The 144179-nt window shown below is 38.8% G+C and overlaps 5 protein-coding genes and 1 long non-coding RNA gene across 6 annotated transcripts; 2 read left to right on the plus strand and 4 right to left on the minus strand.

Annotated features, from left to right (window-relative positions):
- Window positions 1–2213: 2213 nt before the first annotated feature.
- LOC122661629 lies at window positions 2214–31189 on the minus strand. The gene is made up of 7 exons (XM_043857087.1): window positions 31031–31189; window positions 30762–30894; window positions 4279–4382; window positions 4018–4189; window positions 3253–3393; window positions 3016–3104; window positions 2214–2929 (listed from the first exon to the last, which is right to left on the minus strand). Exons 1-7 carry the CDS (start codon window positions 31123–31125, stop codon window positions 2257–2259), a joined length of 1407 nt encoding a protein of 468 aa, XP_043713022.1. The 5' UTR covers window positions 31126–31189; the 3' UTR covers window positions 2214–2256.
- A 25815-nt stretch (window positions 31190–57004) lies between these two features.
- Window positions 57005–57493, plus strand: LOC122662148 (auxin-responsive protein SAUR68-like). Its single transcript, XM_043857714.1, has one exon. It carries the CDS (start codon window positions 57009–57011, stop codon window positions 57426–57428), a length of 420 nt encoding a protein of 139 aa, XP_043713649.1. The 5' UTR covers window positions 57005–57008; the 3' UTR covers window positions 57429–57493.
- Window positions 57494–64160: 6667 nt separating this feature from the next.
- Window positions 64161–64511, minus strand: LOC122662876 (auxin-responsive protein SAUR36-like). The gene has a single exon (XM_043858582.1). The coding sequence runs from the start codon at window positions 64509–64511 to the stop codon at window positions 64161–64163; it is 351 nt and encodes a 116-aa protein (XP_043714517.1).
- Window positions 64512–76412: 11901 nt separating this feature from the next.
- LOC122662425 lies at window positions 76413–89420 on the minus strand. Its single transcript, XR_006333020.1, has 3 exons — window positions 89408–89420; window positions 82622–82629; window positions 76413–76577 (listed from the first exon to the last, which is right to left on the minus strand). It is a non-coding gene; the product is annotated as an uncharacterized LOC122662425 (long non-coding RNA).
- Window positions 89421–96518: 7098 nt separating this feature from the next.
- LOC122661238 (lysine histidine transporter-like 8) lies at window positions 96519–100451 on the plus strand. Its single transcript, XM_043856581.1, has 5 exons — window positions 96519–96895; window positions 97368–97501; window positions 97943–98370; window positions 99667–99798; window positions 99897–100451. Exons 1-5 carry the CDS (start codon window positions 96519–96521, stop codon window positions 100383–100385), a joined length of 1560 nt encoding a protein of 519 aa, XP_043712516.1. The 3' UTR covers window positions 100386–100451.
- A 5928-nt stretch (window positions 100452–106379) lies between these two features.
- LOC122662877 (lysine histidine transporter-like 8) lies at window positions 106380–111024 on the minus strand. The gene is made up of 5 exons (XM_043858583.1): window positions 110753–111024; window positions 109884–110026; window positions 107509–107939; window positions 106986–107117; window positions 106380–106886 (listed from the first exon to the last, which is right to left on the minus strand). Exons 1-5 carry the CDS (start codon window positions 111022–111024, stop codon window positions 106398–106400), a joined length of 1467 nt encoding a protein of 488 aa, XP_043714518.1. The 3' UTR covers window positions 106380–106397.
- Between the last annotated feature and the right edge of the window lie 33155 nt (window positions 111025–144179).

Raw genomic sequence — 144179 nt, forward strand, 5'->3', positions numbered from 1 at the left:
CTAAGAGTTTAGATATGACCAGCTTATAAGCAACCATATATAGGCTAATAGGTCTAAAATCTTAAAGTTCAAGAGCCTTGTCTTTTTTAGGTATGAGAGTTATAAGGGTGTGTGATTAATCCCATAAAGAAGGCTTAAAGTGGTAAAAAATGAACTTGAACAAAATCCCAACATTTTGAAAAAAATAAAGCTGGTATCCCGTTATGACTAGGTGGTTTAAAAGCTCTGATGCAAACACAGAGTCCCTAATCTCATCCAAAGAAGGAAGAGAAGTTAGCATATGATTCACTGATGAAGAAATGAAGTTTTTTTTTTGTTTTTTTGGTAGATGATGAAGAAATGAAGTTGAAAAAGCGTAAATGATGATCCTAGGGATTAGATGTGGAAGAAATATTATTAAAATGCTGCACAAAAATATTAGCAATCCTAGGGATATCAAAAACTAAAATGCCCAAAGGCTCCTTATAATACAATCAATAGACCTAATACGTTAATTGATCTTTGTGACATAATGATAAAATTTAGTGTTCTGATCACCTTTAGAGACATACAAATGACGAGGCTTTTGGAACCAGAACATCTCTTCAGCTTTAAGAACCCAATTAAGGGAAGAAGAAAGCTCCAATTTTTTTGGCAAAACCTCCGGAATGACATCGATATTTTCTAATAAATGAAGTTGATTAAAAATAACATCTTTGAAGGATAATACTCATAATAGGTTCACAAAAGTCTCCTTATCCACTTTCTAACTACTCCATTAGTTTAACAAACAGGTTGACTTCTCTAGAATTTTGCCATTGGATTTACAAACAGGTCAAAACTCCGAATTGCTATACCAGGCTGCTTTGAAAGTGGAATTTGTTTTTAAAATTCCCAGAGACAAAATACAAATTTTTTAAAAAAAAGGAGGGACAAAAGAGATATATTATTCCACATAGGGTGCCATAAGGAGTGAGTGAATACTCTTATCTATTTTTTTTTTACAAAAAAGGCCGTATCTAGTGCACAGCTCCCGTGTATAGTAGGGTCTGGGGAAAGTCAAATGTAAGCGACCTTATCCCTGTTTTCAAGATTTAAATTCTTGACCGAGCGTTCAGCAAGTGAGCACTTGACCAACGCGTCAAGCACAACCTTCAATACTCTATCTAATGTTTGTTTGATTAAATTAGGAGGCTTTTGTCTATTTTCCCATGCAAAGTTAGAATTGCATAAATGAATTTCAGATAAATCAAAATATGACACTAAATTAGATAAACCCGTGGTAGCAGGATTTGAGGGGCTAAATCTTTTCCCTCAAAACTTCTCATCAGCCCCAAGGACTTGCTTAAAGTCACCAATAAGGAAAAAAGGGCATAGAGATGGGTTAAAATCCTCTGCGATCTTCATCCAACGATGTGAGTTCGATTACCCAGTTTTTTTTTCCCTCTTTCTTCTCGAGCTCGATAGTATTGGATGTCGCATCTTCCATGTGTCGAGCACTCAGGCCCGAACTACAAGGCACCACAAGATTAAGGCACTGTAGAGGGGACAAACAAGTCCTTCAGAACATAAGATATCAGCCTCAATTATAGAAAAACATAATTTCCAATCCCACATCTTCATTCTTACTTTTCTTTGAAACAATGATCAATATTTTCTTCTTGAGAGCAAACTCTATGTCCTCCAAAGTCATTACTCCCACTCTATTGGTTGTTGATTGCCTTTTCATATGAGAATGGTGTAGCTCTTTACCTTTGGATTCCATTGTAGACCTGAATTTGCAACCTTCCCTGCGAGAACTAGGATACCTCTCCCAACCCCTAGAAGAATTCTCACAATCCCTGCAACCACATTTTCCTCCTGAACTGGATCCCCTGAATCCGATAGGCTTCACCAACCATACACAAAAGAATGACGTAATCAGAGTATGAAAAGAAAACAGTCAAAAGAAAAATAAAGTCTTTTGATTAATTAGTCGTGAAACTAAGATCCTGAGTATGTCATTAAGCCCCCCCTCCCCCTAGATCTCTCTCTTTTAATATAATATAAGAATGATAATACTAATGTAATTAAGTTAATCAATATATTTCCTGAATCAATATTGTTATTTAATTTAAATAAAAATAACTGCTTCATATAATTGAAGTACATTTTGTTTAATTCTAGACAATTCCTCTTCCGCCACATAACAAATGCCTACACGGTCATTTGCACTTTGAAGTTTGCTAGTATATATATATAAACATATGACAAAAAATTAACTAAAATTTCAGTTCATCATCTGCGGAACTTAAGAGCTTCAAAGCGAGCTGCAATTGCATCGTAATCTGGCAGATTAGGATGAAGGTGTGGAGCAGGATCACTTATGCGTAAACCAGCATAATCAGTTCCCATCCCATCACCAGGTTGACAAGAGTGAGAAGGAGGTGGTGGAGCAACCCTATTGGGTGGTGGGCAACTGCCACTTGAAGGTGTTTCTACCTCAATCTCCTCATCATAGTCTGAGTCAAACCCATCTGAATCATCAAACTTTATGTCTGTATGTGCAGGAGGGACATTGTAGCTATGCCTCCTATGAACCCTTTTCTCATTCAAATCTGTGGGAAGAGTCCTCTCATCATGCAAGGAATATGGCCTGGTGAGACTCTGTGATGCATGGAATCTCCCTGGAGGCTCTGGTTGATCATCTCTGTTCCTCTCAGGTTCTACTGGTAGATCATTTGGCATGAAAAAAGCACCAGTGGATTTGCTGGATTTTGGATTGTTGAAATCATCCACAATATGATCAAAATCAACTGGCTGATGAGAGTTCTTATTGGCCAGATATGCAGCAGCTTGTGCAGCAGCTATTGCTTTCTTTGCAGACTCTGCAGCTGCTAGAGCAGCTAAAGCAGAGTTCTTGAAATGCATGGTGGATATATCTCCATCTTTTTCTTCATCATTGGTTAATCTAGGTGGAGGGTCAACATGAACATGACGTGAGTTCCTTTTTTATTCAAAAATATTCAATTGTCTAGATCCAACAGTATAGCTTACCTGTTAGTAGGCCTATTTAGCTCAACACCTCGTGATGATATAGGCTTCAGAGGCATGCTGGTTGCACTTACAAATGTACGTGGTCCCTCCTACACAAACCAAGAATTCTTCTTCAATGATAATTGAATGGAAACTGAATTTCTACTAGCAATGTAAGCATGCGTGTGCGTGTGTGTGTGTGTGTGTGTGTGAGAGAGAGAGAGAGAGAGAGAGAGAGAGAGAGAGAGAGAGAAATACTATCAGCTCCTCGGGAGGTTTCAGAAGCTCCTTCTCAGACTCTGTCGTATCCCATTCAATCTGATATTCCTTAGCTATTTCCTTCATAACCTTCAACTTTACTTCACCAGTAGTTGTTCTGACTGAAAGTTTCTCGATAAGCTTTATGAAAAAACAAAACACAAAGCAGAGATGCATAAGAGGACAAGTAGTTTGTAAGTAATTCACAAGCAAACTATTTAAAAAGGGAAATAAAATAAATTTAACCCTAGGAGCTTCTAATGAATCTGTTCCATCAGACAGCCTTATCTAGCACAATCTGATAAAGTCACCCAAGATCGATAGACATCCAAAGTGACAGGTTCTTCTATATGCAGACTCCCCTATAATTATCCGATCAGTACTACTAGATCTAAACAACCCAGTTATGAACTGATCTCGTCCATGTATTCATGGCTCGAGACATGTCAGAGGACCCATGAGATAGAGGACATTGAGATAATACTACCATCATACATGTAAGGCGTTTGTGCTTGCATATACTGTGAACGAGAGATCACAACAGGTTATGATCTATTTAGACATGGCCTAACACGCTCTATTTGAAAAATTTTAATGCAATCTGAAACCATCAGCTCTCTGTTTTTTAATTCAGGCAACCCCAACCTGTTAATAGAACCTTTTAGTACCACCTTAAGACTTGAACAGAACCGAGATGCCTTGGGCTTTTTATTAACAAGTGGATAATTCTGCAACACAACTGCCAGACTAGGACAGAGAACTTACCATGCGATTCACACCACAATTGGGCCGTAAATCTGTTGCTGCACATACAAACTCTTTTCCATATTTCTTTTCAAAAATATTTCGAATTTGCAGTAGTTCTGGGATATCTGAGCACCTCGGAGCGGCAAATATCAAGCTGGTGATTCCTTCTTTCAGATCGGCTGGGCATTCCCTGCAATGATATGGATCCTAATTAGGAAAACACTTTTAAAAAAGTAAATGATGAATTGGAGCTTGAAGGTTTATAAAGCACATAGTAACCTTTGCTTTGCAATGACTGAAAGTCGCACCACAACTAGTTCACAGAATAGTTCAATGATCTCGTTTGCTTCCATAACATTCTGCTCTCTTATCACATGTTCAACCTATAAACCATCGCAGTGGAAGGAAAAACACTAAAATTCATTAAAAAGTCTGACAAATTCAAGGGGGAAAAAAAAAGGGTTGAGCACCCAACAACATTAAGAATACATAATCGTATAGTTTTTTCAGCTTGCATGTAAATAGTAAACCAAATGTATGACAATTTAGTGGTCTCACAAACTGATCGAAAGAAAAGCCATTAACCAAATTTAGGATTTTCATCCAATTCATAGAAATGAATGTGAACCAAGAGACACCAGAACCAACTTGTGTCCCCTGGTATATGGATACAACTTAAGAATGACATTTTGCACTTGAAAGCAAATTGTAGGAGTGACTTGAGGTCCTCAAGAGTGCATATCATATCGGCACCAAACAGCAGCAGCACCTATGGGGCTAAAACTGAAAAAGTCAAATTTAAGTACAATCATTCCCATTTGATTCCAACTCCTATAACCTGGTAAAGTATTCTCGACACAATGTACATATATGCCATCATAGTGTTTAAAACCGAATCGAACTAGCAGTTGAACCTGAAAAGGAACTGCTTTATCTTTTGGTTCAGCTTGCCTGTTTTGATTATTTTCTCCCCAAAACCTGTAAAAAAATCGTGAAAAAAGGTACCGGATTTTCTCTGGTTCAACCTCTAGTCTGGTTTACATTATAAAGAAATTACATTATCATCTCAAAAAACTGACCAAGGAAATGTGAGAACAAATTGACTTAAGCAACAATTGCTGTTTAAGTTGCACATGCAACAGCCTGAATAATTTTTTTTTCATTCAAAGATTGAAGAAGATAATGGATTGAGATTTATTGCATCCCCTTATTAGCTTGACTCCAAGCTATGTTACCTACATAAACTTTCGAAAAAGGAGACAGAACAAATCTGTTACTCCAGTTTCATCTCCTTGTCTTACCTGGGTAACATATGTTTGTAGAATTGTTAAGAGTAAGGTAAACAGGGATAAACTGCAGTTCCTTGCAGTTCGGGTCTGAGAGACCAACACGTGGAAGGTGCTTCATCCAACGGTACGAGTTCGATTGACCCAGTTTTTTTTTTTCTCAAGCTCGCACCGTTGGATGAAGCATCTTTCCACATGTCGAGCTCTCAGGCCCGAACTGCAAGGCACTGCAGTTTATAATGATGCAAGAAAAAGAGCAGAAATCGCCTACTAAGTGAGGGTGGGTCTTAATGGCACGAAAAAATGATGCAAAAAAAAAAAACTCACACAAGAGACGAGGATTTGTGTGGTTCGGCTTTTAGCCTACGTCCACGGGAGAAGACAGCAAGATGATTTCACCATCAAGGAATTGGAGAATACAAGAACACTCTCTCACACTATCCCAAAGTCCCAAATACACCTACTGAACTCTTCCTACCTCTCAAACAGAAATAATACAAGAACATTCTATATTCTATGCTTGGGTTGTTTTGTACCTGCTGTTTTGCTTTGGATCAATCCCCTCCCCCTAATTATAGGTGAGGAAATGGAAATGTACAACATGTATCATCTCCTTAAGTTCTCCATCCGTCTGTGTATACTAAATGCCCACATATCATGGACTCTCCTTTTTCTCCTTTGGGATGCACCGTCCAAGACCTTTGAAATTCTTTGTCTCCTATGCAATTAAGGAAGTTTTACATTTGTCTTCATCTTATTAAAGAATGAAGACTTTATTTTATCTCCATAGCCTTTGAAAAGACAAAACTGGCAACACCACCTTTTTTACTTTATTCAAGTCACAACATGACAATTCTCCACCTTGACTTGAATTCTCACATGCTCAAAATCAATCTTCTCTAGCTATTTCCACCTCAGCCCCCAATTAGGCTCTCATGTGCTACTAACACTGGTTAAGTCCAAGTAGTACTTGAACTTGGCTACTGGAATGGGCTTGGTGTATGACAGGAACAGTGATTCCAATGGACATGTCGTTAGTTTTGTTAATTCTGATTTTGTTGGAGACCTAGATAAAAGAATATCTCTAACAGGTTATGTTTTCACTCTCTCTGGTTGTTCCATTAGTTGGAAGACAACATTACAATCTGTAGTTGCCTTGTCTACAACATAAGCTGAGTATATAGCGGCAACAGAGGCAGTAAGGGACGTTTTGTGACTGAGAGGTTTGGTTGGTGATTTGGGTTTACAACAAGACCAGACTAGTATGTATTGCGATAGCCAAAGAGTGCCATGCATCTGTCCACGAACTAGATGTATCATGAAAGAACCAAGCACATTGATGTTAGAGTTTAATTCATTCGAGATAAAATCTCTTTAGGAGGAATTGCAGTGAAAAAGATCCCAACAACAGAAAATCCGAAAGATATGATGACCAAGCCCATTCAGATAGCCAAGTTCAAGCACTTGTTGGACTTCATCAGTGTTAGTAGCACGAGAGAGCCCCATTGGAGGCTGATGTGGAGACACTTAGAGAAGATTGATTGAGCATTTGAGAATTCAAGTCAAGGTGAAGAATTGCCATGTTGTAACTTGAATAAAGTCAAGAAGGTGGTGTTGCCGGTTTTGTCTTTTCAAAGGCTATTGAGATAATAAAGTTTTTGTTCTTTAGTAAGATGATGACAAAATGTCAAGCTTCCTTAATTGCATAGGCAACAAAGAATTTCAAAGGTCTGAATGAAAATATTTTTTTGGACATCAAAACAAATGAATATTTTACTGCAATTTTGGTTTTTAGCAATGCTTTACCATATCAAGATTTATGAAATTTTTAGATTTTAGAAAAACCCCAACATTAGAAAGTTGAAAATTGCACCTACCGCCAAAAATCCAGTTTTTGTTCTTGAATTGGGGGGTTGATTTTTCTTCCTTTTGGAATTTGATTTTTTAACTATTTTTATTGGATTCAAATAGAGGGTATTTGCTTATTTATGAATAATATCTTAAGTAAATGAAATACAAACATTTACTTAAATGATATTAGGCATAAATAAGTGTCTGTCCTGTGTCTGTATACTAAGCTTTGCATAGATAGGTTTGTATACCAAAATGGTAGTCTCAGTAGAACTCGACAGAGAACTCACGAGTTCTGGAACTTTTAAAAGGCAAAAATGGTCGAAATCTGGGTTGGGCCGAGATCCCGAGATCTCGACTCGATCGAGATATTGTAATTTTTTAACTCGGCATACATCTCGTCTCGACCATGGAAAAAACCAAGATTTTGATCTCGCGAGTTTTAGTTCCATGACTCCACATTTTTAAAGCTTTCTTCAAAAATTATTTTCCTCAGAGTGTGTGGGACAGTAAGGAGAACGAATTTATGAATCTGTTTCAAGGGGTTCGATCTGTTCTGGAGTATCAACAACAGTTCGAGGGGCTATTATACTTTGCTCAGTTACATTTACAAATAGATAGAGAGAAGGCAAAGAGGTTTGAGAAAGGTTTGAGGCTCACTATTGGTATTGTTACTTGTGGGTCATCAGACTCAAAGCTATGCACAGGTGGTTCAGCTTGCTAAGCTGATTGAAGATAAGCAGAGAGAGACGTTTACTTCACAGTATGGCACGGGCAAAAGGCCGATGCAGTATGGAGGTTATAAGTTTCGTTCAGCTTGCTAAGCTGATTAAAGATAAGCAGAGAGAGACGTTTACTCGACAGTATGGCACGGGCAAAAGGCCGATATAGTATGGAGGTTATAGGGGACCAAGCAAGTTTCCCAGGGTACCCTATTATAACCCGGCATCACTCCAGTCTCGCAAACCTGATGCGACAACTTCTTCTTCTATTGCTTCTACTACTACTTCAGCGATGCTATAATTGTAATCAGTTGGGGCATATGGCTAGAGTTTGCCTACATCCTCCGAGAATACAGGGTGGCCAGAACCCCAGATAACCATAAGCTTGGCGATTGGTACAACGCCAGCAAAGGAGCAGGCCTCAAGGGCAAGTCCATGCGGTGATAGTTGATGAAGCAGAGGCAACTCCCGGCGTTGTTACAGGTGTTGTTTCTATTTCCCTAACACTTGCACATGTCTTGATTGATTCTGGAGCCACTCATTCATTTGTTTCACCTGCATTTGCACTTAAATTCCAACAGAAGAAGCTATTACTGGGATTATCGGTCAGTACTCCTACAGGGATAGTTGTGGAGTTAGATACTGTATATGAACCATGTCCAGTGCAGATCTGTGGTCGAGACATGATAGCCCACTTGATCCAACTTGACATCATAGATTTTGATGTATTACTTGGCATGGATTGGTTGTCAGCAATCAGAGCAAGCATGCTGTGCGCTGAAAAGAAAATTTTGCTCAGACCGCAAGGTAGTGAAGAATTTGATTTTTAAGGAATTAAGTTGAAGAAGGTTAAGAAACTGATTATCTCTGCACTTCGAAGAAACTACTAAATAAAGGATGTCAGGCATATCTAGTCTCAGTCTTAGATACAAAGGCTAAGATTAGGCCAATGTCAGAAGTCGATGTGGTGCGAGAGTACCCAGATGTGTTTCCCGATGACCTAACTGGATTACCCCCAGATCGGGAGACAGAATTTGTTATTGATTTGTTACCTGGGTCGGCACCTGTATCGAAGGCACCATATATAATGGCGCCCAGCAAACTGAAGGAGTTGCAAACTCAGTTGGAGGATCTGTTGAAGAAGGGTTTCATCAGACCCAGTGTCTCACCTTGAGGTGCACCGGTACTGTTTGCCAAGAAGAAAGACGACAGTATGGGCATGTGCCTAGACTACCGTGAGTTGAACAAATTAACAATCAAGAACCGGTATCCTCTCCTTAAGATTCACAACTTGTTCGACCAATTACAAGGTGCACGAGTGTTTTCAAAAATAGATCTCCAATCCGGCTACCACCAGTTGAAGATTAGAGACAGTGATGCAAGTAAAACCACATTTCAGACTCGCTATGGCCATTATAAGTTCCTGGTGATGTCCTTTGGGCTAACAAATGCACCTACAACTTTCATGGATTTGATGAACCGAGTATTTCAGGACGTGCTTGATAAGTTCGTTATAGTGTTCATATATATATAGATTGTAACGACCCCGATCTAAGGACCAGGTGGGGCCCATGACACTAGAGTCCAGTCGGGACCGCACAGGAAAACATTCGATCAAGCATTCAATATAATCAAAATGTATAAAATTAAAACAACAATAAGCAGAAGAAAACAATTTAAAAACTAAAAAAATGGTACTGATCGAATTAACAATCAAGAACCGGTATCCTCTCCTTAAGATTCACAACTTGTTCGACCAATTACAAGGTGCACAAGTGTTTTCAAAAATAGATCTCCAATCCGGCTACCACCAATTGAAGATTAGAGACAGTAATGCAAGTAAAACTACATTTCAGACTCGCTATGGCCATTATGAGTTCCTGGTGATGTCCTTTGGGCTAACAAATGCACCTACAGCTTTCATGGATTTGATGAACCGAGTATTTCAGGACGTGCTTGATAAGTTCGTTATAGTGTTCATATATATATAGATTGTAACGACCCCGATCTAAGGACCAGGTGGGGCCCATGACACTAGAGTCCAGTCGGGACCGCACAGGAAAACATTCGATCAAGCATTCAATATAATCAAAGTGTATAAAATTAAAACAACAATAAGCAAAAGAAAACAATTTAAAAACTAAAAAAATGGTACTGATGGCTCTATCGTCTACAATCCATACTCTCCAAAGAGAGGCACAAAACTTTAAAATATTTACAGTCATCTGGGTTCGAGACCCTCCTTTAAAATAAATATCCTTTGTCTCATTTGTAAGAAGATAATCATTCGAGGAATGAGCTGACGCCCAGTAAGGAAAACATTCGATCAAGCATTCAATATAATCAAAGTGTATAAAACTAAAACAACAATAAGCAGAAGACAACAATCTAAAAACTTAAAAAATGGTACTGATGGCTCTATCGTCTACAATCCATACTCTCCAAAGAGAGGCACAAAACTTTAAAATATTTACAGTCATCCGGGTTCGAGACCCTCCTTCAAAATAAATATCCTTTACGTCAAAAGAGTTCATCTATTTCAAGTAATAGACTCCAAAAATGATCCTCAGATCATCAATCTTCTTGTTTATCTCATCAGTAAGGAATAACTTTATAGATCATGCTCACAATATAAAAATCAATAAAACTTCATTTTTAAATGGTAAGGATGGCATCATTTCATATCATTTGAAACATACTCAGTCAATCATTTTGTCACTCGGTAGTGTTTCATTTAACTTTATCATTCCTCCTTTCATTCATTTCATTTCAGTCTTTCGTTTATGTCTTCCGTAAGTCTGTAAGCTTTCAATCATACCACATAGGGTGGCTCCAGTCAAACCACTGGAGTGGTTTCAATCATACAACCGAAGTGGCTCCAGTTAAACTACTGAAGTAGTATCAGTCATACCACCAAAGTGGCTCCATTCAAACCACTGGAGTGTTTTATTTGTTTTTCATTCATTTCCCATCCTTCCTTATTCATTCACAGTCATCATTCATAGGGTCATGTATAACGTTCCTATTCATAATTACTAAAACATCCATCCATCAAGTGTATAGAAACACAATATGGCAAGATCATGAATTCTATACTATAATTATCAACATTGCATATACATTTATACAATCATCTACAGTACAGTGATAACCATCGATTAATAATGCTTCCTTATCAATACTTTCGCGTTCTGATCGTCCAATTAAAGTCGACCTTCCGAGGGTCCTTGTTCTTCAAAGAAAACCCCAAAAACTTAGGGTTCTTAACTTGGATCCTCAAACAAACTCGAAATCTCTTCAATCCAAGATAGGTTCTAGTGGAGAACTTCACTTGTAAAATTCTGTTATGTCACTGTTTTACCTACAGTGATATAAAAATACAAAACAAATACTTACTGTGCTTAATATTGAACAAAGTTAGTGGCTACTAAAAGCACATCCATGTATTTATTTCATAATCAGACCATACATCTTGAAACCTCTCCTAACAGTTTCAAACATTTCAAAAACACAATTCTGACTAAGACAGAATTGGAGTCATCGACTTGTAGAAATCATAAATCCATTCTCCCGAATTCAAATGACTTCAATCTTTTTCAAGAATTTATAAGACTTAATAAAGTTCATTCAGTCCAAAAATCAGATCAAACTTCAAAGTATAAGTCCCATCGACACATCTCTCAATCTCGGGTACGAAAACTACCCTACTACGTGACTGTCTATGTGCACGAATTTATAAACATATCAAATGAACTTATTTCTTAATGAAGCTTAGGAGATCATATAAGCACATAAATATACTCATAATTTTCCAAACATTTCAAAAACACAATTCTGACTAAGACAGAATTGGAGTCATCGACTTATAGAAATCATAAATCCATTCTCCCGAATTCAAATGACTTCAATCTTTTTCAAGAATTTATAAGACTTAATAAAGTTCATTCAGTCCAAAAATCAGATCAAACTTCAAAGTATAAGTCCCACTGACACATCTCTCAATCTCGGGTACAGAAAACTACCCTACAGTGACCTGTCTATGTGCACGAATTTATAAACATATCAAATGAACTTATTTCTTAATGAAGCTCAGGAGATCATATAAGTACATAAATATACTCCTCATAATTTTTAAGACCATGAATCAATCCCTAACTATGGTAAACAACATGAACAATCTTGGACTATTGTTTTGTCCAACCCAGAAATTTCAGAAACAAGAAAATCAATTACTTGCTCTCTCATCACCTCTTGTATCCGAATTTTCATGTTTCTCTACCATGATTTAAATTTAGAAAAACATCAATATAACATGAACAATGTATGCCTTAACCCATATAAAATTCATATTGTATCCTCAAGCATCAAACCCCTATTCTTCCATCCTCATTTATGAAATTTTCTCTCAAGAATGAGAAACCCACCTTTTTGAAGAATACCAAGTCTTGATCCAAGCTTTGGCCTTTTACTCCATTATACCCCCAAACTCCACTCCTCCAAGTAGAACTTGAATCCCTTTCAAATCATTGACTTGCACTTTCTTCCCTCTCTTTTCTCTCTTCTCTCCTTCCCCTTTTCTTTCTTGCTCTCAAATGAAACTAAGCAAATATGGGAGAAGCATCCTACGTATGGGAATAAAAGCACTTTGCATCTTACTTTCTTTGACTTTATCTCCCTTAAAATCTCCTTTATGCCCCTCCATTAACTCTTTCTTTCCGTATTTTATTTATCTCCCCATTATCTTATCTCCCCATTATCTTATTTCCCCATTATCTTATCTCCATCAAATACTACCTATTACGTTGCTCCTCTTCACTCTTTTTCTTTAACTTAATGGCCTTAGCCCCTCTTTTCCACAAACCTACGCGCACACTTCTCTTCCTTCTCTATCTCTCTCTTATCTTTTCTTATCTTTCTCCAACCACTTGCATAACAACTCATTTATCCGTGCACATGGGAGTGTTCCACTGTTCCCCCCTCTATCTTATTCTTTCCCTTTGTAACTTTCATATTATACCCTCAATGGACCAGCCTTGCAACAAAACGAAAAGCAAAAAGCTCCTTATTGCTTTTAATAAGATTTGAATCTTGGACCTATGACCTGTAGAAATAAACTAATGAACCTTGAACCTTGTGCTATTAAATGAATTTACATTGGGGAAATAAGATAATGGGGAAATAATAAAATATGGAAAGGAGTTAATGGAGGGGCATAAAAGAGATTTCAAGGGAGATAAAGTCAAACAAAGTAAGATGCAAAGTGTTTTTATTCCCATATGTAGGATGCTTCTCCCATATTTGCTTGGTTTCATTTGAGAGTAAGGAAGAAAAGGGGGAGGAGAGAAGAAAAAAGAGAGGGAAGAAAGTGCAAATCATTGAGCAATTTGGAAGGGATTCAAGTTCTATTTGGAGGAGTGGAGCTTGGGGTATGAATGGAGTGAAGGGCCAAAGCTAGGATCAAGACTTGGTATTCTTCAACAAGGTGGGTTTCTCATTCTTGCATTCTGATTTTTAGTCTCTTGAGAGAAAATTCCATAAATGAGGATGGAAGAATAGGGTTTTGATGCTTGAGGATACAATATGAATTTTTTATGGGTTAAGGCATACATTGTTCATGTTATATTGATGTTTTTCTAAATTTAAGAATGGAAAATTTGGATACAAGAGGTGATGAGAGAGCAAGTAATTGATTATCTTGTATCTGAAATTTCTAGGTTGGACAGAACAATAGTCCGAGATTATTCATGTTGTTTACCATAGTTAGGGATTGATTCATGGTCTTAAAAAATAAAAAAATTATGAGGAATATATTTATGTGCTTATATGATATCCTGAGAATTTCAATAAGAAATACGTTCATTTGATATGTTTATAAATCCGTGCACACAAACAGCTCACTGTTAGGGTAGTTTTTTGTACCCATGTTTGAGAGATGTGTCAGTGGGACTTATACTTTGAATTTTGATCTGATTTTTGTACTGAATGAACTTTAATGAGTCTTATAAATTCTTGAAAAAGATTGAAGTCATTTGAATTCGGGAGAATGGATTTATGATTGATTTTTACAAGTCGATGACTCCGATTCTGTCTTAGTCAGAATGGTGTTTTTGAAATGTTTGGAACTCTATGCTAGGAGAGGTTTCAAGATGTATGGTCTGATTATGAAATAAATACATGGATGTTAGCTTTTAGTAGCCACTAACTTTGTTCAATATTAAGCACAGTAAGTATATTTATTTTGTATTTTTATATCACTGTAGGTAAAAATAGTGACATAACAGAATTTTACAAGTGAAGTTTTCGACTAGAAAGTTTGGGGCATTAGGCCTTACAAGAAGAAATAACACTGCCTCTACGCGACGGGCATATCACATCACTTGGCCGGGGGTAGGAGGGAGCTCGCGATTCTCAGGGTTGTCGGCTGCGGGCAGACCATCGGCTAGCTGGTCTTTCCCCCTCGGCGTCATCCTGATCATGGTCCGCCACACGGAACATTGGGCACTCGCCATAGTTAACATCTGGGTAGGATCGGAGAGTCCAGTCCCACACCAGTGTACCTCCCTACAGGAAGGCATCTGCCCCTTCCTTAGCGACCATTCGAGCAAATTCCTCAGACCCCTTGAATTCCTCAACTGCCTCTCGCACTGTAGCCTCCTTGTCTTTCACCGCCTTCGCGGAAAGCTTTCTGAGCTGCCTCTCGAAGTCCTTGCGCCACTTCCTCATCTCCTTCTCCAGGGACCCGATCTGCTTCCCCTGATTATCCCGCTCCTTAGCAAGAGCAAGCTTTTCCTCGGCCGCGCGATCATATAGGATAGTCATCTCCTCAAGCCGAGTGGTCACATCTGCAGTGTATAGTAGGGCCTGGGGCAAAACGGTAACGATAACGAAGTCAGGAAAGGTGAGGAAAAAGTACGAACGGAACCAAAGAAGAGAGATAACTCACTCCAGCCATCGCGGAGTATGCCCTAGCGGCGGCCATTCCATTTGTATTGCTCTTCAAGCCTTAATATCCTTGGGAAGACGACTCCTTAAAACGATCTCCCTGGCGACCCTAGGATCCCCCAGAGTGGTGTTGTCATCCTTCACAACCTAACCGGGATTGAAGAGCACCTCATTACGAATGAACTGAGATGCCTCGTCCCACGGCAGCTGTGACGGACCACCACTCGAAGTCGAACCAGGGATAGAAAGGCAGAGCACAGCTGTACAAGGTGTGGAGCGAGCAGGTGAGAGAGAGCTCTCCTCGACGGCTGGCTCATCGATACGAGCCCGTTTCCCGCCTTTCTTAGCTTAGCGAGCAGCCAGCGCGGCCAGGTACTTCTCTGAATCAATCACCACTGCGAAAATTCGAAGGAGAAAAGGTTAGGACAATATCGTTACTAATAAAGCATGCAAAGGAAGATAACCTAAAAGCTCACCAGCGCTCAACCCAAATCGGACCAACAAAGACTCATCCTCAATCTCGTACGAGTAAAGGCACTATCCACTACCAGTCCTAGCCAAGGCGAGTGAAGCTTCATCCTCGGCATCAAGTTACCTCCTCTCGTTCACCTCGGCGCCCCACAAGGTACTAAAGGGAAACCCGTTCTCAGATCTCACATAGAAGAACCGTCTCTTCCACCCATGGATAGATGATTTAAGCTTATTAAGGATTTTTATCCCATCCTGTTGACAGAAATAATACCAACCATCACCCTCGGGAAGGCTATACAGGGTGAAAGAGTGGGCGAACAGACTCAAGTTCACCCTCCTCTTATGTCGGGAGAAGAATAAGAGAAAGGCAATCACCAAGCGCCACACATTGGGAGCGAATTGGGCGGGAGCTAACTTATAGAAACGAAAAAATAAAGTATAGAAGCCATGAAAAGGCAAACAAAGGCCAGCTTCCAAGTGGTCCTTGTAGAGGAACATCTCATGTGGATTCCTAAAGCTGGCCCTCTCCCCTTCCCTTGCCGCCCTAATGGTGAAAGAGTCCGGGATGCCATACGTTCAGACTGCAAGGTAGTGAAGAATTTGTTTTTGAAGGAATTAAGTTGAAGAAGGTTAAGAAACCGATTATCTTTGCACTTCGAAGAAACTACTAAACAAAGGATGCCAGGCATATCTAGTCTCAGTCTTAGATACAGAGGCTAAGATTAGGCCAATGTCAGAAGTCGATGTGGTGCGAGAGTACCCAGATGTGTTTCCCGATGACCTAACTAGATTACCCCCAGATCGGGAAACAGAATTTGTTATTGATTTGTTACCTGGGTCGGCACCTGTATCGAAGGCACCATATAGAATGGCGCCCAACGCACTGAAGGAGTTGCAAACTTAGTTGCAGGATTTGTTGAAGAAGGGTTTCATCAGACCCAGTGTCTCACCTTGGGGCGCACTGGTACTGCTTGTTAAGAAGAAAGACGACAGTATGACCATGTGCATAGACTACCGTGAGTGGAACAAATTAGCAATCAAGAACCGGTATCCTCTCCCTAAGATTGACAACTTGTTCGACCAATTACAAGGTGCATGAGTGTTTTCAAATATAGATCTCCGATCCGGCTACCACTAGTTGAAGATCAAAGACAGTGATGTAAGTAAAACTGCATTTCAGACTCACTATGGCCATTATGAGTTTCTAGTGATGTCCTTTGGGCTAACAAATGCACCTACAACTTTCATGGATTTGATGAACCGAGTATTTCAGGACTTGCTTGATAAGTTCGTTATAGTGTTCATATATATATATATAGACTGTAACGACCCCGATCTAAGGACCAGGTGGGGCCCATGACACCAGAGTCTAGTCGGGACCGCACAGGAAAACATTCGATTAAGCATTAAATATAATCAAAGTGTATAAAATTAAAACAACAATAAGCAAAAAAAAAAACAATCTAAAAACACAAAAAATGGTACTGATGGCTCTATCGTCTACAATCCATACTCTCCAAAGAGAGGCACAAAACTTTAAAATATTTATAGTCATCCGGGTTCGAGATCCTCCTTTAAAATAAATATCCTTTACGTCAAAAGAGTTCTATCTATTTCAAGTAATAGACTCTAAAATGATGCTCAGATCATCAATCTTCATGCTTGTCTTATCTATAAGAAGATAATCATTCGAGGAATGAGCTAACGGCCAGTAAGGAATAACTTTATAGATCATGCTCACAGTATAACAATCAATAAAACTTCATTTTTAAATGGTAAGCATGACATCATTTCATATCATATGAAACATAATCAGTCAATTAGTTAATTACTATAACTCAGTCAATCATTTTGTCACTCGGTAGTGTTTCATTTAACTTTATCATTCCTCCTTTCATTCATTTCATTTCAATCTTTCGTTTATGTCTTCCATAAGTCTGTAGGCTTTCAATCATACCACACAGGGTGGTTCCAGTCAAACCACTAGAGTGGTTTCAATCATACAACCGAAGTGGCTCCAGTCAAACTACTAAAGTAGTATCAGTCATACCACCAAAGTGGCTCCATTCAAACCGCTGGAGTGGTTTATTTGTTTTTCATTCATTTCCCATCCTTCCTTATTCATTCACAGTCATCATTCATAGGGTCATGTATCATTTACATTCCTATTCATAATTACTAAAACATCCATCCATCAAGTGTATAGAAACACAATATGGCAAAATCATGAATTCTATACTATAATTATCAACATTGCATATACATTTATACAATCATCTACAGTGATAACCATCGATTAATAATAGTTCCTTACCAATACTTTCGCATTCTGGTCGTCCAATTAAAGTCGACCTTCCGAGGGTCTTTGTTTTTCAAAGAAAACTCCAAAAACTTAGGGTTCTTAACTTGGATCCTCAAACAAACTCGAAATTTCTTCAATCCAAGATAGGTTCTAGTGGAAAACTTCACTCATAAAATTCTGTTATGTCACTGTTTTACCTACAGTGATATAAAAGTACAAAACAAATACTTACTGTGCTTAATATTGAACAAAGTTAGTGGCTACTAAAAGCTAACATCCATGTATTTATTTCATAATCAGACCATCAACTTCTTGAAACCTCTCCTAACATAGAGTTCCAAACATTTCAAAAACACCATTCTGACTAAGACAGAATTGGAGTCATCGATTTGTATAAATCATAAATCCATTCTCCCGAATTCAAGTGCCTTCAATCTTTTTCAAGAATTTATAAGACTCAATAAAGTTCATTCGGTCAAAAAATCAGATCAGAATTCAAAGTATAAGCTCCACTGACACATCTCTCAATCTCGGGTACAAAAAACTACCCTAACAGTGACTTGTCTGTGTGCACAAATTTATAAACACATCAAATGAACTTATTTCTTAATGAATCTCAGGAGATCATATAAACACATAAATATACTCATAATTTTTAAGACCATAAATCAATCCCTAACTATGGTAAATAATATGAACAATCTCCGGACTATTGTTTTGTCCAACCCAGAAATTTCAGAAACAAGAAAATCAATTACTTGCTCTCTCATCACCTCTTGTATCCGAATTTTCCATGCTTCTCTACCATGATTTAAATTTAGAAAAACATCAATATAACATGAACAATGTATGCCTTAACCCATATAAAATTCATATTGTATCCTCAAGCACCCAATTCTTCCATCCTCATTTATGGAATTTTCTCTCAAGAGACTAAAAATCAGAATTCAAGAATGAGAAACCCACCTTTTTGAAGAATACCAAGTCTTGATCCTAGCTTTGGCCCTTCACTCCATTATACCCCCAAGCTCCACTCCTCCAAGTAGAACTTGAATCCCTTCCAAATTACTCATTGATTTGCACTTTCTTCCCTCTCTTTTCTTTCTTCTCTCCTCCCCCTTTTCTTCCTTGTTCTCAAATGAAACCAAGCAAATATGGGATAAGCATTCTACGTATGGGAATAGAAGCACTTTGCATCTTACTTTGTTTGACTTTATCTCCCTGAAATCTCCTTTATGCCCCTCCATTAACTCTTTCTTTCCGTATTTTATTTTATCTCCCCATTATCTTATCTCCCCATTATCTTATTTGCCCATTATGTTATCTCCATCAAATACTCCCTATTACATTGCCCCTCTTTTCCACAAACCTACACACACTTCTCTTCCTTCTCTATCTCTCTCTTATCTTTTCTTATCTTTCTCCAACCACTTGCATAACAACTCATTTATCCGTACACATGGGAGTGTTCCACTGTTCCCCCCTCTCTATCTTATTCTTTCCCTTTGTAACTTTCATATTATACCCTCAATGGATCAGCCTTGCAACAAAACGAAAAGCAAAAATCTCCTTATTGCATTTGATAAGATTTGAACCTTGGACCTATGACGTGTAGAAATAAACTAATGACCAGCTATAAACTAAATGAACCTTGAACCTTGTGCTATTAAATGAATTTACATTGGGGAAATAAGATAATGGGGAGATAATAAAATACGGAAAGAAGGAGTTAATGGAGGGGCATAAAAGAGATTTCAAGGGAGATAAAGTCAAAGAAAGTAAGATGCAAAGTGCTTTTATTCCCATATGTAGAATGCTTCTCCCATATTTGCTTGGTTTCATTTGAGAGTAAGGATGAAAAGGGGGAGGAGAGAAGAGAGAAAAGAGAGGGACGAAAGTGCAAATCAATGAGCAATTTGGAAGGGATCCAAGTTCTATTTAGAGGAGTGGAGCTTGGGGTATGATGGAGTGAAGGGCCAAAGCTAGGAGCAAGACTTGGTATTCTTCAACAAGGTGGGTTTCTCATTCTTGCATTCTGATTTTTAGTCTCTTGAGAGAAAATTCCATAAATGAGGATGGAAGAATAGGGTTTTGATGCTTGAGGATACAATATGAATTTTATATGAGTTAAGGCATACATTGTTCATGTTATATTGATGTTTTTCTAAATTTAAGCATGGAAAATTCGGATACAACTTTAAACGTAAGGCATACATTGTTCTTGTTTCTGAAATATCTAGGTTGGACAGAACAATAGTCCGAGATTGTTCATGTTGTTTACCATAGTTAGGGATTGATTCAAGGTCTTAAAAAATAAAAAAAGTTATAAGGAGTATATTTATGTGCTTATATGATCTCTCCTAAGAATTTCATTAAGAAATAAGTTCATTTGATATGTTTATAAATTCGTGCACACAAATAGCTCACTGTTAGGGTAGTTTTCTGTACCCATGTTTGAGAGATGTGTCAGTGGGACTTACACTTTGAATTTTGATCTGATTTTTGGACTGAATGAACTTTAATGAGTCTTATAAATTCTTGAAAAAGATTGAAGTCATTTGAATTCGGGAGAATGGATTTATGATTTTTACCATTGTTCAAAATCTCGCAAAATCTCGATCGAGATTTTGGAAATTTCGGGTATTTCGAGCTTCTAGAAACTAAATGCCACTTCGAATCGAAAAAGTACAAAAACTCGAGCGAAATTCTCGAAATTTTGAGATATCTCGAGATGTTTCCAAAATATCGCGAGATTTCGAATTTCTCGACAAACTGCTTTATATAAAAGAGCATATTTCGTCAGTCTCGGTCGAAATTCGAAATTGAGAAACAGCTCTGGTTTTACTTGGTTTTTTATATTTGGTTGATTTTTGCTCATTTCTTCTCCATTCTTCCACTTCCCATTTGAATCCTTGCCGCATCTACGCCGGAACCACTTGGAGAACACAAGATTCAAACTTCTCAGCGCATCTGTGAAGCCTTTCCACTATTCCAGGTAAAACCATATTCTCAAAATTGATTTTTTTTAGGGAAATGCATGATCAATATGTTTGTTTGTGATGAAATAAATATATGTTAGACACCGGAAGCCGATCTACGACTTCACGGTGTCGAAATTTTTTATTGGTATATATATTATTTTTTTATTTTTCTGCTTAAAAAATTGGATTTATTTACAACAAAAATAAAAAATTAATAGGGGTTATGTATATTGTATGGTGATGAATTAAATATATGTTAGACACCATTGGCTGATCTACGGCCTCACGGTGTCAAAAATATTTTTCTGCCAATAATTAATTATTTTAATTTTTGGAAATTATAAAAAATATTTAAAAAATTCAAAAAAATAGCAAAAAAAAAGAAAAAATATGAGGTTTTTGTTTTAAAATTACTGAAAAATATAAAAGTAAATTGTACATACTTCTTAATTGCTGCCCATTTACATATCTTTTCGATTTTGTTGTGCTAGGCCAATAATTATTTGAAAAATATTTACAAAAATTATTTTTAAATATGAGAAAAATATGAGGGTTAGGGGAAAAATACTAAATAGTTATATACTTATATACTAGTGTTAGTGCGCTTAAATCTTAATTCTTAAACATTTAAACTAAAAGAATTGATGTGCTTCAGTGATTAATGAATTGTCTTTTATTCATGCAACAGTAAACGAGTCCGATTATGGCAGACCGTGGTAAATGACAGAGCCAGAGGCAAGAGGGGCAAAGGTAGCCGGCCCGGACCCAGGGGGAGGAGCACACCCAGGCGCACTAGGGGTGACATTGCATGGTTGCATGGCACTCCAATTGATGGGGATAAAAGAAAATCCCAATGCAACTATTGTCGCATGCAGTTTTTGGGAGGTGGTGCTACTAGACTCAAACATCTAGCTGGGAATTCTCCTAAAGTGGTCGCATGCCATATGGTCCCTGTGGAGGTATCTAGGGCTGTCATTGATTACATGAAGGGAGGGAGTAAGAGGAAGGCTCAGAGGGAGAAGGCAAGAGTAGAACTTGAGGAAGCAGTGAGGTGTTCAGCGGGAGGCCAATCAGGCCATCGTGATGATGATGATGACAGCAGTGATGATGTCTATGTTCCTGATGATATAGAGACTAAGCGAGAGGCTAGGGATTGGAGACGAGCACAGATGATGAGCAGAACCAGTTATCATAAGGATCAGGAGAGACAGAGAGTTGGTGGTAGTGGAGGAGCTGGTACCTCTAGAGCTGGTGCTAGTGGTAGTGGAGGAGGTGGGGTTACCTAATCCCTTTAGGAGATCACAGAGTATGAGGGAAGCTCCGCCTCCGCCTCCACCACCACGAGATGACCCAGCACTTCACCAAGCACCTAGTGTTTATAGAAAGAAAGGCAACAAACAACCAAAAATCAAGGGAGCATAGAAAAATTTGAAGGGGATGGTGAAGGAATCTATAGCTAAGTGGATGTTATACCATACCATCCCAGCAAATACAGCACAAGGCCCCTTTTATCAGACTATGATAGATTCCATTGCTGAGGCTGGCCCAGGGTATAAGGGGCCCACCCCATATGAGATTATGAATGTGTATTTGCCTCAGCAGAAGAGAGAGCTTGAAGACTACATCAATGAAATGAAGGGACTGTGGGAGAACTATGGGGTGAGCATAATGTGTGATGGTTAGTCCATCATCAACTTTATGGCGTATTGTGATGGGAGAATAGTCTTTCTGAAGTCTGTTGATGCATCCAAGGAGAAAAAGGATGCAAAGTATATCTACAAATTGCTGAAGGAAGTGGTAGAAGATGTAGGAGTGGGGAACATTGTCCAAATTGTAACGGACAACGGAAGCAACTACAAGAGTGCCGTTGAGAGGTTGATGCAAAACAGTAAGTACCGGTTGTTTTGGACTCCATGTGCTGCCCATTGTATATACCTCATGTTAAAGGACATGGGAAAGATCAAATTGGTACAACATTTTGTGGAAAAGGCAAGGCAAATGACCAACTTTGTCTACAACCATGGGTTTGCATAAACCTCTTGAGGGAGAAGTGTAGGGGTGACTTAGTGAGGCCAGGCATAACTAGATTCGCCATCAACTACATTGCACTCAAGAGTATAGAGACCAAGAAGTCTGGATTGAGATCAATGTTTGCTTCTGAAGACTGGTTCAACTGGAATGGGTCCAATACCCATGGTGGTAGGGAAGCACAAGCTACCATTTCATCAGATGACTTTTGGTCAAAGTTGCATAAAGTGGTACAACTTCTGGACCCAGTGGTCAAGGTTTTGCATATAGTTGATTCTGCTCTCAAGGGACCAACCATGCCACATCTATATGCTGCCATAGACTTGATGAATGAAGGTGTTTACAATGCAAATCCACGAGGTAGCAAACACTTTTTCAAAATTATCAAGGAGCACATGGAAAATCAACTTATGCATCCACTGCATAAGGCTGGTGAGTGTACACTCTTTGTTTTTTAAGGAATTACATCTTTTAAAGTTAATTTGAAGGATATATTACTAACTAGTCAATATGTAATGTCAATTTCAGTATATTATTTGAACCCCAAGTACCAATACAGTCATAGGCTTGGGTTGAATAGTAGTCTTATTGACGCAGTCAAAGAAGTAGTTGCCAAGTTAGAACCGAATAGTAAATTACAGGCGATATGCAATAATGAGGTGAGTCTTATAAGTTATAATTCATTTGGAATTACTCAATTCAATACTAAATAGTAATGAGTCATTACTAATTTTAAATATTTTCCAAATGATTATAGTTGAAGACTTTTAGGGATGCATTGGGAAGTTTTGAAACCGATGCTGTAGAGCAAGGCCGGACACGCGGTGATGCCGGTACTCATTACTTCATTAGTCATTACTCAATTCAATATCTTATTCTTTTGAAATGAAGGTGACATGTGTCTTTTGTTGTAATGTAGCTGAATGGTGGGCGTTGTATGGGGGTTCGGCAGACAATTTAAGAAAAATAGCAATCAAGGTTCTCTCCCAGAGACATGTTCAGCATCTGGCTGTGAACGGAATTGGAGTGCATTTTCTCTCATCCACTCCAAGAGGAGAAATAGATTGGGTTCTGAGCGTCTCTCTGACTTAGTGTATGTGCATTATAATTTGAGGTTGAAGATGCAACACATACGCATGGGACAAGAGGGTATCAGGAAAAATATCGATCTCGTCGACATTTTCCAGGTGGAGTCAGATGATGATCCTATTGTTGATTGGGTGAGGGATAGAGGTGGGCCAATGTTAGATCAGCCTAGAGGTAGGCCTGACCCCATGATAGCTGAACAGATAGAAGCTGATGTGGATGACTTCATGGCTGCAGAGGGTGAGGTACACGCACGGGACGCGTCACCTATACCGTTCCAGCCTACTAGTGGTGTTGATGAGGAGGATGAAGATTGGTCTATGTCCTCTGGTGGCGGTGGTGGTGGAGATAGTGGTGGTGGAGATGGTGGTGATGATGGAGGTGATGATGAAGGTAATGATGGACGTGATGATGATGGTGATGGTGGTCAAGCATATGAGGGAACTCGAGTCCCGTTTGTGGTACAAGAGCAGCAAGAGGCAATCCGTGCCCCCACACCGGCCACACGGCCCACATCGTCCACCTCGACCTACTAGAGAAAGCATCGTGGCCAGTCCCGTCCTGGTGGTCGTGGTAGTGGTACTAGTAGGCAGGCTGAACTTATGGACATTGATGCCCTATCTGGCTCTGTTGGTGGACTGAGTATTGGCGACAGAGACAGTAGATCGAGTGGGCATTTTCGTGCCCCATCTTTTCATGTAGACAGCAGTCCATCTCCAGCACAATCAGAGCATAGTTCATCTCATTCACATCCATATGGCAAAGGGCAGTCTGGGCAGTACCCTTGGGGGCAGCAGCCTATATCTTCTCCACCCATTCCCAGTTTTGAGTATGACTCCCACTCACAGGGATATAGTGGATCGTCTTTTGTGGATGACTTCTTTTCCTACCCAACCCACCAGCCGCAGCCGTACAACCCGTACCCGTACATGCTCCCAGAGCCGTCATATGACTCATATCATAGTGGATCAGTGGGTAGTACTTCTTCACAGTTTGGTGACCTATATCATAGGATAGGTTACCTTCAGCATGTTGATGATGCAGTTTACATGGTCACTGTGGATGACTACACTCGCTTCTTCTCCCAGACTATGACGTGGCATGCATTTGTCCTACAGTCGGAGAGCAATACACGTCGGCTCCAGCGGACCATGAGTGGGGTTGATCCTGGACGGCGGAGTAGTTATTATTAGCAAATTTGTAAACATTTGAGATGAATGATGACTACTTGACTTGTAGGGGACAATTGGGGATATTGTGATTTGGAATGTTTGATATCATCTTCTTAAATCTTAACTCTTAAGTTGTTATTTGTTAACTTGTTATTGACTTGATGTCTTATGTTATATGTACTTAATATTATGATTTATGAGTTATGACTTAACTTATGAGTCATTATGTTTCCAACTTAGTTCCAAGTCAATTTACTTGTTTAATGTACAATGTGTATATGTAAATGTGTGATTAACTAAGTATAAGCAGTCTAAGACTCTAAGTTATACTTATACAGTTATACATTAGGGTTCGACCGTACGTTGCCAATCAATGGTGCACATCCAAAACACCATTTTGGGTGACTATTTTTGTAATTTGAACATTTAAATGTGTTTATATAGCCTAAAATAGGGTTTCCATGAAGTTTCAGGCCTTAACTTGGCCTAAAACCCACCGAAATGACCTACCGAAATATACCAGAAAAAATACAATATTTTGACCGAAATATCCGAAATTTCGAATATTTCAGTCAGCCCGAAATACCAAAACGAAATGAGTTCTCGAACCATGATTTTTACAAGTCGATGACTCCAATTCTGTCCATAGTTGTTAAAGCGCTTAGGCGAGAATCAAGGCGGTTGAAGGGGTTGGAAAACAAGGAGACGCCTAGGCAACCAAGGCGACACCAGAATTTAAGGCCCTCGCAAGGTGTTACCTAGGTAACACCTTGACAACTATGATTCTATCTTAGTCAGAATAGTGTTTTTGAAATGTTTGGAGCTCTATGTTAGGAGAGGTTTCAAGATGTATGATCTTATTATGAAATAAATACATGGTTGTTAGCTTTCAGTAGCCATTGACTTTGTTCAATATTAAGCACAGCAAGTATTATCACTGTAGGTAAAACAGTGACAACAGAATTTTACAAGTGAAGTTTTCCATTAGAACCTATCTTGGATTGAAGAGATTTCGAGTTTGTTTGAGGATCCAAGTTAAGAACCCTAAATTTTTGGGGTTTTCTTTGAAGAACAAGGACCCTCGGAAGGTCGACTTTAATTGGACGATCGGAACGCAAAAGTTGTCAAGGAAGCATTATTAATCGATGGTTATCATAGTTGTCAAGGCAGCGCCAATTGGGCATTATTACCCTCCTTGGCCGACTTGGGCACCTTGGTCGCCTAGGCAAGCGCCTTAGACGCCTTGGTCGCCTAATTAGTGTCGCCTTGATTTTTTCCCCTCTCCACCGCCTTGGGTCGCCTAACCGCCGTGGCAACTATCACTGTAGATGATTTTATAATTGTATATGCAATGTTGATAATGATATCTAGTATAGAATTCATGATTTTGGCATATTGTGTTTCTAAACACTTGATGGATGGATGTTTTAGTAGTTATGAATAGGAACCTAAATGATACATGACCCTATAAATGATGAGTGTGAATGAATAAGGAAGGATGGGAAATGAATGAAAAGCGAATAAAACCACTCCAATGGTTTGACTAGAGCCACTTTGGTGGTATACTTGACACTACTTCAGCAGTTTGACTAGAGCCACTGGTGTGGGACTGGACTCTCCGATCCTACCCAGATGTTAACTATGGTGAGTACCCGATGTTCCGTGTGGCAGACTATGATCAGGATGACACCGAGGGGGAAGACGATGGTCTGCCCGCAGCCGACAACCCTAAGGATCGCGAGCTCCCTCCTACCCCCGGCAGAGTGATGTGATATACCCGTCGCGTAGAGGCAGATTTGTTCTTCTTGTAGGGCCTGATGCCCCGAACATTCTAAGGATATGATTGGACTTTTTGTAGGGCCCAGTGCATAAACAACAAACCCGAATCATCAGACAAATCCGATTGTGGGTCCTCAGAAACGAAACTGGTGGTCGAATCCTCTAAGGGATCCTGAGCAACGGGGAGAAAGGAGCTACTAGAAGCCACAAAATGAATAACAGAAGACGACTTAATTGTCACTTAGCCGAGCGGAGTAGAGCAGAAACAAATCGGACAAGGCTTTGCCGAATAGAGCTCAGTTGAACAGAGCTTGGCTAACCAGAGCAGGAATGAGCAGAGCACTAAAGATTTCTTCCAAGTGAAGAATGAAAGAAAGCCCCCCACCTCTACATATAAGGAGTGGGGGTGCGAAACTTGAAGGAGAAGACAATGAGAAGCTTGCAAGAGAAGCTAGAGGTCACCTCGGATGCGCTTCCCGAGAAAGAATGATGTGACAACCCACCATTAATGCTCATGATGGGTTAAACTTAATCCCCCCCACCATTAATGCTAATGAAGGGTCAAGCTTAATGACAAGGTGAGGTTCCTGAAGACTCCACAGCCTCAACCAGCCGGCCAGGCACTCAACTGACTAGGCATGGCCAACCAGGCCTGCCCATCCAAAGTAACCGGCTGGCCAGACACCCAGCCTCGCGCACGAGGCCAGCCACGCGCACGCACAAGGCCAGCCCCGTGCGCACGCACAAAGGCTAGCCCCACGCTCACGCACAAAGGCCAGTCCTGGGCGCACGCACAAGACCAGTCCTGCGCGCACCTACAAGCCCAGCCTTGTGCACAAAGGCCAGCCCTGCGCACGCACGAAGCCAGCCTCGGCCAGCCACACACCCCACGCCTCGGCCGACCAGGACTGGACGAGCAGACCTGCTTGGCCAGCACCCAGCCGAGCAGGGTTGACCGAGCAGGTTTGCCCGGCCAGGTCCTAAAAATAAAAACAAAACAAAAAAAGAGAAGAGGAAGGTGAAGTGTCACTCCCCAGGGCCCCTTGCAACGCCTCGGGGAGGGGGGGGCATCTGTTATACCAAATAACAGCCCGCTAATAGGAAACGGACACGTGGAAGGCAAGTTGGACTCCCAACGTATCGTACCACACTCCTAGTGGGACTCTGATCACTGACGCGATTGCATCGGGAATAATCCCTAGACTTGGGGAACACGAAACCCAACCAAAGGGCCAGGTGAGAGGCGTACGAAAATAAACGTCTGCACCGCCTCAGTAACTGTGAGCCCTATATATAGAGGAAAGGGGACCACCGAGAGATACGATCACTTTTCTGACTCTGACTCTTTCAGTACCCTTCTCTTACTGTTCTGCCAGACTGACTTTGGCATCAAAGAGTCCCCCATCGGAGTCCGCTCCGGGCCTCTTCAATATCCTCTTCCTTTTACAGGTCACCACGTCATCCAGCGACATTCCGGCGATAACAGATTGGCGCCGTCTGTGGGAACAGGAAGAGCAGAGTCCATTATGGCGAATGCCAGAAACACTCATCGATCGACATCAAACCATGAAGCCAGGAACAAGAGTAATCCTAGTCGTGCCAACACACCCCCCCCTGAAGATCAACACCCGAAGTAGCCGAACGCAAATCGCGGCGGGAGGGCCCCCTTAGGGACCGAATCCGAAGGATGCAGCAACAACAGGGTCAAACGAGCCGGGATCTACCCCCGCCGGATCCTCAGGCACCGGTAACCCAGGGCCAGTTCATGACTCTGCAGCAAGAGTTCGAGAGGCTGACTCAAGCTCTTGAACACAACTCAAGGGCCCTTATTCATGCTGTCTCTTATGGGATAACTCCTCCTCCCCCTCCTCCACAGACTCGCAATTAAGAGAACCAGAAGAGCAGTTCTGGCTCCACTCACGCAAGTAAGAATAGCCACGATTGTGAAGCCGAGAAACAAAAGAAGAAAGCTGCTGATCAGAATGAGGCACATTCAAAGCATCAGCCCAAGGATGCCCTCGGAAAAGCTCCCGCAAAGGACAATCTGAACAGACAATTGAAGGACCTCCAGGAGCAAACTCCAAGGGGAGACTCTCCGATGCCAAAGTCAGTCCGGCAGAACAGTAAGAGAAGGGTACTAAAAGAGTCAGAGTCAGAGTTAGAGTCAGAGTCAGAGTCAGAAAAATGATTGTACCTCTCAGTGACCCCCCTTCCTCTATATATAGGGCTCGCAGTTACCGAGGCAGTGCAGACTTCTATTTTCGTATGCCTCTCACTTAGCCCTTTGGTTGGGTTTCATGTTCCCCAAGTCTAGGGATCGTTCCCGATGCGATCACGTTAGTGATCAGAGAGTCCCACTAGGAGTGTGGTACGACACATTGGGAGTCGTGCGGCTCAAGTTGCCTTCCATGTGTCCGCTTCCTATTAGCAGGCTGTTATTTGGTATAACACCTCCAAACATAAATTGGACTTTTGGGAGAGCTACATTGCATGTAACCTTTGGTTCACCTTTGTCATCTCCAATAATAAAGCCTCCTCCACCACAACCTTTTGTAGGGTTATCTTGTGTAGTAGGATCAGCATTGAATTTAACAAGGGCTTGAGGAGGAGCGCTCTAGCGCAGGACAACTGATTTCAATTTTGTAGCGAGGCATGGTACATCAACAGTTTTTTAGATGACCACAATCACGAGATGCTCAACAATGAAGAGGTTCAGCAACTACTTGCCTACCGATACATTCCTGAGTACTACAAGCCTCGACTGGTGCAAATGAACAAATCAGGGATGACAGTGAAGCAAATGAAAAAAGCAGTTTTTTATGGGTGGAAGAAAACATGTCTATTGGTGGGTTGCCTTTTAATGTAACTGATATTAGTAGTTGCAGCAGCAGAAGAAGAAGAAGTCAAGTCTGTTATTTTAACCTTTCTTTTCACCAGCAGTGAAGAAGAAGAAAGAAGAAAGAGAGTAAACTTTATTGGAAAACAAAAAAAGGGTGCAGTACTAGAATATTGGGATTTGGGAAAAAGGGCTGTAATGTATTCAGTCTACACTTTGCACAATATTTCATTTCCTATTTTTCTTCCTATTTTATCCTTGTTTGCATGGTGCTTCCGTCAGATTCCTCTCAAATCAAATTCCTAAAATTACCCCTACACTCACATTACTTTACCCACTTTTGAGGGCAACAAAAGTAATAGTGAATGAAACTCATTCACTCTCTCTCTCTCTCTCTCTCTCTCTCTCTCTCTCTATCTATATATATATATATATATATATATTATCATTTTCTTATTTAGTAAGTTTCCTGCCTCACAGCCACCATAACCTAGTTAATATAGTTGCTAACTCATCCACTTCCCTAGCTAGGTTGCTGGAGTATCTCAGCTGGTTAACCACAAGTTCAAAGTTTCAAGCCCCTTCCTTTAGAGATATGTTAATCGAAAATTGACCTGCTAGTCCAATGAACTGCCAAAAAATTACTTCATTTGGTCTTTCCCACTCCCCAATTTATTGGTTTCCCATGTGGGACATCCCGTGTAGGATTTTATGATGAACACCAGGCTAGCATGCCCTTAGTTAATGTATTTTGTATGCCTCATTTTAGTTAGTATAGAATTCTCTGTACATCTAGATGCTAACTAGGTAATTGGAACAATAGGAAGGTCTTAGAAGATTCATTTTTTAGAACCGGAGGTTTTCCAATTGCTGTTATATCCGAAATCCTAAAGATAGATTATGTATCTCCATAAGTGTTTTTATCAACCATTAAGTAAGAAAATATGCTTAAATCAGTCAATGTACAACTCAAAGCAAATTTCAGTTGGTGTAACTTTGCAACTTTCGGTGAATGGTCCAAATGTATGAAAAGGGAAAAGCCCAAAATGCGTTCTCCTGGAACTTCAATTGGGTAATTTGCAACATTCCTCTATTCTAAAACTTCAAATAGAAAAAGAAATGCAAATCATAAGGGGAATTTTAAGGTATCATCAGAAAACCCAAACCCTAAAAACTATAAGAATTTACAGAGAAAATCTAAAATAATGAGAACTAGATAAAAGAAGTAACTAGATTGTTTACTCATTTTATTAATAAGATAACACAATCTGGATGAAAGAAGGGATTGACAATGGGAGAGTGGTACCCTGATCCTTGCGGTGGCATCCTGGCCAGACTGGAGAAGCAAAGCGACGTCTCGCCTCATCTGTTTCACCACTACCTCTCTTTTGTTCCTCAGAAGCTTTATTCTTGCCGTCGCCAGTTTCGCCATAGTTTTACTGGAAATTTTAGAAAGATCTAACAAATCAGAACAGGGTATCTGAACAAGGAGAAAGGAAACAAGGGCTCTCTCTGTCTCTCTCAGAAATGGATGGAAAGAGTAGGAATAGATAGAAAAATGAGGAGAAGACATACCATTTGGAGGAGTTGAAGCCCCTGCGGAAAAGGGAGACTCCGAACTTCATCACTGTCTTGCAAGGGCCAACTACAGCTCTGTTCACCACAGTCATTGGAGAGCTCAGTGGAGTAAGCCGATAATAAGACTATAGAGATCCCAATGTAAGGGATCCAAAGACAAAAATCGTAACGGTAACTTGATGTGGAAATGTGGGGCATTCACCGACCTTTGCTTTTATGTGTTTTGAATTCTTTATTTCTTTTGGTCTTCGGGAAAAAAAGAGCCGTTACATAACACAGCACATAAAAGGGAGATACAAAAGCGGAGATGGCGCCGGTGAAGTGCCCATGCAGTCTGCGACGCGCATCATGTAAAGATTAAATCGAAACCTACTTAATAATCGGTTTTAATTGTTGAAAGTTGAAACTGGAACCGATTATCATGGCTGCTTCAGCCAACAATATCAGCATCAAGCCTCTACAGCCGCACCTCCTCGAAGCTTGCAGCTCTTTTGGGGTTGCCGCCCACTCGAGCAAGGCGCTTGGACAGGGGTAAGGCGGTCATTGTGCGCAATCCTGTGTCTATGCAGCACAAGCAGGACAAGACAGCGCGTCGTAGAAGATCTATTTCAATAAGGATTGTGTGTGGACTTTAATGACTTGAAAAAAACAAGTCCAAAGGATGATTTCCCTTTACCCTATGCCTTGCCGTTGGCTCTCAAATCGGCAACAAAAACTTCTATCCTTCTTTCTTTGAGTGTAATTGTTCTCGATAATGGACGATACACACACTCTCTTTCTCTTTTTCATCACATGTGATTTGGATTCTTGTCCAAGATTGCTAGAGATTTCTGGAATCCTTCCTACATGGAAACTTTGTATTACAATCTTTCTTTCTCTTTATATTCTGGTGAGCTGTCTCATCTATTGTAATTGTTATATATACTCTCATTGGAGAATCAATGAATTGAGGAAACAAATTATACTCTAATACTCGATATCAAGCATTATTGAATTAAGATTTGGTCTTGCACAAGTCTACATGAAATGTAGCTCACATGACCACGGTTAAAAACATTTAAATGTGGTAATTCCACACCACAAAACCACTTCTATAGGCACCATCATAAATGATTATAGATAGTTTTCTCACTTGTTGGTGTTTTCGTCTAGTAACTTCATTTGTTCTAGTACTACATGTGAAAATTTTACATGGAAAAAATTTAGATGTAAAATTGTGTTGAATTTAAGACGTAAAATATAGAGTAAAACATCAAATTGAAAAACCTCATCTTTGTTCTTTTGTTTCATTCTGGCAAAATTTTTCACTCCCTTGCACTTACCCACTATTTACTCAAACTCCCCTAATCGAACTCTCTTTTCTGAACCCCTTCCCCCCTCTCCTTAGAATCACTGTCCCTCTCTCTCCATAGTTGCTTTCTTCCCTCTCCCTCTTCTTAGTTGCTTTCTTCTTCCCTTGGCCAAAAAATCTCCCCAAATCCCCTCTCTAGCTCTCTCTCACTTCCCCCTATAACCAAGCACCCTTCCTCAACCTCTTGGCTCTCATAACCGAGACCCCCCTCTTTTCTTCTCCCTTTGTTGGAATTTGTGTTTTCAAAGATTCTTTTTGAAAAGTCTTTTTGATATGTTAAAGTTTTAAATATGAAAAAACCCATTCCCTCCACTTTTGGTTTATTTGGAACACTTGTGTGTTTGTGTATGGTGACTTGAACCATGGACCTCTTGTATAAACTTGTAAGGAAACTTGAAAAGGCTTGAGTATCTCTTCAAGTAAAGTCCCACATTGTTTATGGACAAGTGAAATGGTGACCTAATAAGAGTTCATGTAGCTTACAAGGGACATAGGGTTCTAATGGAAGTCTCCCTTGTCCCATGTGTGAGGTTAGGGTCCGGAGTGCTTTTCACACATGCGCGCGCCGTACCACACTCCTAGTGGGCTCTGTATATGGGGGTGTACTTGTCTGTACATGTATAGGTGTGTAAAGACACAACCCATACGTACAAGTACCAGTGGGCCAATACATAGAGATGGGCTTTGGGCTTCAAATGTACAATTCGTTCAAGTGTTTCCTCTGTTCTCTCTCTTCAAATAGTGTGCTCTTTGCATTCTGTTTGTTTCATTTTCTTCTTCTATTCTCTGTTTGATTACTAAGTAAATACCTTTAGATACTCCGTATTGTAATCACTTTTGGATGCTGCCAATAGTGATTGAAGTGGTTTTATCTTAGAGGTAGAACATCAAGGTCAACCCGGATCTACACATATAGGGGGCGTTCAACACCTTAAGGAAAGTACTCTTTGTACGACTCCACTTGTGCTGCTGTTTGCTACTTTGAAAGAAACAAGAAGACAATCATCGTGGTACTGTAAGTTATTTTATTTTTATATTTATTTCATATTTCATTCGGGTATATATATATATATATTTACATACAAGCAGATTCTGTCAAGTCTTTTACCGATTGCCTAGAATCCTATTTCTAACTCCCTTTCTCTTTTCCCTTCCTTCTCCCCTTCTCCACCACCTCTCTCTCAATTTCCCCCTCATCACATGAAGATCCCCCTTCCTCTCTTTTTTTCCACCACCTTCTCCCTCCCCATTAGGTCCCTCCTGCTCCCTTCCACTAACTGAGAGCACCCACCTCTCTCCCTTTACTCTCTCTTCCCTTCCCACCCCATACCTGAAACCACCACCCCCGTCCCTTGTGTGTACAACCAAACACACCCCACCATCCTCCTTTTCCCCCCCTTTTTACTTTATTACCCCCACCCATTACACTCCCTTAAAAAAAACCCATCCCACATCCCCACTGAATCCCTCTCTCTTTCTTCCTCCTTAGAAAAGTGAGGAAAGGAAGAAAGGAGGAGAAAAGAGAGGTATTTTACTTCATCCCCTCCTTCCCATTTTCATTATTGCCTCATTGTAACACATAAACCCACACACCCCCACTACCCAACCGAATCCTTACCCTCCCCTTTCTAATTTTCTATTTTAGCATCACATAGGTACCCAAGCACACACCGATCACACCCCCCATTATACCTAAGAGCTCCCCACCCCTTCTTTGTATCCACCCGAGGGTACTTACACTACACTCTCTTTCATTCCTTAGACTAGTGAGGAAAGGGGAGAGAGCAAGAAAAACAAAAAGAAGGAAAGAGAGAAAAGAAAGTAGGAGCACCCTCCCCCACATCCGAATACCCTCAATCCCATCTCTCCCTCTCCCCTTCTTCTTCCACACTTTTTAACCCACACACACACACACACACACATACAATCCTTTACCTGAATTCTCATTTACACAATCCTTTTCTTCCTCTTGCTACTTTTTTTTTTTTTGCTAAAGGTCAGCAAAGTATGTATTAATATAAGAAAATGTGGTGATACAAACAAGACTGGAAAGCTACCAAATAACCTTCTCTGAATTTCGGCCTTTCACCATCGGCAATGCCATCAGCAAAAGGCCTAACCTAGAAAAACTTAATACATCAATGGAATGGAGAAAAAATCCCAAAGCTCCAAAAGAGAGAATTATGTAAATCTGTAATAGGGGCGGTCAAGCGCATCCCACGAGATTACTTGAGAAATGAAGGTAGGAGTAGGTTGCCAAACGTTTGAAGATTTTCCTTTGACTGCATGATTTGCTAAAGCATCTTCAACCACGTTAGCTTCCCTGTAGCAATGGGTGATTCTCCACTGAATAGAATCAAGGTAAGGGAAAATTGACCACCAAATCTACATTAAACACCAAGGGATCTTGCAGGAGAGGATAGCAGTAACTGTAACAGCAGAGCCACTTTCTATCCAGAGCTTGGAAATGCATAAATGCCGAGCTTCCTTTATGCCCACCAAGAAAGCCGCCATCTCAGCCATGAAGTCTATTCCTACACCTTGAAAGGGAGCAAAACATCTAATAGGAGTGCCCAATTAGTTTCGAAAAAGCGCACCAGCTCCTGCAGACCCTGGATTTCCCAACGAGGAACCATTAATGTTTAATTTCCACCACCCTGGAGGTGGCTTTTTCCACTTCACCTCAATTATATTTTTTGCTGGAGATTTGGTGATACCAACTTGCAACTTCCTAGCAAGGATCAGATCTTGGACTGATTTAACCTTCACCCCTTCAGTACTAGCACAACCCGAGACCTCTCTGAAGCACAAATTTACCACTTGGGAATGAGATCTTCTCAAATTTTCATATCTCTGCCTGTTACGCTCCAACCACATCTAGTGATAAATAATTATAAGAAGAGACCCCCAGATATTGGACAGGGGAACGACCTTTGATTTTCTTCGCCACCAAGAAAAGAGAAGCTCAATAGATGGAAAACCGCACCAGATCTCATTGAAGTAATAAAGGACTTTCCTCCAAATATTACTCGAGAAAGCACAGTCCATAAAAATGTGATTTCCAGATTCACAATCATCACCACAAAGTTCACACCTGGACACCAGTGCAACTGCCCTGCAACGAACTTTGTCATCAGTTGGAAGAGCTCCATGCATCAGACGCCACCCAAATACAGATGTACAGGGTTGCAAACTTCTTTGCCAAACCACCCAACCCCACTCAGTGGGAGCAGCCTTGATCCTCAAAGCCTCCCAGGCCGATGCCACCGAAAAAATTCCAGATTTTGTGAGCCCAGACTCGACAATCTCTCCTGCTAGTAACCAAGATATCCATTCCTTGGATGATAGAAAAAATATTTTGAATAGCAGGGACCGTTGTCTAAGGAAAAACCCAAGCTCCTCTTGCTACCCATGTACACGTATAAGAACGACTCACAACCCATCTCTCCATACATCCGAATCTACATCCTCACTTTTCCCTCACTTCCTAAATATCACACACACATCACTCTTACACCCCACCCGAATTGCTTCCTCTTTGCCCTCTCTTTTACACTGATCCCCTCATCTCACACATAACACATAGTCCACCACCCATGTAAATACATACTATAAAACCCCTTTGCACATAGTATACTCATGCGTCCCTACCCACCACCTACGTGAAGCCCTCATTAAAGAAGGAAAGAAAGAAGAAGAGAGAGAAGGAGGTGATTTCTTTCAATTAATGGAAGCCAAAGCTCCCTCCCACCATTCCTAGTGGAAATCTTGCAGAAATTCCCCTAAGAGACTGAGTATCTGAGATTCATTTTAGGCTCCAGAATTGTGTTGGGAATTGTCTTAGTAGTCGAAATACTGTCGATTGGGCCCTGCACCTCTGAGTTAACACATTTTTCTGGTAAATTGGAGGTTAGAGGGTAGGCACTCCTTGCTTCCGTTTTCATTTCATTCCATTTTTAGTATATGTAGGTATTTATTTAATATTTTCTACTTATTTCTAATGTTGTAAATGCATTCTTTCATCATATATTTTGTTAATTTAGTTGTGGATAATTAGTTTTATTTCCGACACTTTAGCATGTCTATATTAATTGCTCTAGATAGTTTAACAATAATTGGATTTCCTTTCCATGTTCAAGCATGTTAATTAACCTAGGTTAGTAACTAGGATTGAAATATTCATTTCAATTAAATTAATTAGGTGCATAATAAGTATAAACAACAATATACAACAAGAGTTTGGTCTAGGAAAACTGATTTCGGCTGAGCATTTCTGGGGTGCCTAACACCTTCCCCAAGAGTAAATTTACACTTAATTACCTAGCGATCTAGTGCCTCCTACAAAGGAAGGACATCATTTGTGGGTCCTGGACCCTGATCTAGGTGGTGAACCCCCATCACATTACAACATCCTCACACCCTCGGGTGTATTGGATTCCCATCTTTTATACATACATGTCTGCTTACATATAATTTGGCCGAAAACCATCCAAACTGAGTCTAGATCAAATCGTTTAGCACATTCCACAATTTGAAGCTCAAAATATAAGTGAATGACCGACCAACTAGGCTCAAACCTGATGAAATGAAATGAGAAGCATCAAAAAACTCAAAACTACTCTAGAAAGCACACATTCATGAGGAGTCGTTCGTTGCCATGCATGCTTTCCACAGATTGACAAAATGAGGTGTCTACAAAATGCCTCTATATTCACATCTTTGATGGTAAGCTCTGTCATCACATATGCGAGTTTCCATAAGGTGAGGCTAATATAACCATATCAAATACAAGAGTGATATATGATAAAAGGGCAAAGCTGTTATTACCAGACTATGGGCAGAACAATATAAGAATACAAACAGTAATAAAAGCATAAACTGTAGTACAAAACAAGAGTATAAATAATCAAATAAATATACGTACTTGGTAGTTGCAGGATATCGCCAAAGGAGACAGTAGGTTGGATCGAGTCGTATCTAGAAGACACTCTCCTTAAGGTCTTTAGTCGCCCTTATTAGTGCGGATCGGGAACAATGCGATTATACCTCCAAGATGAAACGATCCACTAATCACTAAAGCGGCACTCCCAAAGTGATTACGAAGGGGTCCGAAAGCTATACTCAACACATCGAGACAAGAAGGACGGACGAAACACTCTCGATGAAAACAGAGAAGAACCACGCCTTGAGAAGCAACAAAATAGGAAGAAAACGAAGTGAAGTTACCCCTGCCAATACCCTCGTATATATAGAATATGTAGAGGCAAAGTTGTAAAATCTTGTATGTATACAGCATCCCCGTATACCGTGCATGTACTTTAAGTGTCTCCTTATGTGTGTACAGTACCACTACACACTCGTATAGGTACTTGTGGGTGCATGTATAAACAACAAAATTAAGATATTTATATACACCCACACCCACACCCGAACCGTACTGGCTCGGCTCGGCTCGGTTCGGTTCGGTTGTTGGCGCGCGTGATGTAAAAGCACCCGGATCAACCCCCACACAAGTGAGAGGACACACTTCTCTCTAAGGAACCCATGTCCCTTAAGGACCCATGAATACTTATAAGCAAGCTCACATCCTTGAAGCTAACCAATGTGGGACTAAACAACATTGGTTCTTTTACAAATGCAACTCAAAACTGGAGGGAAATGAAAACTCAAATTTGAATAAGATTGGTGAAAATACCTTTTAGACAAAAGACAAAAGACAAAGACCACATGTGACAAAGACCTTTTGAATCTTTAGTATGATGAGATGGAATGAAATTGAATATAATTTCATTACATATAATATTTTTTACAACAATCCCCACAAGATTCAAAATGTCGATAGAGTGACAAAAGTGTTGAGTATATTAGACATAATAGGACACATCGTTGCAGGGTGTCTTTCGGACTTGAACCTACACTAGGTCCGATGAACTTCGCTCACAGTAGGGTGAAGTCGACTTCTTGAACCTTTCCTCATTGGTGTAGCCGGCAAGCTCACCACCCATATCCTATTAGTCGACTTTACGTGACGTACCCTTATAAATTAAACGGACATTTTACTCTGTCTTTCAAAGAATCCGACCTTGTCCATATCTTGGTATTATGGACGTTTAGAGAGTTCGCCTTTAAAACTCTCATTGGTGGCGGCCTCACCTCCTACATCCATTTAGGTCAACCCACGGTGTGCACCACAGATAACACACCCCACATTTCGTGAGATTTGGTTTGATTAAGAGTTAGTAACTCAACCTCTTCCATTGTGGTGGTACTACCTTTCCATCTAACAGAATGAGCAACTATTGGTAGTACTCATCGGATCATCCCGGTGATTTCGTTTGTACCCTTTGAACCTAATCTAGGAGTTAAACCTCTTCATAGGTTGGGTTTCCATCACATGACCTATGTCACACAGGCTTTAAGCCCATTCCCTTAGATGATTCTATATAAATCTTTGTAGGCATTGGTTTTGTGAACATGTCTGCAAATTACAGTCGATTTTATAAAATCGATAGCTATTGTTCCTCATTTATATACGCCTCACAAGATTATGTCTTAGGCGAATATGCCTCCTTTTTCCATTATAGACTCGCTTTTAGCTTTAGCTATAGCCGCCATGCTATCACAATGAAGTGATATCGAAGGAACAGGTTTTGGCCATAGTGGAATATCTCGCCACTAAATTTCTAAGCCATTCGGCTCGGCTTCGCCTTTTCCATGGCAATAAATTCGCTTCCCATCGTGGATCCTGCCCCACAGACTGTTTAACCGATTTCCCGAAATCGCTCCACCTCCTAGTGTAAAGATATATCCACTAGTTGCTAACGATTCATTTGTATCTCGATATCCGGTTAGCATCACGTAAAACCTTCTAGTACAGCTTGGGTTTCCGCTATAATGAAGACCATAATCAACGGTACCTTTTAAATACCTCAATAGTCTTTCAATAGCATCCCAATGTTCGTTGCTCGGGTTATGAGTATATTGACTCAGTTTTCCCAGTACCAAAGCTATATCAGGTCTAGTGCAATTCATTAGATAAGAAACAGAACCAATTATCTCGTGGAATATCTTTTCCGATTCACAGTGGTCACCTTGATGTCGTTGTAAATGACATCCCATCTCAAAAGGTGTTTTAACTGACGATAAATCAAAATATCCATACCTTTTAAGCATGTTTTCTATATAGTGAGCTTGTGATAAGATAATCTCTTTCTCCTTCCCGATGATTTTGATTCCTAGAATCACATCGCCTCTCCCATGTCCTTGGTTTCAAAATTGGACATTAAGAGATTTTTAGTATGTCTCACTATATCTAGGTTGGTGCCCATAATCAGCATATCATCTACATAAAGTAAGATGAACACACCTTTTTCGTGATGAAACTTACTATATAGACACCTCTCGGCATCATTTACAAGAAATCCATTTGATATGAGTACCATATCAAGTTTTTCATGCCATGCTTTGGCGCTTGTTTTAGTCCATACAAGGACTTAACAAGTTTGCATACCTTATGTAATTGTCCGGCACCGTATAACCTTCCTCAGTTGCCTCGATGTATATCTCTTCCTCTAAATCGCCATTGAGAAATGCTGTTTTTACATCCATTTGGTGTATCACCAAATTGTAAATTGATGCAACAGCCACCATTACTCTTATAGTGGTGATTCTTGCCACTGGAGCAAAAGTATCAAAATAATCATAGTTCTTCTTTTGCCTAAAGCCTTTGACGACTAGTCCGGCTTTAAATTTATCAAGTGATCCATCTGGTTTCAATTTCTTTCAAATATCCACTTGGTGTCTAATACTTTGGAACCTTGTGGCAAATTTACCAATTCCCAAGTATGATTGAATAATAATGAATCAATTTCACTTTTTATTGCCTCTTTCCGTAAGACGGCATCTCGACGAATCGCCTTCATTATACGAAGAGGATCCTTATCCACAATATGGGCAACCCAATTATATAATTTGGGATCCTCGTTTATAGAATAAACAACCCAATCATTACCAAAGTGCTTAGCTTTCCTTTGCCTTTTACTTTTCCTCAAATGACTTTCGTCATTATCATTAGATATAGGATCATCTTGATAAACAAATATCATTTCTTCGTACTTTGATACAACATCTTTGAAATCACTACTAGCATTAGGAACACCCACTTCATTGGATTGATAAGGAAATACATCTTCAAAGAATTCTGCATCCCTTGATTCTATTATGTTGTTTTCTTCACAAACACCATCTATGGTTTTGAGAATCATAAAACGATAAGCATTACTATGCGAAGCATATCCTATAAAAATGCAATAAAGGTTTTAGGACCAATTTTTCTTTTCTTTGACTCAGGTATTAATACTTTTGCCAAATGCTTTAAGTTAGGTTTTCTATCAAACCATAACTCAAAAGGTACTAAACCAGTTTTCTTGTGAGGAATTCTATTTAAAATATAGTAAGCCGTTAGAATAGCTTCCCCACATATCAAAGGTTAACCTGTAAGTATAAGGAATGAATTCATCATTTCTTTCAATGTACGATTCTTCCTTTTCGGCTATTCCATTGGATTGTGGTTGGTATGGAGCTGTAGTTTCATGTATAATACCATTCTCGTCACAAAATTTGTAAAGATTAAAATACTCAACCTCTATCGGTTCAAGTCTTTAACTTTACCCCTAGTTGATTTTCAACTTCTTTTATAGGATATAAAGGCATCACTTGCTTCATCTTTTGATTTCAAGTAAATACAACATAGTAAATCTTGAGTAATCATCAATAAAGGTAACAACATAATTTTTTCCACCTCTTGATGCATATGATTTAAAATCGCACAAATCACTATGAATCAAGTCAAGGCGACCACTTTGCCTCAGCATCGACTTATGTGGCCTCTTTGTCAGTTTGGCCTCTACACAAGTAGTACATTTAGACATCGGTTGCTTTCCAAGGCTATCAATAAGACCTAAATTGCATAATCTAGATACATAGGAGCACTAATATGTCCTAATCTATTATGCCACAAATTAAAAGAGTCAACAATATAAACGGAAGAAGCACTCGGCTTATCTTTTATTACATTCGTAACACTCGATTACAAAAAGACCATCACTTACATAACCCTTTCCAACAAAAATATCATTCTTCAACAAGTACAAGTTTGTCGATTCAAAGGTGAGTTTAAACCCACCTTATTCAGTGGACCGAAACCAAATTTCGCCCGATGCGGAACATGAAGCACTTCCCTTAAGACAAGTGTCTTACCCAAGTGAGCTTCAATGTGACGGTTCCTTTACCGATAACATTAGAAGATTGAGAATTTCCCATAAAACTTGATCACCCGAATTAACAATGAGTAAGTACCAACGCATTGCGATCTCCACAAATATGTCGAGTTGCACCCGTATCAAGTATCCAATCTTTTGATTTTTCAACCAAACTTACTCTCGTAATCATGGCGGTGAAAATGTCCTCCTCCAGTAAATTAGCCTTCGCTTTCGCATTTCGAGACTTCTTGTTCACAGCCTCTCTTGAGATGACCATGCTTACCACATGTGAAGCACTTCACTTTTGACCTCTTGAAACTCTTTGCCTTTCTTGACTTGAAGACCTTTTTTGAAATGACCTTGTTTGTTTGATTCGACAAGGTTGGCTTTGAGTCTTGTGTACCCAAGAGGCTTTCCACCATTGTCCTTGTTCCCTGCTCCTCTCCTCGATCTTGATTCGGATCACAACCTGCTCAAAGGACCATTCCTTTCTCTTGTGTTTCATATTATTCTTGAAATCACCCAAGAGGGAGGGAGTTTTTCAAGGAGGAACTTGTGACGAAAACATCGGGAAGAATAACATTTTCCTTAGATAACCTTCCCACCAAGATTTGAAACTTATCAATTTGGGAAGAGACGCTTTCGTCGTCGGTCATTTCAAAATTCAAGAAATTTGCTACCACATATTTCTTGCTGCCCGCATCATCAAGAGTATACTTGTTGCATAAAGCGTTCCTGCATCATATATGCATACTGTATGAGTTATACACATTGTATAGATCAATGGAAAGCGCATTCAATATCCGATTTTTACACCGAAAATCGGCTTGAATCCATGCAATCCGTTTTACATCTTCTTCCAAGATCTCACTTTGTGGTGGTTTGGGATCCACAATGCAAAAGCAACCCCTATTTGGGTTAAAGCAAAAAGAAGCATTTGCCTCCATTCTCTTAAAATTCTGCCCATCAAATTGTTCGATCTTATCGAACTCTCCAACAATACTCATCTTCTCCAATGCGGGTTGAAGAGTGGTAAAAGCAGGGACCACATTAGTTGGAATAGAATCAACACTAGATGTGTCCTTTTGACCAAGTGTATCTTGTCCAGCCATAGTCTTAACTGCGTTTATAACAAGATAAGATCCACCGTTAGAAACTTGATCACGAGATTAAAGACCTTAAGATTGTTATTACCGTATCATGGGCGAACAATATAAGAATACAAACAAGAATAAAAGCATAAACTGTAGTACGAAACAAGAGTATAAATAATCAAATAAATATACGTACTTGGTAGTTGCAGGATATCGCCAAAGGAGACAGAGGTTGGATCGAGTCGTATCTAGAAGACACTCTCCTTAAGGTCTTTAATCGCGCCTTATTAGTGTGCAGACCGGGAACAATGCGATTATACCTCCAAGATGAAACGATCCACTAATCACTAAAGACGGCACTCCCAAAGTGATTACGTGAAGGGGTCCGAAAGCTATACTCAACACACCGAGACAAGAAGGACGGACGTAAACACTCTCCGATGAAAACAGAGAAGAACCACGCCTTGAGAAGCAACAAAATAGGAAGAAAACGAAGTGAAGTTACCCCCGCCAATACCCTCGTATATATAGAATATGTAGAGGCAGGTTGTAAGGTACATCGTACGTATACAGCATCCTCGTATACCGCAGTGTACTTTAAGTGTCTCCTTATGTGTGTACAGTACCACTACACACTCGTATAGGTACTTGTGGGTGCATGTATAAACAACAAAATTAAGATATTTATATACACCCACACCCACACCCGGACCCGGACTCGGCCCGGCTTGGCTCGGTTCGGTTCGCGCGCGCAATGTAAAAGCACCCCGGATCAACCCCCACACAAGTAAGAGGACACACTTCTCTCTAAGGAACCCATGTCCCTTAAGGACCCATGAATACTATAAGCAAGCTCACATCCTGAAGCTAACCAATGTGGGACTAAACAACATTGGTTCTTTTACAAATGCAACTCAAAATCTGGAGGAAAATGAAAACTCAAATTTGAATAAGATTGGTGAAAATACCTTTTAGACAAAAGACAAAAAACAAAGACCACATGTGACAAAGACCTTTTGAAACTTTAGTATGATGAGATGGAATGAAATTGAATATAATTTCATTACATATAATATTTTTTACAACAAAAGCATCCAACACCTTTGCTATTCTGCATTATGACTCTCATACGAAAGAGAACATACTGTAGAGGTGACAATGGGCTTGTCACTAGAAGAGGGATAAAAATACAGATCTCCATATCATGCCACATCGTACATAATTTGGAATGCATGAGATGGGTGATGATGAAGGAAAACCAAGTTGGATTTAATTGGTAAAATTAACGAAGTGTCCTTGCAGAAATCCTATGTTTGAAGGAACGGGTGGATTCAATTGGTAGAACTCACTTGTTCTAGTGAGTTTCTTAAAGTTGTGTTTGGTTGAAGGATTTTGAGGAGTCAGATTCTAATTTTGGATCAGCTTCTTAAGAATTTGGTTCATGTGGATTTGTATTCGAAAAAAAAAAACTATTTGGTTACCTAAGTCTGTCAGATGGAATCCTTCTGTAAAACTATTTGGTTACCCTAGGTCTGTCAGAGGGAATCCTTCTGAATCCATCTGTAAAACTGTTTAGTTACCTTGAGTCTGTCATTTGGATTCTACTTGAATTTTGTCTGAAAAAATATTGTAACCTTGTTTTGTTATATAACATATGCATAAATTTAATTTTTTTTTGGTAATTCATATGCATACATTTAATATGACTTTATAAAAAATAAGATAATCAAAATATTGGATAAAATTTTTTAAAAGAAAATCTTTCCAATTTTTCATGTATCCATACTAATTTCAAAATTAGTACTAAATGGTGTTATGTTACTTCAACCAAGCAAAACTCATAGTATCCATTTAATTTAAGTACATACATATGGTAAAAAAATCCATATCCATTTAAATTTTTTTTTTTTTGGGATAAAGATATCCATTTAATTTAAGTACATACATATAATAACACTACCCCACTACTTATGTGAGAGAAAAAGATAATGGAAAACACCATTTGAAATTGTGTAGATTGTTGCCATAACTAACTATATGAACAGTTGAATAAAAAGGGCCATGCTCATGTTCCAAGTGCTCTACCAATTTGAGCTAAAGACCCATCAAGTGGAACTTGGAATTTACAAATAACCAAAATAAAAGAAAAGACTACAGAAAACAAAACCACCATACTCATTCAAAGCCTTTCCAAGTTAATTCTCCAATTCTGAATTGAAGCCCCCAGATCACAAGCACCATTGGTCCAGTAAGTCCAGAAATGAAGAGAGAGCAGCCACTTGCATTGCACTTGTTTATTGCTTTTATCAAATTTTGGGTTCTTAGTTAAGCAGCTACCAGGTGAATAAGATTAAATGTTCATAGCTACTAGTGAAATGCCATATTACACACTAAAAAGAATATCACCCCTTCAGAATTACATTAAAAGAGAAAAAAGAAAAGGGGGAAAACCGCTATTATTAGGTACCTAGAATAAACCATGGATCTATTTGAGTATTGAAAAGGAAATGTAAACATAGAGAGTAAAATCAGCATTCCACCATTGGCCTCAAATCAACCAGAACAAGATGGTTATCACTCCCACTAGAAACCAGTTTGTACCCATGTTCAAATCAATCGACCAGCCAAAGCTTTAAAATTAGATATCACCTGGAATAAGAAGATGCAGATAGATTGAGTTGGATACAGAGGGAAGGAAAATGGATCATTCTTTATTGGGAAAATTACGTACCCCACCCCTGTACTTTGCCCTAATTACACGTTCCCCCCTTGGTTTTCCCACCTTACATTTTGACCCCTTATGACTGACGGTGTTAGGGTGCTGTTAGTTAATGGTTTGAAAAGACAATATTACCCTTGTTCTCAAACACCACAAGTAGAATTATAATGATACCCTTTTCATCATCTTCAACCTTAAAACACCCATTTCTTTCCTCCTCCTCCACCACCGCCATCACTACAACTGCTGCCTCCTTCTCCACTGCCACCATTGCCGCCGCCTCCTCCTCGTCCTCGGACTCTTATACCGTAACACTAGAGGTCTCCTGCAAAAAATTGTTGATCTCACACATGCTGGAGAGAGGGTTCTCAGGAACAATCACCAAACAGATAATCAAATATAAATGATGAAACGAGCCCTGCAATTGTTGAAGTTGCTCACAAGAACTTCTGGTACTGTGAGGAATTTTCTCAGGAAAGAGATTTCAGAGATTGTTTTCATGGTAAGCAACATCAGAGAAATTCTCAAGTATGGTGAGAAATACCCAATGCTTCATATGCTGGGAATTAGGATTTTAACCAGTTTGGCCTTCGAAGATGAAGCAACAGAGTGGATTTGAAGTACAGGTGGAATCATTAAAGAACTGTTCAGGATTTTTTTCGAAGAGGGATTATCTGAAGACCAAAATCAAGGGAGGATTGCAGCAGGGGAAGCAATTGCAATGTTGGCACTGGAGAGCAATAAAAACTGCTCTCGGATATTGAATCTGTAAGTAGTACCGAAGCTTGTTGGGGAACTTGAAGATCTAGTTCTTAGTATCCATTCCGCGAGAATTCTATGAAATTTATGCTCCTACACTGGCCATGATTGCTTCCAACAATTAAAGGGAGTCTCAGCTGCAGCACCTTTTGCAAGTTCCTCATCTGCAAACCCATTTCATCTTGCTTTCTAGGGTTTGGTAAGAATCGTTCTGTGGGACTAGGAGTGTAGAAAGAATGAAGAATTTTATCTCTAAATCTTTCCAAGGAAAACCAATAACTATACACAATGTACATTTAGCCAAATAATATTCGATTTGCAGAAACCCAAGTGCATTATCAACAAGTGAGTGGATTGTTTCAGTGTGCATGTTTAGTCCAACTGTTCCTGAGAAAATGTTATAGCTTTTTTCCATCTCTGATATTGTCTCTCTCACAATCTTAAGCTCCCCCTCCATCCCAAGAACCCTAAAAGTACGAATCGTTGTTTTGTTGTTTTTCATCATCCAAATTGCTAGCTCGACTGCAAACCTTCTTATTGTAGGAACTTTAACTGATGGGTATTGATAGAATTTTGCAGGAATTTTGTTGCTAATTTGATCTCATTGATTCCAGTTCGATTGAACGTGATACTTGCTTCTCAAAGAGTTATGAACTTGAAAACCTGTGTTGCAAGCCCTAGCATTACTTCTTGTAGTTTGTTCTCTTCAAACATTATCGTCTTCAACACTTGTTAATTGGGTTCACAGGAATCCAGGGACCAGTTAGAACGATTCTTACCAAACCCTAGAAAGCAAGATGAAATGGAAGAAGGGTAATAAAAATGTGAATTTATCCATGATGAGGTGGGTGGGGGCGGGTGGGATTGCAGCATGAAAAAGAAGAAGGGTATTGTTGGGTTCAAAAAAGTTTGATTCAATGTCAAAATCAGAGGTTGCTGGAGCATGGTTGGGACGAAGTTGCAAGAGGAGGAGGAAGAAGAAGAAGAAGAAGGGTAAAAGGGTCATCTCACAATGACCAAGGGTTAATTTGGGCATTATAAAAAATCTAATTACTATGCCACATCAGCACTTAACAGACAGATACTAACGACAGGGGAGGAATTAGTAATTTTTTGAAAACTACAGGGGAATCGTATGTAAGGTGGGAAAACCAAGGGGAGGAATGTGTAATTAGGACAAAGTACTGGGGAAGTTTACATAATTTTTCCTTCTTTATTTCTTTTGAACATTGACAGAAAAGTGATGTACCTGAGCCTGATCAGCTTTGAACTCTAGGGATTGAGCATGCTTCAAACACACAGTCAAACTCCCAATTGTGTGGTACGTTTATGAGGATCTCCCTACAAAGGCACAATATTTCGCAATTAAAGAAGCTGAACACAGAAATGCATAGGATGGAACATGGGTCTAGATCAAATGTGAGATTAAAGAGCAAAAGTTACTTCCACAACTAACCTGCAAGCCTGGGAAAACAACCTGTAAGTAATAAATATACTACAAGGGTCGACGACTAATAATGTTTCAAGTTGTAAATTTCTAGTCTACGACCGCTTGTCACTCCCTCAATTAACTGAATCCATCTCCAAGGCAGACTTGGAATTTCAAGATAATTTTAACAGGCCATTCAAGTTGAATCATTTAAGATCAGATTCAGGAAGTGATATCAATTTCCTAAATCTAGGCAAGGCAACCATGCAAATTACTACTTGCTGTCCTATGATCATTTGATCCATTTTCTACCGAGAGACACAAACTAGCACATCAACTTCAGCAATAGAAAATTCTCATTCTCATTATTCACCAAAAAAAAAAAATTCTCATTTGAACTTGTTTCAGAGGTGATAAAAGTTTGACTTGTCACACAATATTTCAAAGCTGCTTTGATTTTAACGTTTCAGGCTTCAAATACAACACATGGCTCACTGGCATTGAAATATGTAAAATCATTTTGCATCACAAACTGCTCTGGAATCTTAATATATTAAAGGGTTCATAGTAGATCTTAGTATCTCACAAAAAATAAAACTTAATCAGCTGCTTGAAAACAATTCTTGCAAAAGACAGCTCATCATGCATATTATTGTGGTAAATTCAGTTGTGTTATTTCATTCATCAATAGGTGTTTATATAGTACAAGAGAGAGGGTTCAAAACCCTAGTGATAAGAGAGGAAACGGATCCTATACAAGAGAACTAGATGAGATGGGAAACTGTTAATGATAACAGCCACATGTGATAATGTGATAAGGGATAAGATCTATCCCATATGAGGATTGAGTTTCAATGGGTTTGAAACACCTCATACAGTGATAGAGTCCTACATATGATAATACACCCCCTCAAGATGGAGAGGTTTGACAGCGAATCTTCAGCTTGTCCCGTAAAAATTGAAACCGAGCCGTTGGAAGCGCCTTAGTGAGAGCATCAGCAAGTTGATTGGTGGTGGAGATGAACCGGACAGAGAGCCGATGCTGAGCAACACGATCCCGAACAAAGTGGAAGTCGATCTCCACATGCTTAGTGCATGCATGGAAGACCGGATAGGCGGATAAATAGGTGGCACCAATGTTGTCACACCACAAAATAGGCGGGCCAGGAAGAGAGAGACCCAATTCAGTGAACAAGGATTCAAGCCAGATTAGTTCGGCAGCAGCATCAGCAAGGGCCTTGTACTCAGATTCGGTGGAGGAGCGGGCAATGGTGCATTGCTTGAGGGAATTCTGGGAGATGAGGTTAGGGCCGAGAAAGACGGCATAGGCACCCGTAGATTTGCGATCCTCACCACTGCCAGCCCAATCCGCATCAAAGTAAGCCTATAAAGTACAGTCAGGTGATCGACTGATCAGAAGACCATGAGTGCGAGTAGCTTTGAGGTAGCACAAGATATGTTTAACAAGAGACCAGTGATCCTCAGCAGGGGCATGCATAAATTGATAGACACGGTTAACAACAAAGGCAACATCAGGCCTAGTGAGAGTGACATATTGGAGGGCACCTACAATGGAACGATACTTAGTGACATCAGAGAAAGGGACACCCCCTTGATCAGAGAGTTTAATGGAGGTAGCCATTGGAGTAGAGCTAGGCTTGCAGTCCATCATACCCATACGTTGGAGAAGATCAGTGATATACTGAGCCTGTGAAAGTAACAAACCATCAGAGTGGGAAACAGCTTCAATCCCAAGAAAGAAGGAAAGAGGACCAAGATCTTTGATGGCAAATTCCGAAGACAGCTGCTGGAGAAGAGAGGTAATGCGTGCAGCAGAGTTACTAGTGACCAGGATGTCATCAACATAAATAAGAACATAAACTGTGTGAGAAGCATCCTTGAAGATAAAAAGAGACGGGTTTGTCTGTGAAGCCCGAAAACCCAACTGAAGAAAATACTGAGAGAGGCGATGAAACCAGGCCCGCGGTACCTGTTTCAACCCATAGAGCGAGCGGTGAAGCTTGCATACATGATCTGGCCGAGTGCTACCAATGAAGCCAGGAGGCTGCACCATAAATACATCTTCAGAAAGAATGCCGTGAAGGAAGGTATTGTGAACATCAAGCTGGTGTACCGGCCAGCCTTGAGAAATTGCAATAGTCAAAATAGCACGAATAGTGGTAGGCTTGACAACCGGACTGAACGTTTCAAGGTAATTAATGCCAGGCTATTGATGAAAACCCTTGGCCACAAGACGGGCTTTGTAATGTTCAAGAGAACCATCAGCTTTGCGCTTGATACGGTAGACCCATTTGCAGCCCACTAAATTCATAGCAGAGGACCTGGGAACAAGAGACCATGTGCCATTCTTAATAAGTGCATTGGACTCATCAGCCATGGCAGAATGCCACTCAGGAAGCTTGGAGGCCTGCAAGAAATAAGTAGATTCAGGGGGGAAATGTCAGTATGGAAGGCATGAGGCTGGGAATGGCCACTGGATGGAGGGAGGGGAACCGTGGAGGTGTAGAGCTCCTGAATGGAGCGGGTTCTTGGAGGCCGGGGGAGGGGTAAGGGTGAGGGGCTGAGAGGAGGGAAAAGGGGTTGGGGAGGTGCAACCGGGGAGGGGGAATCGGTCATGGTAAGGGGGGGGGGGTAGGGGGAGATGGCACCACACAAGGGAAAGAGACCCAAGGAGATGAGAAGGATGGTGAAGGGGAGAGGGGGGGGGGGAGAAGAAAAGGGAAAAACAGGCTCGTCAAATCGGACATGACGGGCAATCCATAACTTGTTGGAATGAAGATCAAGACAACGATAACCAGTGTGGGAGGGACTGTAACCAAGAAAAACACAGGGAGAGGAACGGAAATCCATCTTATGAGAGTTGTAAGGGAGAAGAAAGGGTTAGCACAAACAACCAAAAACCCGTAAAAAAGAGTAGTCCGGGGACTTATGGTAGACTAGTTGAAAGGGAGAAACTTTGTCAGAAATGCGAGAAGGCTTACGATTAATAAGAAAAACAGCGGTGTCAAACGCGAAATGCCAATATTGTTTAGGAACATGACCATGAGCTAAGAGGGATAAACCAGTCTCAACAATGTGACGATGGCGGCGCTCAACAACACCTTGTTGCTCATGAGTGTGAGGGCAAGAGAGACGATGGGAAATACCCAGGGTGGAGAAAAAATTGGGGAGAGTACGATACTCACCCCCCCAATCGGTTTGAACACTGCGGATCTTGCGATCAAAAAGGCGTTCAACAAGCAATTGAAAAGTGTGAAAGGTAGAAAAGACATCAGACTTGCGCATAATAGGATAAAACCAAATAAATTTAGTGCAATCATCCACAAAAATAACAAAGAACCTGTGACCATCAACTGAGGGAGAGTGAGATGGTCCCCAAACATCACTAAAAATTAAATCAAGAGGAAATAAACTGCGGGAAGGGGAAAGCTTTATTGGCTGTTGCTCATGGGGATGACCAAGGCGGTGATGCCAACCATCGATGGAAGTTCTTTCAGTAATATTGGCAGTCGATGATGACACTGGAGAACAGGAAAGAGTGTAGAGACCATTGCTACTCAGTCCGAAAAGCAGGATATTCTTGGTGCCCTGATCCTTAACAAAAAAGTGAGAGGAGTGAAATTCAAGATAAACATCATTATCCTGACAAAATTTTTGAACAGAAAGAAGATTCTTAGAAATAGAAAGAACATGTAAGACATTCGATAAACGAAAAGAAAGAGAAGTTGAGTTAGAAGGGACAGAACCAGTACCAGTGTTAAAGATAGGGATACCCTTACCATTACCAACATGGAGTTTATCAAAACCAGTGTAGCTATCTTAGGAAGAAAGGGAATGGAGGTCTGGGGTAACATGGTGGGAGGCACCAGTATCTGGATACCAGGCTAAGGCAGTGGAGGGTGGAGGGGTAGGGAGTAGTGGTGGATTGGCGTAGTAAGCTTCCGTGGAGGGAGGGGAAGGGGGAGGGCGGTAAGTAGGGGAAGGTGGTGGGATAGGGTGTGAAGGGGTTGAAGGGTGATGGAAAAGGTGAGGCTGATCCTTATAGTGGCATTGCGCTGCAATGTGATATAAGCGATGACAAACGGTGCACCAAGTTGTAGATCCTTGAGGGTGACCACCAAAATTATGACCACGGCCACGACCACGACCGCCCCTCCCACGAGATGAACCCTGAGGAGAGCTGGATTAGGTAAGAGAGGAGCCCTTGTGAACATTGTGAGCAGTAGGGGCGCTGGCAGTGGAGGGCGAGTCAGTGATAGAGAGCTTTTGTAGAGCAGTCCCATGAAGGAATTCATGGCTTTGAAGCATGGCGTACAAATCATCAGAAGAGATAACATCAGTGCGAGTCAATAGAGAAGAGACCATAGGGCAAAAATCAGCACGCAAGCCCTTGTATATGTGCATGTTGAAGTTGTTAGGCCGTAACGGCTGACCGGCGGCAGAAAGTTCAGCCGATATAGCCTTAGCCCAGGTGAGAAACTTGGAAACAGATTCCTCCGATTGTTGGGTGAGATCGTGAAGGGCCATGGTGAGGGGCATGAGCCTGCTTTCAGAGGGGGAGGAAAGAGACGTGGAGAGAGCATCTCATATAGCCTTGCTAGTAGTCTTGCCGAGAATAAGAGGGAAGACATCTTCGGTAAGAGAAGCAATAAACAAACTGCGGAGCATAGCGTCTTGGCAGTGCCAAGTAGTAGCAGCTGCAGCATCTATAGGGCATGGCGTGGAGCCATCGAGATAACCGAAAAGGTTTTGTGCCTGTAGAAATGGCTCAACCTGTGTCCTCCAGTAGAGATAGTTAGCGGAGGATAATTTAATGGAGATATAATGATTGGCGTGGGGGAAGGGACTGCCAGGAGTCGCTGCATTAGGAAGAGGATTAATGACCTCATTGCCGTCACCCATTGAAGAAGAGAGAGAAGAGACAGCAAGAAAAAAAATAAAAAACCAGGAAAGATTAGCTCGTTGGAGAGCTGGTGGATGATACCATATTATTGTGGTAAATTCAGTTGTGTTATTTTATTCATCAATAGGTGTTTATATAGTACAAGAGAGAGGGTTCAAAACCCTAGTGATAAGAGAGGAAACGGATCCTATACAAGAGAACTAGATGAGATGGGAAACTATTAATGATAACAGCCACATGTGATAATGTGATAAGGGATAAGATCTATCCCATATGAGGATTGAGTTTTAAAGGGTTTGAAACACCTCATACGGTGATAGAGTCCTACATATGATAATAATGCACAACTAAGGAGTACCAGTAGAGTTCTATGGACCTACCAAAATAGAAAGAACAAGATTCTAAAGAAAATTGAACTGGGAAAAGTACAAACACATGGGGAATTGAAAAAAATGTCTCTCATTTTGTTAATGTAGCTCTCAGGTTGTGCTCTAGTTTGTTGCTTTTTGCTGTTTGGTTTTTCCTCATTTTTTCCAATTCTACGAAGGTCCTGAGGTAAAGTCCCTAGATCTAGTCTTTAATGGTTAAAATTGTGATCAGAAGACCATGAAGCAAGTCAAACATGGTTATAATCACTGTCAATCCTACACATGCTTAGAACCTTGGATGGTAAGAAATGGTTTAATCAAAAGAAGCAAGTAAAACGTGGCTAAAATAACTCTCAATATTTCTCATGCCTTGCAACAACTTTGATTGTGAGAAATGGTTTAACCAAGAAAAGCAAATAAAAAATAAAGCAATTATTCTCAATCCTTCACATTCTTTGCCTTGGATTGTTAAAAATTGGTTTAATCAAGAGAAGAGAATCATCTGGTGCACATTGACTTAATACCAGAATTTTGAAACAAAGTTAAGAATTTTCTTTCATTTGTGGGGCTTGTGGGATTTCTATTCACACAGAACTTTTCCCTTTCCATTATAGGAAACACTTCAATGGCTTTGCAACTAACCCTATAAACATGGCCCAGATTATTCCATTTGACACATTTTTAGTCTAATCCTTGATAAATAGAAGGAAGATTAGATGTTTAGTTTGTTCTTGTAGGCCAAGGAAAAATCAGAAACCAATCCCGGGTCTTATAAATCTTTGTTCTAAAATCCTAATTTACCAATCTGAGAGCAACAATTTGTTAAATGCTGAATAAATCTACCAGAATCAATGATTCAAATATTTCCAAACGAACGGAACTAGAACCAGTACCAAGTTCAAAACGAATCAAGGCAAATCAGAATACAAAGACAGAAATTCCAAAATTTAAGAGAATCAATTAGGAAGGTATATATAACAATTTAGGGTTTGGGGTTGAAAACAATGGGGAAATGAGAAATCTTTGGTTTGTGGAACAGGGATAGGGAGAAGCAACCGTTTGAATGGAAACCTAGGCTACAACGAGAAAGCGAGAAAGAGAAAGATAGAGAGGGAGAGCCAGGGTGACAGAGTGAAAAGAGGGGTGAATAGAGAGTGACAAGCAACGCTTTCGAAGCTATACCTGGACAATCGGACGCCTAGTTCAGCAAGTCGATTGAGTTGTAGAGAGAGAGAGAGAGACATAGAGACGAGCTTCAGCTTTGCATGCGTACGTTCAATCGAGTAGTAGAGAGTTGCAGAAGGTCGATTTGCCTTGCAATGGAGTCGATTTGCCTTGTTGAAGATGAACGCGAAGAGCTTAGAGAAAGGTTTGCGTGTGAGAGTTGAGAGAGATTACGGTTGAGTCTCGATTTTTAGAATCCACAAGAATACAACTCTTAAATACCTAGGTCATGAAACCTAGACTCATTTTAGAATTCGCCCCTAGGGGTGAATTCTTGTGGATTCTAAACTTACACATAAAATTAGATTCTAGTGTATTCTTGGATTCCAACATGGAACCGTGTTCCGAGAAACCAAATACGCTTTAAAATATAGAATCCGGATTCCGTCGAATCCGACTCCTTAGAATCCTTCAACCAAACACAACCTAATAGATCTAGTGTGTGGAACAAGAAGTCAGTAGCCAGCTCTAAGGATTGAGGGGGATTGGTTGGGGGGGGGCATACTGGTGGAATGATGAGGTGGACCATCCCTCCATTGTCAACACGAGAGTCAGAAAGTGAGAGTGATGAAGCGATTGGAGATTCAGTCGAAGTTAGTATAGCTGATGCAGTAGGAGAAGAAAGATAAGGTGGCAACGAGTTTAAAGTAGAGACTACAAGTGCAGTGGATGTAATACATTTAGACAAGGAAGAGGTTTGGTTTATAGATGAAGAAGAGAGACCTGAAGGTTCTCGATTGTGTGGGAGAGGGGAGAGTGAAGAGAAAAGAGCTAATGGATCCTAAGTGGGTGACACCTGCAAGTCCTAATCATAGTTGAAAAACCAGGTTTTGACTTGGCCGAGTCACCCGAGTCGAGTCAAAATTTTGCAAAAACATGATCAAGAGTCATGTAGACTCGGCTAGGGTGAAAAATAACACGATTTGGTATGGACTCGCCCAAGTCAAGCAAGACTCGATTTTTTAACCCAAGTCACTGTTAACTAAGCGAGTATTGTCAATTTTTTAAATACATAAATGCTGCTTGAATTTTTTTTGGGTAATATAAATGCTACTTGACTAGATGACATGTTGAGTGAATATATCAATAAAAATAATAAGTAACAACTAACAAATATAAAACTAAATGTGTAACAACTAATAAAATGTAAAACAACAAGGACCAAAAAAATCACTCCACAACCCTTCAACTGTCCTTTCAAAACTTTACCGTTTCATGTGGTTATGAAAACTAAAAGTTTGGATCTCTCTCTCTCTCTCTCATTGCATCTTCACCACGCAATTCATAACAATGATTGATCCATTTGGCTAAAAGATCTTCTACCTTCCTCTAGTCATAGTTTTATATAAATTTTTTGTATTTTAATAATAATAAAAAAAATGACTCGGCTTGAGCAGGTTTAACCATGCCGAGTCACCGTGTTTTCTAAAAGGGCGAGTCGAGTTAGAAAACCTGATTTTCCAACTATGGTCAGTATAGCTAATGTGGATTTTGATCCTTTAATCCCCTCCTTATATCTCCACACAAATGAAGACAAAAAAAAAAAAGGAAAAGGTTCTCTGAACCTAAGGTGTACAATGCATCTCCTCATATCCTGATTTTTATTGTATTTTCTCGGCAATGTTTATGTGAGAGGATGAAGAGTATCATGAGGAAAAAGTTCCATTTTCGAAAGCTAGGGACCCTCAAATGTGGCCCATAGATTAATGATAAACTTGGTAGAAAACAAGCAAGGTTCATCCAACGGTGCGAGTTCGATTAACCCAGGTTTTTTTTTTCTTTCTTCCCGAACTCGGTATTGTTGGATGTCGCATCTTCCACATATCTAGCTCTCAGGTCCCAACTGCAAGACACCACAAAATTAATACACTGCAAAGGATTTTTTTCCTCCCAAGCTCTAGTGTGAACCTATGACTCTGAGTGCTTAGTGGTGGTTTCCCTTTCCATACGAAAAGCTCTCTCCCTAAAACAAAATTAGAAAAAGGAAAAGAAAAATGTGAACTACAGAGCAAGGTACGTTACACCTTTGTGTTTATCTCTTTTCCTCTCCATATAAAATGACTTCGCTATCTTTCAATTATTGTTCTGTCCCACCTCGTTGGTGCGTTCCTCTTTCCTACTTGATTAGAAAACCCTCATCCATACGGAAACCTTACACCGCATATGTTAACCTCAAAGAGAAAAGTTTCCCACTTTCAAAAGCTATTGACCGCATGGTTCTAAGTATCGGTATTGTATTGTCCATATCGGGTGATACGTCTCGGTTTTGCTAGTCATCGATATTGATACTGTATCGATACCGTATCGATATCACAGTACGAACATGAGGTAAAATGGTCAGAAAACTCGTTTTTTAAGGAAATTCAGGGGTATTTTTGTCCGATACAATTAATCTAGGCCGATATCATATCGATTTTACAGGTCGGCGATATCCATTCCAATACCGTGCACTAAAACCATTATTGACCCTCAATTGTGGCACACGGAGATGGACAGACTTGTGACTCTTGAGTCGAGCTAGTGGTTTTCTTTTTCCCGATAGTAAAGACTACTCTTTTCTGCTCTGCTTTTCTCCGTTAAACAATGGAACCTGCATGTTGGTGGTAGTTAGTTGGCTTCAATAAAGATCTAAAAGCCAGCCACTTGTATTTAAAACAATACTTATCTTTACCAATTCCCCTGATTTATAACAAAAAGACAATAATCTCTCACCTCCAATCACCAAAGTGGATTTCTTCTTCACGTAACTCTTAAGATAAAAACCCACCCACGACTTCTAACTTTGGAACTAAAAATCCAATTCCTACTCAAAAGTGAGACCTCCGCAGAACACTTCTAGGGGAAGGTATGATCAACCCAATGAATCTCATCGCTCTTGCGAAGAAATGGCGAACTGTGGCTTCGATCGGCAGGAGAAGGATCTTAGCTCCAACGGGACAAGAAACCAATAAAGGTCATTTCGTCGTCTACACCACCGATAAGAAAAGGTTTGTGGTTCCATTAACGTATCTCAACAGTAATATCTTCAGAGAATTATTTAGGGTTTCTGAGGAAGAGTTTGGGTTACCTACAGACGGACCTATCACCTTACCATGCGACGCCAGCTTCTTGGATAAAGTTGTTTCACTAGTTGCAGCACAAGCTCCTCAAAGAGATTTGGAGAATACTTTGCTGAGTTCCATGGCTGTTGGTGGGCATCTGTGTTCGGGTTCTTCTTCTTCTGGTATTACTCAAGGGCCAACGCAGATCCTCCTCCGTGGCTTCTGAACAATCGACATGACCACTGATGTCCAATTTTGTAGATAGGCTTCTAAATATGTTCAAGTGTACATGCTATATTTGGCCCGCTGTGCATACATGGCCAGTTGCTGCTGTATCGCACGATAGCACAGCAACGGATAAAAATTCGCTATATTTGGCTTTTTCATTCTCCCTTTTTTTTTTAATTGGAGTAGTACTTCTAACATAATATATGTGTTCTCTCCCAAAATTTTTCCCAATTTCCAAATACATACAATCATATTAACTTAAGGCTTTTGCTAGAGCTCGACATCAAATTGGAGGTCTTTGTATTTTTGGTAAATGGGAATCTATTGAGAACCAGGTGTGTGGCACTTGGCTTAGAAATTACAAAGTTCCTTCAACCAAGGATTGGAATTCAGCTTATTAACGTAGTACATCTCATAGACAGTGTCTTCCGGATTAACTAGTCTGTAACAATTGTTACTCTTTTGGAATAAAAGAATTTAAAAAAAATTGGAGGTCGTCTTTGTAACATAATTGGAAAACTAGGTTCTGATTTGGGTGAGGTACTTGAGGCGAGTCAAGAAATAATAAAACCTGATCAAGAGTCATGTAGTAGAAAATAATCTTCTCCAATTCCCTAAATTTGTGAAGTGCGGCAGTTTGGGATGGAGATTCCGACATATCAGCTCGGACATCCAATGGTGCTGAGCTCAAGAAAAAAAGAAAAAAATCCTCAGCCAATGAACTTGGACCGTTGGATGTTCAAACTGCCACGTGTCAAAATCTCCACCCCAAACTACAGCACTGCATAGTTTAGAGAATTGGAGAGGATTAAAATCCATAGACTCACCACGTATAAAAAATTGATCACACAGCTCAAAATCAAATTGGCTTTTGAAAAGTCCATATGACACTTCATCTAATCAATATAAGTCTGATTTTTTAAATAAGGATCGAGTTTTCCTTCATCAACGATGAATGGAAATTTATTTATTGAGACAGCTTCAGATGTTCACCGGGTGATGGAGGAAAACTTAGCCTTTTTTTTAAATAATCTCTAAATATGTATCAAACATTGGATTGTCCTCTGTTGATTTCATTAGAATTGGAAACATGGGAATCGGATCGAACTCTAGTAATTGAAATCAGGAGCCTCGTGTATTGGGGACGCAATCTCTATAAGAGATAAGTTCATCGATTTTTTTTTTTTTTAAATATTATTGACAAAAAAAATAAGAAAACACTGACAAGAAAAATAAGATCAAACATAAATTATGGACAACACAATACATGATTGCAGGAATCGACTGAAATCGACTCAACCCAATTGAATCAACTAATTCAACCGATTCGATCCGATCTGATCCCGATTCTTGTTCTTCAAGCCATCACTTTCATCACCATGATCCAATACAAAAGTCTTGCTGTCTTAGTACCTTGTCGATCACGAATATTAGTTGGAAGATAGATGTGTTAAGGACTTTTTCAGCACTGTAAAGGATGTAAATGACCTAAAACCCTAAATATAGACTCAGGCGTTGCCAATATCCATTATAGGGCAGAAACAATTTGGGGTCCCAGCTGGTCATTTTTGAATGTTGACAACTTATTGTTTTATTTTGAAATCAACTTTATTTGTTTCATGTGGACAACCTTACTTCACTTTTCTACGTCTTCCTTTTTATTTTTTTTTATTCACGGTAATCCTCCACACATATCGAGAACACTTTTTAGAAAAATGGTATTATATCATGGGAGAGGGTTTTCTACCAGGATAGTTTTAGAAGGAATCCATACACTACAACCAATGAGGGGCTAAAAAATGGTACAATCTGTGTGGTTCTGCATAGGCCCAAATAGTTTGAATAAGAAAGAGAAATGTCATTATGGATCTTATTATATAAGAGCAAATTACATGCACCTCTGGTGTTTAAAATAATAACAAAACACCTCCTTTGTTTCACTTTTTACATATAATCCCTTGATGGCTCGTGGTGTTAGTGAGCTATTAGTTTTTAAAAGTAAAAAAATCGTTTTACCTTTTTAGTTTAGTGACTTATTTTAACTACTATGTTACTGTTATTCCCAATCTTCTCCTCCAAACGTGAGAACCCTAAATTGAGTTAGGGTTTTGTTACACATCAATTTCGGTGAAGTTATAGAAGCTGCTGCCCTTCTCTGACGGAGTATTTTCCTTAAGCATGCAATGAAGCGTTTGATGCAAAAAACGAAAAATAGAGCAACTAACCCATGATATTCAAAACTCATAAACGGAACAATAGTTGCAGAATCTTAATAAAATAAACAAAGAAAGACTTATAGGCTAAGACGATTGATTGCCTCTTGATTCACCACAAAAAAAATTGTATCACCGATGAAATAGAAGATCAAATTCGTCAGGAAAACTTCATCACAATAACACCAAAGGCACCGACGAGAGAGAGAGAGAAAAAAAATGGGGAAAAAAAAAAAAAACATTAATGGCTTAGAATTTTTCTTAAGAGACAGGCAAAGAAAAACTAGGAATCATTTCATAACAGCTTCTTCTGCTAGAAGGTAAGAAGGAGAGAAAGAACCGAAAAACTTTAGGATCAAGACCCATTTTGCCCAAAAATTCCTTTCCTTTCTATTTAGTTCTTCAAAAATTAGGGAGATAGTAGTTTCCTAGTTGATTTCAGTTTCCGATTTGAAGAAGGCCACCGGCCTCGCACCACTCATAACCCATGAGAATACTCAAACTCAATTTTATTCCATTATCAAATGAGAAAATTCTTCTTCTTATGCATTCCTCTTCTCTCTCATATTCTGCTTTCTCCCCTTTTCTCTTACTTTCTGTTATTCCTATCCTTTCTATTTAGTTCTTCAGAAATTACTTACCGTGTTTTCTTTCTGGTGGTATCAACAGTTCAAATAGGTTTGTTCGATCCTACCAAATCCCTTTCTTTCATTCTTAAATTTTGTGTATACATTCCTTACCTAAGGGCGATCCAACCTGGGCGATGATTTATAGCAGCTGTAGCAGCAGCACTTACGATGATAAAGATACTTTGCAGTTCACCGGAGAAGAAAGGGATAGGGTTTGGGCTATTGTTATGTTCTATAAAGGTAAAATTATCCATGGCAAATATTGAATGGAAATATAGCCATTTTCAAATGTTTAACTACCCCTAATGGTAAGGGTTTATTTGTAAGCTTTCCAATCATTAAGGGGTACATGTAAAAGGTGAAACTAAAGGGTGTTTAATTTGTTATTATTTCAAACACCAGGGGGTGCATGTAATTTGCTCTATATTTATTATGTGAAAAGGTATAAAAAAATATGTACAAGGGCAGCCTAACAATTTTTTTCTCTTATATTATATCAGGGAAAGTGTTCTCTGTGTTGCAATGCAAGCTGCATCCAGGCACATGGGCAGCTTGCGCTGCGGCACAGAGAACAACATGTCTGTATGAAATATGTAGGTATATAGAATAATAATAATAATAATCTCTCAAAAAAGACACCTAAAAAATACATATTTATAACCCATCAAAAAGTAAATGTTAATTACAAAATGATTTTTTGAGTAGGCAAAAGTTTTGTTTTCCTTTTTAGGTGATTTGGTATTTCTGCTGATGGCATTACCAAAGGTGAGATTTTCGTTTTCGCTCTTTGCTTTTTGTATTCGTCTGAGTATACCTAAATGTTAATTTGTATAATCTCATTTTTTTATTAATATAATTCTTGAATCTCTTTGGAAGAAAAAAAACGGTTGTTATAGCCGTTAATGCATATTCTTGTGTTGTGGCAGTCAACCACCTCTATATGACCATCACTTAAACGGTAACGGTGTTATAACCGTTATAAACTTTTTGAGTGGTGTCAGACAACCTCCATATGGGCCAATGGCCATTACTAAAACAGCTCTGGTGTTAAAAGTTTCAACAGGGTCGGCCCAATAAAGGAATGCTTATAGGTGTTGATGGAATTTTTATCCGCTTGTCGGCCATGTGTGCACAGTAGACCCCACTATGCACACATGGCCGCTGCTGTGCCGCACGATGGCACAGCAGAAGATAAAAGTCCATGTTGATGTGGACCCTAATGAATTATGTAGTTATGCATACGTGATAAGTCCATGTAAGGGTGGAAATCGGGGGGTTCTGGTTATTAGGTTTGGTATCCGTGGGATTTACTTTTTGATAAGGTGAAATTAAAATCGAATCGGACAGGAATCAGTTAACATTAGAATCGTTTTGCATAATGTCCGATTTTATCGGTTTCTATTCGATTTTCGTTATCTGATCCACATCCAGTTTATATGCTGCTTGTGTATGTCGTTTTTGGGAAAATAACGAAGATAAACTCGGTTTTCAAAGGCCTTTATATTCTTGTGTTTCCCTATTCTCTCCAAGTCTCCCTCACTCACCATATTTCCCATGCCTATGTGATAAAAAAAAAAAAAATAAAATAAAAAAATAAAAAAAAAAAAACCTTCCCCATCTTTGCCCATCCATCTTTTCCTTTCTTATTCTTTGTTTCTCCATTTTTTTTCTTCTCCACTCTCACATGATAAACAAACTATTTCTTCTATTAGAAAGTAGGGTTTTGTTAATCCATTTTAACATCATTTTCAATTCATACTTGAACAAGTATAATATATAGGGGCTGATGTTCTATGTGCCGCAGCGCAGCCTGCGTCCAGACACATGGGCCTACCATTCAGGTGGCAGGGTGGTCATTTCGCCCACCCCCATGTGTCTGGGCATGGCTTGTGCCCTCTGGCACAGAAAATATTTGTCCAATATATAGTTAACCCAAGACATTTTACTTATTTTTTGTTTCAAGTATGATGCAATAATTGTTGTTTATTAAATTAATGATTATGTTATTAATTAATCCAATTGATGCATGCGCTTGTATTTGGTAAGAGGTACCAGTTTCTATTCCATTTTTTATTAGGTTTAGAACCGTGGTTCTGCAGTGCAAATTGAAAGCGAATCGAAAAAAACCTACAAAATAAAAATCGGATCATTTTTCTACGGTGCGATTTAGTTCAATCTCAAACGGTCGGTTCCGGTTCCATTTTGAAACCCTTACGTCCATGTCACATGGGCCTTTTGGTTCCTATAGTACAGTGAGGTGTTCAATATATAAAGTTTTCCATCTATGCTGCTTTAGTAGCACAAAAGAACAAAGAACATTTCTACCCACAATAAAAAAAAAATAAAAAAAACAAAAAAAACAGAGCAAAGAACATTATAAATGGCCCTTATTATAAATAAAAACCACATCTTGAATTAGAGGACATATTCACATAATGATAGGTTGGGCAGTATAGGTTGTGCAGGTAATCGATCGGGCCAACTCGAACTTGATATAGTGGGCAGCGTTTGGTATTCATTCTTGGATGGAACACATTCTTTGACTTCCATGTATGATCTTAAACATTTGAATCCATTATTTATTTAACGTATACTTATCATCTCATCTTCTCAATCTAGGAAGCGCCTCTTGGCGTGGTGATGACTGGCAATGCAATAGAGTTCTTACTTAAGTCCATGGGAGAGATCATTGGTTTGACTCATTTCCCCCCCCCCCCCTAAAAAAAAAAAAAACCGAATGTTAGATATCAATATTCCCCCTCGTCCTGGCTGCCTGCCACCTAGGATCTGATCAAAAGAAAATGATAATAAAAAAATTTCTCAACCACAAAATTTTGTGGGTCCCATGTTTCTCATTCCTTGAGGCTTGAAGATCTCAACTCTTACGAAAAACAAAAAAACGATCTCAACTCTAAACCGTGGTTAAAGAAAACGAACTATACAAATATACTTTGAAAGTGTTTGGAAGCATATAATAGACATGTTGAAATTGGGTGCATTTGCTATGATTTCTTAGAATGCATACCAAACACAGCATACACCCCACCCCCCCCCCCCCCCAAAAAAAAAAAAAAAAAAAAAAAAAAAAAAAAAAAAAAAAAAAAAAAAAACTCCTCTCCCCCCCCCCACCCCCACCACCAACCCCCCCCCCCCTTCTGATAAGTATTATCTGAATGATGGTTTCCATCCTGTTCTCTCGACTGCTTATGTATATATGAACTGGGCCTGTGTGCCGGCATCTTACTCTTACAATTATACCATGGGTTTTTTTGGCAAAATTAATTGCAGAGGATGCTTAGTGTGTGTTTTACACGTACAGTCTTAAAAATTTCCTGTTAATCACTTAATCCATAAAACGATTCTAGACCCTCTTCACCAATATAACCTATAATTAATTCTTCTCTCTCTCTCTCTCTCTCTCGTTTTGGGGTAATTGACTCACCTTAGTTTATGAAGTTCCTTGAGTGGACTTAGGGACTCGGGTCCGAGTCCAACTGAGTCAATTGTCTAGTATTGAAAACTCGGCCAAGTTCAGAGTTGACTCATCCATGTTTAAACCTTAAAACTAGATCTAAAACATCCAGATTCAAACAGAAGTAGGAAAAGATTAACCTTCTAAAAAATTGAAAATCTAGTAATCTGGATAAGAGGAAGAGGGATTCTCAACAAGCAAAAGATTATTAATGTTGGGTTTAAAACCATAAATACCACTTGAAGTTTTGAACTAACAAGTTTTGTTTGTAAACTTCCATTATACATATATATAAAACATCTACAAAGGTTACCTGCACTTGGCAGATAAAAAAAAAAATAAATAAATAAATGCAAGAGAAGGCTTTTGGACCACAAAAATTAAGGGATTCATTTCTCCCCTCTTTGGAGGACTTCCTAAAGTAAGGTGATTTCTCCAAATGTTTCACTAGTGGGGTTTCTCTTGTGACCATACCTCAGCTGGGAAAGAACAAACTCCATGAAATCTCCATTGCATGGAAGCATGATAGGCCTATTACATGAGAACCCAAACTTTGTTTCCGCCATTTTAAGAAGCTCTGTGAAGATGGGTTCCTCCAGGTAGTGCAGTGGAACTATAAAACGCTTGCCATCTTCAGCATAGACAGCAAAATGACCCTTATCTGCAAGCAACCTACCCACTGATCTTGAGATGAAGATCCTCTTTGTCCCCAAAACAACTAACCTAAGCCACCGTTTCATCCTCTCCATCAGCCCTACAGGTTTCATCTTAGCTGAATTGGACTATTGATGAGTGCAATGATTTGTTAAGGTTTCCATGATACATAACACATATATAAGAAAGGGGAGACAGGAAAGATGTTGGGTTTTATCTAAGTGGGAGGAAACCATATCAAATTATCAACAACTTCTGAAAGTCTTTGGGTACATGGGAAAAGAGATGGGAACCCTTTTCTGCGGCGATCGTGCTGCGCTCAACTCACAAACCGTCACGGGGATTTCATGTCGATCCAATGGTTGATAGACGAATTCATCAGCTTCTGAATTTTAAGAGATAAGTTTTGAATTTTGAATTAAGCACGTCTACCAACCATTGGATCGACATAAAACCCCGTACCGATGACCTGTGAGTTGAGCGCAACACGATGGCCACTCAACCCTATACCGACGATCCAAATCTGAAATATGTCCCATCACCCCCACAATGTATCAATTGACTACTATAGATAAGTGTCAACGTTTCCTAACCATGTATTGCTGCCTAAAAGAATACTTAGTTAATTACCCGGTCAGTGATCCAACCAAAAGGTAGGTTTACGTGCAAATCCAGAAAATATTGACAAAACTATTGGTTGAGTCAGCATAATGAGATTGTCTACTCAACAAACTTTATGTGTAAGGATACGAAGCAGATACAACTCATCGCTTAGAGCAACACATGCAGCAATAGTAGTATTGCCGCAAAAATGGACGAGGTACTGATTCAGCTAATCTCGTATATATATGGTTTCTAAAGCGATTGAGTGTTGATGTGAAACAAAGAAACAACTCTAAAATGTCAGCCGACCAACTTGACTTCTCCTAACTCTAAACCCCATCTTCTGAACATGTCTGGTAGTGGACATGCAATGCTTAAATATAATTGGGACTTATCTCCTAGGGAAAATTATCTCCTTCAGTTTCCTGGCCGGCCCAGTTCCCCAGTTCCTCTAATAGAGGATGGTGGACCCCATTCAGGTAGAGTGTTTGGGCAGGGATAAGGTGGTCATTTCAGTCCCCCCTTGTTAGAGGAACTGGGGAACTGAGCCGGGCAGGGAACTGGAGGTGATAAAGATCTTGTCTCCTGGTCTATAAACCTCAACAGCTTTCATTGTTTTATTAGAACAAATACCAAACAAAACACGGATAAAAAATGAAAAACAAAGAAAGATGACACAGAGATTTAACGTAGTTCACACGCCAATATGTTGTGCTACGTTCACTGGCGAAGACGAATATGTTTCACTATGTAAATCGGAGAAAGTTATAATGGAGATCTCTCAAGAACATCCAAAATGGTGTTACTGCTCTCTCCCAGAAATCCTAAATTAATTACCCCAAATCTCACTTTCTTTACAACAAAGCGGGTAAAGAATATAAAAACTCCACCATCGGATCGGGTCGATCCATCCAAGTCGCCACCAAAATGTCAGAGCCGATCATTCTTCGAAACAGGTACAAAAATTCGAGACACACATAACAGTCGTATGTTTCACTCAATCTTACCTTAAAGACACCTAAAGCACCAAATTATTCAAACTTCATAGGCATTGGGACATCAAGTGAAGCTTTTCCTTATAGGTGACAACACTCAAGTCTATAAGAGAAAACATGGCAATCACAAACTAACTAGGGGAAATGGGGCACGTAATATGCCTACACTTCGAGTAATCTATCTGTAGGAGATGAAAGAACCCATTCTTATTGACCTACCTAAAGTCTCAAAACACGCACCCATATATCTTCCTATCTTAATTTGAGGCATCAAAACAGGTGGAGACTATGGAAAATTATCACCTCCAGTTTGCTGACCGGCCCAGTTCCCCAGTTCCTCTAATAGGGGGATGGTGGACCCCACCCGGGCAGGGTGTTTGGGCATGGGTAGAGAGGTCATTTCAGCCCCCCTTTGTTAGAGGAACTGGGGAACTGGGTCGGTCAGCAAACTGGAGGTGATAAAGATCCAGAGACTATGGAGGAAGGGAACATGGACCGTAGGTCACGACACTCATACTGCAATCTTACATCCTCTCCAGCCCCTGTATTTAATTGTCTTGAAGGTGCATTGCATTGCACCGCCGAAAACCAGCCCAAACTGACCTACTGCTTGAGTTTCTTGTTATTGACCAATATGGAGTCTCCTCTCACATGGAAACTTTATAGTTGGTTTTTTATTCCTATATCTAATTAATTTATGCTAGGAAAAATTACACTGCCACCCCTTGAGATTTGTAATAAATACACAGTGCTACCCCCTGTGTTTTCAAAATATACACCCCGACCCCCAGAGTTTAATGTACTTGTTACACTTAGCCCCACTCCATTAGAGCATTCCTGTTAGTTGCTGACGTGTTGGCCATTGATGCCTAAAAATGACAAATATACCCTTAATATGATGTGAGTTTACCATTTTGCCCATTGGGCAACCAAACTTCACACCCCCTTCCCCTGCTACTCGAATCCGACGCCAGTGTTCCACATGTCCGTGTGGAGGAGCCCGTCATTCCGGCAAGACTCGCAGAATGCGCTTAGGCCAAAATCGGAGATCTTGAGGTTGCCATTCTCATCGAGGAAATCTTATCTCTTACCTTTGACTCTCTCTCTTGTAAGGGTATTTATGTAATATCCCTTCATATGTTCTAATATAATCCTACTTGTATTAATGCCCAGGCTATGAGGGGCAATCTAGTACTTAGCCCAACTGACTTAAACCCTAGTTTTCCTATATATACTAGCTGGAGGCAGTAGTCTGGGTATTCCAAATTAGATACTCAGGGTGTAATGCTTTAAGCAACCTTGTGCTTAAACCCTAAACCCTAACAATCTTAAAGCATTAGATTTTCGTTTTCCTGCAATCAAGGTCGGTTTTGGTTTTATAGATTCTCATTCAGCTTTGGTTTTCTCTCTGATCGATTCTAGTTAGTTGATCGATTTTTGCGATCAATCTTTTGCAATCGGTTTTGAGAGATCAACGTGCTTCGGTGATTTTTCTCCAATTGATCTTCGGTGGTTGTACTCCAATCGTCTTCGTGGTGGTATTGATCAATCTTAGAAGACAATCGGAAAAAAATAAAATAAAATCTGCAGAATTCATTAAAAGGGTTTGCAGGTTGTCAGGGAGTTTTTACCTGAGGTGTTGTTTTCTTTGATTAAAGAATTCAATAAATGCTTACATCATCACCTTTTGGCTGATTCAAAAAGGCAAAAGGAAAATTTGCACAACGTGGTTTTCAAAGCCGTTTTCTATTCCTTTGATTTGATTCTTAAAAATAAAAAAAGAAAAAAAAAGAAAAGAGGAAGGTCAAATCACGTTGACAGAGAGGCAGTGAGCCATCTCTTCAACGAATAGTGTTGGTTTGTTGAAAAACAAAAAAAAAAGAAATCAGAATTCGTTGAAGAGAGAAAGGTCTAAGCTTTTCTTTGAAAAGTCAAATTTTTATTTTTTGATTTTGCAAAAAAAGAAAAAAGAAAAGTAGAAGAAGACAAAACGGAAGAGACAAAAGCTTTAGCTTTTGATTTGTTTTTGAGATCGGTCACAACCTATGGGCTGCGACCAGTGCCAACCATTATCGAACAGCAGTCAATGATCTATCAACGCCGCTGCGCCGCTGCACCGCCGCCATCTTTTGCTCCGTCGTCTAAATCCAGGGTTCTCCATCTCAGGTGTGACTGTTCCTTGAGCATTTATTTTTTATTTGAATTTTTTGCTTGGGCATATAAACAAATCATTTAACAATAGAAAAACACGTTGTTCCAATTGAGATGATCAAATTGGAAAGTTTTAGTGGCTCTGAGTTCAGTTATTGAAAAAGGAGGACTCAGTTTGGATTGAAGTACCTCAATATTTTCTACACTGTAGTAAATAAATTTTCTGATTGTACGGACTTAACTGAAGCCCAATAGATAAGTGATGAGGACTTTTATAAAGACTACCTATTGAACTGCCTGTCAGATAGGCTGGCAGAGACTTATAGTAAATATGAGATTGCAAAAGAGATTTGGAAAAACCTAGAAGCCCAATTCAAAAAGGAGGAGGACCTATCAAAAACTCACTTGGTTGATAAGTTTATGGACTTTAAGTTTCAACAAGATAAGGAGATACTTTCACAAGTAACAAACTTTGAGAACTTGAGAACAAAATTGAACCAAGAAAACATCCCTGTTGTTGATGCATTCTTAGTGGGTGCAATTATCTTTAAGTTACCCTCTACCTGGCATTCCTTTAAAACTGAGATGCATAGAAAGAAAACACAAGTGGGGCTAGATGATCTCAAACTGTTCATTAGAATCAAAGATGAGAACAGAGCCAGAAATAACTTGGAGATGGTGAAATAACAACAGGTATCTGCCAATTTGGTTTCACAACCCAAGAAATATCCTAGGCCGTCCAAGCCACCTAAGAAAGAACCCCAACATTTGGAGGCCAAAAATACTAACTTTAAAAAGAAGGGCAAGTGCCGCAACTATGGAAAGTGGGATCACTATGCATCTGAGTGTAGGGGTCCTAAGAAAGGGAACACTGACACACCACAGAAGGAAGTTCACATGTTGGTGGACAAGACTGAGCCTACTAACTTTGTTGCCAAGGTTGGCAAGGGTAAGGGGTTGGCCAGTACATCTTCAGATTGGTGGTTAGACTCTGGAGCGACTTGTCATGTTTGCAATAGCAAGAACCTGCTCACTGATGTTGTTCAAGTAACAGAGACTGTCACTGTTGCAAATGGAGACGTAGTAGAAGTGCTTCAAAAAGGGACATCAAACCTGGTTCTTTCATCAGGTAAAATATTAATTTTGAAAAATGTTAAAATCTTTCTTGATTTTGAAAAGAATTTAATTTTCATTGGAATTTTGTTTGATGCTGGCATGTCTATTACTTTTAGTAGTAGTAGAGTAACATTGTCTGTTAGCTCTTTTTATTTTGGATGTGCTTATAATTTGAATGGTATGTTTAGGTTGAGTTTAGCTAATGAGACAATAAACCAGGTTAACCATAATTCACTTGATCCCAAAATACTACATTGTAGGTTAGGACATGTGAACTATAAAAAAATGCTCAAACTAGCTAGAACTCATAATTTATCATTAGACACTTCAATTAGATTTAACAGATGTGAAGTGTGTGCTCAAACCAAAATAACTAGAAAACCTTTCAGACCGGTTTCTATGAGCACTCAACTTCTTGAACTTGTACATTCTGACATTTGTGACTTTAAAAGCTACACAACTAGAGGAGGACGGAAGTATTTGATAACATTTATAGACGATTTTTCTAAATATTATCATTTATACCTGTTAAAATCTAAAGATGAAGCATTTGAAAATTTGAAAATTTTCAAGAATAGGATAGAAAATCAGTTGAACTTGAAAATTAAAAGTTTTAGAAGTGATAGGGGAGGAGAATACAAATTGACAGAGTTCAAGGAATTCTGTCTCTGCAGGCATAATCCTTGAAACTACTGCTCCTTACTCATCTCAATCAAATGGCATAGCTGAAAAAAAGAATAGGACGATAACAGAAATGTTAAACTCCATATTATTGACAGCTGGTAAGCCCTCTTGCTATTGAGGAGAAGCAGTGTTGATTGCAAATCACATTCTAAATAGACTATCACATTCAAAACTGACTTCTACATCTTATGAACTATGGCATAATCATCCCTATAGGTATGACACTCTTAAGGTTTGGGGCTGTATAGCTTATGTTAGGATACAAGACCCTAGGAGACCTAAGGTGGGAACTAGAATAAACAATTGTGTATATCTAGGTTGTGTAGAAGGCAGTGCTGCAGACTAGTTTTTGGATCTATCAACCAATGTGGTGATAGAATCTAGGGATGCTATATTCTTTGAGGATAAATTCCTTAGAGATAAAGGCCTAACCTTGCCAGGTTTGACTGAAGTGGTTACAGAATTACCTTTGGAATCTGAACCAATTGTTTCTGACACTACTCCCACAATGCTCCTTGAATCAAAATCTAGAAGAGTATCTACTAGAGATCGAGTACCCAAGAATTTTGGTGAGGATTTTGTGACCTACCATTTAGAGGTTGATCCATCCACCTATAAGGAAGCGATGAGATCTAGGAACTCACTGGTATGGAAAGAAGTCATTGATGAGGAAATGAGCTCTTTAATGCAGAATGAGACCTGGCAGCTTGTTGATCTGCCTAGAGGGGCCAAGACAATAGGGTATAAGTGGGTACTGAAGAAGAAACTTAATCCGGATGGGTCTATAGCCAGGTATAAAGCACGATTAGTAGCTAAGGGCTATAAACAGGTGAGAGGGATAGATTATTTTGATATCTACTCCCCGGTCTGTCATTTGGCAATGATAAGGATTCTTCTTGCCATAGCATCTATTGAGCACTATGTTGTGCATCAAATGGATGTAAAAACAATTTTCCATAATGGAGACCTAACAGAAGAAATCTACATGAACCAACCTGAAGGGTTTGTCATGGAAGGTTCTGAAAAAAGAGTTTATAAATTAAACAAATCTCTCTATGGTCTTAAACAAGCACCTAAATTATGGCATGAGAAGTTTGACAAGACAGTAAAGAGCCTTGATTTTCAAACCAGCAATTCGGATAAGTGTCTTTATTTTTTGTCTGAGTCAAACAAGGTCACGATTATTTGCTTGTATATAAACGACATATTGATTCTAGGTTCTGATCTCTCTGTAGTGAGTGACATTAAAGAAACCTTGTCCAGAGAATTCGACATGAAAGATCTTGGTGTGGTAGACACCATTCTTGGGATGAGAGTAAGCTTCAGTGAGCAAGGGATCACCCTTAGTCAGACTCATTACATTGAGAAGCTACTTTTTAGTTGGGGATACAGTGATTGTAAATCGATTGAGACACCCTATGACTATAACAAATGGTTGAAACCTAACACAGGTGACACCGTGAATCAGTTAGATTATTCTAAATTGATTGGTAGTCTCATGTATGCAATGAGTTGCACTAGGCCAGACATAGCCTTTACGGTAGGCATGTTGAGTCGTTTTACTAGTAATCCTAGAAAAGAGCATTGGGATGTCCTATCAAGGTTGATGAGATACTTTAAGGGTACTTAAGGTTATACTCTATGTTATACTGGACATCCTCCAACTTTGAAAGGATATTCTGATGCATCTTGGTACTCAGATTTGGGAGACAGCAGATCTACCAGTGATTATGTATTTACACTAGGAGGAGTAGCTGTAGCATGGAAATCCAAGAGACAGACTAGTATTGCTCTGTCATCTATGGAATTGGAACTTTATGCTCTAGTTTCTGTGGGAGATGAAGCAGAGTGAATAAAAGATCTGATCATGGATATTCCATTGAGGAGTTTTAAGTTAAACTCTATATCTATATTCTGTGATAATCAAACAACAAAGACGATTGTGAATAACTCACTCTTTAATGGTAAGAGGAGACACATCAACCTGAAACAGGCCATGCTGAATTATAGAACAGAACAAGGGATTATCACTTTGATTGGTGTGAGATCAAAGGATAATACGGTAGATTCCCTTACAAAGGGATTGAACAAAGATCGAACATTCAAAACTACGAGGGAGATGGGGTTAAAGACCATTTAGTCAAGTCTTAATCTAACCCAGTATTATTTTGAATTATTCGAATCTCATCTAGCCTTGGTAAGTATTCGGGATAGTTTACATGTTTCAGATAACTTAGTTAGGTTACTAAGTATGGGGGTTTGTGAAACCATTCCAAACTTGATGGTGTAGCAAACTTTCATGTGAAGTCTCCTTACTTTGTTATTCCACAAAGGAATATGAAAAATGTCTGATATGTTTCAATGATATTATGCTAGTCTTTATGTCAATCCAAATTTGATGACACATCTTTCATAGTATGGTGTACCATTCCAAATTTGATGATACAATATAAATTTATGACTAATATGACGAATACAGTATTCCAAATGGAAACATGGTATGGTCCTTATGATAGAAACTATATAGGATTGAGTTCTTGTAAAGAAACTTGATGATGATGCTTATTGTTTTTTGATTTACCTTCAGCCATATATGAAATGTACTAAGTTCTTATTGTTGAACTAGATACTATTGTGCAAATGATTGAATTCATATTATTTTATGAAATTCATATTTAACAAATTACAGAGAATGGTGAAGTTGGAAGAGAACGGTTGAATCTGGATCTCGATGAGGATGACTTACTTGATGAGTAAAGTCACATGGATTGCAAGGACTTTTCTTTTGATTATTTCTTTTGGTTTAGCCACTTGCATGTGAAACTTCGGATTTATTGTTAGGTTTAGTTTTTTATCTAAAACCCTAATTTTATTTCTTGAAGTTTACTTGTTGCTTATTTGATTTATTGGATTATTGATATTCAATTTATATTGATTCAATTACTGATTGAACAATGGTTTCTATACATGTGTGGTGGATATATGTAGAACATAGGAGGAGATTGTAAGGATATTTATGTAATATCCCTTCATATGTTCTAATATAATCCTACTTGTATTAATGCCCAGGCTATGAGGGGCAATCTAGTAATTAGTCTAACAGACCTAAACCCTAGTTTCCCTATATATACTAGCTGGGGGTAGCAGTCTGGGTATTTCAAACTAGATACTCAGGGTGTAATGCTTTAAGCAACCTTGTGCTTAAACCCTAAACCCTAACATCTCTCTCATTTCTCTCACCCTCAGGTTCTCTTTCATTATCTCTCAGTTTCGATTCTCACCTCTCTAGTCCTATTCTTAATCCTTCTGATTAAGGAAAGAAGAGGGTCAGTTACTTATCTGCTGGTCTAGAACTCAATATCAAGTTCTCTTCCATCAGATTGATGGCTGATCAGAAGTGGGCATACACAGTGAAGATCCAGAGAAAAAATTGGACAATATTTAGATAAAGGAACCAACACACTGTTTAAGGTCAATAATGTCCCAAAGAAGATCAATTGGATAGAAAGAACTAATCTGGACTTTCAACACTGAGACAGAACGGGAATCGGCTTCTAACGTGTATGATTGAAGAATTAACATTGCTTTTTTAACCATATGTTCCCAAAGATCAGAATTTGCAGAATAACAGAGTAGAAACTGAATTTAGTGAAAGAGGAGAAGAAAAGTAGAAGATTAACCTTGACACAGTGTATTGACCAAAATGGAGTCTCCTCTCACAAGGAAACTCTATATTTGGTTCCTACATCTAATTTATGTTATTATCACATTTATTATTCTATTACTATTCAATCTTCCATTGGGATCGTTTCCTACTACAATTGTATGGCCGACTAGGGCAAGCTATCTTGATGTATTTTTAATCTCCACCATTGTAGAGAATGTTTAAGGCAATAGAAATATTTCTTGAAACTCTACACTTCTCAATTAACCCTAACTTGTGAGGCTAGTAGTGATACACTTCACTTACTAGGCCAAATAAGGGCACCAAGAGTTGTGCTCAACAATCACAAGTAGAGAAGGAGAAAGAGTACTAAAATGTTTTTGAATGAATGAGTGAAATGTCAGGAAGCCAACCCTCTATTTGTAGAGGCAAAGAGCCCTTCCAAGGTCTCTTCAAAAGGGGTGTATCCATTAAATAAGTGGACAAGATTCAATCTCCTATGGAGATTCCAAACCTATGCCTCTAATCCTTTCCCATGCAACCCATATGTAAAGTTATATCCAAAGAAAGGACATATGTGTGCGTGTGTGTCAATTCGTATTGATTCTTGGGCCTTAAACCAGGCCTAAAAACAAAGATCTACGACTTAAAATTAAGTCACAACCAAGCACAATAGAACTTGAAATCAATTGTCTAAAATATATAACTTGTTGGACCCAAGACTAAGCCCACATATATGCACACCACACCATACCGGCCTGGGCCGGCCCAACTAAGGGCACCAAGAACTGTGCTCAACACTCACAAAACAAAGAAGAAGAGAAAGAGAGAATACTCAAAAACTTATAATAGAGGAGAAAATGTTGTTGAATGAATGAATGAAAAGGCAAAAAGCCTCTCCAAGGAGTTTCTTCAAAAGGGTTGTATCCATTAAATGAGTGGACAAGATTTAATCTCCTATGGAGATTCTGAAGCTATGCCTCTAATCTTTTCCCACGCAACTTATATTATGTAAAGGTATGTCTATAAACAAAAAACACAAATACAATGTATATATATGTCAATTCCTTATAGGGCCTTGGGCCTTACATTAGGCCCAAAAACAGAAATCTATCACTTAAAATTAAGTCACAACCAAGCCCAAAAGAACTTGAAGTCTATCGTTTAAAAAATATAATTTATTGAATCCAAGACCTAGCCCACGTATATAAACACCAACTTAATCCAGCCCATTGGGGTTGACTGGCAACATAATTTTGTGGACAAGTTTCAATACATGCATACCACCACACCCGAAACAAAGCTTTTGAGAAACTTTGAAGAAGCAATATTTTTGAAAACATTTGAACCAATACGAAATTGGAGTTCAATGCATTGTACAAGGAAGGTATGGTTGAGATAAATTACGAAAATTGTTACATGACCCATCTAAACAGTAACTTTTTTAGTTAATGATAAAAATGGCTTTTAACCAGAAAAGAAAATTGATAATAACAGCCAATTTAGCCATCCACAAGGCAGAAAATCATGGCCTGAAACAACATGGATAATTTAGCTTCAAATCCTAAGCCCAATTGGCCCCAATACCGTGTTGGCTTTTATCATTTCTAACCATCCAGGAAATTCTGGTTTGAGCCCAATCTGGACCATGGTTCCAAGGATTAGGATTTAGATTGGCCTGAGAATCAGTCAGGGATCGTGTTGCATTGACCGATCCAGATTGTGATCGACGGCTGCCAATCCAGTCTCCAATCCTAGCTGGTCTTTAAATCCTTGATCTGGTATCTATTACGTAAAATTTGTTTCATCCTTTGATCTGTGGGGACACCGGTTCAAACCTTCTCTGGTTGTACATCAAATTGTGGTAAGAGTGTCAATTTCAAACAATACCAGGAACCGACCCACACTAAAACACACAATTAATTAACTCATCCCGTTATTAAATGAGGTGGCCACAGTTTTGGGACAGGTTTCCTAACGGGCCAGAACTAAAAGACTTATATAATAACGGGAAAGATATCGCTGACTAGGCCTCTAGAGTGTGTATGTTCATGCTGGCCAATGGGAGTGCATGCACAAGCATCATCCTGGGTAGGAATTTTGCCTTTCCATGAGGGTAGTGTAGGACTTTCGTGCGCTTCTAAGTCTAGGCGCAGGAGCCACGTGACCAGTTAGCATTCTTTTCCCCTGTACTAAGAAACCAGCTAGAATTAGAAGCACTAGGAACATGTTTAAGATGCATATTTATTTATATAGAGCTGGTTATAACTTATATAAGAGTCAAGTCATAATTATAAATAAAAACTAAGGGTTATCAAATAAACACAGATTTTGTTTTTTTCAAGTCCAAGCCCCCCACACTTTCCTACACTCAGTACTTTGCAGGTAAAGGAAGCAAAGGTAGATAACAGGATTGTGGCTGTTCATTCTGCTATGGGTGGTGGAACTGGCCTTAATTTCTTCCAAAAGAGATTCCTAGATCGATGTTTCGATGTTGGGATCGTAGAGCAATATGCTGTAACATTTGCAACAGGTCTAGCAACAGAACGTGTCAAGCCGTTTTGTGCCATCTATTCATCATTTTTTGCAACGAGGATATGATCAGACAAGCCATTAAGATTCTATTGGAGGATTTGGATCCCGTGTGTCTCACTTTTTAAGCTTGAATGGACTTCTAGATGGGCATCTCGAGTTAATCAATATCCGTTCACAGAACTTTCAAATTCCTTGAGAAATGCTCTTCTTTTTTTCCAAAATTTCCCCCCCTGGACCTTGATTCTATGGAGCTTCTTTGCAGTTATGATCAATGGTGCTACCTGACAGATACATTAACCATGGATTCCCACAAGATCAGATTCAAGAAGCAGGGCTTACTTCAAGGCACATATCTGCAATCGTGTTGTCTATCTTGGGAAGGGCCAAAGAAGGACTTCAGCTCCATGACTACAAATATAAATTATTAAAAGCTCTCTCCCATGTTGTCTCTCTTTAGGAGATGAAGAAGACGGTGGGAGGAAGAAGACGACTGTCTTAGGTTTTGTTTCATCGCACCTCTCAAAACAAAACCTAAGTTATGTTTTGTTTTGAAACCCAAGCCGACCGGTCGATTTTGTGTTAGAATTTTAATTCTATTTGGACTCTTTATTAAATCTCCTACACCACCAGGCTAAAATACTTTGGTCTAATAAAGAAGATCATTGAGTTGTTTTAGAAGTCTGATGTGGGCCGACTTAGTGTGGGTAAGCTGGTTTCTATTGGGACTATGATAAGTGAGACCCATATGGAAACCCTATTTAAAGACAACTAGGTCCTCCTCTAGCCTAGCAAGATCATTATTTTAAAGAGTGCATTCTGGAAAGAAAGGGCAGGAATACAAAGATCTCCAACCCTGTGCAAAAAGCTTTCTCATTAAGCCAGTTCATTGGGAATAGAGGGGAAACACCTTGGTCTTATATTTTCCGCTGCGATTATCATCACTATGGATTCGAAACAAGGTTAGTATTTTTACTTTGATCTCCTACTATTTTTTTACTTGTGTTCTTGAATGGTCTATGGTAAGGGTGTCAATTGGGACGGTTCCCGATACTTGGGACGGGACGGTACCGGTACCGGTATCAAAAGTGCCAATCCCAGTACCGTCCCATTTAGTTAACGGGACCAAACCTAGATCCCAGTCCCAATTACTAGCGGGATGGGACGGTACTGGTTCCTAAACGGTTCTAGGCACTGTAGAAAAAGGAAGAAGAAGAAGTTTAATTGTTCCTAACGAGACGGGTTTATTAGTGTTGTGCTGTCTACTATTTTTTATAAAGCAACTTAAATTATGAAATCATAGTTTTACTTCTTCAAACTCCCTAAGATCACATGTAATAAGCTTCTCAAGGTTATAATTAAGAGTTAATGATAATCAAATAAACAAACTCAAATATAGTTTTAATGTCATCACCAAACAAGTTTATAAAAACAGAACTAAAGATCAATCACTTGAAACCTCCACAAGAGAAAAGACTCCTAAATAAATCAAATTACAATTATAAAACTCAAACATAAGAACATAAAAAATGATATCTTCCTGAAACTACTATCAAAGGTCAGCCAACACTTTTTCTCCTTAGGCAGGATGGCCATGTAGGCTGCAACCACAACATAAATAATAATAAAGCAAGCACTATCAATGCAGCCTGCAAAAAAAAAAAAAAAAAACCAATTAGGAACTTTAATTTGTTGCTACTGTAAATAAATGCAAATATGCTAACTCATTTAATGAGAGACAAATGTATCATACGTGACTCTAAATCCAATTGAACTAGAAGTTGAATAAATAGTAACCCTCAAGTTGAATATCATACCTAAATATTATCCATCACACATTCACACATCCACCTGGGAGGTAGTACATTGCTCAGTTGGAGTAGCAATTGTAAGTACATTACTCAATGCATCAACCAAATCATCAACATCAGTATAGGGATCAACTATATACAAACAAATGAATACCGTATTAGTACAAAACAAATTATTGTAAGTTAAAAGAAAAAAAAAATAAAGATTACCTCCAAAATCCACATTAAACAACCAATCCCGCACGCAAATCAAGGCTTCAACATTTTTGGGTAGTAGTTTACTTCGGTATTTATCAATCACCCTACCCCCTGTGCTAAAAGCCGACTCAGATGCAATAGTGGAAATAGGAATTGCGAGAATATCACGTGCCATTCGAGCAAGATTAGAAAATTGCTGCTCACATCCCTTCCAATATGTTAAAACATCAAATTCCTTGGAATTAGCCTTTGGTGGCTCCTCTAAATACAGATCCAGGTCAGACTTGTCTGAACTTGTAATTACCTTCATTTTTTTAAATTTAGAGAAGTCCTACAAAATGGTAAAATCCAATCAAGAAATGAATATGCAACATAAAACCTACAAAGATTGATAGAACATAATTACAAGAGTGATTTAATAAAAAATAGAATTTATATGTACCTCCATATAGTCATCTTCCTCCTCAGCAACATTACTTATAGAATCTTCAACATTTGGCATGCTCTTGTATGCTTCAAAAATTCGGTACAATGCTGTCTTGAGACGTGAAACAACCTCTTCAGCTACCTCTTTACTCCCATAAATCCTAGAATATGCCCATTCCACTATAGTCAACTTGTATCTGGGATCAAGAACCACTGCAGTTGATAAAATCAGAGCATATTCACTCTAATATTTGTTAAATTTCTTCTTCATTGCATCCTCCATCTCTCTCATAAAGTTTCCATCATTTAGAATCTCTTCTTGCAAGGTAATATGAATTTTCACCACACTAGGAAAATACAAGTTGGAAGTGGGGTATTTTGTACCAGAGGGTAAATTTGTGATTTCATCGAATGGCTTCAAAAACTTGGTGATCTTTAGAATTTTCATCCATTCATCAACATCAGGACAACTCATGTAATTGTCCAACTCACCTAAATTTTCAAAGGCTGCACGATAAAAGATTGCACCCTCAAGCATATGGTAGGTGGAATTCCATCGGGTAGTCACATCTGCATTCAAGGCCTTGTTACATGCGATTCCCAATTGCTTGCAACTGTCCATAAACCTTATCTTTCTTGATTGAGAACTTTTCACAAATTTTACACTATCTCAAATTTTTTGTACAGAACTATCTATTAACTTGATTCCATCTTGTACAATTAGATTCAAGACATGTGCACAACATCTAACATGGAAAAAGTCGCCTTTGCACAAAAGAGCATTTTTTGCATTTAATTTACTCTTCAAAAAATTCACAAACACATCATTAGAACTAGCATTATCTACTGTAAAAGAAAATAGTTTCATTTCAATCCCCCATTCCATCAACATCTTCCCAATTGCTTCACTAATATGAGCACCAGTATGCGGAGGTGGCAAGATAGTAAATCTGAGCATCTTCTTTTGTAGAATTCATAATCTATCAATATAATGAGCTATGAGGACAATGTAACCATCATTAGTGATGGAAGTCCATAGATCAGTAGTCAAAGAAACCCTTCCTGGAGAACTTAGGATTAACTCCTTAGTCTTTTCCTTCTCTCTTTTCCATAATTTATGAATATCTGACATTTGAGTGTTCCTAGATATGGGTTTGTACTCTGGCCAAATATACAACATCAATTTTCTAAAATCCTCATACTCTATAAATTTTAGAGGTAATTCATTCTTCACTATCAATGTCATCACCATCTCCCGTACAACTGTTGGATCAATATGCCTATCCCTCATGGTCACCTTCCCTCCCGATGTTGTCATAAGCATTTGGGCTACATCTTTATTGTCACGCTTAGGGCAACATTTCATATGCTTATTAAGACCAGAGGTTCCATTTTTTATAGTATCAGCAAGTAAAATAGTTCCACACTGTTAGAAGTCTGAACAAAAAGGAGAGGACAGTAAGAAGGCCTGAGTCGAACGAAATCGTTCTGTCCTTAAGACAGTATTTGCACCCTCCTAATCCTGCAAAGGGTTGCAGCAAACCTGCCTCCCAAGATAAATCAGGCGGACTGTTACTGGTTGCAGGGACAGTAACACTGTGAAGCTATCAGAGATTTTTTGATCATATGGACTGAGAGAATTCGTGGCCCATTTATAAGCCCACAAGGCCTGTTCGGATGGGTCACACCCATTGGCTCATATGGCTTGACCTGACAGGTCATGACTATTGGGCTGGGCTCCCTTGGCTGTTCGTGTGGGCTGCAACTGTTGGGGTCAATGTTAAACCAAGGGTTGCACTCCCTCTTTGATCAGCCATCGATCCAACGGTCGGATCGATCCTAAGCACCCTTTGATCAGACACCGTCGATCCCGAAAAATTAAGGCGACATACTGCGACGATGCGCACGTGCGAAGTGCAAAGTGCACCATCAAAGCGCCACATTGCGCCTCACGCACGCGCACGCGCACGCATACGCGCTCGGACGGGTACCGTCCTCGCTCGTAAGTGCACCGTACAATCTCTTCTAGTATTACATGTGATAATAATAACTACTTACTACTAACACATATAAACCCAATGAGCTTTCCTTTCATAGCCGATGTGGGACTAAAAGTCCACATCAATATTTTGAAAAATTCTAACAATTTCCCCTAATTTTTTAAAATAATTGAGCCTCAGTCAATAAACTCTCTGTACTTCTAAATCATACTTACATAAAGGTGTCTTTTGACTTGAACCTTTATGTTGTCAAAATACATTAGTACTTGTCAAAAACGAAGTAGCCGTAGCCTTGAACTTAGAATTTTATAGCGACAAATCTAATATACTAGACGTATGACTTACTTGAACATAGTTTCAATAACACCCGCACATTTATGGCCTTGTGCTTTCATCTTAGGTTTTCATAAGTGCCTTAGAGACAAGCTTTGAATCTCGCAGAAGCGGCCCCACTTCCTGCACTTATATAGGTGAATCTAATAAAATACAATTGTATGATTTGCATTTCCTATAAGGCATAGACTCATTGAAGGACTGATCATACCCTCTGTCGATTTCTCCATACAAACATGCACTACCTTGAGATGTCAAGAGATCTTATCTCTACTAGTTAAGTGCATAATCGGTTATTACTACAAGTGTTTTCCATTGAACTAGTTGACTAGATGTTGGTCTAGTATCTAGTTGGTTTTCACTTGCAGGTTACCTCTCATTTAAAAGCTTTAAACCCATCTCCCTGGAAGTCTTCCATACCACATCCCTACCCAGGCCTTTTGTAAAGGGATCAGCCAAATTTTCCTTTGACTTTACATAACTAATAGTCACAACTCCTTTGATGAGTTGTTCTCTTACATAGCTATGTCTTAAACTGATATGCCTTGACTTTCCATTGTAGACTTTATTATAAGCCCTTGATAATGTTGCTTCATTATCACAAGATATTGATATAGCAGGTATTGGCTTAGGCCACAGAGGAATCTCTGTTAAGAGGTCCCTAAGCCATTCTGCTTCCTTTACTGCCATTGCTAAAGCGATAAATTCAGACTCCATAGTGGAGTGTGAAACTACAGTCTGTTTCTTGGATCCCCAAGAAATTGATCCTCCAGCCAAGGTAAATATCCAACCACTTGTGGACTTTGATTCATCGGATCCTGTGATCCAATTAGCATCTGTGTATCCTTCTAGTACTGCGGGAAAATCTTTATAACTTAATGCATAATTCATTGTGCCCTTTAAGTACTTAAGTACTCTAGAAACTGCATTCCAATGAATTTGTCTAGGGTTATGAGTAAACCTACTCAAAACACCAACTGTAAAAGCTATATCAGGACGAGTGCACTGCATGGCATACATTAAGCTGCCAATGATACTAGCGTATTCCAATTGAGATATACAATTTCCTTCATTAGAAATTAATCTAATAGAATGATCATATGGGGTAGCAACTGGTTTACAGTCCTCATGATTGAATTTCTTTAATATTTTCTTTATGTAATGAGACTGTGTTAAAGAAATACAATTAGAGGATCTAACAATTTTGATTCCCAAAATTATATTTGCTTCACCCATATCTTTCATATCAAAACACGAAGATAGGAAAGCCTTTGTCTCCAAAACAGTGCTTGTATTAGTACCAAAGATTAACATATCATCAACATATAAACATATTATAACACCATGTCCATTCTTGAATTTAGAATAAACACATTTATCAGATTCATTTATTCTAAATCCATTTGCTACAACCTTTTGGTCAAATTTATCATGCCATTGCTTAGGAGCTTGTTTTAGACCATATAAAGATTTGACTAGTTTACAAACCTTACTTTCCTGACCTTTCAAAACAAACCCTTCAGGTTGTTCCATGTAAACTTCTTCTTCTAAATCTCCATTTAGAAAAGCAGTTTTAACATCCATTTGGTGTATAACAAGTTTATTAATCGATGATAAAGCAATTAACAATCTAACTGTACTAATTCTAGCAACAGGAGCATATGTATCAAAATAATCAATGCCTTCTTTTTGCTTAAAGCCCTTTGCTACAAGCCTAGCTTTAAACTTATCAATGGTTCCATCAGCGTTAAGCTTTCGCTTAAAAATCCACTTACAACCAATAGATTTAAATCCAGGAGGTAAATCTGTTAAAACCCATGTTTTATTACCCATGAGAGAATCCATTTCATCATTTATAGCTTCTTGTCAAAAAGCAGAATCTTGAGAATTCATGGCTTCTCGAAAAGTCAATGGATCATGTTCAACATTATACCAGAAGAATATGTAACTTCATTTCTGTTTCCTTCTACCAAGAATTGATAGAAATCTGGACCAAAGGATTTTTCCACTCTAACTCTTTTACTTCTTTTAAGTTCAACACTCTCATTATTCTCCGAATTTGATTGAACAATATCTTGATCCTCCTTGTTTGTATTTTCATTCTTCCGTTTCCTAGAGAATGAATCCTCAAAGAACTCAGCATCTCTAGATTCCAAAATTATAATTTGGCTAACGGTCTCTGTAGATTCCATCGTTAGAAATCTATAGGCTTTGCTATGTTGGGCATAACCAATGAAAATATATTCAATTGCCTTTTCACCTAATTTAGGTCTTTTAGGATCAGTTAATCTTACCAATGCTCTACATCCCTATACTTTGAAATATCCAAGAGAAGGTTTTCTCTTCATCCAATATTCATAGGGAGTGATATTAGTCTTTTTATGGGGTATACGGTTAACTATATGACAAGCAGTCATTAATGCTTTCCCTCATAAATTCTTTGGTAAGTCAGAAGTAAGTAAAAGTGTATTCACCATTTCTGTTAGAGTCCTATTTTTCCTTTCTGCTACTCCATTCTGTTGAGGACTATAGGGTGCCGTTGTTTGATGGATAATTCCATAAACTTCACAAAAATCATCAGTGGAGAAGTATTCCCTTCCCCTATCAGTTCGTAAGATTTTAATCTTACGATCCAATTGATTTTCCACTTCGGCTTTGTAGATTTTGAATTTCTCCAAAGCCTCATCTTTAGTCCTTAACAGATATACATATGTGTATTTTGAATAGTCATCTATAAATGTGATGAAATATCTTTTACCACCTCTAGTTAGAATACCTTCTAACTCACACAAATCAGAATGTACTAATTCTAAGAGTTGTGTATTCCTTTCTACTTTCTTAAAAGATTTCCTAGCAATTTTAGACTTGATGCATACAGAACATTTGTCATGACTAGAAGATGTGCATTCTGGTAATAAACCTAATTTAACCATATTTCTCATGCACTTATAATTAACATGCCCAAGTCTAGAATGCCATGTATCAAAAGTAGAAACAATGTAAGCAAAAGATGAGTTTTCATTAATCATATTAAATTTATACATCCCATTCGATGCATATCCTTTCCCAACATAAACTCCCCCTTTGGACACTATGATGTTCCCTGACTCAAACAGGATTTTAAATCCATGTTTGTCAAGCAAGCTTACAGATATTAAGTTCTTCCTAATATCAGGAACATGAAGTACATCATTCAAAGTAAGCTTTTTCTCGGATGTGAGATTCATAACCACTGTGCCTTTACCTATGACCTTAGCAGTTGAAGAATTTCCCATAAAGAGATCTTGTCCATCTGCTATAGGTTCATAAACTTTGAACAAATTTTTGTTCTTGGCAACATGTTTGGTTGCACCGGAATCGATCCACCATTCCTCATCATCACCCACTGCATATACCTCAGACATTATAGCAGCCCAGTCATCATTGTCAACCATGTTGGCTTGGTCCTTTTGTTGCTTCTCCTTAATATAAACTCTGCACTGTTTCTTGAAATGACCGACTTTTCCGCATTTCCAGCAAGCCGCTTTGGGGTTAATAAATGTACCCTTTTTCTTCTCAGAAACAGTGCCTTTCCCATCATACTTTCTCTTCTTGCCCTTAGAAGATGCATTTTCTATGACATGAGCCTTTGGAGATTTTTCCTCCAATTCAAGTTTATCCAGTTTGCGAGAATTCTCTTCAACTTGGATATACTTAATCAACTCTTGCATAGTCATTGCATCCTTCTTCTGTTTCAACTCTTTCCGACAATCTTTCCAAGCAAAAGGTAACTTTGAAATAATAGATGACACTTGGAAAGATTCGTCAAGAGAATGGCCCTCAGAGATGATTTGATTCATGAGACCTTGCAATTCATAGGTTTGTGAAATAATAGACTTATCTCCTACCATCCTGTAATCAAACAACTTACTTATAAGAAACTTCTTGTTGCCAGCATCCTCAATTTTGTACTTTTTATCGAGATCCTCCCATAGTTCTCTCGACGTGCTGTCTGCAAATTTGGGCTCATACACATCATAAAGTGTGTTTGATAACCCATTGAGGATGTAGCCCTTGCACATGAAGTCGTCTTGGTCCCACTTCTGGCGTTGCTGTATCTGCACCGGTGTCTCTCCACTTGAAGCTTCTGCAGTGGTGTCTATCGGTGTCGGTGCTGCTGGCTTCTCTTCGTTCAGGACATGAGCAAGTTTCAAAGCAGTGAGGAAGAAATACATCTTCCCTTTCCAACGTTTGAAAAATGACCCATCAAACTTCTCAAGTTTGCTTATCTCATTCCCAGGTATCTTCATGATTGCAGTCTCCTCCATTGAGCAAATGCTGTCTTAAGATTGTTAGAAGTCTGAACAAAAAGGAGAGGACAGTAAGAAGGCCTGAGTCGAACGAAATCGTTCTGTCCTTAAGACGATTTGCACCCTCCTAATCCCGCAAAGGGTTGCGGCAAACCTGCCTCCCAAGATAAATCAGGGCGGTATCTTGGTTGGGGACAGTAACTCGTGAAGCTATCGAGAGATTTTTTGATCATATGGGTGAGAGAATTCGTGGCCCATTTATAGGCCCACAAGGCCTGTTCGGATGGGTCACACCCATTGGCTCATATGGCTTGACCTGACAGGTCATGACTATTGGGCTGGGCTCCCTTGGCTGTTCGTGTGGGCTGCAACTCTTGGGGTCAATGTTAAACCAAGGATTGCACTCCCTCTTTGATCAGCCACCGATCCAACGGTCGGATCGATCCTAAGCACCCTTTGATCAGACACCGTCGATCCCGAAAAATTAAGGCGACATACTGCGACGATGAGCACGTGCGAAGTGCAAAGTGCGCCATCAAAGCTCCACATTGTGCCACACGCACGCGCACGCGCACGCACACGCATACGCGCTCGGACGGGTACCGTCCTCGCTCGCAAGTGCACCGTACAATCTCTTCTAGCATTACATGTGATAATAATAACTACTTACTACTAACACATATAAACCCAATGAGCTTTCCTTTCATAGCCGATGTGGGACTAAAAGTCCACATCAATATTTTGAAAAATTCCAACACACACTTCAGGCATTCTACCCTCGGCCTATTATCATTAAATTTTTTTTTGTCCAATTCCTTAAACCAATTAGGATTCCAACAGGCCGAAGTTCTCTTCCTAGTCTTCTTAGCTTTAGGGGAAGAAGACTTGACAGTGTCACCATCTTTGTTAGATGGTTTGGGTGCCGAAGTAATTTGAACATCCACCATTTTGCACAATGAAAATAATAATCACCCTAAATAGGCACCTAAAAGAAAATTAATATTAAATTAAAATTAAGCACAATATAAAAATCTATTTTAAACTCAAACTTTAATAGATAAATATTAACATTACTTAAAGATACACAGAAACCATGTGTATGACTTCTCCAAAAAAAATTACAATTCACTACTTCACTGTAATATAACGTATGAAAAGAAAGAGAGAAACTTTTTAGAATACAACTTTCCTCTTCACTTTTTTTTATTCTAATCAAATAATAGAGGATAGAGAGGATAAAGTAAAAACATTAAGAATAGGAATGGGGTGTCATTGTGTCTTTGTGTCATTGTGTCACTGTGTACTTGTTGTCATTCTTCTTTGATTTTCCCAAAACAAGACCGGAAGCAAGTTCATGGTGGCTTCTCCCTTCCCATCTCTTTATTCTAATCAAATAATGGAATTCTTTATTATAATAATCTAATCAAACAATGGAAGATAGAAATGACAAATTTATATATAAAAAAAGATAGATAGGACAAAACTCACAAAAGTAACATGATAGCAATGGAAAAATCCGATTGTCCTCTTTGATTTCCCAAACAAAAGCTTATTATCACACATGCCACTATCACATGGTACTACTAAATGGAAAAACGAAAAACTGGTACATGAAGTTGCTTACAGGAAGAGAGAGTAGCACTGAACCAGGATTTTGAGAGGCGAGATTTCACGGCTTCAAGGCTTCAAGCTACGGCTGTTCATTGTTCCTCTTCATATTCACAACGTAATTAATGAAACCCTAATACATCATAATTCTTATATCCTATTTTTTCCTTAAAAAAAAAAGATCTTATATATTTTTTCTTTTTAAACGGTACTAGTATGTCCGGTACCATCCCGGTACCTTATTGGTATTTCGGTACTGGTACCGTTGGGAATCCCGTCCCAGAACCATCCCGTTCCATTTATCATTCAGTACCAAAATCAGATACCAGTACCATCCCATTTACTGATGGGACGGTACGGTACCGGGTTTTAGCGGGACTGTATTGGGACGGTTCCCGGTTCCGGTCCCAAATTGACACCCTTAGTCTATGGAGATCCTATTTTTTATGGGTTTTTCTCCCTTTGGGATAAATAATCTAACATATGGTATCAAAGCCGACATAGATCCGCTCTTGAATCTATTGGATCCACAAATAATATATCATGGTTGTAGAATCGAATTTTTTTTTTGTTTCGAATCAAGGTTTTTAGGGTTTTTTCCAATTTTGGAAAAACCCGTACGAACTTTAAGGTCTCTACTGGAATTTTTGTTCGGCAAAAGTTGACACTGAATATATAGGATTGTAGAGCTCGGAAAAATAAGTAGAAAGGTGGGTGGATCGCCACTAGCCGCCGTCGGAAGCGACGGGTGATCTCACTCGTCGATCTGGTTTAATTAAATAATAATTAATTATTAGGGTTTGCTATTGTGTGCCGTTAACCATCATAAGATGCTAACGTGCATTGTCGGGTCAGGTCAACCCTTTTCATTGACTTGAAAATGCGACCTATTTTTTGGTTGACCGATTGGACCGGACAGAGTCGGACCGGTTGAGCCAAAACTAGTCTAAGCTAGAACCGAGCTAGCCAGACCTGACCTAGCCCATCCAGACTTGGCCCAGACCCAGCGTGTGGGCTAGTGTGGCCTGGCCAGGGCGTGTGACGCTCATGCGCCACCTTGCCAGCAAACTTCTCCTGACGCGTGGCAGCACGTGGAAGGTCTGTTTGGGCCCTGGTTTTTTTTGCATTGTGTCTGTTTTTCTGAGATCTACAGTAAAGTATGTTCTGCTATTACTTTTGGTGCATATTTTCAACGTTTTTGGCATTCAAATATTGCACACCCTTTTTGCAATATGTCGGTTCGATCCAGTGGGAACTGTACTGATTTATCGACTCACTGGAGTACCTACCTTAATAAATATAATTATTGGCATGTTTTGTGTTAATTTAAACATTTTTCATAAATTGTAAAATTACATAAATTGAATATGGATGTGAGTATTTTTTGGTAAATCTCAAAGAGGGTTTCATGGGTTAAACAGGATGTAGCCGCCAAAGTGACCTCTTTGTTGGATCTATAAAGTCTCATCAAGTTATGAGATATCCTTCAACTCTAATGTGTGATCATACACCCAAAGATGGTGATCATGTGTTGGTACTTGAAAGGGAACATACACATCATTCAATGAGAATTGACTGACCCTAGAAAGTTTACACACCCAAGGTGGTGGATTTTTGAAGGTTGAAATATATTCCTATGGCCGTTGGTATGTTGAGATTTTTGCAATTGCATGTTGTGAATTCAGTCCAATGGTGTTTTCACAATGATGTGCGTAAAATTCTCTTTTGATAAGCTTATATGGTTTTAAAGCTATATCATTCTTACATCATGCTAATTATTTATATTGTTCATTGTTTATTTTTCAGTTACCTTTTCTATCAACAATAACTTAGTCACTATTGAGATTTTTATTGGGTTAAATTTTAAGAAGTGGAAAGAGGACATTATGTTTGTCATGGAAATAGTAGATGTGCATACGTCCCTTGTTATGGATAGACCAATGGACCTTACTGCTGCTAGTACTGAGGATGAAAAATCTGTACATGCTGCATGGGAGAAGAGTAATTGTATCTATATATTGTCCATAAAGAGGTCAATCCAGGATCACTTGAAGAGTGGATTGCCTGACCAGTATACTGTCAGGGAATTGCTAGATGCAATTTTCAAAAGATATAAAGTTTCATTGAATGCCGAGATTGGGAAACTTTTGCAAGGGTTATGTAATATGCAATATGATGGTTCTGGAGATGTTGTAGGGATTATATTATTAGGATGGTTGATTACCAAATCATACTCAAAGCCTTGAACATTTCTCTCCTTGATGCCTTGATTGTCCATTAAGTCCTTAATACCTTGCCTTCTGATTTTGGTATCATTAAAACCAATTATATTTCCCAAAATGAAGTCTGGAGCATCAATGACTTTATTTCTAGGGTTGTATATGAGGAAAAGAAACTAAAGAAAGATAAAACCCACACTTCTCTTTTTACTTCCAAATCCCGTAAGAATAATAAATCTAAAAACCATACTCATAAAGATGCTAGTGGAACCAATAAAGAGTCTGATCATACTAACAATTTGGGACCTAGGAAAGACTCTTTCAAGAAAAAGAGTGATAACTACTTCTTTTGCAAGAAGAAGGATCACATAAAGAATGACTGCTACAAATACAAGAATTGGTTATCCAAACCCAAGCCATCAGGTAATGATTCTTTGACTTTTGTTTGTGAGTCCAATCTATCAGAAGCCTCATCTAGTTCATGGTGGCTAGATAGCGGTGCAACTAACCATGTTGCAAAAGAAGTAGTGCTCACTCTTTCAAGAAAAAGAGTGATCACTATTTCTTTTACAAGAAGAAAGATCACATAAAGAAGGACTGCAACAAATACAAGAATTGGTTATCCAAGCCCAAGCCATCAGGTAATGATTCTTTGACTTTTGTTTGTGAGTCCAATCTATCAGAGGTCTCATCCAGTTCGTGGCAACTAACCATGTTGCTTTTACCATACAGGGGTTTATAAATCGGAGGAGGCCAAACAAGAATGAATCAAGGCTTGTTGTGGAAAACAATTGATATGCTGACATAGAGTTCGTAAGAGATATCATTTTATTACTAGATTTTGGTTTTAAATTGACAATAAAGAACACTTTTTATATATCGTCTTTTAGGAAGAATTTAATTTCTATTTCAGTTTTGGACATGAGTGGCTACCATTTTTAAATAAAGAACAGTATGACTAATTTATTTTTTAATTCAAGTAGGTTGGTTCCTGCATTATGTCCATTGGATTATATAGATTGTGTTTAGCTCCCAATAATATCTATGTTTCTTATAATGTTGAAAATGTTGTTTCCAAAAGGCCTTTACCTAAGGAACGGTCCTTCACCTTATGGCATAAGAGGCTAGGTCACATTTATAAGGCAAGAGTAGAAAGGTTGATAAAGTCTGACATCCTACCTACTATTGAAAGTGACCTAGAAACTTGTGTGGATTGTTGTAAGGGAAAGATGACTAAGATAAAGAACAAAACTGCAGTCCGTAGTTCTGACCTAATTGAGGTATTCATACTAATATTAGTGGACTGTGTAGAAATTTTTATTTCATCACTTTTATAGATGACTATTCCCGATATGGCTATCTGTTCTTAATTAAGGAAAAATCTGAATCTCTTGACAAATTCAAGATTTTTAGGACTAAATTTGAGAAACAGTTGGAAAAAGTTATTAAATTGTTAGATCTGATTGTGGGGGTAAGTATTATGGCAGACATGACGATGCTGGACAGCTTAAGGGCCCGTTTGCCAAATATTTAGAAGACTCTAGGATAGTTGGTCAGTTTACTATGCCAGGAAGTCCTAAGCAAAATGGGATGGCTGAAAGGAGTAAGCGTACCCTTATGGATAAGGGTGTCAAAACCTAGCCTGTACCCTTAAAACTGACAAAAAAAACTCGGACCAAACCAAATTGGTCCTTATTGGATTGGTTTTTGGACTGGGGTATGACGAGATCGACTGAAAACCAGACCGCACCGGACCGATCGATAACAAACCAAAAACCGTACCAAATGAAACCGATAAAAAATTAATGAGTATAAGGTTATGAATAATTGAATTGATATCAATATTAGTGAGTAAATTTATGGTTGTAAGGAGAATTGTTACAAATCAATGAGTATGAGGTTATGAAAATAAGGAAATTGATTTGTAACAATGCTTCTTCCATTGATATCCTTTTTAAGTGTGGGGCTAATGAAATATTTTATGTAGTTGAAAATAGGCACAAACCAAATCCAACCCGTTTTAAAAAACCCACTACAGAACCAAATCCAAACCGCTATCAACCCGTTATCATAAACCAAAACCGACACGAAACCAAACCGCACCGAAATCGAAACCGAGCCGAAACTGAAAAATTTCTTATTGGTTCGGTTTTGATTTCCCTAAAAGCCACACCAAAACCAAAAAATCTGGCCCAAACCGATCCATTGAAATCCCAACTTATGGATATAATGAGGAATATGGTTAGTAGGACAAATTTACCTGAGTTCTTATGGGGAGAGGATTTGAAAATTGCTATTTATATCCTTAACTGTGTTCCTTCTAAAGTCGTTCCTCTGACCCCCTTTGAGTTGTTGACCGGCCGTAAACCCAGTTTAAACCATCTTACAGTTTGGGGATGCCCTGTAAAAGTGAAGTTATATAATTTGACTTTGAACAAGTTGGATCCCAGGACTACTTGTTGCTATTTTGTTAGCTACCCAGATCATTTGAAGGGATATCGATTTTATAATCTCTGCGGAGGTACTAGGATTGTGGAATCACAGATAACGAAGTTTCTGAAATTTGATGTGACCAAAAAGAATAATTGTTCTTAGACTATTCAAGATAGTGGTATGGTTGGTGCATTTATATCTTTTTCTCTACCTAGACATATGGATGTGGTGCACACTACGCCATTGGTTACAACTATTGGGGTTCAGGAGCCTGATATTGATGTAGTTCCGAACATTGATGTAGCATCTGATGAGATTCCTCTTAATCAGGATATAGTTCATGATCGTATCATTGATGTAGTTTCAGATGATATTCCCCAGATTCAGGGTGAGACAGTGGTGGCACCATTACGAAAATCCACAAGGGTAAGGAGGTCAGCCATATCATCAATTTATGAGGTCTATTTGGGAAAAAATGACTACGACATTGGTTGTGTGATTGATCAAGTTATTTATTCGGGTGTTGTTTTTAGTTCTCAGACAGATTTATGGTTAGATGCAATCGATGAAACATAATGATGTTTGAGAGCTTGTTGAATTACCTAAGGGTTGTAAGTCCATTGGTTGCAAATGGGTGTATAAGACTAAAAGGAATTCCAAAGGAAAAGTTGAGAGGTTTAAAGCTAGACTGATAGCCAAGATATTCACTCAAAGAGAGGGAGTAGACTACAATGAGATTTTTTCTCCAGTCTCTTTGAAGAATTCTTTCAGGGTGATCATGACATTGGTAGTTCATTCTGATATGTAGTTGCATTAGATGGATGTAAAAACAGTCTTTCTGAATGGAAACTTTGATGAGGTCTATATGGTTCAACCTGAGGGTTTTTCTGTAGATGGTTCAGATCATCTTGTGTGTACACTCAAGAAATCTATTTACGATCTCAAGCAAGCTTCTAGGCAGTGGTATTTGAAGTTTAACAGTGTTGTGAATTCATTCGATTTTGTGAAAAACAAAGTGGACCAGTGTATATATCACAAGGTTAGTGGGAGCAAATTCTGTTTCCTCATACTTTATGTGGATGATATTCTGCTTGCTAGTAGTGACCTAGAATGTTGCATAAGACAAAACACCTATTATCTAGGGAATTTGACATGAAGGACCTTGGTGAAGCTTCTTTTGTCCTTGGCATTCAGATCTATAGGGATCGTTTTCGTCGTATATTAAATCTTTCTCAGAGGGAATATGTTGATCGCATTTTGGAGAGGTTCAGTATGTTGGATTGCAAACCTGGAAATGTTCCTATTCTCAAGGTTGACAAGCTGAGCTCATCACAATGCCCCAAAAATGAAGCTGAGAGGGATGAAATGAAGAAGGTACCCTATGCTAGTGCACTTGGTAGTATCATGTATGCTCAGGTCTGTACTAGACCAGCTATTGCCTTTGTGACGACACTTCTTGGCAGATCCTGATCATAGCCACTAGGTTGCTACTAAAAAAGTATTGAGGCACTTAAAGAGGACAAAAGATTATATGTTGACATACAGACACGTTCTTGACCCGAAGCTAGTGGTTATGCAGATTTCGACTTTGCTAACTATCAAGATGATAGGAGATTCACATCAGGTTATGTTTTCTTGATGGCAAGAGGGGCAGTATCATGGAAGAGTACAAAGTAGACATTAGTGACCACTTCGACCATGCAAGCATGGTTTGTAGCATGCTATGGGGTAACTACTCAGGCTATTTGGCTCAGGAATCTCATAAAGGAATATATTGACCATTGTACATTTCAAATATATTGTGATACCAACTTTGTTGTGTTGTTTATAAACAACAATAAAGGACTTCGAGGGTCTAGACATATGGAGGTCAAGTATTTGAATATAAAGGAGACAGTCAAGAAAGGTGACATTGCAGTAGAACACATTGGTACAAATGATATGGTTGCAGATCCCCTAACCAAAGAACTTCGTCCTTGCCTTTTGCGAAAGACATGTCATAAGCATGGACTTAGGAGCATCATGGGATGGAGTTGTTTAGTGGGAATTGTTTTATTTTTGCTTCATTGTAAAATAAAGTTTTTTTTTCATTTGTAATTTTTACCTTATTGTAAACTTTGGTTTATATATACTAATGTATGAGACCAATGAGAGTGTACACAAAGAAATTAGTTTGGATGAGATTTTCAATTTCACTCGAGATTAAATGGTCTTTTTATCCACTCCTGTGTCTGGGCATAAGAACCACGCCACTGATTAATATTCTTTCTCACTTAAAGTTATAATGTCATTATTTTGTATCATATTCAAAATTGGGTAAAACGATCTATTTAATTTTGGATCAAATTTCTCTTCACCCATATGGCAAATAGATTGTGGAATGGGACTAGAAGAGGGTGACCTTCGAGCAAAATGGGGAGAAAGGACTATTAGAAGATAAATTTTCTCCATTCATATTTTCTTCCTATTTGGGTTGAAGTCATTCTTTAATATAATACTAATATCTCAACACGACCCAAATGAGTTGAATGGGTTGAAGTCATTCTTTAATATAATACTAATATCTCAACACGACCCAAATGAGTTGAAGTCATTCTCCTTTAAAAAAAATATTTCATAGTATTGAGATGAGAATGTCCAAGTAGAATAGTAAAGGTTTACGGCTGCATTTATTTGAGTCTGAGGCGGCCTTCAACTGCGGAGTTTGATTGAGAGAGTGAAAGGAATAGAGAGATAGAGAGAGAAGAATGTCATAGAAGCGTAGAATTGTCCAAGGCCAAAGCAACGACAGCGTATAATTAAGGACATGGGAACGTTGGTTGCATGGGACTTTAACTTTTTTTTTTCTTTTTCTTATGGGTTTACTTTTTATTATTATTTTGTACTTCTTTGACTCCACTCAAAAAGCAAAATTTTAGGGTTTTATGGTTCACATTTGATTCAACCTTAAGCTCCTGCAATCCTACACAATACTACTCTGTCCCTGATTCACTTACCAGAAGCCCAGAACTCATGAATCTTATAGTTGTGGAATTTTTCTATTATGAATCTTAGTTTTTGTCGGTTGGTTTGAATGGTGTTGACCTACATGGAAAATGGCCGAAATCTTATCCTTTTATTTTCTCTGTATTTTTTTTGGGTAAATCTTCATCTATTTTAATCGATGCTTTTACAGGAGTGGTTCAAGTTCAATTAAGGGTGTAAATTGGTCGAGAACCAGATATTTGGTTTGGTTTTGGTTCTGGTTCAGTTTCAGAGAGTATTAGTATAATCCAGATTCAGACCAAGTCCCTCTTGATTCTGAAATTCGGTACTCATACCGAACGTGTACTATTGGTACCTAAATTCTGTTCTGACTGCTGGTTCCTACGTTGGATCCGAGAAGTAACCAAATCCTCTCTCAGTTCTGTTCCTCAGTTCCGAATTGTAGTCAAATTTTATTCGATTCGGATCCGATTTTAATTTTCGATTTCGATTCCAATTTAACACCCTTAAATTCAATGGACTAGCCTGTGTAAGTGTCGTGTTATTTGAACTAAAGCTGAGATGGGGTTGATTGATTTAGTCCAAATCTATCAACAGTGAACGAATGGAAGTAAAGTGATCATACTACGCATCTTATCCATTCTACTCTTTGAAAGTGGACCAGACTCTTTCCGTTTGCTTGAATTCTGGTTTGCATGCGCTGGAACAACATATTTTGACAGTAGCGGTTAGCTCCCTATTGACTTCTCTCCTATGCACCCAAACCACAACAGGAGTTAACTGTTTTTTTTTTGGTTTTTTTTTTTTTTTGGTTTTTTAGTAGAGACAGGAGTTAACCGAACCCAAAGTGATGGACGAATCCAATGGGTGCGGGTTCATACCTTTATGGAAGTATGGGATGAAGGCATCTATAAGTTATTTTCACATGAGGTTTGTTCAAGCCAAGGTGAAGATTGTTGGGGGTATGATGTCTTGTATTTCTTTGCTTAGGTTTGTGATTTGATTTTGACATGTCGTTAAGTGATCGTAGGGCTCGAGTCCTCAAGGTCTAGAGGAATCGGCCCATCTTGTATGATATCTGTGTTACTAGGGTCTCGACAAACTGGTGAGTCTATGGCGGGTGGGTTGGGGGCGGAACTCCCCAGGTTAATTCTTCTAGGTTTATAAGGGTATTTTGATAAACTGTACCTATATAATATTGCTATGATTTTGTAGTGAGATCATTCTTTATAATTTGAGAAAGGCGTAACGACGAGTAGCTATAATCTATTCACCATTGATAGTGAAACATATCTCACCTCCCCATAAACATAAACAATCATATCTAAACCATGCAAATAGTTATTGCTTTATGTGATTATTTATTTGTGATTTCCATTCGTTACTACATCTTTAGAGATGTTCTTTTCTTTCCCATGCCCATATCGGACCACATTGGTTATAACCAAGTTGCACAATATGAATCAACATGTGAATTTTTTTTTTTATTTTTTATGTTTGTGTAACGATTAGAACACCAACCAATCAACAAATCCCAAGTGTTGCATACTAGAAAATTCAGATTTAATACGATCACGTACAATTGTCAAATAAAATGGTAGTTTTAAACGGAATTAAAAGCATCTCAACTTGACAACCAAGAAGCAATAAAGCATTAACTATTATAGCTGCAATCTTCTTTCACTTTAAAAGGGTTTGGTTTTACACTTAGTAGGGCTCACACGATCGGACGATAAAAACAAAGTAAGACTCCCTTTTAAAAAGAGGAATAGCTCTTCAATATCAGACGGCGGTCAATAATGTTTTCCTAAAAAATACTCCTTCTCCCCCCTATTTCTTTTTATGGGAATTAAAGCATGGCATGGCGGCCTGCATACTCTAATAGTAACTGAGACCTGGTCTTCCTCTTGGGCTTTGCCATTTATAGCCAAAGGGTGGCACAACAGATGAAACCGTGCCAAGCTAGAGACTTGTAGTGCTCTACCTCTCCATCGCTGCAATAGATCAGTAGAGAGAGAAAGAGAGGGAGTTTAGCTTCAAGTTTAACTTCATAAGCAATAAGCGCAGCAAGCTATGGAAGAAGATCTAGATGTGGTACGTTCAGCTCCAATAACACCAAGAACAACTCCACCCATCTCAGCCCCTCCTTCTCAGTTCCACTCTCCATCCTTAACTCGCTCTCCTCTCTTGTATGGCGATGGTGATGAACAACATACACCCAGGGAGATCAAAGCCAAAACCCCAACATCTAGAACTCCACGTTTCATTTCCCCCCTTGCCACCCCTTTAAGGAAAGCCCTCCATCTCACCAAGCTCGACCATGAAGATGCTTGGCTTCCCATCACTGAATCCAGAAACGGCAACGCCTTCTATGCAGCTTTTCACACTCTCTCCTCCGGCATCGGTATTCAAGCTCTTGTGCTCCCCGTCGCCTTCACCTTCCTAGGATGGTAAGTAACAGAAAAAAATTTCCTGCTATAAGGCTGACAGCCAAGGAAATGAGATCTTAAAGGGTATTTTTTAAAATATTAAAACTTAGGAGGGTATTTATGAACCCAAAGGGGAAGTGAATTATTCTATTTCCTTGGCTGCCAGCGTTGTAGCAGGAACATTCCTGCTACAAGTGTAGCAGCAAAATTTCGTTTGTAAGTAACCATATCATATACATACTATAATCTCCTATGAGTTCTACCCAAATACCTATAAGTCTCTACATAACTTGGGAGCATTAGAGATCTTTTGGGTTCTAACGCCCTAGCTCTAGTATGATATATATTACCCCTGCTATTGCTTGACCTTGTCACAACCTTAGCTCTGATATCACTTGTTAGGAACTTGTATAAAACTCCATCCTTAAAATATATAGGGCTTTCGCCTTTGCATGGAATAGTATATGTAACACATCTCTTTCTCTGGTTGCAGGAGCTGGGGAGTCACAACTTTGACATTAGCTTTCATTTGGCAACTTTACACCCTATGGGTACTAGTTCAACTCCATGAATCAGCTTCAGGGACGCGTTACAACCGATATCTCACACTCCTCTACGCAACTTTCGGTAAGGCTTGATACTCCAGAACTTTATCCCCTCTAGTTCTCTGTCCGTCCAGTTCCCAAGTCCCCCTAAGAAGGGGGCCGGGCACAATGACCACCCTATCTTTTCCCGAACACTCTGCCCGAGTGGGGTCCACCCCCCCCCCCCCCCCTTATTAGAAGCACTAGGGAATGAGTCCGGTGAATCTTCACATACGTGAACGACTCACAGCTGTTCAGATGGAATATTCTCACAGATTGGATTCCATTTGAACGACTGTGAGTCATTAGCATAGTATGCTCACGTACGTGAAGGTTTCTTGCTCACCTAGGGAATTGGGCCGGGCAGGGAACTGGAGGCGATAATTTTCCCAATACTCCTAAGTCCATTAATTTTGAGTTATGTTAATCAATTCATCTTACATATCGATTAATGAAATTTTATGTTATAACATTGTTGTTTCAGGGGAAAGGTTGGGGAAGATTCTTGGTGTGATACCAATAATGTATCTATCAGGGGCCACATGTGTTTTACTGGTAATCGTCGGAGGTTCCACCTTGAAGATGTTCTTCCAGACGGTGTGTGGTGTCCCTTGTACTGCGAAGCCATTAACGACGGTGGAGTGGTACTTGGTGTTCACTTGCACGGCTGTTCTACTATCGCAGCTGCCCAACTTGAACTCCATCGCTGGAGTATCGTTGGTCGGAGCTGTCACGGCGATCGGATATTGTACGTTGATATGGGTGGTGTCTGTTAAGGAAGGAAAGCTACTTGGAGTTTCATACGAACCGATAAAGTCAAAGTCCGATGTTACTAGAGTTTTTAGTGTCCTTAATGCTCTTGGTATCATCGCTTTTGCTTTCAGAGGTCACAATCTTACCCTTGAGATTCAGGTAATTAAGCTCTTAAGTAGAATTTAAGATATCTTCAAAACTTCAACATTCTTGATTATCACAAAATTAATATAAATTTTCACCCAAAACTTGTTTCTGTGAGATATGTTGACCGGTCAAATCTGATTGCCCAATGTTTACTGGTACCTTATATGACTATTGAAACTTCAAAACTCATTGTTTATGGTTGCAGTCATTATTTTGTCAAACTCTTTGACAAGATCCTCGCATTATTATTCTCTCCAATTCTTAAAGCTCCGCAGTGCGGCAATGCTAGGTGGAGAATCAACACATGGCAACTTGGACATCCAAGCACTACCATGTGTCAGCATCTCCACCTAGTACTGTCGCATTGCAGAGCTTAAAGGAATTGGAGAGGTTAATCTTCCCAAATCCTCTCCCCTAATTTTAAATGAATCATCTGGACACTTGCGGTGCTCCCAGAGCCCCAAAAACAGGGTATGTGAAATGACTGTCATGCCTCCATGGAAAGGCAGAAATTTTCGAGGGTGCAACGGTCATTTTCCACACCCGTCTGAGCACAAGGGAAGCGCACCGCACGTGCCCAGGTAAATTTCATATTTTCAATTAGTTTTTATGATAATCTCTTCAAATAAAGATTAGGGATTGAATTCCTTGTCCAGCTTCATAGCATATGGTAGCGCCTCCCTGTGTATCTCTCTCCTTAATATAGTTAAATTACAAATTATGCATCACTGTGACAACCATCAAGCCACCTAACTGCCATGAGAGTAGAGGACCCCAAGCCTATCTGATCAATTACTCACTGACCCACCTAATGATCTTCATGACTAAGCTGTGCACCTAATTAGTTTGATCATTATGTAGTGTTAAATCTAAGGTTGTAAGTTTGGCCATGATGGCCCGAGCCCACCCAGAGCCCGAATAGGGATAGGGTTGAGATACCTTAGCGCTGAGGGTAGGTCAGGGTTGGGAATTTCCAGCCTTGAGTTAGGACCAAGCCAAGTCAAGATTGTGGCCTTGGGCTAAGCCCAGCCCGGTCTGGCCCGGTTTGGCCCAACCTGACCCTATCTTCTTCTTCTTGGATTGTTCTGGTTCTGAATCAGGACTGGATCGGGTCTGGGCCCGGTTAAGGGGACTCAGGGTTGGGCTGGGGTTTTAAAAGGCCTGGCCCAATCCAACCCTGTTACAGCCCTAATTAAATCCCTAAATATTTAAACCTAATAGGAGTTATTAATCATGTTTGACACATTCTAAAAGAAATTCTTTCCCTAAACTTTTTAATAAATATGTATCTCTCTTTCATATTTGCAGGCCACAATGCCTTCAAGTGAAAAACATCCATCTCACGTACCAATGTGGAAAGGTGTAAAAGCTGCATATATACTCATAGCAATGTGCCTATTTCCCATTGCCATTGGTGGATATTGGGCTTATGGTCAATTGGTAAGAAATTTAATTAATTTTTGCTATTTTTCTTATTGGATTCAGCTTAATTAATCCTAATAATTTGAAATTGTTGTTTAATCTTATGTTAATGGCAGATACCAGCAAATGGTGGGATGCTAACTGCATTATTTGCTTACCATGGACGTGATACCTCAAGGGCTTTACTTGGACTGATAAGTCTATTTGTGATAGTTAATGCTGTGAGTTCATTCCAAATCTATGGAATGCCAATGTTTGATCTCATTGAGTCTCACTACACAAGTAGAAAGAAGAAGGCATTGCCATGGTGGTTAAGATCAATTTTTCGAACAGTGTTTGGATTTGTAGTCTTCTTTTTCGCGGTAGCAATACCATTTTTGGGAAGTTTGGCTGGTTTGATCGGTGGATTTGCATTACCAGTGACATTGGCTTATCCATGTTTTATGTGGATTGTGATTAAGAAACCCAAAAGGTTTAGTGTGATGTGGTGGCTTAATTGGGTACTTGGAATCATGGGCATGGTTTTAAGTGGTTTGTTGGTTGCAGCAGGATTGTGGACTGTTATTGATACTGGAATTAAAGCCAACTTCTTCAAACCTAACTGACAAGAGATAGAGTAAGCAGGAGGAGAGGACTTGGTGGTGTTAATTAATAATTAAAGTTATATTGATAGCAAGTTTTTTTTTTTTTTTTTTTTTTTTTGGTTTATTATAAGTTTCTAAAAATACACTAAATGACAGAGTAATCACAATGTCTTCCTGTGTATGTACTCAATAACAATGTTTGTTTCAGTTCATGAGAAAAAGAAATTTATGTAGTTCTCGGTCTGAGTTGTTCTTGTATCCGTCTAGAGTTTTTCAGTCTAAATTGTTTCTTGTATTCGTCTGAGTATGTCTGGACGTAAACTCTGTAACTTTCTTTTATTTTAATTAAATACTTGTGACCTTTAACAGGAAAAGAATCAAATTACAAAGCCATGAGTAGCTGCGATCCACTGACACTACTTGAATGATTACATAATCAACAATTGATTGCAAAAGATATATATTTTTTTCCCTAAGGATTAATTACACAAAGAAACCAATAAGCCGGCAAGATTGTTTGTTACTTTTGCTTTCTCCAAAGCAAGTGCATGTATATCATACTCTTCCATACTATAAATCTAAATAGATTATTTATTTAATAAAATTTAAATTTAAATGTAATAGAAAAAAAATTATTGGAATTATGTTACTATTAATTACTTAATAATAACTAATATACTTAAATTTAAATTAAGTATTTTTATTTTAATTAAATAGAACATACATGAGTATAGGAAGCCTTTGCTACAATACATTTTTCTCAAAGTGAGTTTGTCACCAACTAGAATGGGACCATCCACTAAAATTTGTCCATTTTTTGTGCATTTACCCCTTTGAATCTAGGGTTTTGGTGTATACAAGTATTTTTGTTGTTGGTACATAACCATGGAATGCATAGAATGTGTCCATTGTCCGATAAAATGAGATTGTCATTCTAGAAGAATAATTAAGTCCTACGCTTTCGTAAGCAAGAAAAAAGACTTACACTAGCTAATAGAAAAATTAATACATACATCATCGAATATCTCCACACCATGGATATTTAATCCTTTAATTAGCATAAAAATTTGCTATACCATACAATATAGGGTGGAAATTAAATGATGACACAAAATCTTAATTATAATGTCACATCACCTGTGGTCAAAGAATTCTTTCTTCTCCATAAGTGAATCCAAGGAAAATTAATCATTTTGGAATCCTATTTTTAATAGTCAAAATTTGTGTAACCGTCTTGATTTACTTTTAATAGCCACCTTCTTTAATGAATAGAGTTGACATTTCACAAAACTCTTAATAGCTATAATAATGTGCAATAGAAGTCTGCTTCAAATGCTAATGTGCAATATAACTCTGACCATATATTTACATTAATTCGTGTCACTGTACGGGTAACGGAGTACTTCCGCAACTGAAAAAATATATATATAAATTCAGTACGACAGATGTTTAGAGTCATGTCCACATAGTCTAATTAATGCCTGTTATGTTTTATTTTTATTTTTTTTGGGGTAACAAATATATGTTATGTGGAAGATTGTTGATAGATAAACTCATGGTCTTGAACGCACATGTCAAATTTCAGTCTTTACAGAGTTTGCCCAATTATAAGATAGAACTTTGAGAAATCCATATGACCATGGGAGAGTAGATCGTTATGATTGAAGTATTACACGCGGTGTGTAGACTTACATAGGAATACATGACACATGAGTATTTAATTAAAGGGGCGCAATTCTCTGTGCCGCAGCGCAGGCTGTGCCCAGGCACATGGGAGTGGGCACAATGACCACACTACTCCCTGTACAGGCTGTCTATGTGCTTGGGCGCAACTTATGCTACGGCACAGAGAATATTCTCCCTTAATTAAATTTAAGTCTAAAATTAGACACATGCTTGATTCATACCATATTCTCACATCCAATGATCAGAATAGCTCTACCAAAAAAAAAAAAAAATTTGGTCAGAATAGCAACATCAGTTGTCAATGTTTCACTATGAGGTTGAGGTTTTTTTTGGGTAAATATTATGGTGAACCATTTTTTTTTTTTGTTTGTTTTTTTGGGGTAAGGGGGTAAACCATTTTGGGAGAGACCTTTCAACACTTGCAAATAATATTGCCCCCTTTTTCTTTTTTGGGTAAAATATGCATAAAGATTGTCTACGGCCCAGCTGCCCGTAGCAGTCTGTGCAGTGTAGACTGGGCCCCGCGCGTAATGACCACCTTACCTCTTGCCCAACGTCTTGCCCGAAAAAAAGTAAGACGGTCATTGCACGCACGATCCTATCACATCGCCTAGGCTGCTACAGGTAGCTGGGCCGTAGGAGATCTGGATCCGTAAAATATTGCCCCTTAAAATATAGTTAAAAGATGAAAAGAATTGATCAGGGTTTTAGAGAAGCAAACAGCGTCTACAGCTTTAGAGGTCGTGGGGGTAGCGTGCAACTTGGGTGGGCTGGGCCAATGTTTTGAAAACAAGAGCTCAGGCCAAGCCAAGACTTCGGGCCAGGAAATCCCACACGTAGCCCAACTTGTCTTCGATCAACCCAATCCAACTCAACCCGAATATCCTGTCCTCAGAATGCATAAATATATTCACTAAAGTAAGTTTTTTTGTTTTTAGATAAAAAAAATCGGCTCTAAAGAAGCTCTCAGCTCTGGCCATGAGAAGGGAAATGTACAAAGAAAAGGGGTGCAAAAGCCACCAAACTTGAGCCAAAGAAAAATCTAGAGGCACCCTTTTCCAAAAGATGAGAGAAGAAAATAAAAGAAAAATTAGAATGTGAAGACCTTGTAGCCCCTAGTCAAGGGATGAATCAAGAGAAAATCTAGAGACACCCTTTGCCAAAAGATGGGCCTCCCTAATAGTCGAGAAACACATGGAGAAGCACCATAGAAAAAAAAAACAATTTGGAAAGTGAAACGATATCAGTAACAACGGATCTGGCTCTTCTCTAGGGAGTCCAGCACTCAGGGAGTGCGTAGGGGGGGGGGACATTCATGGGTTGGATTGTGCTGCACACATCTCAGCACACGTCCAATCAGCCATCGGGATGTGTGTGTCACACAACTCAATGGCTGAATGCCCCATAGGCACTCCTTGGGCGTTGGGCTCCCTGGAGAGGAGCTCACTTAATAGCTTGTAATCCCCTAGTCAAGGGATGAATCAAGCCTTTTAAGAGTCGTGATTACAGGTAGACTATCAGAGAAACTATAACCATAGAGGTGATCTGAAGGTTACGACCCAAGAGCACCGCACCCTGAATTGCTTCGGCTTCTATAGAAGAGTCAGAAAATCAAATACGGTTATTATTTTTATGGGCCCTGAAACTGCTGAGTGTCTAAGCGCAAGGGTAAAGCAACCAACATGCACCAACAAATGGATAATATATAAACCAGTGCATAAACTATTAACTATTCTTGTGCATCACAAAAAAGGCAAAAAGGATGAGAGAACAAGTTTATAGAAAAGAGGAGAAGATTAACAGCCAAAGAATTAGAGATAAACCTCCAAATGAAAATCTTAATTTTTGGGAGCAGATTCAGCTTCCAAAGACATGACAAAAAGGACTAAAAAAATACTAATGTGCCATGGTTACGGAGGCCAAAGGAAGAGTGGTAGGCTGATTTAACTGAAAAATTGGCTATATTTTACAGGAGTCCAAAGCCAACCATCAGGCACCTCCCCATTAGATATTGCAATTTTAACAATAGCTAAGGTCACAGCTTCTGAAAAGAAGCAATTAAATAGCACTCAAAACCCAGTCCTTTGTCTGCGTATGGATCATAAAACATTATGCTATCCAACCCTATATTTAGGGATGTAAATGGATAATCAAAAATCTGAATTCGATCTGCATCCGTATCCATATAGGGATATCCATATTTGTTTAGAAATATCCAAAAAAACATTCAAATACTCTAATAAAAATTCGTTCGAAAAAAAATCCGAATACTTAATAATAAAAAATTAAATAAATAATGATCTTAATGGTTTTTGAAGATTCAACAGGTTCTAGAATATGAGGAAAAGAGAATCCTGATCTAAGAGGTATTGATTGAGAGTGAATTGTATCTGCTAAGGGGAGGAAGGTCTGGGTTATACAAGGCAAAGATGTAAACTGATGGTCGAAAATCTAAATTCAATCCACATCTGAATCCATCCGAAACCATTTAGAGGTATCTGTATTCGGTTAGAAAATATTCAGATCCGATCACATTCGATCCGAATCTGTATCTGTATCCGAGCTGAATCTGATCCGTTTACATTCCTACCTATATTATATTAGTCTACATTATTCTAAACTAAAGGAAGGGAAGAAAAAATTATACTTGATTTCGATCCTTGAAAATGGTCAAAAGTGTAGGGCCCCTTTACCCCAAACACGAACCAAGTACATTTGTCTTAGCCACCAGTACTCCGTTAGGAGGTTTGTTGTTAAATAGTTTGAGTTTGAATCTTTAATTATTAATCCTAATTTTTATAGAAAGAATTTTCACTATATTATTGTCCAGGGATAATTCTCTTACTATATTGTGATTGATTTTATTAGAGAATTCTAATAATATATAACAAGTTGAATAAACTTACTTTATTAGAAAATTATGATGATTTGTAGCTGGTTAACAGGTTGCGTTGTCATATGGCCCTAGCCTCTAATGGATTTGGGGAGTGACATTCTTGCCCTTTTGCCTCTCAAACTTCGTGCACAAAGAGCCCATAAAATTCCGCAAAAGTTGGGAAAATCTAGGAAACTATGTGTAATTTTTTCATGCAAGGCAAACGACCAATTTTTTTTTTTATAAAAGACCAGTCTATTTGGAAAAACAAGTTACACTCCTACCTTCAAAGTGGCAGGGATCGGGTAAAGATCAAACTATCCTCCTCGTTACGGATAGGACCCTCCTAGCACGAGCATCAACAATAACATTATTTTCTACCAAAAAAAAAAAAAAAAAACAATAATATTACTAGCTTTTGGGATAAAGTGAAAAGTACACTATCCAAAACAATTCCAAAAATACATAATATCAATAAGATCATGAAGAGGAAGCCAAATGCAAGGTTGAGATAACTTTTTGGTTGTCACTCTCCACAATCAAATAATCAATCATTTCCGAAATTACTTCTAACATACGTTGTCTCACCATCACTGTTTCATTAAGAACCAACAGATAAAAGCACACAGAGAGAAAGACTCCTTATAGAATTTCTTGTCGTGGAGGTAGAAGGCCTTCCAATCTTGGATCCATTGATGGATAGGATATTCATCTATATTAAGAATTATGAAAGAGAGGTTAATTCCAAATCAGACAGAACGAGCAAAAGGACAATTAATGGAGGAAAATGTGATCTCTTGACTCTATTCCAACCCCACATCGTTGGCATATAGACTGTCTTGCTATTTGTCTATGATTGAGTGTCTCAGAAGTTGCTAAACCTCCTCCACAAATTCTCCATAACAAGTTCTTAACCTTTGGGGAAGTAAAACAATTTCAAATCTGTCTCCAAACTTAAGTGGGCACTGATGCCAAGAATGTTCTCTTGTTTTTAAGAATCCTTTTAAGGGTATAAAAGGATTTTCAAAGACAATTTGAATGTGAGATATCACTATGTCATTGTTATGCACATTTTCTAGTATACATGTGAAATGACAATAATTAACCTCAATGGAAAAAAACGTAAGATTAAAAATTACTCAAGGTGTCAATACAAAAATTCCTTTTGTTAAGTCCTCCCATCATATTGTACAAGAAAGTAACTTTCTTTTCGTCCAAACTCAATGGACCATATTTCTCTATATGGGATTTTTTTTTTTTTTTTTTTTTTTTTTTTTTTTTTGGGGGTGGGGTAAATAGTTATTTTCTACATGGTCGGTCTCCAACAATCGCAGTGTGGTGGCATATGTAAAGCCTCACAATAGTATATTGAGACAAGCTAGGCTCTCCTTGAAGGCTTTAAGACATCAGGTTTGGATCAAGTCCCTTCAATATTTGCAGATCATCCATATTTGAGTAACAAAAGTTTCTTCTCATGAAGGCCTGAAGAAGTTAGGTTTAAGACCTTTGTCCACAATATTCCATACTGCCCCAGCAATCACTAGAAAACTGAGAGCCATACCTAGAATCCCAAGTCCCCAATTAATGATCCACATTGCAGTATATCGTTTAGGTTTCTTAATTATAATCCACATAAAACATGGGTAAGCTAGTGTGATAGGTAATGCAATCCCACCAAGTAGACCTGCCAAGCTTGTCAAGACTGGAAGAGCAACAGCTATAAAGAGAGCCAAACATCCAAAAAATGCCCTGAATCCTCTGCGTACCCAACTTGAACATGGTTTCTTCTTCAAGCTAAAGTATGCGAATTCCAAATTGTCGAAGACCGGCATTGCATATATTTGGAAGGAGCTTAGGCAGTTAATCACAACAAGAATGCATGTCAATCCCAACACTACCTTTGAGCTTTTGTTTCCATGAAATTTGTACAAGGCATTCAACATCCCATAGTTATGAGGTATCTGGCAAAGGGGAACATTTACTTATTAATGTGAAATAAAAAAGAAAACCATAAAAGATAACAAAAATTTTGCTTATACAAGCAAGAGTAGTGAACTTACCAAGTTCCCATAAGCCCAATAGCCTACTATTGCAAGAGGATATAAGCAAAATGGAATGAGAAGATACGCAAATTTCACTCCTTTCCACATTGGCACATGAGCTTGTTGTTTTGGAGTTGAAGGCATTGTACCCTATATAGGCATTTACAAGAAAAGATAGTTTCAACATCTCTAATACCCTTATACTTTAACATAGAAGAAACAGAACAAATTGGTAAAGTTCTAAATTTTGAAAACAAGGATTATAGCAAGAGTTCAAGAAAACTAGGTTTTGAGGGTTCCTCATATATTTCTCAAATGTCATCTATTGGATATAGATAGGAGGATGGAAATTTCATGCATCCATGGGTTATTTTGGTTAAAAAAAAAAAAATAAGAAATAAGAAGTCGTCACCTAGATTAGGGCTTAGGAGCCACAATAAAAAAATCTGGCTCTATTATAGTTCTAAAAGGAATAGATCAAAACAAAAGACATCCTGATCCATCTCTTTTAAAAAAACATTTTGGGGACGGTAACACATACCTGGATTTCAAGCACGAGATTGTGACCTCTGAAAGCGAAAGCAATGATACCAATAGCATTGAGGACACTGAAAGCCTTGGCGGTCTCAGATTTATAAGGCTGTAATGGTTCATAAGAAGCACCGGTGACTCTACCGTGAGTGACGGAAATCACCCATATCATGGTACAATAGGTGATGGCTGTGATGGCACCAAGGAGAGACACACCGGCAATAGAGTTCAAGTTGGGAAGCTGAGCAAGAACAATGGCACAGAATGTAAATACCAAAAACCACTCGACTGTCGTAAGGGTCTTGGATAGGCATGTGTCCCCACAAACAATCTGGAAGAAATGCTTCATGGTTCCACCACCAAGGGTTATAAGTGCTACACATGTCCCACCCGATAGGTACATGATTGGAAATAAGGCCATCAACTTTCCCCGCTTTTCACCTGAGACAACCCAGAGGATAAGAATGACTGTTTACTGATGTGATCTATTGTTTGTTAATTAAATCAAGGGAAAGAGATCTCTATTTGGTCGCATGGTCTCCACACAAGCGTCTAGGCTAATGGGTGAGCACGCCTGAGTATCTACCCAGGGGGCAGAGGCATCATCTCACGGTGTCCTATGAGAGGGCGTAAGAAACACCACCAAGTAGAGATTTTTTAACCTTAAATCAACAGAAACAAAACCATACGACAGTATTATAAGAGTGATGATTCACCAAGCATGGACTTTGGAAAGTGGGCATATTGTGCAAATCTTTCTAAACGCGCTCGCAAAAAATGTGAGGGCATCACACTCTTTTCTCTAAAATTCCTTACTTACAATTTGTAACTTAAAGGGTTCCTATAAGTGTGAATTAGTACTCTAGCATCGTGGGAAATTAACCTTCTTCCTATATCTTACTATCTTTTGGATGTGATTTGATGGGATAAGCTAATAAACTTAGTTCCCAAGATTTTTTCTCATGAGGTTCTTGTAAAAAAAAAAAAAAAAATCTTTTTTTTATCATTTTATCTTAATAATGTTATCTTGGTATGATTATTATTAAGAGAATTGAGGGCCGTCATTGTCCCCTTTTATGTGAATCTTTATTACAGTTTCATGACATGAGAATAAAGACATAAAAATTTCTTTCGTGTAGTGGAAGAAAAGAAACTTTATTCTTAGTATCATTAAGAAAAATAAGACAAAAAATTTCTTCTTGCCCGTAGTCACAGGCGCCGAAATGAAACCCTACTTAGGTAGTATTTTGGAAAATACAAAATTTAAGGTTTATTTATAAACCCATAAGGGAAGGGAATTATTCTATTTCAACGTCTACAATTACGAACAGCAGGAGCATGCAGGAAAGAAATTTCCTGAAAATATGAGATGCAAAACTCAGTGGTGCACTATGGCTGGATATCCATTTACCTGTCTTACTCTACCCTGATTTGTAAGATAAAGGTAGGGGCCTCGTCTCGAGTCTGGGCTAGCTCTCCACGTGGGGGCCTGGATAGATCTTCACCCTCCATGGTGTTGTGCGACCCAACCCCTTAAGGTTGGATCATGTCCTTGGACAAGTACCGTCCAAGGCCCTCCAGAGCTACTTAGATGGGATCCACTCCTCCTATGGGTCCCACAGTGTGGATTCCATGTGAGTGGCTTGGAGGGCCTTAGACGATACTTGTACAAGGGCATGATCTGTGCTCCCATCCCCGAGGAGAGGGTGGAGATCTGTGCCTTATGGCACAAATTTGAAGAAGAAAAAATTGGATTGTTGAAATTCTTTTTGATCAAGCAAGCAGATCGTCTACGGCGCAGCTGTCCGTCATGATTGTGCTATGCAGATATAGGGCCTCGTGCAAAGACCGTCTTACCCCCACTTGGATAAGACGCTCAGACAGAGATAAGGAGGTCTTTATGCACGACCCTGTGTTTGCACAACACAGACAGGACAGACAGCTACGCCGGAGACGATCCAAATTCTCATTTAACTCATGTATCACAAGCAACTCTCTAAAATCCCAACTCCTAACCAAGGTCAACATTGAGCGCGTTGAACCCAAAAAAAAGATTCAACATCCAGTGGCTTTGCACTTTTGCTGAAGTCATGAAAACATATTTGTTCCCTTCTTTACCGGTAAATGGGTTTAAAATTAACATTGATTTTTTAATTCTCCGTTTGAATGTGGGTGACCGTGTAGGATTGTGCGTGTGTGAAGCAATTGTGGATTTTCACCAGCAGGGCTTATGAAATATGAAGGGTTAATCGGGTGGGATGAGAGGGATTATCCAGTACATCGGTTTTTAACCTAATCTGAAAGAGATCAATCATGAGATGCAAGATGTGTGGAATCATCAAAGTAACAATTATATTGCACAAGTGTGGGACCAATTGCGCTTACCGAATGCTGCTTTGGCTAGATGGATGTATCTGCTGTACCGTATGTACTGTACCCCATCAACTGATTCATGTAGTTGGGTGAGCAACCATATGGTGTATATCTGCCATCCGAATGCCAACGATAAACTTACAATTCCCCAAGTCCTGCAACAACAATCAAAACCACAACCAACCATTGATTGTCACGACCTCTCAATCCATAAATCTTAAGAAATCGGGTTCAAACTCCTAGGACGGTTTATGACCCAGTCCGATCATTGGTTACTATACCCTAATCTACAAGACTCTTCGTTAGGTTTTGTGAAATTTTGACTCAACTTGCACGACTCAGTCCCAATCAAAACTCAGTTTTTCAATTATGATCATCAAGAGACAAGACAGATCTATATTGATCATGGTTTGAGGTATCGGATTGGTATCAATCGAGATCGATTCCGATATCGATCCGATCCAACTATACGGACAAAGATAAAAATGTAAAAAAAATAATTTTTTTATAAGAAAACAAGGACAAAAATGTCATATTTGTCTGAATTTGAACAATCCCAATCTGTATCAGCCGATCCGATCCAGCCGATACCAAGAACACTAACCATGATATTGATTAATCCAAGAGTCACAAGGAGACAGGCCTAACATTATTGAACTCATGAAAGAGAGTAAAATGGACGGCATCCATTGAAAAGTAAAAGAGGAAATGAAAACTAACAGTCGTCGTCCGTAACGAGTTCACTCAAAGGCGTACGAGAGGGTTCTCGAGTAGCACTCCCCCGTGACCGGTGACTCAATGCTAATAACGATCTTGACGTTTCTTACCCACAAAAATAAATAAAAAAAAGATTTTGACCAAAAATAGAGAGAAAGACGTACCAGCCAAGGACGGCGAAAGCAAGGGGAAGGGAAAGGGCTTGAAATCCGATTCCGGAGTTGAGAGTGTGGAATGCTGAGTAGAAGGCGTTGCCATTTCTGGACTCCGTAATGGGGAGACAAGCTTCTAGGCTACTGCCTCCACCAGTTGTGGGAGGATTATTGAGCTTCTTCTTCTGGTTGTTGTGGCTGATCCTCACTTGCTCATCATCGTCAACCACGATTTCCACATCCAGGCAGCTTTGCATGGTGGCCACAATCGCCGCCTTCCCCATCTGGGTATTATTGGCTAGGTATGTGTCCCCACAACTCACCTCCCCCATTTCTCCTTAACACTCAGAATCCCTCCCTTCTCTCTCGCTCTTTCTCTCTCTCTCTCTCAAACAGAGAAGCGTTAATATATAGAGTCGAGGTTGAGAATTTTGTGGAAACTGACCAAGACTCATATATCGAGGGCCGCCTCGGAATAAAGACAGGGAAATAAGGGATTGGGGGAGGCAAACAGCCAAACACACCCTAATTAATGATCTCGTTTGCTTGGATGTCTATGTACTGGTAGCCTGTGACTCATTGTATATTTCTCCTTCCTCGAAGGTGTATTTATGAAAGGAAACTAGCTCGGCTTTCCACGAAGCTTCTATTCGTATTTTGAAAAAAGAAAAGTTAAGAATTTTGGGAAAATCAAATGAAATCCAATCAAACAAACAGGGAAAGATGAGAGATCTCACTAATAAAGGAATCTATATATCACTTCACTATCAAGAACTAAAAAATTTCAAGGAAAAATTCACCATCATCGTTGGAGATGGAGACACACACTCATTAACTTAAACTGTTTATGAAGAGAAGAGAAGAGAAGTTTCTACGTCACTCACTGTTAATCACGCGCACTCTATTGTGAGAGTGATGACGTGTGCAGTCTGAAACAACTTTTGCTAATAACGAACATGATGACGTCTGCACACTAACGTCATCTGTAGTGATGATTTCATTCCCGTGGGTGGGCCTCACTCTCGTGGACTTGGGCGTGGACTATGCGCTCCACTATGGCTATCGTCCACTTCTCTCTAGTCTTTCTCGGCAAGCTAAACAATAATAATAATAATAAAATAAAAAATCATACAGAATGGAAATATAGATATAAAAAATAAAAGCATAGCTGTCCATTAGTCATGGACTCATGGATCACTCACTGGTGTTGTGAGAAATCTTGCACCAAACAATAGAGCATTTCAGATGTCTCTCTTCCTCTCTCACTGGAAAAATTTTTGCTCATACATTTGTAGGAGGAAAGATCTTATATCCTTCACTGCCAGCCTTGTAACAGAAACATTTCTATTACAAGTATAGCAGCAAAATATCGTCCATGCAAACAATACACGTTGATGATATGAACTGTGAAAAATTACATTAATTAGAGGTGTTAAATGATTCGATTTTAATGTAATCAAACGATTTGAAATGTAAAGATTTTTAGGTGACATTGGAACCAAACCATTTATTAAACAATTTTATGATTTAAACAACTTAGCTCGATTTCAGTACACAGTTTTTGTTTCCATTTTGACATCCTTAACTTTAATTAACAAAATTGTCAGATCCCTTTTACCCTTTATCAAACTTAAAACTGAATTATCTAACAGAAAAGATGGGGCCCCCATTACTTAATGGGCCGGACTTCCTATAATAAGCCCGGCCAGGTTTGTACTGCTTTGTCAATATGGTTATAAGAACATCCAGCTTGAACAAGTAGTGGGCCACTTATTTATGAGGTGGGGAGCACAATTATGTACTGGCATTGACCTTTATTTGGGCTAAGATAGAGAAACCCTTATCTTGTCGAGTACCTATCTATATAGGTATTCTTTATGTACATAGACCTTGATAAGCATTATTGCATAAGGGATAAAATGGAAGATCTTTAATGGATGCCATTGTCCGTTGTGTTTTTTTGTGAGAATGATGGCACTGTCGGGCGAGCCTAAGCAAATACATTTTATTAAATATATTAATATATTATTTTAAACAATAAATAATTGCATTTTTTCGATTGTGATCACTGGATTTCTAATTAAAAACACGTATCATGGATTGAGATTTGATAGTATTTAATTACATGTCCTATAAACCATCATGATGTATTATTTAATAAAATATTATATATAGAAATTAAAGAGTTTAAACATGTATGATATTTAATTGAAAAAATAAAATAAATTATTGATCTTTTAATTATAATATTTTATTTATGGAACAAAGAACGCTATTTGGTTACATGAATAGTACATATTCAATGCAGTCGCGTTAACTGCTATTAGATTGGAAACAACTTATTATGGGTCATTGGATTTAATATAGGTATTAAGTTAATAATTAAATATCGATTTAACAGGTAGCATATTTCTTCTTCTTCTTTCCATATCTTTATTCTTCTTCGCAGAACACCACCGCCCCACCCTATCCTCTACAACCCCCTGGCCCAGCCTTTGCAACCTTGCCCCATCAATGTTCGTCCTCCCAGCCTCCCCACTCTTGGATATACAACCCCCTAACTTCCAAGAGTTCCAAAGATTCCAATCCAATGTCAGCTTGAATCTCAGTTTACTTCTTGCGTTCAGTAGTTCTTAGCTCGTTTAAATATTGAAGTTTGTGACAGATCAAGTATTCTTTCCAAGGTCTTGCACCCTCTAATATCAAGTCTCGGTTAGATCCTTGTAGCCTCCAAGACCCTTCAAGCCTTTTAAGTTTGACAGATCCGGTAATCTTTCCAAGGATCCATACCCACTAATAATCAATTCCTCTAAGAATCCCAATCTGTCAATACCAATAATCTCGGCTAGATTCATTCAGCCTCCAATCTTTAGGCCTTTCAAGTCTTTTGACAGATCTGATAATCTTTCATTGGCTATATTGCATCTTTCAAACCTTCGCAATGACTCCAATCTGTCAAGTCCTGAAATTTTGATCAACTTCCCATACCATTCGATCCTTAATATTTGCAACCTTTATACGCAGGGAGACGCTACCATATGCTATGCAGCTGGACAGGGAACTCAATCCCTAATCTTTATTTGAAGAGATTATCACAAAAACTAATTAACTGTTAAACTATGAAACTTTTAAATAATAACTTTTGCATAAAGAGGGTGATATGAAAGAAAAAGGTTTCTCAAATATTAATCATTAGAAAAAGATCTCTATGACGTGCCAGAGTGGAGATTCCTTTCCACACTTTCTCACATTGACACTCTCTTTTCGAACAAAAGGTGGACACATTACTCAACAAATCCTTCCCTATTTTTCATTGGTGCTATTTTCCTCTCTGACGTCGTGGAAAACCTCTGCCCATTAATTATATGGGGGGGGGCAAGTTTGATTGTATAGTTCAGATTAGGAAAGTGAATAAGAAAATCCACCTCCACCCTAAGGGGTTGGGGAATTAAATATACACACCATAAGGGAGGTGATGGGTCAGCCAAGCTTGGCCGAATTTTCTGAACCCCCCCCCCCCCTTGACTCTTTCTTTGAGTGTTGGTGTGTGTGGTTAGGGTTTTGAAACCCTAGTTTGTTGGATAGTGATCGTGCTGACTTTGTTTCAATTTGGAGATTCAAGGGTTGAACATCTTCAAATCTCATTGTTGCTCGAATGTGAAAGAACTATTACCTGGAGGATAAACTACACTTGTGGTTCCCAGGTAACCTATGTTTTCGATTTAATTTTTGTTATGAGAAAATATCTCAAACTTGAATGCAAAGCTAATTATCCGATCCAATTCCGCTGCACATTCGGGTAACCAAATTGGTGATTAAATCCCAACACATATGAATAGGGTTGTAAAGGGATTAGATTTGAATCAAATATAACACTATTGGTATCCAAATTCGATTAGCTTTCGAAACGATTCATAAAGTTTTCAAAAACCAATTCTGAGACTAAATAGTGAGTCATGAGTCCAGAGAGAGTGATATTGTGGTCTCACTGTCTACATTAAGCGGCAGAGAGCTAAAGAACCAAAAAAATAGAGAAGACAAGAATGTGAAAAACTGAATCCAGTACCTCAGTAGGGTTGATGTTGAAATGTCTTGTCTGAAGTTACATAAATGACATCTGAATCTCTCTTTTATTTTCAATTTCTTGTATAATTATTTGTGATATACTATGAATTGATAAGTGTATTTTAGTATTACAAAATATTATTTAATCATATTTTCATAATCAAACCTAAACGGATTGAATAATATTGAGGCTAAAATTTGAAATTTTTTTATCTGCATCTAAATAGCTTTCAAATAGATTTAGATAGTTTCTAAAAAATCTATTTTTCAAATATAAATTCTCCTAAATAGAAATAAAATAAATCAAATACAGATTTTCGACTATCCATTTACATCTCTGCATATGAGTAGCGAGTCCTTATGAATAATGGATGACTCAAATTTATCTATAGATTCAAGAATAGTTCCCACCTAACCCACAACCTACCTTACCAAGGTGGTACCTCGGATGCCTGGGGTTATTTGAAAATGACAGTCTCCAACGGCTATGAATAAAAGGGAAGTTTGGAAAGTTCGCATTGTGGTGTTAAATGCAGGACTGAGAATTATTATATAGTAATCCAATGGTTATGACTTATGAGTAATGCGTCCTTAGGTAGTTTATGCTTTTATTCTTTTTCAATTAAATTGTTGTCCATGTTTGAGTTCGAATAGTTTATTGCCTTTTGTGTTTGATTTCAGTGCCTTCCCCCCGCCCCCCCACCCCAGCAATAACTAATATGGAAACGTGAAATCTGAAAAGGTTTTCACCAACCCAAAATAAAACAATAAAGTATTAAATTTTCCTATAAAAAGTAACAATATTAGGCACATGTACCACTTTTTTTTATAAATAAATACACCCTTTGATATCAAATGGCATTTTTATATTTGACAGTGACAGTCATGATCCAGTTAACTTGTTAATCTGACACTAATAGTCAGGGTCCAATTAACTTGTTTGGTAGCAATTGCATTTTTTTTCTTTCTACAATAAGTAAAAAAGTAATTGCATTTTTGGGATTTGAATATCTTATCGCCTTTCTGTTTATTGTCACTGTCTTATTCATTATTGAGGCTTTGGTGTCTTGATGTTTGGAAATTTTTTTAAGGATTATATGGGTATTTCGGTAAATTTTTTAACCAGGATTTCGTTATAAATCTGTAGTGAGAGTTTTTTTTTTTTTTTTTGTATTACAAATCTGAGAGAGGCGTGAGGAACAAGCAACTATAAACCTATTCTCTATTGGTAGTGAAACAGATCTCATCTTACTGTGGACGTAGACAACCTTGTCAAATCACATAAATCCTTGTGCGCATTGTGTGATTGTGTTTGCTTTTATTTTCACTACCTTACTCACAACCCCCTCCCCCTCCAAGGAATTAAAAACCTGGAATTAGGATCCGGATCAGTCCTAATGGATTCTTATCCGGATTGGATTGGAATCGGCTTTGGGTCAACACTTAGAATTGATGGGATTAAGTGGAAAATGGCCTAAACCCTAGTTACAATACTAGATCAGCTCAACCTGGATTGGCTAGAATCCAAGCCGATTCAATCCGATTTTCAAACCCTGCCCGGGCAGTTGGCAAAAAATGAAAACCTATAGCTTCATCATATGATTCATTTATCAAGATATCATCATATACATCCAAATTTCATATGCATTGGAAGAAATTTGTGTAATTTAGAAAGGGATTTTAATTGATAAAATAGAGGAATATACTTCGACCGGTATGTCCTTAGGCAAGGTCATACAAAACATAGAAATCGCACTTCAAAAGGGTGGACAATTAGCTAGAGCAACGGCTGCTAGTGGAATTGATTTCAAAAGAGGGTTCATCGGCCACATTAAACTTTCCTTTTGGGAAGGTTTGTTTGATAATCAAAAACTACTCAACAACATTCCGATAAGTGATAATGTTGGGGTGAATGAGAAATTTTGGATAAAGTTGGATCTTAGGGTTGGCTAGGTAAGTGTCCTTGTGATAACAACTCATCTAATCTCCTATCATCCTTACCTCCTTTAGTAGGAGAGAGAGAGAGAGAGAGAGAGAGAGAGAGAGAGGAGTCATCACCTATATTACGGTTTAAACATGACCCCATGAAATTGTACACACTAAATTTTAGTCACCCTGGAGGACCCTCGCAAACTCTTAGAGTTTGTATGGAGAAAATGATCATTTGGTACCTAGGGTGACTTGGGTTCCCAAACCATATCGGAATTGGCCGATGCTTCTAGGATAGCTTTGTTTTATCATTTAATCTCATATCTAGAATTAAGTGCAAAGACGATGCCAAGTGGCCATTTTTTTTAATGAAACTAGTCGAACTACCTGTCTTGCACATAGCTAAATTTGTGTTTGATATTTGCATCATTAGATAGTGGTCGGAGATAGCTTTCCAAGGATATGTGGATCATTGAAATCTGAAAGTTGGATATCTGGATATCATCGTCCGAAGTTTGTCAAAAAATCGATAAAATTAGGATTTTTGGACCCATTTTTTTCTAAGGATGGATTTTCATAAAATTCGGCGCAAAATTCTATCATATTTTTAGTAAATTCGGCAACGAATTTTCTCTCTAAAGCAATATCAAATAAAGCGGCCTTAAGTACATGAGCGAAGGTGTTCGTAGATCAAGTGAGGGATGAACCACAATCTAGAGGGAAAGGGAAGAGCGGCCGATCCTGGCAACGGAATTTTTTGAGTGAACAAGTGCCTAACGAACTTGGTAGCTTGTGGTGCATAAAATCCCATTGCTACTAGGAGGTCTTGGGTTCAAGCCTCCTGGTTCACATCTCCCCATCCCCCATACTTGTAAAAAAAAAAAAAGAGAGCGGTTGATCCACTAGTGGTGATACGTGAGCGAGGCTAGTCTTTTCGGATGATCATGTTAGAATAGTTTGATCCAAATAGGGACAAAATCATAAAAGCCAGGATCTCCAAAGGGCGTTCAAGAACACAATCAAACAAATAATAGAGAATCAGGGATAGAACCACTAACCTTGTTTCGAATCCATAGTGATGATAATCGCAGCGAAAAATAAAGACCAAAGATCTAGGTGCTTCCCCTCTAATCCCAAAGATAACTTGCTTGATGAGAATATCGTATGCACAAGGATGATGAACATTGAATATCTCCCTCTCTTTCCAGAATGTACTCCTCAATAGTGATTGAGAATAATTAGTTGTGGTGGGTAGAGGAGGGACCCAGCTCTCTTTATATAGTAATTCCTATAGGGCCTCTCTCATCATAGTCCCAGTAGGAATCTAACTAGCCTTTTGGCATCATCTTTGATGGACTTTGTCTCTTTATGTCTCTTTATTTAGTAATTCCTATAGGGCCTCTCTCATCATAGTCCACTAAGCTAGACCACATCAGATTCCTAATACAACTCAATGACCCCCTTTATTTGACCAATAATAGGTTAGCCTTGTTTAGGATAATTAATATTAGTCCATAATTAGGTAATATCAATTCTATTCAAAATAGAATTCTAACATTCTCCCACTTGGACTTATATTAAATACCTTAATTTCAAAAGAGATTTAAAAACAGTTTTGTTTAAAACAAATCACAGGCTAACAATCCTTTAAGAAAATTTTATGTGCATATTTTTAAAATCTAATTGGTCTAGAGATTGTATTAGAAAGTCAATCCTGTCCCATAGAGTTTTAGACACCGAATCATGGCGGTAACTGCATCTATCAAGAGCTACAAAGCTTCCATGGTCACGAGAGCCTCAACTCTACTAACATGGATACAATCTGGTAGTATGGCAACTAGATGATACTCACATATTAATTCCTTATGTATCATCCATTTGTCAGTCCAATATTTCTCTCCTTTAAGTGGCATAGACACACTATAGAAATAATCTTTATGATTCGTCTCATCTTGAATAACTAGAGTTATACTTTATTTGTCACAAAATATTCCTTTAGGCTAATAACATACTGCCCCAGCCTTTGCTTAAGGTTGACACATTCCTTAAGTCTTTAAAACCATATATATATATATATGGGAAATATCATCCTCCTCTCTAAGTATCCATAATATCAACCCGGTACCCAAGTTTTGAATAATGATAATGCCCTCCCCTACTTTTGAAAGATTTTATCAACCGTACCCATTCCGTTAAAAAACTTTGTTAAGTGATGACATCAGCCTTTATATATATCGCTGGGCGGATGGTTGCGACTCAAGGTGTGACTGGTTCTGGTTCTGGTGACGCAGGGAAGGATCTGGGTGACGCCCAGGACCCTGATGGACGCCTGGCGATTGATCTTGGAAGGTTTCTGGGATTTCCAAGCCTGCCTCCGCTGTCGCAGGCAATTGTGATGCCCCACCAAACCTATGCTAAGGTGGCACGGCCAATGCTCCTAGAGATTGAAAGGTTGCCGTCTTCGATCCACGATGGGTCGCTCACGAGGGTTAAAATCCCCCAAGCGGCTTATGTCGTATAGTTAAACAAGCTGAAGTTCTCGCTCCTGGGGCGTCTAAACTTCAGATTTACTTCAATGGATAGGGTCCAAAATGCAGTGAAGGCCTGGGGACTGAAGGAGGGAGTCTCTATGAAGTCTCTTGGGAAGGGCTTTGTTATCTTCAGTTTCGATAATGCTGAAGACATGACCACCATTTGGCAACGAAGTCCATTCAGAGTTGAAGGTCAGATGCTGCATTTTCAACGTTGGCGAAATGACTTTCAGGTAGATGAACAGGCAATCATGCATAGGCTAGTCTGGATCAAACTCCCTTGGTTACCGCAAGAATACTGGCACGATGACATCCTCTTCTCGATGGCAAAGGCTGTTGGCAGACCTGTTGCCATTGACAGAAGAACTAAGAGCTCCTTCTATGGGCATTATACTAGAGTCTGTGTGGATGTCAATGACACGGCACCTAGAGTGGAGGAAGTCTATGTGGAATGGGAACAGGAAGGATCACCTGAGATGTTTATCTTCAAACAGGTAATAATATACAAAGACCCACCGACTCGATGCCTCGACTGTCGTCGTTATGGGCATCGGGTAGATACATGCCCCAACCAGCCAGAAGTTGATCGTGATGAGGAGGGTGGCATCCCTGGAGCTACCTATGTGGAGGATCAGGGAAGGGGAAAGCGCCGGCAAGCTTGGCGGGCCAAAGTTTCTCAGGCAGGGGGACTCGCCGGAGGGGAAAAAGAAGTTGAGTTTGAAAAGGAAAGGGAGCAGCTTACGGATCTGGCGCCAAAAAAAGTGGGAAAGGTTATTGGGGGAGAGGATAATCTGGGAACCCAAACTAACTCTCCTATTTCTTCAGAATCTCGTTCAATATCAGTAGTTGAGAAGACCCCGTCATTGCATGTGCATGGGAGCGTGGGGGATAGTTTGGTTGGTGCGGTTAGCTCGCCCCTGGCCAGTTCGTTATACCGGGCTAAGCCACATCAGGAATTGATTCAAGGAGTTTCTACAGCTGATCATGTATCTCCTATTTCGGTTGAGTGTCGTGACAATGGAAGGATGGCTGTTGTGATGCGCCAGGAGTCCACGTAAGAAGCTGATCTAGGAAATACAGATCCATTGGTTGAAGCTACATGAAGAAGGCCTTCAAGAGAGAAGCATATTAAGCAGAGTAATATACTATTGGGCAAGCGGCGACAAGGAAAGGGATCACTTGAAACTGGTATTGTTGCTAGAAGCTTTGCTCATCAACGTGACGCTGTGTCTAAGCGTCAAGAAACCTCAAATGAATTTTGATCATGTGCTGCCTCTTTTGGAATATCAGAGGGGTAGGAAATAACAGAGCTAAGGCTCACTTGAGAGCTATAGTTAAAGATCAGAATCCTGATTTTTTGTTCTTGGTTAAACCCAAGATTAGTGTTGATAAATGTCCAAAGCGATTCTTCACTTCTCTGGGAATGGAATCGGATATCTTATCTAATGACCGGGAACAAAGCCCAGATAACATATGGTTCCTTTGGTAGATGGGGCTCCAACGACCACTTGTGATGGTTAAGCCTAATCAACATATATCTCTGCAGGTTGGGTATGGTGGAGTGAACAACATTATTTCAGTGGTGCATGGGAGCTATTTCAGGGCTGCTTGTCGCCAGCTTTGGAGCGACCTAGTATCGGTGTCAGGGTAGGGTAGCCCATGGCTAGTAATTGGAGATTTTAACACTTGCTTAGATGCAGGAGAAAAAAGAGGCCCAGGGCACTTCAATGTAGGTTTAGCGGAAGAGTAGGCTGCAATGATTGAATCTACTGCGCTGACCCCCATCCCCTCTCTTGGTAGCTAATTCACATGGTCCAATAATAGGAGAGTGGGGAACGTTTAGGCAGTGCTTGATCGAAGCTTTTGTAATGATGATTAGCAAGATAGATATACAGGGTCGATGCAACGAGTTCTGGTCCGGGGGTCCTCCGATCATGCTCCTCTAGTTGTGTATAACGAAGCAGTGCCGCGCCCTCTTAACATTCCTTTTCGGATGCAACGCTTCTGGGCTGATCACGAGGATTTTTTGGAATTGGTGAGAAGATCTTGGGCTACGCCAGTGTTGGGTACTCCCATCTTTGTGGTGCAAAGCAAGTTGAAACGTCTCAAAGGGCCTATAAGGGACTGGGCTAGGCGATCCTTCCCACATGTGGATATTGAACTTGACCGCACCAAATCTAACCTTGAGGCAGTGCAAGGACTTATAGAGGTCGATGGCTTTTCTGAGGAATTATTTGAAAGAGAAGTGCAGGCTAGAAGCGAGTTCGATAATGCAATTGAGCTACAAATGAAGCTTTGGAGAGAAAAGTTGAGAGAGAAGTGGCTGAAATTCGGTGATCGTTGCTCTAAATACTTTCATCTCTCAACCAAATTGAGGCATTCAAAAAATTTCATTCGAGAAATTGACACGGAGGATGTTTCAATTCTGAAGGACCCTGTGGAGATTGGCAACCATTTAGTGGGAGCACGGCTAGAGATGCAGGCCTTCTTTAAGTGATTCCCTCTCTGGTGTCTGACCTAGATAATGCTATGCTGACCAAGACCCCCTCACATGATGAAATTAAAGCTGCAATATTTGATCTGGATCCCTCCAGTGCTCCGGGTCCAGATGGCTACCCAGGAACATTTAATAGGGTGTGCTGGGACATCATAGGGAGGGACGTTTGCCATGGAATTCAGAGCTTCTTCAGGGAAGGTGTGGTCACGAAAGGAGTGAACTACAATTTTCTTTGTCTGATTCCAAAGGTTGAAAATGCCAGAAAGGTGGGGCAATTCTTCCCTCTTTGCATGGGGAATTTTTTTTTCAAAGTTATCCCTAAAATCATGGCGACCAGATTGTCATCAATTCTACACAAGCTGATATCCATTGAGCAAGGAGCTTTTCAGAAGGGTAGGGTTATCTTTGAAAATATCGGAGTGGCCTCTGAATTGACTAATCTGATTGATGTGAAGAGCAAAGGAGAAGGCCTGGGACTCAAATTGGACATTCAAAAAGCCTTTGACACATTGGAGTGGAATTTTTTGTTTGATGTTCTTAATGCCTTTGGATTCTCACAAACTTGGATTCACTGGGTGCGCCAAATTCTTCAGACAACCCAAATCTCTATTTTGATTAATGGGGGACCAGCTGGCTTCTTTGGGATGGAAAGAGGATTGAGACAAGGCGACCCTTTATCTCCACTTCTCTTCATTATTTCAGAAGAGGTTCTATGCAGAGGGCTAAATGCTTTGCGCAATCGAGGATGGCTTAAGGCCCTAGCAGGTCCACGTCAGGTGATGACTCCCTCTCATCTTCTTTACCCTGATGACTTATTTATTTTCATGAAAGCAGATCTAACCAATGTTAGACGAGTCAAGCATTTTCTTGAGTGCTATGGGGAGTATTCAGGCCAAGTCATAAATCTGAATAAAAGCAAGGTTTTTTATGGTCGCATTACGGCAACTAGAAGGCCGAGACTCTCTTCGGCCCTACAAATTCCTGTGTGTAATTTCCCAACAAAATACCTTGGAGTGATGCTGATGAAGGGAAGGGTCAAGAGAGACATAATTCAGCCTTTGGTGGATCAGTTTAAACAAAGGCTAGCTTCTTGGAAGGGGCGGCTTTTATCGATGGTGGGTCGTATTGAACTGGTGCGTACTGTTATGAGTAGCATTCCAGTGCACAATTTCTCGGTCTACCTATGGCCGGTGGGAGTTGTAGAGGTAATGGAGAGATGGGTGTGCAATTTCATCGGGACAGGCGATGCAGACAGCTTAAGGGAGTTGTAGAGGTAATGGAGAGATGGTTGTTTAATATATTCATTTAAACCCCAAAATGCCCTTATGTAATGTGATATTCCAATAGTACTCCTAATAACAAGAGACTAAAATGAAAAAGATAATAATACCCTTATCTCTAACCTCATACCCTTCTTTTTTTCTTTCTATTTTTTTCTTCTTCTTCCTCCGGCAATCCCACCCACCCCCACTCCTCTGCAACCATGGCTGCCATTACCGTGAGCCTATATATTAAAAAAAAAATAAAAAAGAAACAACAAAGGTAGCCAAGGCCACCATCAATCGGCAACCAAAAGGGAAGCGATTCGCCATTGAAGTGGGCTATTTTGATACAGGGGTTGATTATTCTGTCGACTACTCACATTGATTGAAGGTACTAAGTAAAGCAAAAAGCTGGGATTTATTCAAGAAGAAGGTATTCATAGTTCCCTGGCGACTCGGCATTAATGCAAGTGACAAGTACACTAGTACAATAGATCCAAATCTATCTTCTCCCATCCCTCTCCCTGAAGAGTTGGAATTCCTTGGAAAAAAGATGGTGGAAAAATGTGGAGGAATCCCCTATTTAATTACAGAATTGGCAAATCTGTTGTCCTCCATGAATGCAAACGTTGAGGAGTAGTCATGTGTGCTCCACGGCACATATACACATCTCAGTCAAGAGAAACACCCTTGGTTTAACTTGTCATCCTCTATTGATGAAATCCTACCTTTACATGTCAAACAGTTCTTGAATATGTTTCCTATAGCGACCAAAATCCCCGAAAGGAGGTTGACTCTGTCATGGGCCGCAGAGGCTAGTTTTGGTTTATGGCAGCGGAGGAGCGATTCTGGAATTTCTGGTGGCGGTGGCGGTGGCAAGGAGAATGAAGCAGCTTTGCCGTGGATGCAAGACTTGCAAGATCTCAACCTAATTCAGTCTGTGAGAGACTCTGTTGGGATAGTCAAGGCATATTACATTCTCCATGATCATCCACTGCTTCAAATCTTAAAAGTTGGTGGTGGTGGTGGTGGTAAGGTATGGATCCGTAGAATTGCAGCCAAAAGGAAAGCGATTCAATGGCGAATTCGCTTCCCTTCTTTTTTTTTTTTTTTTTTTTAATATATAGGCTCACGGTAATGGCAGCCATGGTTGTAGAAGAGTGGGGGCAAGTGGGATTGCCGGAGGAAGAAGAAGAAGAAAAAAAAAAAAGGGTATGAGGTTAGAGATGAGGATATTATTATCTTTTTCATCAGTCTCTGGTTATTAGGAGTAATATTGGAATATCACATTACATAAGGGCATTTTGGGGTTGAAATGAATATATTAAGGCTGATGTCATCATTTAACAGAGTTTTTTAATGGAATGGGTACAGTTGATAGAATCTTTCAGAAGTAGGGGAGGGCATTATCATTATTCAAAACTTGGGTACCGGGTTGATATTATGGATACTTAGAGGGGAGGGGGATGATATTTTTCCTATATATATATATATATATACATCATGTCAATAAATAAAACATCCATGTGTTCAAAAGAAATTTTTATGCAAAGACAACTGATATATATATATATATATATAAGCCAAAGTTTACCATAAGGTAAAAATTACAGATGAAAAGAAACTTTAAATTACAATGAAGCAAAATAAAAACAACTTCCACTAAACAACCGCATCCCATGATGCAACTAAGCCCATGCTCATGGCATGTCTCTCAAAAACACAAGGTTGAAGGCCTTTCGTTCAGGGATCTGCAACCATATCATTTGTACCAATATGTTCCACTACAATGTCACATTTCTTTACTGTCTCCTTTATGATCAAATACTTGACCTCCATGTGCTTAGACACTCTGAGTCATTTATTGTTGTTTGTAACCAACATAGTAGAGCTATTGTCATAGTATATCTGAATGGGTCTATCCACAAAATCTACAATAGTCAACTCCTTTATGAGATTACTTAGTCAAATAGCCTAAGTAGCAGTCCCATAGCATGCTACAAACTCTGCCTGCATGGTTGAAGTGGTCACCAATGTTTGCTTTTTACTCTTTCACAATACTGCCCCTCCTGCCATCAAGAAAACATTGTCTGATGTGGACCTCCTATCATCCTCACAGCCAGCAAAGTCAGAATCTGTATAACCCACTAGCTTAAGTTCAGCAACGTGTCTGTATGTTAGCATATAATCTCTTGTCCCCTTTAAGTACCTCAATACTTTCTTGGCAGCAACCCAGTGGCTCAGACCAGGATCTAACTGATATCTGTCAAGAAGGCCCGTCACAAAGGCAATATTCGGTCTGGTACAGACCTAAGCATACATGATACTACCTAGTGCGCTAGCATAGGGCACCTTCTTCATTTCATCCCTCTCAGCTTAATTTTTTGAGCATTGTGTCAAGCTCAGCTTGTCACCCTTGAGAACAAGAACATTCTCAGGTTTGCAATCCAGCATACTAACCTCTCCAAAATACGATCAACATAAGCCCTCTAAGAAATACTTAATATAAGGCGAGAACAATCCCTATACATCTCAGTGCCAATAACAAAAGAAGCCTCACCAAGGTCCTTCATGTCAAATTCCCTAGATAATAGCTGTTTTGTGTTATGCAACATTCCTTGATCACTGCTAGCAAGCAGGATGTCATCCACATAAAGAATGAGAAAATAGAATTTACTCTCATTGACCTTGTGATATATACACTGATCCACTTTATTTTCCACAAAATTGAATAAAGTCATAACACTGTCGAACTTCAGATACCACTGCCTAGAACCTTGTTAGAGACCGTAAATAGACTTCTTGAGTCTACACACAAGATGATCTGAACCATCCACTGCAAAACCCTCAAACTGAACCATATAGACCTCATCATCAAGATTTTCATTAAGAAATGCAGTTTTAACATCCATCTAATGCAGCTCCATATCAAAATGAGCCACCAATGCCATAATCACTCTGAAAGAATCCTTCGAAGAGATTGGAGAAAAGGTCCTGTTATAGTTTACTCCCTCTCTCTGAGTGAATCGTTTGGCTACCAGTCTGGCTTTAAACCTCTGAACTTTTCCTTTTGAATCCCTTTTAGTTTTATACACCCATTTGCAACCAATGGGTTTACAACCTTTAGGTAATTCAACAAGCTCTTAAACATCATTATGTTTCATTGATTGCATCTCACCTCTCATCGCATTTAACCATAATCTAACTAAGGACTAGAAACAGCGTCCAAATAAGTAACTAGATCAACCACACAACCAATGCCATAGTCATGTTCTCCTAGATAGACCTCATAGATAGATGGTATAGTTGACTTTCTCTCCCTAATGGATCTCCATAATAGTGTCACCACTGCCTCACCCTGAATCTGAGGAATTTCAGTTGAAACGGCATCAATGATAGGATCTTGAACCACATCCTGATTAAGAGGAATCTTATCAGGTGTTACATGAATATCAGGGACCATATCAATATCAGGCTCCTGAACTTCAGTAGATGTAACCAATGACGTAGTATGCTCCACATCCGTCTGAATAGGTAGAAGATAAGGTATTGATGTACCAACCATGCCATTATCTTGAATAGTCTGAGAACAATCATTCTTTTCGATCACATCAAATTCCAGAAACTTCATTGTCTGTGACTCCACAATCCTAGTGTCTCCGCAGGGATTATAAAATTTATATCCTTTTGAATGATCTGGGTAGCTGATAAAGTAGCAATGAGTAGTCTTGGGATCCAACTTGTTTAAAGTCGGATTATATAACTTCATTTTCTGCAAGGCACCCCAAACTCTAAGATGGTTTAAACTGGGTTTACGGCCAATCCACAACTCAAAAGGGGTCCGAGAAACGGCTTTAGTAGATACACGGTTAAGGATATAAAGAGCAATTTTCAAAGCCTCTCCCCATAAGAACTTAGGTAAATTTGTCCTACTAGCCATACTCCATACCATGTCTATAAGGGTGCGGTTACGCCTTTCGGTGACCCCTTTTTGTTCAGGACTTCCTAGCATAATAAACTGACCAACTATCCCAGAGTCCTCTAGGTATTTAGAAAATGGGCCCTTAAGCTATCCACCATCGCCATGTCTGCTATAATACTCACCCCCACGATCGGATCTAGCAATTTTAATAACTTTCCCCGGCTGTTTCACAACTTTAGTCCTAAAAATCTTGAACTTGTCAAGAGATTCTGACTTTTCTTTAATTAAGAACAGATAGCTATATCGAGAATAGTCATCTATAAAAGTGATGAAATAAAAATTTTTACATAGTGCGGCTAAATAGGGACCACTAATGTCAATATGAATGACCTCCAACAGGTCAGAATTACGGACTACAGTTTTCTTCTTTATTTTGGTCATCTTTCCCATACAAAAGTCTACACAAGTTTCTATATCACTTTCAAGAGTAGGTAGGATGTCAGACTTTATCAGCCTTTCCACTCTTGCCTTAGAAATGTGACCTAGCCTCTTATGCCACAATGTGAAAGACCGTTCCGTAGACAAGAGCCTTTTGGAATCAATATTTTCAACATCATAGGAGACGTAGATATCATTAAGAGACAAACACAGTCTGTATAGTCCATTGGAAATAATACAGGAACCAAGTTTACTTGAATTAAAAAACAAATCAACCATATTGTTCTTTATTTCAAAATGATAACCACTTATGTCCAAAACTGAAACCAAAATTAAATTCCGCCTGAAGGACGGTACATAAAAAGTGCTCTTTGAAGTTAAATTAAAACCTGAATCTAATAATAAAATGACATCTCCCACAAACTCTATGAAAGAATGTCCATCTTTTCCTACGATCAGCCTTGATTCATCCTTATTTGGTCTCCTCAGGTTGATGAACCCCTATATGGTAAAAGCAATACGGTTAGTTGCACCGCTATCTGGCCACCAAGAACTGGATGGGGCTTCTGATAGATTGGATTCACAACCTATAAAAGCCAAAGAATTATTGCCTGATGGTTGTTTGGGCTTGGACAACTAAGCCTTGTATTTGTTGCAGTCCTTCTTTATGTGACCATTCTTCTTGCAAAAGAAGCAGTGATCACTCTCTTTCTTGAAAGAATCTTTCTAGGGTCCCAAATTGTTAGTCCGATCGAACTATTTATTGGCAGATTTATGAGTATGGTTTTTAGACTTTTAACTCTTACGGGTTTTGGAAGTAAAAAGGGTAGCATGGGTTTTATATTTCTTTAGTTTCTTTTCCTCAAATATAACCTATAAATTAGGTCATTAATACTCCAGACTCCATCTTGGAAAACGTAGTTGATTTTGATGATGCCAAATTCAGAAATTAAGGTATTAAGGGCTTGATGGACAATTACGGCATCAGGAAGAGGAATGTTCAAGGCTTTGAGTTTAATTTTGGTAATCAATCATCCTAATAATGTAATCCCTAACACCCTCAGAACCATCATGTTCTATATTAAACAGCCCTTGCAGAAATGTCCCAATCTTTTTATGAAACTTTATATCTCTTGGAAATTGCATCTAGCGATTCCTTGACAGTACACTGGTTAGGCAGACCACTTTTTAGGTGTTCTGAAATCGACCTCTTTATGGGCAGTATACTGAGACGATCACGCTTTTGCCATGCAATATGCACGGATTTTTCATCCTCAGTACTATCAACAGTAAGGTCCATTGGTTTATCCATAATGAGGGATATGTGCACATCTGCCATTTTCATGGCAAATATAATGTCCTCTTTCCACTTCTTAAAGTTTGACCCAGTAAGAATCTCAATAGTGATAATGTTATTATTGACAGAAAAGGTAAATGAAAATTAAATAATGAACAATATAGTAATTAGCTTGATGCAAGTATAGCTTAAAACCTTATAAGCAGATGTATGAGAATTTTACACACATTATTGTGAAAACACCTTTGGGCTAAATTTCCAACATGCAATTGTAAAAAACTCCACATACCAGCGGCCATAGGAGTACAACTCAACCGACAAAATCCACCACCTTTGGGCTTGCAGAATTCTAGGGTCGGCTTATTCACATGCATGCTGTATATGTACCCCTTCAAGTACCAACACATGATCACCATCTTTGGGTGTATGACCATACATTAGAGTTGAAGGACATCCATCGACTCTATGAGACCGGTGTTTTACAAATCCAACAAAGAAAGTCTCTTTAGCGGTTGCATCCTGTTGAACTCATGAAACCCTCTTTGGGATTTACCAAAATTACTCACATCCTTATTAATTTGTGTTATTTTACAATTTATGAAAAGGAGCTTAAATGTTTCAAAGTTAACATAAAAAACTAATAATACTGTTCATCAAGGTAGGTATTCCAGCAAGTCAGAAAATCAGTTCGGTTCTCAATGGATTGAACTGACAAATCGTAAGAAGTATGCATGATAAGAATACCCAAAAAAATATTGAAATATGCACCAAACATGACAACAGAGCATACCAAATTAAAGATCTCAAAAAAATAGACACGGTGCAAAAAACCACGCTTCAATCAGACGCTCCACGCACCGACAGAAGTTTGCAAGCAAAGGTGGCGCATGGCCATCACGCGCCCTGGCCAGGCCACACCCCACGTGCTTGTCTAGACCAGGTCTGAATGGGCTGGGTCAGGGCTGGCCAGGCTAGGTTTTGGGGCTAGTTCTGGCATGGGTCTGTACGGTTCAAACGGTTTGGCTCAATCCGGTTCAGTTATGGTACAATCGGCTCGGTTCACCCCCTGTCCCACCAGATTTAGGTCAACCCAAAACGGGTTATCATGTTGAGTCATGGGTCTAGTTTTTGGGTCATGGAAAAGGGTCACCCTGACCCAACGGTGTACGCTAGCAGCCCAACGGTAGTTACCAACGCACGATAGCAAACCCCCAAAAAAGAAAATTTAAAAAAATCAAACCAGACGGCGAGTGAGATCACCCGTCACTACCGGCGGTGATCCACCCACCAAACTCTCTATTTTTTCGAGATCTACAAGCCCCTGTCCTTTGTTTCAACTTTTGCCAGATAAAGAATTGGCAAAATTCATGAAAGTCCATACAGACTTTTCCAAAACTGGAAAAAAACCCAAAGAATTTGATTCGAAACGAAAAAATTTCAATTTTCATAGCATAATCCCTAATTTTTTAATCCATATAGGATCAAGAACGGATTTATGGAGGCTGTAATACCACATGTTAGAATAATTTGATCCAAATAGAGACAAAACCATAAGAGCCAAGATCTCCATAGGGCGTTCAAGAACACAATCAAACAAATAATAGAGAATCAGGGATAGAACCACTAACCTTGTTTCAAATCCATAGTGATGATAATCGCATCGAAAAGTGAAGACCAAAGATCTAGGTGTTTCCCCTCTATTCTCAAAGATAATTGGCTTGATGAGAATACCGTATGAACAGGGATGATGAACACTGAATATCTCCCTCTCTTTCGAGAATGCACTCCTCAATAGTGATTGAGAATAATTAGTTGTGATGGGTAGAGGGGGGACCTAGCTCTCTTTATATAGTAATTCCTATAGGGCCTCTCTCATCATAGTTCCAGTAGGAATCTAACTGGCCCACACTAAGCCAGACCACATCAGACTCCTAATACAACTCAATGACCCACTTTAGTAGACCAATAATAGGTTAGCCTGGTTTAGGATAATTAATATTAGTCCACAATTAGGTAATGTCAATTCTATTCAAAATAGAATTCTAACAGATCAGCCACACTGGGATTGAGACAAGACCTAGACTCCCACAGGGAGCAGCAATGGGGAATCTTTGACAATGGACGAAAGCTTGAGAGAGTAAGGTGAGGGAAAAGGGGGGGAAGCCACTACATTGAAGGCTTTGCTTGCTCACATCCTGAATCCATTGGCCAAATCTTTCAATTAGAGCCTATCAACATATAGAAACCTAAATTTTGTCTAGTGATTTGTCTCCGCAATTGTAAATTTATATAAACCTACAAAGCATTACCAATTTAGGACTGTTAATAGGACTTACATAGCATTATCAACTTAGGACTCGAAAACACAAAACATGGTATTACTAGGACTCTATATGTTATGAGAGAAGATGGACTACAGATAAGAGCCCAATGAGATGGCTTTGATGGCATGGCACCAATGAGTGACGGAAACCACCCATATCATGGTACAATAAGTGATGGTTGTGATGGCACCAATGAGAGAGACACCAGCAATAGAGTTCTAGTTGGGAAGCTGAGCAAGAACAATGGCACAGAATGTAAATACCAAAAACCACTCGACTGTCGTAAGGGTCTTGGCTAGGTATGTGTCCCCACAAACAATCTGGAAGAAATGTTTCATGGTTCCCCCACCAAGGGGTATCAATGCTACACATGTCCCACCAGATAGGTACATGATTGGAAATAAAGCCACCAACTTCCCCCTTTTTTCACCTAGAATAACCCACAAGATAAGAATGAATGTTCACTAATGTGATCTTTTCTTTGTTAATTAAATCAAGGCCAAATATTCTCTGTGCCAGGGCACAGGTTGTTCCCAGACACATGGGGGTGGGCGAAATGACCACCCTGACCCCCTGAATGGCAGGCCCATGTGTCTGGGTGCAAGTTGCGCTTAAATCAAACAAAAACAAATCCATAGGATGAGTATTATGAAAGTGATTAGTATTATATTTTAGGGGAGAAGATGCACACGATAGTGCAAATCCTTTCAAATGTCCTTGCATAAAAAGTGAGGACACCATATTCTCTTTTTCAAAATTCCAAATTTATGATTCGTAACCCAAAGGGTTTTCATATGCGTGATTATAATTGAAGTATCTAGAGAACTTTCTCCCTATATTTCTCATGTGATGTGATTTGATGGGGTAAGCTAATAAACTTAGTACACCAAGGGTGATGTGCACATTGATTAAGATTCTTTTCCATGAGGTTCTCCTAGAAAACTTTCTATCATTTTATCTTAAAAATGTCATCTAGGTATGATTGTTTCATCATTCCCCCCTACATATTCGAACCATTTATTAGAGTGTCTTTAGTATAGTGGGTGAAAAGAAATTCTATCTTATTAGCATCATGAAAAATAGGAAAAAAAAATTCTTGCTGTCTATAATTGTAGGCGTCGAAATAATACCCCCACTTAAATTAAAAGGGGTAGTATAGAAAATACAAAACTTAAAGAGTTATATTATGAACCCACAGGGGAAGGGAATTATTCAATTTCGACATAGGATTTTGCAAGAAATTTTGTTTCCTGGATATGAAGCACACCACTCAGTGTGGTACACTAAGGCTGAATATCCATTTACCTATCTTACTCTACCCTAATTTATAAGATAAAGGTAGGGGTCTCTTACAAGTCTGGATCAGCTGTCCCACACCCCCATGGAAAGTGGAAATCTGTTCCCACTTGTCCCCATGTGGAGAGCTGATTTTTTCTCGGAATTTTTATCCTCTCAAATGCGGTGCACCACCAAGTGCACCTCACCTTTGCACCTTTAAAAATCTAATGCACAAGTGAGGTACATTGTCCAATGCACTTTGAAGATGCATTGCATTTGAAAGGATGAAAATCGTCTCTTCTTGTTTCTTACGTTAACAAGAAATTGGATAGGTTATGGGCAAGATTATCTTGCCTTCCCCATTTATCGGGTTTTTTTTTTTTTTCTGTAAACCCATTTACTGGTTAAGTACATGCCTTAATGTTGACCATGGTGCAAAACCATGTTCTGAGTCAACATTGAGCTTGTTGAACAAAAGAAAAAAAGTCAAACATTGAGGGTGGGAAAATAAAATGGTTTTGTTTACACCCTATTTTCGGTCTATTTCAGTCAATAGAGAAATAGACCGAAATCTATTTCAATCAAAACTGACCTATGAGTCAGTGATCGAAAAACGATCGGTGATTAGAAACGGTCAGAAAATGGTCAATGACCAAAAATGGTCAGAAAATGGTAAGTGACTGAAAATGGTCAAAAAACAGTCAGTGAGCGAAAACGGTCAGTGACTAAAAATGGTCAATGATAAAATATGGTCAATGATCGATAAACAGTCAATGACCGATAAACGGTCAATAGGATTGTTACAACCAAAACTACCTGGTAACTACAGAAACCACTTGAACTGCCAAGGATACCTATAAAAAGAAAAATTCAAAACAAAGGAAGGGATCCACAAATCAAATCAAACAAGTCTTTACATTTATCTTTTATTTTCTTTTTTTTTTTCTTAGTTGTAAATGGTTTCTATTCTTTTCCTTAAAAGAGCCTATTGGGGTTACTCTCCAACAGTACTATCAGATGCAATGATGCATCATTCCAAGTCAAATTGAAGATCTCTGCAATCCTTCAATGGCAAGATGGGAGCATCTCTAAAGAGACGTCATTGGCTACTGACAGTCGGCAATTTTGTGTTGTTAGCACACTTTTAAGACCTGTATGGCGCTCTGGTGCCAGCATCAAATTCAGGCTTCTACCCGACAATTGGGTGTTGTTAGCACACTTTACCATGGAGACTTTGGTGTCGGCATCACATTGAAGCGTCGATGGTGCGTTAATGGAGGGTTTGTAAACATTTTACCACAGATGTATCGGGAGAGAAAATTAATTTGATTTCTTCTTTTTCTTTTTCTTGGCATTGCAATCTTTGCATTTGTTTTGAAAAGTCATTGGAGTACCAAGGCATTGGTAGAACCCACACTTTGATTCAATTTATTTTATGGCATCTTTAATTCACGCCATCGATGCTGAATTTAGTAGAAACAGGTTTCGCACTTTTGATGAAGTCATCAAAACATATTTGCCCCTTACTTAACCCGTAGATATTGTGGATGACAGTGTAGGACCGTGTGTATGAACCATGGAACAAAAACTCGATCGAAACCTATGGTTTTGGTCGAGACAACTCGATTTCATGGCTATCAGAGACGAAACCTAAAGGGAATTTTAAAAATCCTTGGTTTGTCCCTTAACTCGACTGTTTCAACCCTGTTTCAGCCAGGTTTCGGTCGAAACCTGGTCGAACCTTATGTTCTTTAGGTTCTAAATTCACCTAACTCGACCGCAAGCCTTCATTTGAATAAAACTTTACAAAATTAATACCTGTAGAGTTAACTCTGGCTTCCACCACCACGATTTATCCAATAATCAAGCATTGCTAAAAGTATTTAGTTCATGATTTAAAAAATTGGGAATCGAGCAATTTGGATTGGAATCGACTGACACTTATTCCGATTTCCACCAATCCTAATTGTTATTACCTGAATTGGACTCGGATAGTCCAAATTGGATCTGAATTGGTCGATTCATAGTTATTTTCTTTTTCTAATTCATCTTGAATCAAACCGATTCATTGGTCAATTCCTGATTCTTGAACCGATTCAATTCTCACCATTCAAGCAGAATTTTGACTTCGTAGCTATGCATCTCAGTTTAGAAGTTTGAACTTAAAAAATGTGGGTGAAAGGTCAGACTCAGACCTCGACTTTAGACGCTCACGTAAGTGTATATGTCTGCAGATCTTTAGGATACCCATTGAAAGGATGCTGATAGACAATGTTTATATTCTTAAAAGGAAAAAGAGGGGCATCTTTTTTTTTTTGTAAGAAAAAGAGGGGCATCTTAATGTTTTATTTGGATTCAATGTATTATTCAGTGTTCAAGTACTTTATAATTATGTGAACTAATTGTAATATCACTTTATTGTCTGTATCGTATCAGCATGTACGTTAGTAAACTTAGGTCAATAACCACAAGTACCATTTTTAGTGATTTTTTGGTGAATGTAATTCATGGATTGTGTTTAAAATGTGAAAAATAGGCAACCTGCAAAAAAATCAGACCTAAAAAACCTTGTTTTTGGGGTCGAAACCTTGGTTTCTCCATCAATGGGAAAAAATCCATGGTTTCGACCAAAACCTACCAAAACTCAATTTTGGGCAGGTCGAAACCCGAGTTTTTAAACCTTGGTATGAACTATGAAGCGATGGTGGATTTCATCCGCTCTTTAATCATGAGCGAGTGTTATGAACTATGATGGGTTGATTAGGTGGGATCATGGTTCTAAGTATCGGTATCGTATCGATTTTGCATGTAGCCGATCCTCATACTGTGCCAATATCGTATCGGTGACACGGTACGAACAAGGGGGTAAATGGTTAGAAACCCATTTTTTAAGGAGATTCAGGGGTAATTTTATCTGATATAGCCGATCCGTTACGATACCATATCAGTATCGTATCGATTTTGCATGTGGCCAATAACGATCCGATACTGTGCACTAGAACCATGGTGGGATGAGAGGGATTATCCAGTATATCAGTTTTTAAGCTAACCGGAAAGAGATCAATCATGAGATGCAAGATGTGTGGAATCAAGCATCAAAAGAGATGTGTGGAATAATCAAAAAAATAATATAGTAGATAGTACAAGGGTTAGAGGGGGCCAATAGCGCTTACCGAATGCTGCTTTGGCTAGATGGAAGTATCTGCTCTAGCGTGTCCCATTAACCGATTCGTGGAGTTGGGTTAGCAACCATAGGGTGTATAGCTGCCATCCGAATGCCAACAACAAACTTACAATTCCTCAGCTCCTGCAAACAACAATCACAACCACATTAAACCATGCATTGTCATTACCTATACATCCATAAATCCTCGGATCCGGATCTTCTCCAATGAGGGTATTGCCCAATGAGGGTATTGCCCAATGAGGCATCCAACGTTTGGACTGCCATGCGTACATCCCGGTGTGCACCTAGAGAATGTGGTCATGCAGCTCAGCTGTTGGATGCCTCATTAAGCAATCCCCTCATTGGGGAAGATCCCGATCCTCTAGGACTCGGGTCTACATAAGGGTATCAATCGGTCCAGATCCATGCCTTGATGCGGATCCATGCCTTGATGGTGTGATCCGAAATCGAACCCGAGAACCGAGTCGGTTCTGGAAGTGGAAACCGAATTTGAACCTGCTCAGTTCAGTTCAGTTACGGTTCTAATTTGGTTTTCCAATACGGATCTAACTCGGTTCTCCAGTACGGTTCCAATTCGATTCTCCAATATAGTTCCATTCTGCAAGGCTACCAATTGTTGTTGCCTTGTTGTGTTCTCAGGAAACTCCATTTGTATAAATAAAATGCTCACAAAACCTTAAAAGAATCAGAAATATTAATAAATAAATAAGAATCCCAAGTGAGTTCTCTACTTTCAGATCTTATCTTTTAGCTTACTATTCAATAAAGTCAAAGAAACACATCAAAATTATAGTTCCAAAAGAAAAGGCAACACCATTAAAAAAAAAAACTAAGATATATGGTTTTGGATTCAAATGTGGTATTCAGTTCGATTTCGGTTCAAATCGACGGTTTGTGAACTAAAATCGTAATTGAACCGAACTGAATTAAATGTTCATACACCAAAACCAAAATCAAACCGAATTTATTCGGTTCGGTTTGATTTGGTTAATTCAGCTCGTTTTGGGTTCGGTGTATGGTTTCTGTTTGGTTTTGACACCCTTAGGTCTACTACACTCACCATTTTCCATCCTTCTATATCCTCAAGGTTTACCGTTACACTAAAATCAATTGGTAATAGTGAAAACCTAACCTTAATCCCAGAATCACGAAAAAACAGGACTACATCAATTAGTCCCAAAGTTAACCGTGTCAATTGGTTCAGTTTTGGGCTATTGATCCGGATCCTTAGCGCTTCCGGCTCTAAGGTATCAAGACCATAATCGGACCAATAAGCTTACCAGATCCAAATCCAAGACCCAGGACCATTAACTAATGATTGGTCCGATTCCGATTCTTAATCGGTTCCAAACATTATTGAGCTCAAAACAAGGACAATGAGACTTTCTCTAAGAAAATGGGAGCTTCATCATACATAGATATAGTCTTTTAGAGCCTAAAATAAAGACATTGATGCATATATAAATAAAGAGACTACTTTAAGAGTTCATCATTTTCATTTCAAACTCAACTCATATACCGATGACTTAAAAAGCAACTAAAGAGCGCCATTAAAGGTCCTAAGCAATGAAATACTATTAATAAGTTAGGGTTTAAAACATTTTTGGGTTATATATTTCTAATTTTCCATTTAATTTGTTTACATGTTATCTAATTCCAACAATTCTGGTGCTACGGGTCCTTAATGGGCTATCGGTTCTAGAACTATTGAGAGACTCAGACCAACACTGGCCCGGACCAATAGTATATCACTAAGATCAGATATATCCCAATAAACCATTCCAGTTTCAGTTCCTGTCAGTCCAGATCGATTCCGATTTCCAACTGTGATCCTAAATTGACATCCATATCCAAAGTCATGAGTAGCCAGACCTAACATTATTGAACCCAAGAAAGAGACACGCATAGACCTTACCCCTCAAAAAAGAATCAAAAAAAGAGACTTTGAGTCTTTGACCCAAGAAAGAGAGAGAGAGACGTAGCAGCCAAGGACGCTGAAAGCAAGGGGAAGGGAGATCGAGGGCTTGAATCCGACTCCAGAGTTGAGAGAGTGGAATGCTGAGTAGAAGGCGTTGCATTTCTGGACTCCATAATGGGGAGACAAGCATCTAGACTTCTACTTCCACCAGTTGTGGGATTATTGAGCTTCTTCTTCTGGCTGTTCTGGCTGATCCTCACTTGTTCTTCAACTATATTGGAAAATTCACCGTCATTGAAACACACTCATTAATTAAGACTTTTTATATTACCAAAAAATTAAGACTTTTTAAGAAGAGAAGGTTCTATTTTACAAAAAAATAAGGGTCTTTTACAAATGCCTCCCTAAAAATACTTATTTGTCCAAAGACTCCCTATAACTTTTCTAATTGTAAATTCTCTTTACTTTCAAAATAGTGTTAGCACTTTGGTCCAGTCTGTTAATTTAGAACGTTAAACGTTAGTGCCAGGGAATCTAATAACCAAAATGTCCTTTTGATAAAAACCCAACAAAATTAAAGAATAAAATGAGCAAATTACCATCATCTTTCCCAAATGAAATAAGATTTGAAACTGAAAAACAAACCCTAAACCATTTGGAGAAGATAAACCCTAAGTCAAACCTCCATTTAAAGTTGGATTCTGTGTGCAGTACAAGATTAAGAATTAGCCACCTACAATAGCCACCTACAATAGGCATATGTGCCAAATGCTAGACTCAAATCATCGATACCCGCTTGTCCCACATATTCACTTTCTACTTTCATCTTGCAAAAGTAGTTCTAGATAGTTGGATGCAACATAACCATTACTGATACTTCAAAGGTCATCATCATCATCTCTCTCTCTCTCTCTTTGTGTAATAATCTTTATGGGTTCGCACTCTATTTCAACCAAATCTTGTTATTGTCTCCACTAAAATACTTCGGTGTCTAAAGGGGTTGGGAAGGGAGGGGAGGGGAGGGGAGGGGAGCAATAGAGTTTACTAAAACACTTTGGTATTTTCCTCCATGCATTGCAGATAACTTCAAATTTTCTAGAAAAGTTGGTTCTTAGGGATTGTTAAAATGACCAAACATCCACAAATTGTTAAAACCAAAATAGGAACCAAGAACGAATTAACTTGATCTAGCAAATTAGCAACTCATTACACTTCTCAGATGATAATGGAAGACTCACCTTACTGCCTTGAAACGATAAAGTACAAGAAAACACAAAGAGCTACAGCAGATTTTTGTCATGTCTTTTTATAAATTTTTCAAAGGGAACAAACAGGATTTGCTTGGGAAGCAAGAAAAATAAATTTTAATTTTGGAGGTTTGATTTTTTACTTTAAAAGTTTGACTTTAGGATCCATCTTTCCCAAATGGTTTAAGGTTTGATTTTCAGGTTCAAACCTTAAATCATTTTGGAAAGATGAGGACAATTTAGTTATTTTATTCTTTTATTTTAGTGGATTTTCATTATAAAGACATTTTGGTCATTAGATTCCTTGAAATAAACGCCGAACATCCTAAATTTTGACCAAAATGCTATATTGTTTTAAAAGTGAAGGAAGTTTACAATTAGAAAAACTGTAGAGGGATATTTAGACAAATGGGCATTTTTACAGGGGGGCATTTGTAAAAAATCCAAAAATAAAATAAGAGAAGGTTGTACGTGGACACTACCTGACTCTGACTCACGGCGCACTCTCCAACAACTATTGTAATTACGAGAATGATATGATGAATGATGATGCCTGCAAGCTATCGTCATCTATTGTGATCATCACTTCATTCCCATGTGGGACTTCACTCTGGTGTTCCTAGGTTTAGAGTTTAGACCAGGCACGTAAGCTAGAAAGAAAAGATATTTTTTTTAAAAAAAATCTCTCTCTCTCTTGTGGACATCACACATCTTTGGGAAAGTTGAAAACATGAAACGTAAGGCATCCCAAACATCATAATTTCAAATGTAAAGTATCCCAGACATGAAACATTCATAATTTATTCATTTCTTTTTATTGTTTAAAGAATCTGTGTGAATACGATTGTAAAGAGAACGAATTTGAATCAAATATAACACTATTAGTATTTGAATCTTTTGGAAATTGATTTTTTAAGGGTAAATTACAGATCCTCCCCTGATTTTCAATCGAAATTCAGATCATCTTTTGATTTTTTTAAAAACTCAAATATCCCCCTCTACAGTAACGGTGTTAGTCTGCTGTTAGTTATTGGTGTGAAAAGGCTATTTTACCCTTGTACTAAAACATTATAATTAAATTTACAATACTACCCTTTATCTTCAATATTGGTCAAGGGTAGTTTAGGGATTTGAATTTATTTAACTGACTGACATCATCATTTAACAGCATAAAACTAACGTTAGGGACTAATTTATCATTTTGGGATCTAAATCAAGGGGTGATTTGACTTTTTTCAAAAACCACGGATGATCTGAGTTTCGATTGAAAACCAAGGGATGATCTATAATTTACCCATTTTTTAAATATAAATTTCCTAAGACAAATACGAATAGGAATCGAATACCGATCTTTTACTATCCCTTTATATCCTTGGGGAGATATCCCTGGGGAGACTTAGACAGTGAGTCATGAGTCTAGTGAGAGTGGCACTACGGTCTCATTGTCTGCATTGAGTGTTGAAGAATTGGAGAAAATGACAATTTAAGAAGACAAGAATATGAAGAGTTGAATCTCTACTCCAATAGGATTGATATTGAAATGGATATTTTAGCATTATAAAATATTATTTAATCATATTTTCATAATGGGATCTGAAAAGGATTGCACAATATTCAGTTTAAAATTAAAATATTTGTATTCACATTTAATTAACTATCAAATATATTTGAATAGTTTTCGAAAACAGATTTTTCAACCATAAATTCTCCTAAAAAGATAAAACACTATCTATTGATGCAAGAATAAGACGATCGTTGGGACCTAAACACCACCCACATGGAATCCATTGTCTCTTTTGAATACCATGTGGGTGGTGCTCAAGTCCCAAGGACCATTCTCGTACAAGGACCTCAGTCGGACTTTCCTCAAATAAATAAATAATTAAACACCCCTACATGAGGTGGTATTACTTCCCGCATCACTGCTAGAATCACTTGGTGACGTTACCATGATGGAACTTAAATGATTTTGGTTTCAATAATAAACGTTTGATTTTGAGTTTACCTGAAAATCTTTGTGCTAAATTGAACCAATTAACACCGAAACCGAACCATTTAACACCCTTAAGTAATGGATTAGTAATTTATGCTTTTTTTCTTTTTAAATTGTTGTCCATGTTGGAGATCATGGTTCTCATATAGTTTGGGTTCGAATAGTTTATTGCCTTTGTTTTTGTTTTCCCTTTTCCCTTTTCCCTTTTCAGTGCTTCCCCCCCCCCCCCCTACCCCCTCCCCCACCCTTGCCAATAAAAAAAGCCCGCACCAATTACTAATATGGAAACGTTAAAGCATAAATGGTTGTTACCAACAAAACTAAAACAATAAAGTATTTAATTTTTCCATAAAAAGTAACAATATTAGGCACATATAGTGTCTTTTTATTTTTATATATATTATACAACAACCCCCACCCCCCCCCCCTCTTCTACTTTGATATCAAAACGGCATTTACTCAGGGTTCAACTAACTTGTTAGGTAGCAATTGGATTTTTATATTTAAATAGTTTATTGCCAAGTTTGGTTCCTCAGCACGCACCAACAGATGAAGATGAAGGTACATGTGAGAGTTAACTACTTGTTCTATTTTTATCATTTATAAAGGAATGAGGGGTTTTTATGAAAATAAAATTAAATTGTGACTAGTTCTGAGATGTACGTTCACCTGTTGGTACGTGCAGATGATCCATTCTCTTTATTGCCTTTGTATTTACTTTCATTGACTTACTCCCACAATCCCGAGTCCAGAATTTTAAAATCTGGAATTGGTATCTGGGTCAGCCCCAGTCCATTTTGATCCGGATTGGATTAGAATTGGCTTTAATTCAAAATTGATGGGAAATAGTGGAAAACAGCCTAAACCCTAGTTTCCATACCAAATCAACCCGACCTAGATAAGCCATAATCCAAGCTATTCGATCCAATTTTTCAAATCCATAGCTTCGATCATCATGCGATTCAAATAGGATTGGAATAAGTTTGTGTTGTCTAGAAAGGGGTTTTAATTGATAAAAAATAAGAATATACTTCAACTGATACATGACATAGAAATCACACTTCAAAAGGGTGGACGATTAGATAGAACGACCGGTGCTATAACAGAGTTGATTTCAAAAGAGGCTTCATACTTAAAAAAAATTTTGGGAAGGTCTGTTTGATACCCAAAACTACTCAACAACATTCGGATAAGTAAAACTTTTTGGGTGAACCAGGAAAGTTTAGGCAAAATTGGATATAACTTGAAGTTGTATGTGACTTCAACCAGTTGATCTCTACAACTACACATCACTCTCTTAGACTGTGTTTGGTTTGTATTTTAGGTCGATTTCGCATTTTTGGATTATAAAAATAGTTATTTTTATCATCACTATTTTTATCTTTCGATAATGCAAAATCAACCTAAAATGCATTCCAAGAATCCATACCAAACGCAGTTGTAATCTCCCTCTCATTGTATTCTATGCAATTTTCAAATCCAACCCTTTGAAGAAGGAAGAAATACATATCCAATAACCATGACAACCTCATGGCTAACAACAGGAAAGAAAACACATTTTCTGTCCTTAGTTGGTGGATCAGTTTTGAGTTCTTTGTGATTCTATAGGATGACAATCTCATGGCTACTAATCAGGTTTCCACAGCCAGCTAAATAGAATCCAAGCCCAATTCTAGTGCAGAAGAACCCATGTGGGAAAAGTCTATACGTTTTTTTTTTGGTAGAATGTGAAAAGTCTATACTTGCGAAGTCTTGACAATCAATTTGCCAAACAAAATTACAATACAAGTCTTTCTTCCAGTCAAAATGCCCATATGTTCAGCCTCATTGACATGTAAAAGTCTCTCCAAAAATAGATCCTTACAAAGTATAATTAATGAGGAGAGGGAGTGTGGGGTCCATGACATACAATGTAAGAATGCATAGTATCACAGCCCACCCAATAAAGGCCCACGAGATCTAAGTCCGTGACAATTGGGTAGAATCTGTAAACTAGAGTTGTGGGTAACTTTTCCCATAATTAGTAGGAGATAAGTTATATAGTCTACCGAACCAGCGAACCGACCATGCAAATGGAATAAAGTCCACCTCTCTATTTGACAACGCAAATGGAATGGACGAATGGTCGGAACTACTCTCCCAATTTGTTTTCCTTCTCTCTTAAGTTCCCAAATTCCTATGGTCTAGCGGACCAATGAAAACATAGTTCTAACCAGAAACGGAAAGAAAAGATGGGAAAAAAGGGATGGGAAAAGAGATGAGAAATAAAAAATAAAAAATAGTACGAGGATAGAGTCATAACCTAGCACGTCAACAGATTCTCAGTTAGATGGGGTCTGCTACATGGATCCTTGCCTTCCAATAGCCTCTATCAGATACTATACTTGGTACAAGACTTCGACTGTCCATGCCTTTACTTACCACTTCTCCTATGGTCATTTTAGGTCTGTCCTTAGTTCTTTTAATTTCTTCCATCGGAATCATGTCACTCCTCCTTATTGGGGAGTCTCTAAGTCTCCGTTGAATATGACCATACCACCTTAAACGATTCTCTCAGAACTTGTCATTGATCAGGACAACTCCCAAATCCGCTCTTTTTATTTTTCAACACATCCATCTTAACATCATTATCTCTGTTACACATAGCTTATCCATATGACACTTCTTAACTGTCTAACATTCTACCCCATACATCACATAGTCAGTCGTACAACAGTCTTATAAAACTTTCCTTCAATTTTTAAATGAATATGTCGGTCACACAGCACTCCGAACGCACCTCTCCATTTCATCCATCCCACTTTAATTCTCTGTGAAATATCATCCTCTATGTCATTTTCTTTTTTTTATGATTAACCCCAAATATCTAAAATAGTCATTTTTTTTATATCTCTCTTTCTTCAATTCGTACCATATCAATGTCTATCATACTGTGACTAAAAATGTTGAATATAACAATAATACACTTTTATAAAAACTAGTTCATTGTATACTTGGTCAACTAGAACATCGTCTAGCTTTTTAAACCCAATTTTTGTTACTTTTCTGCGAAGGTTATATAGGGGCTTTCGCACAATGCAAACTAAAAATCCAATCAAGATCCAAATTGCTTGACCTGAATCCGACTAGATTATATAATTAGATCTAAAATTTTAACTCAAAAACCGAATTAAACATTTCTCAGATCCAATCCACCCCATTTCATGTCCTACCTGTAAAAACTTAGGATACAAGCATATGAGTCAAAATTTTATGGAGAAGTTATGAAGTTTTCTATCTTTTCCAGTCATGTGGATTCTTGGTATGCTAGTGATATAGAGCTCCAATAATACCAACATAGAAGGAAGAAAGGCCAGCCCAATCAGACCCCTAATTAGGCCCAATGACTAAAGTTATAACCAGTCCACATTAAGCCATCGACTTAAGTTATGGTCAGGCCCATATATTGGTTATACTTAAGCCCAACAAAACTTTGCCATTGATCATTAATTAAAAAAAAAGGCCCATCGTCAAGCCCCTATCTTCCCCATATGTAGCCACTTACCAGCAGC

The sequence above is a fragment of the Telopea speciosissima genome, chromosome 5 (genome assembly GCF_018873765.1).
Source record: "Telopea speciosissima isolate NSW1024214 ecotype Mountain lineage chromosome 5, Tspe_v1, whole genome shotgun sequence".
Taxonomy (NCBI): Eukaryota; Viridiplantae; Streptophyta; class Magnoliopsida; order Proteales; family Proteaceae; genus Telopea; species Telopea speciosissima.

Coding starts and splice junctions, on each gene's coding strand:
- LOC122661238 (XM_043856581.1), top strand. CDS start 96,519: ATGGAAGAAGATCTAGATGTGGTACGTTCAGCTCCAATAACACCAAGA. Junction 98,371..99,666: donor ATCTTACCCTTGAGATTCAG/GTAATTAAGCTC, acceptor TCATATTTGCAG/GCCACAATGCCTTCAAGTGA. Junction 99,799..99,896: donor ATTGGGCTTATGGTCAATTG/GTAAGAAATTTA, acceptor TGTTAATGGCAG/ATACCAGCAAATGGTGGGAT.
- LOC122662876 (XM_043858582.1), bottom strand. CDS start 64,511: ATGAAACCTGTAGGGCTGATGGAGAGGATGAAACGGTGGCTTAGGTTA.
- LOC122662148 (XM_043857714.1), top strand. CDS start 57,009: ATGATCAACCCAATGAATCTCATCGCTCTTGCGAAGAAATGGCGAACT.
- LOC122661629 (XM_043857087.1), bottom strand. CDS start 31,125: ATGACTGTGGTGAACAGAGCTGTAGTTGGCCCTTGCAAGACAGTGATG. Junction 30,895..31,030: donor GGCTTCAACTCCTCCAAATG/GTATGTCTTCTC, acceptor TAAAATTTCCAG/TAAAACTATGGCGAAACTGG. Junction 4,383..30,761: donor ATGCCACCGCAAGGATCAGG/GTACCACTCTCC, acceptor GATGGTTTATAG/GTTGAACATGTGATAAGAGA.
- LOC122662877 (XM_043858583.1), bottom strand. CDS start 111,024: ATGGGGAAGGCGGCGATTGTGGCCACCATGCAAAGCTGCCTGGATGTG. Junction 110,027..110,752: donor GCTTTCGCCGTCCTTGGCTG/GTACGTCTTTCT, acceptor TTGTTGTTGCAG/GACTTGGGGAATTGTAAGTT. Junction 106,887..106,985: donor ATTGGGCTTATGGGAACTTG/GTAAGTTCACTA, acceptor CCCCTTTGCCAG/ATACCTCATAACTATGGGAT.